The sequence below is a fragment of the Mesocricetus auratus genome, unplaced genomic scaffold (assembly GCF_017639785.1).
Source record: "Mesocricetus auratus isolate SY011 unplaced genomic scaffold, BCM_Maur_2.0 Super-Scaffold_100015, whole genome shotgun sequence".
Lineage (NCBI taxonomy): Eukaryota > Metazoa > Chordata > Mammalia > Rodentia > Cricetidae > Mesocricetus > Mesocricetus auratus.
This window is the reverse complement of record NW_024429198.1, coordinates 35,029,383-35,146,653: the sequence shown is the minus strand read 5'-3', so window position 1 is coordinate 35,146,653 and position 117,271 is coordinate 35,029,383. Positions and strand designations below refer to the sequence as shown.

The window sequence follows — 117,271 nt, the reverse complement described above, 5'->3', positions numbered from 1 at the left end:
GCATCTTTACCTGAGGACATTTCAAGACATTGCTCTCCACTATACACTACAGAGAAGAGCCTGGCCGGAAGTTCAATTCCTTGGTCTTGGGCTTTCGACTCCCAGAATTGTGAGGAAGTAACCTCCCTTGGTCTCAGTTGTGGATGCCCGGATCAAGATTCACAGGATGGGGTTCAATATAGGTTAAATATAATTTTATTCGAGGAGAAGTCACTTACACAAGAAACATGGCTGCCAAAAGTTCCTGCTCTAAGGAACTTGTGGCAGCCAACAAGTGACCCAACCAGAAACAAGAGATGGTCACCTGTCCCAACCCCAGACCTAAACCCACTCTCTGTCACATCTGTACCTGTGACCATGCCCAAATAGACATGGTCAGCACTACAGGTTTGGTTGGGGTCAAAAGAAAAAGATGTAGACTTGATACAAAACTATATACAAAGATAGCAAATATCAAGTATTCACTGGAGAAGGAGAGGTAAGAACAAACACACTTAAGACCTATTGCCAGTGAAGCAACTAGAGCAAAAGGCAAGAACTATATACCCAGTCCTAGGGTAAAGACATAAGAGAGATTACTATAGAGCTGTCCTAAGCTGGAAAGTTTAAGTCTTGTACCTAATATTTCTATCTAGAAAGAGAGAACAATAATTGTGACAGTCTAACCTTCAACCTCATCAGAGACCTGAGAAGGAGGACAACAGTACTAGGGTAGGCAGGAAGTGCAGGCAATCGACTTCCAAAAAGTTCAGCGAAGGACAGAAACGGCAGGCTACCTGGATGGTCACCCAAAGTCTCGCAGCAGCATTGGGGCAACCAGCTTTGGCTAAGGCCTGGAGTGTCTGACTGACCAGCACAGAAGCAGGGAGATAGAAAGACTATTTACCCTGACTTGACAAGGTTCAGCAGTCTTCTAAGTTTATCTCCTGCAAGCACAGTAGGACAGCATGTCCAATGTCATTAGCCGAGGAGAGAATGGAGTTCCAGAAGGAGTGACATCAGTACCCAACATATTCTCAGGAATAGTTTGGTGCTGTCAGGAGCAATTGTGTCTTGTATTAACGGAGTACTAATATTAAAACATTTAAATACCATATTCTGCAGGTCTATGAGGTGTTTGAAGATCAAATATCTATATCTGACTAATCTCATAGATAAGAAACATGGATGGCAATAATCTGTAATTCTCAGAAACATAGTTGTATAATGGCTTAAGCTTTCCAAAATAATTTAAACAACCTTAAAAACCTATATGCAGCAAGGAGAATGACCTCAGATTTGTAACTATATGCATAAATATAAATCTCAATAACAGAGATAGAACTGAAATGTCCTGACTAGAGGTAGAACTGTAAAGTGCAATATGGTGAAATATCCTAAGTTGTATCAATATACAAAGTGTATATACAGCAGGATAGTTTTATATTTGTGTGCAAAACATTGTAAACAGAAAGAAGACCCTAAACAGTCAACAAACAAGAATCTAACAATTTAAGTTATCTATAGCTAACAGTTGCTATAGTTCACTAGAAAACATGTTAATCTACCTATATCCTGTGTTAACCATACCTTTCCCATGCATACCCTAAACTTACCTAAAAGAGATACCTGAGTCTGAGCATCATCTTCCCTACCCAACCCTATACAACTTAAAGCCAGCACTTTTTCTATTTTGTGTATCGAATCATTAGACATGGAACAAATTTTTTCCATTAGTTGGTCATTTTTATGTTTCATATTTTGTATTTGGTTTGTCAGATCTCTATTGTCATTTTTAATCTTTTGAATCCTTTTTTAAAGTTCTCATTATTTGTAAAATCTTTGTGGTTTTTATAAATTCCTTATTCTTTATTCTATTATCAAATCCTTTCTTTAAGGATATTATGTGGATTATGAAAGTAATTGCCATTATTAAGTATAAATATATTCTAAGTAGGTCATAATCCTCTTCTAAAATCCCATCCATATAAGAAATAAAAAATTACTAATGTCTTGAACCGCCACTTTTATAGGGTAGTTAATCTTATTTATTATTATTAGCTTAAAATACAAAGGATGTAGTTTTTACCTTGAGTAGAGAGTCCTGGTGTCCTCGATGTTTCCTTTTTACTTTCAGGTCTCAACTTGTAATAACTGCGTTTGGCCAGCAGGTGGCGCAGGTGTATCGCCAAATAGAGTCCGGCAGTGGGATAGTCCCTTGGTCCCAAGTAGAATCTGTGAATTCTAAGCAACTCTCAACAAATGTAAAACAAGTGAGATTTTGTTAAAAGGAGGAGGAAAAACGAGTTCCGCGCGAATCACTGGGACCCGTATAGCTAACAGGTACCGGGAACTGTGCGAATAGTTCGGCAGTAGGCGGCATGCACGCAGTACCGCGGACTCATTCAAAGGAATTACCATTGTGCGCGCTGCAGGAGAGAGTAGCCGAACCAGGCGGCCCTGGGCAGCAAGTGGAGGGGCGCCAGGCGGTGAGCGGTTACGTGCGTTCACATACCAACCAGCGATTGCTGACTAGCTGGGGCGGGAGGGGGGGGGCGGGTCACCAGCTAAGCGCGCTAGCAGGGGGTCAGAGCTAGCTAGCAGGGGGCTGGGGCCAGATGTCTTGCCGGCTGGGTGAAACCTAGTCCCCGGGCCCCGTGAATGTCCACTTGGGCTCTAGATGTGGAGGCACCGATCAAGATTCACGGGACGAGGCTCAATATAGGTTAAATAATTTTATTTGGGGAGAACTCACTTACACAAGAAGCAGATGACCGCCCCAAGTTCCCACTCTAAGGATCCGTGCAGGGTTGCTGTCTGTCACCCTACCGGAAGCAAGAGACAGCCACCTGTCCCCACCCCCCCCACCCCAGACCTAAACCCATTCCCTGTCACGTCTGCACCTGTGACTATGCCGGGCACTGGCCAGCGCTACAGGTGCAGGCTGGGTGAGTATCTGACTGCACTCAGCCCCACAGTCTGCATTTGACATTTCCAGAAGACTGACTCATGCCTAAAACTACTTAAATTCTCTCTCTCCCTCCCTCCCCTCCTCCCTCCCTCCCTCCCTCCCTCCCTCCCTCCCTCCCTCCCTCCCTCTGTCTCTCTCTCTCTCCCTCCCCCCTCTCTCTCTCCCTCCCTCCCCCCTCTCTCCCCCCCCTCTCGTCCCCCCCCCAAGTTGCTAAGAGACAACTTTTCATTCACTATGTTAGTCTGCCTCAGTTAACCTCCCGTTCTGACTCTTCAGTCTCCCAATTCCAGTTGTACTTTGTGCACTGTCTGTGCAGGGCAGGGTCAATCACAGTGCCCCCTCTGCCAGCCTCCAGTCCTGCTGACTTCCAAGTTCAGGGCTCTGCAGCCCACTTCGAGGGTGTGGTGTGCTGCCCCCAAGTCACAGGGAGATCCAGCCTCTCAGCCTGCACCGGGTGGACTGGGACTGCACTGGTAGGACTCAGTATTGCGTGCAGGTGCACTGGGCTCTCCACATTCAACTCCATGACCCCCATGACACCAACTAATGTCTTCAGAACCAGCGGTGACATGCAAAGGAGCTTCTGTGTGTGGGACATGGGTTCCATCAGCCCCTCTTGTGGAGCTCAGCCTGGGAATAGCTTGCCCTTTAGCAGGGGAAGTGTGAGAGCATGGTTCTGTGGTGCGGGTTATGCTTTGCTGTGTTTTCTTTTAAAACACTGAGTTGAATGCTGCACTGTTACGGTAAATGTGCCACGGTGTGCTTTTGGGTCAGCACTTCACGTATTGCCTTCACGTATGGCATTAAAATGGTCTTGCCAACCGAAGCAGTGCAGTTTTTTTAAAATTTGGTCTTTGAGAGTTTCAAGCAATGTATTTTGATCATATTCACCCTCCTCCCCCATCCATCTCCACGTCCCCTTCTGGAAATCTGCCCATGCAAATTCGGGTCTTCTTTAACCCAAGTCCAATATGTGCCTTTCGCGTGTTCTTGGATATGTGACTTTCACTGGAGCTGGTCAACGTAACCAGGAACCACACTTAAAGGAAGCAGACTCTCTCTTTGCTAGCAGCTAGTGGCTGCTAAAATCTCCTAGAGTAGGGATGAGCTTCTCCATGTTGGGAGGTGGTCTGGCTTGAGTTTGCACAAGTCTTACGTTTAGACCCATATGCTAATGCATATATTTAGCTTCTATTTGCAATAGATGGTAATTCAGCGTGGTTTCTCTTGCTATGGTAAAACACTATGACTAAAAAAACAAAAACAACTTGGGGAGGAAGTTCACCTAATAACTTGTAAGTCCCTCAGTGAGGGAAGTCAGGGCAGGAACCTGGAGGCAGGAATAGAAGCCATGGAAGAGCGTGCCGCTTACTGGCTTGCTCACCATGGCTTGTTCAGGCTGCTTTCTTATACCATCAAGGACCACCTGCCCACAGTAGGAAAAATTCTTCCATATCAATCATTAATCAAGAAAGTATCCCTCAAAAAAAAAAAGTATCCCTCATCCTGCTCTCTTCTATTCTTACCGCAACTCAACTTTCCTGCTCCCCATGTCTTCTTCTCCCCTCCTCTTATCCCCCTCTCTTTTTCCTGGTTCCCTCTCCCTTCCCCCCATGCTCCCAATCTGCTCAGGAGAGCTTGCTTCATTCCCCTTCTCTGGGGTACCATGCATATCTCTTGGGAACCTCCTTGTTTCCCAGACTCCTTGGCATACAAATGAACTTTGGGAGTTCATTCCACATGGAGGGATGCTCTCTCAGTCTGGACACATGGGGAAGGGCCTAGGTCCTGACCTGGATGAAATGACAGACTCTGGAGATCACCCCAAGGAGGACCTCACCCTCCCTGGGGAATGATGTGGGGATTGGGCTGGGGGCTGGGAGGGGGGCTGTTGGAGGGACAAGGGAGGAGGGGTGGGAGAGGGAGCTGGGATTGACATGTGAAGCATTCATGTTTCTAATTTAAATAAAAACATATATTGAGAAAAAAAGAAAGTATCCTATAGACTTGCCTACAGGTCAGTCTTAGGGAGATACTTGCTCAAGATTCTCTTTTCCCAGACATGTCTAGGTTGATAAAAACGCAACCAGCACAGGGTGATTAATGCAGAGACCCCAAGCTGGTCAAGGTGTGGATTAGAAGACTGGAGAATGCCCAGCCATAGATGGAGGCCACTCTCACACCCCTTCCTCCATAGTTCAAGAATCATGGCAGAAGAGGTGGGGAGAGACCGAAAGAGGGAACGTAGCAGGGCAGCTGCACCGAGGGACTCGCAGCGATTGTGGCGGCAAGAAGAGTAAATAGTGCAAACATCTTTGCATCCCCAATCCCTTACTGGGGAGGATTTTGTTGGGAAAATGGACAAGGAGGTGAGTGAGCATCAGCCTTTTATTCTCTTGTTTTTTTAAAAATTTTATGTGTATGAGCAGTTGCCTGCATGTATGTGTGTGCACCTTGTAAGTGCCGATTGCCTGTGGAGGACAAAGGAGGGTATCAGATTCCCTGAAACTGAGGTTTCAGACCGTGGTGACCCTCCATGTGGTTGCTACAAACCAAACCCAGATCTTCTGCAAGAGCAGCAAGAGCATTTAACCAGTGATCAACTCTCCAGCCCCTGATGTTTGGGTTTGTAAAACAGCAACTCACTCTTACTTAGAACTCACTATGTAACCCTTGATGGTTTCAAACTCATTTTAATCCTCCTGCCTCCACCTTCCAAGTGCTAGGATTATAAACACGAGCCCCTATACCTGACCTGGGCTTAAGGTTTTGAGTCAGTGGACTCCTGCTCGCAGAGCCCCGGGGCCGGAACACTGAATGGTACAAGCATCATCATCTTCAAGTTGCCTGTGCTTAGGTCCTTACGCTGGACATCATGCCCCAAGAAATAGACTGTAGTGCTGTCCCTGTCCCAGAGCAAGCTTTCCTTCCACAGCTCACAAATGTGATGGTATTCCATAGCCTGCCTTGGAAAGGTCAGAAATGAGCCAGTAGCTCTCTCAAAAGCAACATGAAATGGGATTGGGGTAATCCTTCAGAAAGAGAATTCTTATAACCTAAAGCAACTACAAGGGAAAGCACACACACACACACACACACACACACACACACACACACACACACGGGAGGGAGAGATAGAGAAGAGAGGAGGATGGGTGGGATCAATCACTTAATGCTGTATCTGTCAGGGATAATGTACGTGACCCGCTCTTTGGCAGGATGTTTTCTAGCACAATGGTTTTGGAGATGGTCCTCGGAGTGAAAACCATTTTCCTTGTGTGCCGAGGGTCACTGACCCATGTCACCTCCACTCCATCCACTTGACTTATTAAAGCATGACCTCCTTTGGCCCTTGAGGTGTTCCCCTAAGGTCAGTGCAGGGCAACCCTAAGCTCCTGACTAAAGGGAGATACTCTGTCCTGTGACGAGGCCACACTCTACATGGGCTCATTTCTACAAGCCAGGATGTAAAATGAGACATTTATGCAAAGATCATTGCAAGTTTATTATTTTATTTCAATATTTAAGAACAGTGTGTGCTCCTGTCCAGACATTCTGCAGAGCCTGCTGTCCGGATGAAGCCAGGAGCAAAGACGTTCAGTCACATCAGAGGCAGAGTGCTCCTGTGGAACGATCTGGAGGGTTTGCTTCTGGAATTTTCTTCCCTGCTTTTCTCTTACCCTCACACTATTGAGGCTATGTGTTAATGGATGTTATCTGAAACCCACACGACACTCAGAATTAGAACAGATTAACAAGATGCATATTGGTCTACATCAACCATCACCTTCCTTCCAAGGATGACAGGCCAGTGTGGGGCTCCTTGGAAGGTCTACAAAAGACATGCTAAATCAAAAGACAGAGTCAGTAGGTTAGAGGGATGGGGAGATGTCCATGGTCGTTAGAGGAGTAGGATTCTGAGCTCCTCATCCCTGAAGGGTCTCCCAGGCCAGCCCTGCATTCAGGGTAGGGACTCAGTGACAGGCACACTCCTAAATCAGCTATGAATGAGTCCTCTTTAGGAGGCAGGGGAATGTTATTTTTTCACTGAAGTTAGTGTGTACCAATGGGCACTGCCATGGCGAGCTACCTCTGGCCATCCCAAGGGAATGGTGGCCAGAGGGACACCGCTAGGCCACCAGAGAACTCCTGCATTCCCACTTCCAGATGCGCCATGTCCTTGGACTCTCCCTGGGCTCTGAGAGGAAATGGGGTTTTTAAAAGCACCTGCCCTGAGGAGCCACTGAGGAGAGATGGTGACATCCGGCGGCCACACATGACATCTCCAGCGGGTTTCCCTAAGTCCCCATTTCCTGTTGGGGCTATTGCCCAGCCCGCTCGCCCCTTTCCTTCCCTCTGCCACGCTCAAAATCAACTGGTGGGGTGCAGGGGATGGCTGGCCTGGAAGCGTCCCCAAGGTCACCCCACTCTGGACTCTCACAGCTGCCCAGCCTGCGCTCACATACCACAAGCCCCCGGTGTGTAAGCCACTCCAAGACTGTCTGATCCTGTTAGGAAAAACAAAGCTCTTTAGGGGAAAGAAAACAAAGGAAGCCTGGACCACACAGTCCCCTGCGCCATGCTCTCTGGCTCCTTGGCGGTGTGCCTGTCTATCCGCAGCGCCCACGGAAGCTGGAAGGGTGCGCCTCGCCGTGAAAAGAAAGTCTGAGGATGGAGTAGGGGTGAACTTGGAAGGGTTTCCGTGCACTTGGACCTCCGGAGTCGACCAAGGTACACGGGGAACAAGGCAGGGCAAAGACCCCGGGGACACTAAATCTTCAAAGGAAAAGGGACAGTTTTAACCAACTGGGATGCCGCGGGCCTGGCCCCACCACGTGCACCGTGGCTCCACGGGATTAGCAGCGGGTCTGCTCTAACTAGCTCATTGGTGCAGGTAGAAATAAAGTTTAAGGCGGTTATATTAGGAAGCCGAGGGCAGGATTCGGGAAGGCTGAGCAGGCTGAGCTCTCAGCGTCTGGCCATTGGAGATCCGGAGCGGCTGTCTTTTCCTCCCTGGGAAAACGAAAAGACAGGAGTTAGGCAAGAAGAGCCTGTGTGGCCTGTGGGATGTCACTTCCCCTCCATAGCGCCGTCCAATCACAAGCCGTCCAGACAGGCCTCAGATGATTTGTGTGGGAGTCCTTGTGACTTCTTTTTTGAAACTCAGTCGGCAGAGCACCTGCCTCCAGCAGAGGCCCTTCTACCTGATTTCCTTCTTGGATTTGGAGCCGACCCTGAGTACACATTACTTTTACATGTGAGTCAAAAGATCAGAGAAGTAGAGTCATTTGCCCAAGGTCAGCCAGCTAGCAGAGGGGAGTGAGGGCTAGAGCCAGCAAGGTGGGCACCTTTGCCACCACGTTCTGCTTTTTCTCTGTTTTTTGTTTTGTCTCCGTGCCACTGGATCTCTGGTGGGCTTTAGGCCCCATACTTGACACATCTGTGCTCATCAGCTAAAGGCTGACTTGTCCCTGAAGACCAAGTGTGCATCATCTGCTGAGAGCCTGGGTACCTTTGTCCCCATGAGACCTCACAACCTCACGGGAACACTACAGAAGGCAAAGGCTCCCTTTGCGCACCTGGAAATAAGGCGTGGGTCCCAGACAGATCACCGACTCTCTCCAGCCAGGTGCTAAATGCCACACCAAACTGGCAGATCTGAGCCCCTCCCTCAGAGCGGCTAAGAGTAGGGGGGGGGCAAGCAGGAAGCAGTGACAGCAGCGATGTTAAGAGCCAGGGAACCCATTGAGCCTGCTTCCAGCCCGGTCACGCAGCCTGTCAGCCCACCATGAGCTGTCTATGCAATGCGCTTTGATTATAACCACGTGCTCTGGAAATTGTCAGTCTTCTGTGATCTCCATAGACATTTAAAGCAATTTACAAAGCTGTTTACAGAAAGAAGCCCAGGGAAGCTGTCCGCCTATTTAAGAAATGGGAACCTCACATACTCACACAAGGAACACAGGCACCTAAGTGTCCCACTTATGTTTTAGGAATCAGCCATGGCCATGCACCTCACCTCAGAGCAGGACCAGGCCTCCTGGGTGGAGCCGCTGAGCAGGCCAACCCTCCCACACCAGGTCCATTCTGCCACACGCCATGTGTCTAACACTCAGAACCCAGAGTGAAGGGGCTAGTTATACAGAGGGTGAGTGCAGTTGCCATGGCAGATGCTAACATCTGGAGGTCATTCAGAGGTCGCTGGAGAAAATACCTTTCCGCACCCTCAACTTTCAGAACCCAGGAAGTGGGGCAAGGGGGCATTTTTCTTGAACGTCTGGGATAGAATTTATTTTCTTACTCGGATCTACACTCGGAAATGCCTACCCTGTGCCTGACACTTGGTCGCTTTCTGCTCACGCTACAGGTGTGGGGCTTTCTTGCTGACTAACTTTTTTTTGGCACGTGGGTCTCATTGCTCATTGCAATATGTAGTCCATACGCCTTGGTGTCTGGGCTCAGATACTCATGAACCTGATAATGAGGACTCAGAAGCCGGTGTCTGCCCTCTGTGTGTGCCGACCGTAGACACACCCTACCTGTAAATCTGTGCAATGAATGACTTGAGAATTAAGTCAACGAGCTGGTGTCACAGACCCAAGCAGTCACAAACTGTGAAACAGACACCTCAGATCAGAACCTTTGAATGTCACATGCCAGCCATGGTTTGACAGATGGTCTGAGAATAGAGATCGTGTCCCAGTTCTTATCAGAAGCAAAGACACCAGAGTCTAAAGTATGAGACTCTTTCTCCCAAAATATGCAGTCTCCTCAGTCACAAAACATGAGAGGCGGAACGAGAAGCCAGGAGGACATGTCCAGCTCACCATCCAACAGCCAGTCTGTGGGAACAGCACAGCTGCAAGCCACCTGCCAAGGCCAGTCTCTGGGGATGGCACGGCTGGTTTGGCTGCTGCGGGCAAGCTGGTTGGGACGCTGAAGTCCAGCTGGTGTACACACTGCAGTCTGGGAGTCAGTACAACTTCCTGTTCCTTTCCTTGAACTATCGGCTACCTCTGCCTGAATACTGATCTATAGGAATATTGGTCTTTCTCCCAAGAGAGAAGCTGGGTGTGGTGGCGCCTTGGGAGGCAGTGGGGGCGATGGTTCGCAAACCTCTGTGTTCCCTGTTGTTTGTCTCTGCATCAGAAAATAAACTGGCAACAGAGGGCAGAGAATAACCATGACCGAGTGTGCTTTCTATCTGCCTGTGTCATGAGAGCACAGGGACAAGCAGGAGAGAATGACAGTTTTGCATGCCATACTAAGAAGCAAGGGGACTTCTTAGACAGTGGCTCAGTACCAAGACCGCCAGGAGCCATGGGCTCAGGGACGACACATACCTCAGAGACTTAAGTTAGCATGGGAAGTCACCTCTAACAGCTGCTAGGAAAGACAGTGATGTGTCGCACCCTGCTCCCCTCCAGCCTAGAGGCCCCGTCATGGTGATGTGGACTCATAATTGGAGACTTTATACACTCCAGTTTCTTCTCTATCATCCAGACCGGAGACTCTGCAACCCAGATGCATCGTCCTCATCTCTGCCAGGCATGCCACCATTGCCTTGACGCCTGAATGCGGCCTCATCTGCCATCCGGTCCCTGGAACACCCTCAATCGGGATCAGACTCAAGGATCTCCTAGGGGCTCCCTCTCTCCTTCTGGCCCTGCATGTCAAAGGCGGCTCGGCTGGTAGCCTCATTCTCCTAGAACCCTCTGAGGCTTCCCCACACATTCCTCTGCCTTTAGTGCTTCTCCTACATGCATGTTGGCCACTCTTTTGTAACTTATCCAAGTGTTGCATCCCCACTGTAGAGATACTGTGCCCCTACGCAGGCTTCCCTGCCACCTTGGCCTCTTTCTTGTACAAATGTCTTCCCTTGAACCACTGAGCTCCAGGGCACCTGGGTTGGCTTCTCAGATTTGAGAGGTCTTGACCTTGCCTGCTAGCTCTCTAGGTTTCCTCCTCCTTCTAGGAAGGCAGCCCTGGCCCAGAGTATCCCGGATGTCCTGATGGTGGTCACCTTAGCCACTGGGGATGCAGAGTGTCAGAGAATTGTTGAGAGGGTAGCTTTCGTTGGGGGGAACTTGGGACTTGGTTCAGAGTCAAAGCCTGGCCTGGCACCCATGATCTTCCAGGATAGACCTCACCCTTGGAGCTCCCTGGGGAGGAGACAGGACACCTCCAAGCTCTAGTCTTCACTTTCAGGTGACCTTTTAGAAGCTACACTCTGAGGTTTTCTGTGCCAGGCCAGCACTGCTTTGTATAACAGTTACTGCTTGGCTTTGTGTTTGTGGTAGAACCACACTCTACGCTTGCAAGCTAGGACCGTCATCACCACCTCAGCAGATTTGTCACCATCACCTCAGCATATACGATGTAAGTTGGCACAATACTTCCTACACTGTGGATGAGGAAATCTTGTCTCAGAGAAGTCATGAGTTGACGTCACAGACTAACAACCAGTGGCCCTGGTATAGTCTGTATGATTCTGGTACCTATGCAGCCAATAGCCCCTTCCTGGGTCTACCTGGGTCCCCTTGAGTGATTCTAGTGAGCCTCCCTCAGGCGGCTCCTGTCAGCCACTCCCAGGGGTTACAGTTTATACCTAGGATCTTGGTTGGGGACCCAGGCCAGTGGCCCACCTGACTTCCACCTCTAGGGAGGGAAGAGGTACAGTGTGCATTGCACAGTGGCATCCTTTAAAAGGCTCTTGGCTCCACTTTGGTTTCCTAGGAAACCGAGAAGGGAGGCAGAGCTATGTTGGCCAAGAGTAAGAGAGGGCAAGTTGTAAGTAGTAGAGGAGATGGCCAAACTTTTGGCTAAGCTTAGCTGGGGATTCTGGAATTTGTCTTTCATTAATGTTCTTCCTGACCCCTGGCATCACTCTGGGGTCATGGTTTTTCCTGGAGGAGCGGGGCACAGTGAACCCAGAGCATGACTCCAGGCCCCCACGTCCCCCAGAGGTGCCCAGGTGTTCCCCATGGTAGAAATGTTACATTACCAGCTTAAAGATTTTGGAAAGCGTGCCCTGGGCGTCGTGGACCCCCTTGAGTCCCTTGTGAGCCGATTTATAGTCGGAAGCTCTGCCTCCGTAGCCAAATCCTGGCTTCTGCCCCTCGGCCCCCTGCAAGAAAAGACCAGAGCTCAGTGTCCAGCTCACAGCTGCCACCAGGGGAACATGAGCCACCAGGTGGCACCGGTGAGTCATTCAGGAGCCAGAGCAGCACGGAGCTCTGATGGGGAGGGGCTGGAGAAGAGCCTGTCCCCAAGTCCTTCAGTGGGTGTTTCTGGAGAACAAAGAAAGGGCTCTGGCCCTGGCCAGGTAGTGCTGTGTGTGGTGAGGCACAAGCGTCCAATTTCATAAGCAGTTGTAACGCTCCATCCAGGGCATCTTTGTGAGAAAAAGATGAGCATTTCTCAAAATCCCATCAAGGGCCTCCCACCCCCATCAGTGGAAGAAGCACCCCAAAGGTGCTGGAGCCCAGGGGCCAGGAGGGTCACCCCGTGCCTGGCCCTCAAGTTTGTGTCTGCTGGCCTTACACAGTTCAGATTCTGCTTACCCACACTCTGCTGCCTCTGTGGCCTGGGAGAAGGAGAAGTCTCCGGACTCTGTGAGATTTACCTTTCCTAAAGTAAAAGACTGATTTCCTGGTCTCTGGTCCAGGGTAGCCTCTCTATGGTGGCCTGGTGAAACCTAGATTCAGGTTCCGATTTGGTGCCGTGGGCAGCTGACTCTGTGCAGGAAGCAAGCTGCACCTGGTAGCAGCTCCTCTCACTTTCTAGGTGGGAGACCTTGGGCAGGTGTGGGCCTCTGTGAGCCTCAGTTGGGGCACAGTGGGGTTAGTACTGCTCTTTAATTCACGGGAGGGGGCAGCACTTGTGTCCTCATGGAACCGGCCACTAAGGAGGACAGGTACCCCTTCCTGCCTCCATTTGTCCACAGCCCCCTCTGCCGAGAGGGTCACCCTGTGTGGGCTGCAGCCATGGACAGTGAGGACTGGCGTACAAGACTCTCTGGCTTATTCACAAAGAAGGGTGCCTGAGGTAAGTTTGAGTGAAGACACCAGCTTTCTGGATAAGGTCTTCACCTAGCTCCAGGGTGCACTCCTGGAGGTTGACCAGAAAGACTCTCTCTTCCTCATAGAATTCACAGGTTTTGCCTTGGGTTTTGCCAAGAGGAAGCTGGAAACCAGTTGTTGCTAACCTGCTAAATGCTAACAGCTCCAGCCTCAGAAGCAACTCTCAGCCTCAGCATACTAGCGTTGCTGAGTCACGGAAGTGCTTTAGGCAAGGAGGATCTTGAGAGCAATCCACCCACCATCTTGGATCCCAGGCACTTCCAGATAGGTTGGCTTGGGGCAGGGTGGAAACTAGGACCCAGGCCGTATGACCTAACACTCTCTCCTACTGCAACTACTTGTAAACTTCCCTCTTCAGCCTGTGTTTGGGACAGATAGTGGCCCCCTGGCTGCCAGGAGTCCCTTTCAGTTCCAGGTGGTTGGATGAGGTAAGGGGTGGAGACAAGAGGAAGGAAAAGTCTAAGCTGGACCCTTGGGGCCAGCCAGAGTCACTCATGCATCCTGGAAGCATCTTGGATACATGGACTCCAGCACACCACATAGAGGGGTTGTGGCAGTTGGGGAATGTGGCACCAAACACCCAGGCAGCTAAGTGTCAGAAACACAGGCTTCTCTGGGTGAACGCTGGGTCCTTTTGTCCCAGGGTATGGCTTCTCTCCCAAACCAAGACCTTCTGAGACCTGAATTCAGCTGAACTTGCAGATCAATGTGGGTCTTTCCCAGTCACATTCATCTTGGAAAGCCTAGACATCATCAGGACACATACAGCAGAGACATCAGAAAGCAAGAGGGAAGTTTCTGAAACGCCAGACAAGAAGGCCATCCTGAAAACAGACAACGAAAACCTGGAAGAACTTTGGACAAAGAGAGACCCAGGGTCCCTTGAGAGACCAAAACTAGAGAACACAGAGAGTTGCTGGTGGGTCAAAGAGCATCCCCAGGACCAGGACGAAGAGCTTCCCGTCCATCCCCTCACACCCAGTCTTTGCACAGTGCCCTGACAACCCACACCTAGAAAATTAAGACATACACAGCAGGAGCTAAAGTAAGAATTCTGGCTAAAAACTGATGCCATTCTTCAAAAGCATTCTTGTCTCCTGATGGCACACAGAGTTAAAAACAAAAAGGAGGCTACCAGTGGGGTCTAGGTAGATGCCTGCCTTATTGTCATCAGTTTTGAAGATTTACCATGTGAGGAAAACACATCAGGTCCGGTGTGCATTTACATAAAATGTTCCAGCAAATGGTTCGTAGTTCAATGTGAGAAGGTGCTGGAATGATGCAGGAGTTCCACAGAATCTCCTGTCTTTCAAGTAATCCTTCTTCTTGTGCACCTCCTCTTTTCACTTTATTTGTATTTTTTGAGACAGGGCAACTCCACGGCCTCTACTGTATATGCTCACTTTGATCTTTCAGCAATCCTCCTGCCTCTGCCTACCGCGTTCGTTCTGCCATTACAGGTGTGTGCCCCACACTCCACCGTCTGTTCTCTTCTTACTGCCATTTCCACTGGTCCCTCTTTCTTCTCTCTCCCTCTTCCCTCCCCACCCCGCTCCCCTGGGTGTTGTTTGGCAGGCACAGGAGGCCCCTGTGCCCACCGTCCACAGACAAACAACCTCTCTCCCTGCCACCACCTCTGGCTAACAGGCTGGTGTTTGTGCATCTGTGTAGCCCTGAGAATTAGAGCCATTTACAAGGAAAAGAGCCATATCTAGTATCTGCTAGCAGCTGAGGTCAATACATTTGGTTAGGATTTATCAGTAAGCATTTTAAATAGAAACCAAGCCATTCAGTCAATTAAAATCTTCATTGGAACTTTGCTTTTGTGTCTAAAAATCTAAAACCCCTAAGGGATCTTTCTTGGTGGTTTACTTCTGCGGTGTTAGGCACCACTAACACACAAACAAAACCCCAATCTCCTGGACTAACAGGGAGAAGGGGCATTAGAAACAAAACAACAGAGTTTAGCATCTTTTCCTTCACTGCACTACTGTTTTTAGGGGTGGCCAGCATCGTTCTGGGTTTGGTCTGTTGGGACTCGCTTTTCCCATCACAGCCACTGGAGTGGAATTAGGAATTCTCTCCAGTGTGATATGGTCCTTCCCTGGGAAGGTGCTCAGAACCCTTGTGGGGAGGAAGCATAGTGCCTGGGTCTTAGCCTGGCAGTAATCCACGCTGAAAGGCTTCGTCCCTGCCCTGGAACAGAAAAACAGCCTGTCAGCCGTGGTTGGCGAGCTGGGCTGGGCAGGAAAGAAAAGGCCAGTGTTAAGCAACTGAAAGAACTTAGAAGTCAGCGGGCTATGCAGGCTGCAGAGGAGGAGGAAGCAGAGGAAATGCAGTCGTCACCTACCCAGCTAAATCTGCTGAGGGACAGGCCTCTCCCCTGTGAGAAGAGAAACAAACAGTGATGATGTGCTGATGGTCACCCATGGCAAAGTCCTGAAGCCAACAGGAGTATCCAGAATGGCGTGCCTCCCCCCTGCAGGAGCAGGCTCCCTCAAGTGTGCCACATGCAGAGGTTGGCAGGGCCAGCTGAAGCTCCAAAGCAGGTGTGGATCGTGGCTCAGGGGAGCAGTGCAGAGATGCACTGGCCTTGTACACACAGTTGGAGACCCGCTGCTGCTGTGTCCCACCGGGAACCTCTGAGAGCAAGTCTGGGGTGGATTCAGGGAGCCCTGAGCCCAGTTCCGTTCAGAAGGAAGTATGGATTTCAGGGTTATCATATGTATTGATCGACAAGTGATCAAAACATCTAAGGTCTTACCTTTCCTTGGGACGGGGGTGGCGTGCGAGGTGTTACCTGGAAGACAGAGGGGTGGGCCACAGTTACTCACCCTTCTGTAGGTAGTCCCACTCTCTCAGAGGGTCCCACTAGTGTATGTCTACAGACATGGCTCCAGTCTGTTAGGCATCAGAAGCTAACACATGCCTCTGTATCATGCCCTTCCTGGGGCAGGAAGTGGTGCAGCTGCTGGTACCTTCAACATGGTGCCTCATATTAATGTGTCTGTTCTATGGGTCCGTGTGTGGGCTTGTCTATGTGAGTGCAGGTGCCCATGGAGGCCAGAGATGGCATTGGGGCTGGAGTTAGTTACAGGTAGTCACAGGCCACCCAGCATATATGATAGGAGTTGAACTTAGATCCTTCGCAAGAGCAGTGTGCTGGCTAGTTTCATGTCAACTTGACACAAGATAGAGTCATTTGGGAAGAGGGAATCGTAACTGAGAAAATTCCTTCCTGTGATTTGCCTGTAAGCAAATGTGAAGTGTATTTTCTTAATTAATGATTGATATGCAAAGGCTCAGGTAATTGTGATCGGTGCCCTCCCTGGGGAGGCGGTCCTGGGGTTCATAAGAAAGCAGACTGAGCAAGTCAGTAGGCAGCGTCCTCTCATGGCTTCCGCTTCAGCTCCTGCCTCCAGGTTCCTGCTCTGACTGCCTTCCATGATGGACTGTGATACAGAAGTGTGAGTGAAATAAACCCTTTCCTCCCCAAGTTGCCTATGGCTATGGTGCTTTATCACAGCAATAGAAAATATAACGAAGACAGGTAGTATGTTCTATTAATTACTGAGCTGTCCATCCAACTCCTTATCATTAGTTTTTCATAAACTTTATTGTGGTGATTTGAATGAGAATGACCCCCATAGGTTCATATATGTGAGTGCTTGGTCCCTAGTTGGTGGAACTGTTTGGGAAGGATTAGGAATATGGCCTTGTTGGAGGAGGTGTGTCACTGGGTAGGGTCATTACCACTTACTGCTCTATCTATCTATCTATCTATCTATCTATCTATCTATCTATCCATCCATCCATCTATCTTCTACCTATTATCTCTCTCCATCTATCCTATGAGCTATCATCATCTATCTATTGCTATCTCCCCCTCCACACCTCTTTGCCTCATGGTTATTCTCAAGATGTGATCTCTCAGCTACTGTCTCAGTGCCACGCCTGCCGGCCTGATGTCATGTTCCCTGTCATGGTGATCATCGATTCACCCTCTATCCTGTAAGCCCAAAATAAACTCTTTTTTTCTATAAGTTACCTTGGTCATAGTGTCTTGTCAAACAATAGACATTTGTTTTGTGGAAGAGTTTATGTTTACACAGAAATTGTAATGAAATCATTCATTTCCCCCCTACACCCATAGGGCATCCCAGCCTATCTGCTTAGTTTCTGCTATTGAACATCAGTATTAATATAATTTGTTATAACTGACAAATACTAGAGTATTATTGTTACCAGTTGGATACATCAGGGTTCACCTTATATGGTGTGCATCCTATGTTTATAGACGAATGCCTTGTGTCCTATATTACAATGCCACATAGAACAGTTTTGCTGGCTTAAAACACCCTGCATTTCTCTGTTCACCCTTCAATCCCCCCGGGCAATGCCTGTTCCCATCATTATCCTTTCTCAGGATTACAAAGCCTATATTTTTACTTAAGCATCCACTAGCTGTCTGGTTTCAGGAAAATCGAATTCTTATTAGACTATACAGTTTGTTACATGGCAGATGCAGCTAAGAGTGCCCTTTGGGACTTGAAATCCTTGTGACCAAGTTCCTACTGAGGGTGGTGTCCCTCAGGACAGCTGCACCCTGAGAAGGATCCCAGGAAGTCGTGGGTGAGCTAAGGACTCTCTTGGAGCCAGCATCCTTCCTTTGATGATTTCTTGGCATCCTTGTGCGTGGTCACTTACAATGTTCTTGAAGAAGTGAACTACTGGGTTTTCATCTTGGGTCCGGCCGTGCTGCGACTTCTGGGGCAGGGAGCCATAGTGGGTAGTTCTTGATGTGTGTGAGTCCTGAAAGACAGAAGCATGCAGCTTAGGATGAAGACAGCTGGGCCAGGTCTGTCTTCCTGAGGAAGGTGGGTCTCTACTCTGTGCATCCTGGTGATTGGGAAGTTGCTGGTGTGTCACCAGACACCTGAGTTAGGCAAGGGGCTTAGTTGAGCATGCTTGGTGGCGCAACCGTTACTCACTATTTCTGAAGCCGTCACTGGCAGAGGTAGTCTGTTTGTTAGCTTTGGAGTGGTGGCATCACGAGCTAGCCTCTGCCTCGAGTCACCAGGGTCCTGAGTCTGCCAATGTGTGACTATCACTTTCCCATCTTGAGTAAGATGGAAGTAAGAGTGATACCTGGTGTGAGTGTCCATCTGTTCTCAGTGTCCACAGAACCGGAAGGTTCTAGGTCAGTGGATACAGCCGATAAGACACTCTAGCAAGCACGGAGGAAGTGATTTATCCCAAGAGAGCACAAGCTCGGAGAGCTGAGCTGGCTCCGCTTTCACCTGATGCTGTCATCCTGGATGCCACTCCACACCTGTGCTCAACTCAGTGAACACGCACCATGACACAGGCAGAGTCTACATCCAACCAGGCACCCTTGGAAAGAAGCCTGCAAAGAGACTTCACAACACCACAGTTCTCAGAAAACAACAGGAGTTCAGGAGGAAACTGCACATGTTTCCTCGTCTCTCCCTCTGCTGCTCCCAGCACATAGGCAGTCACCAGTGTGCCTGGAGGAGCCTCATCCGGCTGCAAGAATGAAGACAGGAGTGATGTGTGTAGCCTGTCTGCAGAGGTCACAGCTACAGCATCTGAGATGGCAGTCCGGTCCCTAGAAGTATCCTACCTGTCTGTATGTGGGTTGGGAGAGCCCTCTTGAGGAGTTTGCCACTGGAAAGCCAAGTGCTGCTTCTCTGGAGCCTATGAGGGTGTAAGTGATGGATGCAACTACAGTTGCATCAGAAGCCATTTGCCAAACACTCGGCTTTTCTCTGGGTCTGCTAAGTCGTCTTTGAGATGAACTAAACAGCTAACAGTGTTGTTCACCCTGAGGGCATGGACAAATGTCTGCTCCACACCCTTCATTACAGATAACATCAGACAGAGCACTTGTTAGTAGTTATGTGATCCTAGCTGGTCACCTTGATCCTGTTCACCCACTCCTGACATAGACAGACCTTTGACACAGTGTAGGGGTGAGCCCCACAAAGCTGTCCACACAGTTCTTGCCCTCCCTCCCTCTCCTCTCCCTCTATTGCACAGAGACCAAAGCTCACTGCTTCCCAATGACCACATGTTGAATCTGCTCACTCACTCTTCAAGGCCCAACTCTGTGCTCCCAGCCCGCCTCCAGCTGGAGCTGTTGCAGTGGCCTCTCTGTCTTCCCCTCCCTTCCCATTCTGCCCACCCTGACAGTCAGCTCACGCCCTGCAACACTCTGAGGTCCATTCTTCTTCATGTCGCTTGTGTCCAGTGGCCTGCTGTGGACAGAGAATGCCGTTTGCTCCAACTTAGCATCTGTGAGGAGCCTGAGCTTCCCTGACTACCACACATGTCTTCTGCCATGCCCTCTGGCCCTTGGCGATGTCAGAGCAGTAGATCACTAGTTTGGAGAGTAGAGTACCAGGTGACATTACTTCTAGGCATGCCTTGTCAGACTGCAACAGTTAAGCCCCGCCCCTAACCCAGCCTTTATCCAGGTTTTTTCTTTATGCTGGTTTTCAAGCCATAGAAAAGATTCTGTCTTAAACCGGAAAACAATACTTAAACATGTGTTCAGTTTCTGAAGGGGCCGCTGCTCACTCATCTCACAGACCTCATGCTGGGGAAGCATGGCTGCACTGTGAGATTTGGAAAAAACGTGGTGGAAATAAGATACTTCTGCTCCAGATGTTAAAGAAAGGCTACAGCTTTGTTACTTGTAACTATAGTGAATACATTGTTCACTAGTGTGGTAGCTTGAATGTAATTGGTCCCCATAAGCTCATAGGGAGTGGCACCATTAGGAGGCATGGCTCTGCTGGAGCACTCATGGCCTTGCTGGAGGAAGTGTGTCACTGTGGAGGTGGGCTTTGAGGTCTCATACATGCTCAAGTCACGCCCAGTGTCTCAGTTCACTTCCTTTCTCCTGGGGATCAGAATGTAACTTCTCCACTCTCGGCTCCCTCTCCAGCACCATGTCTGCCTGCCTGCTGCCATGTCTTGCCATGATGACAATGGACTGAACCTCTGAAACTGTAAGCCACCCCCAATTCAGTGTTTTCTTTATAGGAGCTGTTGTGGTCATGGTATATCTTCACAGCAATAGAAACCCTAAGACAGCTAGCATTTGGAGCGGGGCCATGCTAATCTCAACACTCCAATTTTAGTGCTGCCAAAGCAAATACATAGGCATCAAACTTTTGAGAGAAAAGTAGTTTAAATATTTTAAGGAGCTCAAGAGTTTTGTAGGTGGTGTTAGAACTCTCGGAGCTATGGAATCTGGGGTCAGCACTGTCCATGATAAGTCAGGGAGTGGACTATGCAAGAAGCATCTGCTATGGGTGACTACTGTGTGGCCTGCACAGATCTCTTTTAATATAGGACCTAAGCATGAAGCAGTCTACATGCTAAGAGTCATGCACAGTGCACATGGCTGGAATATACACTGAGGAGGGACATTGATTAGGACACTGACTTGGACTTTTGGGTCTACACTGTTACACAGATAATTATATCTGCTTTGCTATATTATATCTGCAGATTTTTTGAATCAAAAGGTATTTAGGCACTCATTTCTATATAATAACAACAAACAGCTAAACACAAACACAAAATTTAAATGCCACTAGCCCCAGGGGCAGAAAAGAACCTGGCAAAGCACTAATAGCATCTGTCCTGAGTTGTATCATAGCTGTAGAACACTTGCGTAGCCTGCGTGAGGCCCTGGCATCCGCCTCCGGTACCCCAGAACAAACACAATAGTGCCATATAGGGAATGTTTAGTCTAGAAACTAGAAAAGAGACTAAAGAAGAGTTAAGTGAAGAGACTTCTATATTCATGGATTGGAAGATCCAAACAGTAGAGATGTCAAAGCTATCTACTCATTTAATGCAATTGCCAATAGGATTTTGATTAGGTACTGACAAACTAATCTTGACCTAAATGGGAATGCAAAATACTCAAAATAGCTAAACTACTGTAACAATATAGAAGTTACCCAAATCACATGGTTTTATTTTCACATTTTATTACACAGCTATAGTAATCAAGCAGGGTTTCCTAGACATGACACCAAAGGCTGGTTCATCAAGAAAATAGTTAAATCAGACCCCATCAGAGCTCAACAATGTTTACATAAAACACTCTTAGGGGCATGAACAGACAAATGACAGACTGGGAGAAAAAATTACTCACAAATAATATATGAGAAAAAAAGAATTAAACACAAACTAAGTTTTTTTTTCAGAAACACAAAACTCAGAAGTAAGAAAATAACGTGGTTAAAAACTGGACCAAACACTTCAACAAACATTTTACCAAAAATGTGTGGAAAACAAATTTGCACAAGAGTAACAGCTGCTCAATACCAACAGCCACCGAGAACATGCAAACAGGAGCCATGAGATGCTACTACCCCACCCATTCAGATAGCTAAGAATAAATGCCAATACCAAGTGTTGGCTAGCACAGGGAGCAATGGGAGCTCCATGTACTACCCTGGGAATACAAGACAGCACAGTCACTGGGAAAAACAACTCAGAAGTTGCTTACAGCACCCACTGCGTGCTGACTGGATGGCCCCCCAATCCCATTCTATGCTTTGAAGGATGAGAGAGAAGCGCTGTATTTTTGAAGACGATTTTTAAATGATTGTATTGGTCACTAACCATTTGAAGGAAAATAATTTAGATCTTAAGTGAAGAACTTATATTCACTCAAAGCCTGAACATGAAGGTTTGTAGACCTTTTTAATCCCTGCAAATGATAAGCAACTCAAATCTTCATCAAAAGAATCAACACCATCTCTAAGTCATGATGAATGGCAGAAGCCATTCAGAAAGATTTTACATGTATCATCTTTTTTAAAACACTTTTTAGATTTATTTATTTAGTATATAGTATCTGTCTGTATGCCCACAGGCCAGAAGAAGATGCCAGATCTTATTACAGATGGTTGTGAGTCACTATGTTGTTGCTGGGAATTGAACTCAGGTCCTCTGGAAGAACAGCCAATGCGCTTAACCTCTGAGCCATCTCTCCAGCCCCATGTATCATCTTTTTATATGACATTCTTGAGAAGCTTACCTAAGGTGAGGGAGACTAGAACAGGCATGGCTGGAGTTAGGAGATGAGAGAAAGGGGAGTTTTGAGAGCACAAGGAAGGAAGGGTCTTAGGTTGATCTATATTTATTGTAGTAGCTACACAAGCTTATACGTCTGTTAAAACATATAGAACTTTATACAAGGCAAGCCCATTTTGCTGTGTTAGTTTAGAAAACACAATAAGGCCATTAACATGGGTTATGACTTCACAGCATGCAGGGGACAATCACACTGTTCTGTGAGTTTTCCCACCAGAACCTTCGTGGGAAGGCAGCCTGGGCCTTGGCTTCCAGCATGGAGTGCCCCTAAGACATCATTCTTGCTTAGCTGGGATGGCCTCCCTTCCACACACGCCACTGCCTCCTGACCCAGGTAGCACCTTTCAGCGGCAACATGGTGCCATGATGAATTGCCCTTCCTAGTCTCCCAGAGCACCTTGTGCCTTCATCTAGTTTTTACTATTTCATAGGACAAAAAGACACTCCCGTGTGGGCCCAGAGTGCTAACGGTTGGCCTCTCATGGTGGCACTCCACAGCTGGAGAGAGGATGAAGGAAGGCAATAGCAAAATCCTCCTCCTACCACAGTGTGCAGGAAGAGTAGTTACGGAACCCGACAGGAGGACACTCACCAGGACCTGACGCAGAACCCTAGAAGCCCTTGGCAGGCTGCTGGGTGAACCAAGCCTTGGCTTCCTCAAGTGCAGCATGGGTCTGACGTGCAGTTGGGAATAGACACAAAGGGTGGCAATTCTTCGATGACAGTCAAACTCTAGACCTAGCTTTGTGGTGACTATAGCAAAAGCTAAGAGGCCACCCCAGTTGCCAAAGTAACAACATCCTGGGCTAGGGCAAGAGGCTACATGGCCAGCCTAAGTCTGTATCTGAGTTCTTAAAATACACAGGGCACAGGGTCACATTCTAATCTTTTCTGAGGATACAGTCCAGTAGCAACTGTGCATCCGTCACCATCTAGTCCCAACCCTTTGTTTTTATCAGAATCTGTCCTAGTTAAGCCCTGACCCCTCACCCCTTTCTCTCTCTGGCCTCCAGGACCACTACTGTACTTTTGGACTCCACAAAAATGTGAATATTTTCTCCAGACCTATAGCTTGTCTGTTCACACTCCTAACAGTGTTTCGTGCAGTGCTGAGCTCTGATGGGGTCCGATTAAACGATTTTCTTCATAAACCAGCTTTTAATGTCAGGTTGAGGAAACCCTTGTCTCCCCCAGTCAAGAAGATTGTCTCCAATATTTTTGTCTAAAATTTTAGAACTTTACAGTGTCGGTGTCAGTAGAGATTTATGACCAGTTTCCATGACTTCTGCATAGGGTGAGGGTTGAGTTGAGGAACATTGTTTTGTTGATGGTGTTTGGCTGGTGGGTGTCCAATCATTCCAAGACCACTTGTTGAAAGCATCATCATTTTTCTGTTGAGTTGCCCCTGTCTCTTTGTCAAAATGAGATTCATCATAGGTAAAACCGCTGTTCCATGTAGGAATATTTCAGATTTTCTGAGCGCCTGTCCAAGGGCACAGTCATGGCCAGAGTTACCTACAGTCTGGTGAACTGGCACCTTTGGGAGAAAGAACGTTGATCTCTTAGTTCATTGTGAGCTATTGTAGGTTACTAACAGGTATTGTAACAAGGTCAGCTCACCACCAGCAAGAAGGACCAAAGCCAGTGCTGGCTGCCAGTGACTCCTGCAATCTGAGTAGGTTGGGAGTCTTGACACCTGGCCCACCTGAACCCCATGGTTGTGGTTTTTTTTTTTTTTGTCTTTTTGCCTTTTTTCTTGGTATTACATTAGGAACCTCATTTTGTGTCTGTTGAGCTTTGCATTATATTAACAAGCAAAGATGACAACAAACATTTTGAGGTGACATAAAGCAAAATGATGACGAATCATTCTGGAACTGTGGAAGAGATTCCCCAGCCAACCAGGTCACTGGTCTTTGAACTAGCCTGTTGGTACTGTTTTTACAAAGTTACAATTTTCCTCTGCTGGAAACAGTGCCGGTCACCAGCAGGGAGCGCTCACAGACGCTCTCTGCAGAAGTCGGGAAAGGGTTTTTCAAGTTTTACCAGTTTCTTGTAGGTGAAATCTAGGGATGTCTAAACTTGGGTGTTCTGTTCTGGCCCTCTGCTTGTTCCCCTGAAGAGAGGCGGCTCCCTGAAAATGTCATGAAACACCTCCTCACCCTGAGGTTCATTACAGGTCATGAGTGACTCCCCTTTAGTAAAGCCGTTTCACAAGGCCTCTGGTTTTATTGTCACGGAAAAATAAAGACTCCAATTTCTGGCCTGAGAAATGCATCTCCTCACACCCCGCCCCCTTGCCTGGAAGCGAGGTCAGCATCACCTAGGTTCTGGGGTTCTGCTTTCTTCCTTCTATGCCCACGCAGATTTATGTAAACACTGAAGAACACTTACACACGACATGATATGTCCCTCACTGACCTGAATCCAAACCATCACCCAGCTCTGCCCTGCTCTGTTTCATTTGTAGGGTGAAACTGTGATTCTGGTCCAAGGATCTTCTGACTGGAGTCCCTCAGTGGTCCAGGCCAGGCCCAGTGCTGGAGACTAAGGCAGTAAACTCGGTAGGGCGGGTCTGGAGAGCATGGGAGGATCATGTTACAGGCAGTAGGTACCGGAGGCTGATGGCTTATCATACTGCAAAAGGGTAAGGTGAGGGAGAACAGAGTTTAAAATCACCAGGTTTAGATATTTTTCAAAGTCTGCAGATTTCTATTAAGTTCTGTGGGTCAGAAAGAAATTGTTTCCATCTGAGGAAAAGAACTGAGTTTTGTGGATGGATGGAGTCCACTGGGCCCGGGGAAATCAGTTCCTAATTAAGTTGGATTTGCAAATGAGATCTCAGTTAAGGTTAATGATGGGAGCATTTCCCATGTCATTATCATAAAGATGGTTTCATTTCCATGTAATTAAAATGTAGGACCCTGTTAGTTTCTGTCAAAGGAAAAACTAAGCTCAACACCAGCAGTTAGGAACATTCTATTCTGCCCATGGGAGACAAAAATCAAACCAAGTTATCTTCTGATACATGTTCCTTTCTTTTATTTAAATTCAATTTTAAGCTATGCTCTCTCTCTCTCTCTCTCTCTCTCTCTCTCTCTCTCTCTCTCTCTCTCTCTCTCTCTCTCTCTCTCTCTCACACACACACACACACACACACACACACACTGGGCAATCGCTCTGTTACCTAACCTCACAGAATGCTGCAAACAGCTTCGCCAAATGGTGGCATCAGGACACCACAGTCCACAGATTTCTCATTGGTGCATCCCGAGTGGGGGAGTGGGGAAATTAATTTGCATTGAACTGTCTTTAATTGAACTCAGCGGCCAGGCCTCATAGGCTCCCCTGTGCAGGTGAAAGCAAAGCAAATGTGTTTCCTCCCATGTGCTCCCCATGCCTGACACCCACAGAGCTTTTCTCTGGCAGGACTGGCCTCTGCTGCCTCTCCTACCTTAAAGCTGTTGCGTTGGTTCACAGTCTCCCTCTCGTGCCTTGGAAATCTTGAGAACGGCTCTCCTCTTTAACGCTGTCTCCAGAGGAAGAAGGCCATGACTGGCTTCCTTCTTTCATGGTCTGATTGTCACTCTTGATTTCTACTTGGGAGTCAGTGGCAGGGGTCAACAGCTAATCTATCCCTGAACCATTTAAATGTTCGGGTTGCAGGGTGGTGGTAGCTGTTCACGCCTTTAATCCCAGCACTCGAGAGGCAGAGGCAGGTGGATCTCAGTGAGTTCGAGACTAGCCTGGTCTACAGAGAGAGTTCCAGAACAGCCTCCAAAGCCACAGAGAAACCCTGTCTTGAAAAACCAAAACCAAAACCAAAACAAAACAAAAAACCCAAAAAACGTTCTGGTCAAGGATGAAATGAGGGCCATAGGCAACCAAACATTTCTGGCAACGTCTCAGGATGGTGATCTGTGCAGAGAAGCGCTGTCTACAGTGGGCAGTGGGAGGCAGTCTCTCTCCATTTCTGACCTCCACTACCCCGACTGCCCAGATGCTATGGTTGTTTAAGACACTGCAGCATGTGTGTCCCTGTCACTGCTGGCTGGCACCAGTTCTAGCCTGGTTTACATTCACAGGAGAAGCTAGGACACCATTTGTGATCAAACTGCTTCTAACGCATCTCAGGAGAGAGTGCTGTCTCTTTTTCCCCTAACAAAATCCATGCATTTTGAATTCTGGGGGCTGGGGGTGATGTGTGGTCTTTCCTATTTGGGGTCTTTTCTGGGTGTCAGAACTTGTGTTTCACGTCACCAACGCTGTGACTGTGATGAAAAAGAGCCCCCTTTCTTCTCGGAAAGCCAGGCAGCATTCACGTGGCTTTTCTCACTTTGTGGACAGGTATGAATAGACTTCCTGTGTAGGTCAAGACTTCAGGATGTCCCCTGACTTCTTTGTACCGCATTTCCCTCCAAGTTACTGCAAGGCGGACAAGCTATTTGCTGTGGGACATCTGGGGACGCCAGTGTCCATCCTTGAGTCCCTGGTGAAGGGGCTTTTGCCACACATTCCAGTGTCTGGTTCTTAAGTGGGAGAGTTTGACCTTCAGCCAGTGGTGAAGTGAAAGCTATCTTGATACTGCTGCAAAGTTGGGGGGCACCGGGCCCCTCATGTTGCTCCAGGACATGGAGGACAAAGATACCTTGGTTTTCCTGGCAACTTCACACCTTCTTTGGCAGCTTAAGGATTCACTCCAGAACCCTCCGGGCTTCTCACCTCCTGGGATGTGCACGTGAGAGTCAGCCTTGACAGAAGAACAGGCAGAAAGGCCCGGAAATTCCAAGCACTTCCGGGGGTTAACCTGGTGCTCTCCAGGTCGGGGTTTTCTGGGCTTCAGAAGGTCCAGCTCCGCTGCTGCTTGCTTCCAGACCTCTCTCTGCCAGTGGCTCCCTGAAGAGGAGTGACAGAGGTGGGCAGGGGCCCTGTGGGGACTGCAGGCTGTTAGACTCAGGCAGAAGTCACAGTCCTGACCTCTCTGCCTCTCCTCCTTGAGCAGGTCAGCAGCTTGGTGGCATCATGTCCCAGCATCCTTTAGTTCCTGAGGCTTTGTCCCTGCTTCCTTGTAAACATGGTGGGAAGCAGAATGGGTATTGGTCTTAATACTCCCATTTCTCCACTGCTTTCCATTGTCTTTAAGATCCCAATGTGTCCAAAGTGTACTATTTAATATAAATATCAAATAGAAGTCACACTAGAAGTATAAAGCAAACACTGATGATATGGGGCCTTTTTCTTTGGGGACAAGGTCATACTATGTAACCCTAGCTGACCTTGTGGTCGCCCTTCACTTCCCTAGTGCTGGGATTGTAGGATGTGCCTGGTTTTGCAGCGTTGGAACTTTGGATCCATTTGCACAATGTGTGGGCAGCACACAGAGTCAGGGTCTGGGGAGCTTTCTTTGGAAGGATAAATGAAACAATGACAGGTTTTCCAGCAAGTCAAGGCCTTGAGCTCAAAGCAGGCACTGGGTGCTGCACAAACATCCCTGTGCTAGAAGGTTGGGCTTTCAAATAGGTAGTTGACCTCCTGTCCTGGCCAGCACTTGCTCCAAAGACAAACAGTAAGGACCCACATCCATGTGCAGACACTAAAAAGCATCCGGATCTACCCAGAGCCATGCGTGGCACAATCGGGAGGAAGTCAGATTTATCAAACAGCAAGGCGGGCTCTGGTGGGCGGAGAGCCCCTGTGTGGATCTGCAAGCTATGCTTCCTGGGGTGGAGCTAGACCTAAGGAGCCTGGAACCTGCTCTGGCCCTGCCTCCTTGTCACCTGATATGAACCTCTCCTGAAGACAAGTGACCAGTGGGCCGGGAGTCTTCTAACAATATCTGTAGTATGTTCCACTTAACTCACACTCAATTTATCAACTGAGCAAATGGACTCAAGAACAGAAACAAACTGCCCGAAGGGTGGAGCCTCTGGAGCCTTTGGGTCCCACATGCCCTCTCACGGTGACCTTGGCTCTTTCTAGAACAGGCTGGGAATGGAGTCCACAGAGGTGAGATTGCCCACGTCATACCAGGAAGACATCTTTCTCTCTTGATTAGCACCAAGTCCTCCCTTCACGGATAACAGGTCTCTCCACAACCACTTCACAAATGAGCAGGCCTAGCTCTGAGAAGGCCACAGCCAAGGGACATTCCTCTGCAGACTGGTAGACTGAGACCTAACCGTCAGGTCTCTGATTCTTACTTTATGACAAAAGATGCCAGAATCCCCTAGCTGGTGGGTAAGGTGCAGTGTGGGCCTTTTGGGAATGGCTGGATGGTACCGTGAGTCTGGCAAGGAGGCTGAAAAGACTTCCAGATGAAACACAGACAAAACACCTGGTGATGAGGACTGTGGAGATGGCCCTTCCTCTCCACTGCTCCCCCAGGGCTCTTGTCAAGCCACACACAGAGGCAGTGAGAAGCCATCCTCGTGGATGGAGTCTCCTTAGCTCCTGCCTAGTTTTGTTAATTGTGTTTCCCTTCAGCAAAGTATGCTGATGCCTGGTGCCAGCACAGGCCAAGCCCGAGCCCAGCAATCCACAATGCAGGAAGGGAGAAGGTTGCCCAGACGGGACATGCAAGACTGGTCTGTGAATTTCTGGGGATCTGCTCATCACCATGAGTGCCACACACTTCACCCCCTCTGGAATTTTTGCTTTTTGTTATCAAATGCTTTTCTATTTGTCTCTTTCTTTTCCTTCCCAATTGCCCCCCCCCCACCAGGTACCAAAGAATGAGCATGGCCAGCCCCAAGAAAATGGCTGGGTCTCTTGGAACTGAGAAATGCCTAGTGGGGAGTCTGGTGCTTGGGGAGGAGGTCATTAGCAGTGCTGGGACCAACGCTGTGTGACCTTCTTCACAGAAGGGTGGTTTTGTTAGCAGACAGAGACGGAGGCGGGAGATAGGACACATAATACATTGGGATGCACATGAACCTGTCTCTCCACAGACAACACACACAGAGGTGCCTTGTTAGCTTAGTAAGCAGGATGTCCCATGGCTACAAAGCAGGGAAGAAGCATAATTTGCAACCACTCAGAGAGCAGGCTACCAGCTCAGCAGCGTTCACCAGTGTCCTCTGAGCTTTTGGCTTTTGGGGAGAGAGTTTGCAGCCTAGAAAGCCTTAAGTTGCTGTCCAGCCTACGTCTTCCACCTAGTGCCTTTATCTCCTTGGCAAGCTCATTTCAAGTCACTGGATCCTGAAGGACATGAGTCTTTCTGAAACCAATAGTGGGGCCAGCCCTGGCTGGGCTTTCCCTGTGACTGATGCTGTATGATCCATGCCCTGTGACTCATACCACTTTCTTAACATAATAAAGACAACCACAGAGCTGGAGGAAGACATCAACCACGTCGAGAGAGGAGACTCGGGACAGTCATTAGGAAAGTCCTGTGGGCTTGTGAATGTGAGAGGGAAACTCCCAGGCTGTCGGGACAGACACTTGCCTCTGTGCTTACCTGCAATGGGGACAGCCCCAGAACCATGACCACACCTTCCCTGATGGATCTGGGAGGCCTGGGTAACTTCAACATATAGGGCCTGGAAGAGTTCTCTGTTACCTGGTAGAACACATCAGTCTCTTGCCTTTAGATTTGGCTTACATCTGATTTACCTCACAGTAGACATGGAGATATACACAGCACCTAATAAGCCCTGTCTGTTTTACTTTGGTCCTAATGTGTGTTCAAGCCAGTCAGTTCAAACCCTGTTTGAATGAAAATGGGAACTCACAGATAATAGATGGAATGAACCTCATACTGGGAACCTGTAGCATGTTTTAGCATCCTAAACACATGTCCACAAGAAACTGGACTCTGTGACCATGCAAGGATGTCATTTATAGCTGGCCTGAGGTTTGGTCAGCCTTTAAAATATATGCACAGGAAGTTTAAAACCTATACAATTGGGATGAAGAGAATCGGAGAGGTTGGATTCTCACTGTTAAGTAATTTTTAAAGGAGAAAAAGCAAACATCCTCTTGATCCTTGCTGTGGTCCCCTGTGGGAAACCCTGGGACTCTGGTCAGAGTCTCCACTCCACTCAGGGTCTGCCATCTGGAGCAGAGTGTCTCAAGTCTAGGGGAGGACAGGGCAGGCTGTCAGCATCATTCAAGATGAGTCAAGCGCCCTATGGTTTGCTCAGTCACCTAGCCCTGGGTGTCATGCGCTTCATGTTGCCCTTAGGCGAAGCGCCTGGCATTGCCACAGGATTCACACGTCTCATTGGCTGCATGCTAAGCCCTGAAGCAGTGGGTTGGGCAGGTGCTGTGGGCCTCACACCTTTGCCAGTTCAGGAAAGCCAGTGGACACAGGCCCCAGCAGGTTTCAGAAAGAGGAATTATGGAGAGGCAGTGGGCCCTCACAGACTACTCAGGGAAAGTGGTGCATTTTTAAGAGCTGAAACAGGCCTGAAGCCAGGCACAGCTAGAACTGAGCGGGAGTCTGATACACCAGACCCCGTGCATGGGCCTTCTTGCAGTCAGTCCTCAACAGGTGTCACAGTGACCCCAGGGATCAAGAGTTGTCACAGTGGCCCGGGGATCCCAGCGCTGCCATGTCTGGAATCACATCCAAGGCCCTGGGGTAGTCTAACCTTGCTTTTCCCTGTTGCCTTCTCAGCCTTGGCCCCTGACTGGCCATCTTAGATGCCATTGAGAATGTTCCTCATTCTTCACATCTCTGTGGCAAGGCATGGGACAGTGCCCGGATCAAGCACTTGATGCTTGTCTCCCAGCCCCTGGGTGCCTACCTCAAGCAGATTCATAATCAAGCTTCTATAGTCTCATTGTGAAGCATCTGCCCTAGGGAGTCCAAAGTCCATGCATTGTGGACACCCTTCCTGCTGCCTTCCTCAAACATGATGAGCCCCCTCTCTGGCTTATTTTTAATATGCGGCAGAATTGTATGGTCACCATATCCCTCCCTCCTGCTAAATGCTTGGTGAAGCATAGGGAGAGAATGTTCTAGTTGTTAGGTCTCTGAGCGGCTCTTCTCAACCTTTCACCTTCTCTCTTTGTAAAAGACAGGTGACAAGGTTCAGATGGCGTGTGCTTCTATGTGAAATGGTCACTGCTGCACACACAATTTGTGACAGCTCACACGAGTAGTCACAACTGACTAAAGGAACCCTTCCCCAGTGTCATCCACAGTATGTTAGTGTGGTAGTTCCCACTCTGGGCAGCGAGGGCAGATCTGAGCCACACAGTCTGTGATTTCCTGAGAGGGACAGATGCCGGGGGGACTAGACTAAAGGACAATTGCCCTTTAACTCAGCTGGTATTCGGAGAATGCTTGATATCTGATTGGAGCTTGCTTTCAGAATAGTTAGGGAATGTAGGCAGACAACGACCTGGTCCAGGCTGCTCCTGCTAGGACAGTCCTCTCAGTGGCTTTTCAACCCTACAGAAGGCCACAACACAGGCCCACAGCTTGTTCCCATGGCCTTCTCCATTATGATGACCTGACAGCCGTACCACGTCCTGCTTGGTCCTTCAAGATTTTCACACCACAGACTCAAAGACAGACTCTGCCTCCTGCGTGGTTTTTTTGTTTGTTTTATTTTGAAATTTCTTCCTTTCTGTGTCCCCTGAGGGCCTCACAGATGCCCTTAAGACCTGTTGGACTGCTGGGACACAATGAGCCCCTGAAGAGTTGCCTGTCCTAACCTATGTGTCTCTCTCAAGACTTGCTCATAGATCCGAGAGCATTTTTGCACACAGGTGCCCCTTGGCTGGAGGAACAGTGACCGCAGCTTACCTTATACAGGTTGCACAGCCCAGGACGGCTGTGGGCCAGAGGGCTCCGGCTCTGCTTTAGCCAGGGTACCTGCCGAGGAGGACAGAGTGGGCTGGGTGAGACCAGTGTGGGCACTGCCCGCAGAGCCCCACAGTCCTCCGCCAATGTCTAGGATCGGTGGAGCCGGCAAGGAAATGCTTCCTTGTCTGGTGCTGTGAAAGTTTTTGGAAACCTGCTATGGAATTGTAATAGAGTGACCTCATTTTGTGTTCAATTTTATTTTCAGGCCTTTATTCTCTAGTGGCAAATGTGGTACCCTTTGTGCCGGATTTCCAAGTAGGAATCAGTCATGGATGATACTCTCTCACCTTTCAAGGTTTCTACAGAGTTCTAGATGACTTCAGGACCTGCTGTGCTCAGGGTCACTCTTTCGGTCACATGGAGTGACATTTCTGCCCACATTCTTTGTTGGTGAAGCTCAGGAACTCAGCACCCATACATACGCATCCTTCCCCTGGCACGAGCCGCGCCTCCCTCAACTCTACTGCTGCAGCTTGTGATGTGGAGTTTACTCCTTTTTTAGAGTATCCTAATTTAGAGCTATCAGTTATGAGAGAGTATGTTGACATCAAGGAAGTTCAAGCAGGCTTCAAAGAACAGAATCAGAGTAGTCGAGTAAATGACCTGCTCGAGGCATCTCTGCCTTCTTGACTGTTCACTGTAAAATAACCAGGGGGGAGGGGGTAAAAGAGGGATGACGGGAAGTGGGAGAAATGGAAGGAGAGAGAAAGGGAAGATGAAGGAAGGAGGGGAGAATGGGGGAGGGCTTCTTAGAGAGGTCAGACAAGAGAGAACATCAATCTAGTAGGTTCAGGCTCTTGCCCTGATGCAGATGGTCTTGTTAGTGGTGGACAGGAGTGTCGTGCAAGATGGTGGCTGTAGTGTGACTCTCTAGTCCCTCTAGAAGTGCCACTGAAAGTCAAAAACACCAGATTTTGAAGAGGAGAGTCTGAGGTGACCTGTGCTCAGTGGTATAGCTCATAAGCAAGAGTCCTCACCCATACAAGACTGGCTACTTCTAGCAAGAAACCCTAGTGACTTAAAGTCCCTACATCCGGAGCTGAAGAGTCAGAAACTCCAGTACCCATGTAGGAGTAATCATCCTGGGGGAAGCCTTGGCAGTCCCCAGAGTGACCCCTCTATTGAGCAAGGGCGGGTGACTGAGCAAACCCAGGCTACACATGTGGACAAAAGGTGAAGGAGGAGCCTGTTAGTGTCTCCTTTGTAGAACATGGCAACTTTTTCCATGAAAGTCACCATGAGCATCCCCGATGGTCTGACATCCACACACAGGATGGCTCTGAGAAAGTATGACCTGGTGATGCTTATGGAAGTGTAATCTGCACCCTGACATCACTACTCCCAAACAGGGTTAGACAAAGGATAGCAAGCCTTTTCCTGGCTGTGCACAGTTTGTGTTTCATGTCAAGCAGGTACAGTCTGACAAGAAGCAAAATGTGTTCAGTTGATTAACTGGGAAGCAAAGTGCTTCCAAGCCTAAGGTGTACCTGAAGGTTGAGGTTGGAAGGATGGTGTGTGTGTTTGTGGTATGTGTGTGTGTGTGGTATGTGTTGTTAAGTGTGTGTGCGTGGTGTGGGGTGTGTGTGTGCATGCGTGTGTGTGTGTGTGTGTGTGTGTGTGTGTGTGTGTGTGTAAAGAACACCCCTTAGGAACAAGCACAGGCATTAAGCCCACATAGGGGTTCCCCCACGGCACTTCATTCTCCCTGAGCTGCTGCTCTCTGCTTTTTCTATTCACAAACTAACAAACAAAAACAGAATGATTTCAGCCCATTTGAGACTATGGCAATACACAACAGAGAAACAACAACAACAACACAAAACAACTTCAAGATAAAATACTAAGCCATGGTTTGACGGGAATGCCCGACGGTTCTTAGAGACGAAGTCAGTATCTTGGCATTCAGGTGACTTTAACCATGAGCTCAGAGAGGGATTGTTTCTCTACAATGATCCAGTCCTTCAGATGTCAAACTGCGCCCTCTACCAGCTAGTCAGAACTGCTTGTCACTATCTGGCTAATCTTTTTTTTTTTTTTTAACCCAAAGAAATACCAATGATTGGGAAATAAATCCCTTAAAGTGGACACAGGTTTAGGAGGAGGTAAGGGTCAAGATCAAGGTCCCTGGGGAGGATATGTCACACAGATCACATTCTAATTTATTCAGGGCTTTGCTTTTCCTCTCTCATTTGTCAGCCATCAGGTTTATCCTCAAGAGGAGCCTGCCTCCTCTGGTTCTGCTTCAGGAGCCTCGTCCAGGAGGGCAACCCTGATGTGTTCACTCAGCGTGATGGCTAACACTGACTGCCAACCTCAGGCACTGGCCCCACCAAGGACACGCCTCTGGGTTTACAAGGGATTATCTCGATGAGAAGACACACCCTAGCATACTCCTCACTGGGCTGGGATTCTGGACTGAATCGAAAGGCAAACTCAGAGCAGCAGCTCTCCCTGTTTACTGTCTGCAGATGCAATGTCAAGCTCCCGTGCCCTGGTGTGCCAAACCGTGGGCTGAAATAGGCCCTTCCTTCCGCAAGGTACAGAAAAGTTGGATACTCAGTAACTGTTGGCTTTCCTGGTCAGTCCCTGTGTGTCCTCACATCTCTTAACATCCAGAGGACACTCTGTTAGGTTCTGTAAGTGGGAACAGTAGCTACAGGAAGGTAGAGAGTTTTGCCATGATGAGAGACTGTGTCTGTTGTAGAGACAAGATTACTGGGGACTTTGCCATTGTCAGAGGTGGCAAGAGCTTCAGTGCTCAGACTTACCTGTGGGTGTTTCTCAAGGCCATGGAAATACCAGTCACAAGGTGCCATTAATAAAAAATAAATAAAACTTAAAAAGTCCACATGCAATTAGTACACCATCTTTGGTCTGTTAAAATGTTTAATGAGCGCATACAAAGGCAGAGATATACATTACTCGGAAATTTACAACAAAATCAAATTGTAAAACAACCACCTAAGGGTGTTGCCATTAAATACAAACACAATTTACAAACATCCCACTTTTACAGAGGGTGAAATGGCCATCAAATTCCAGTATGATTTCCACCCACTTAAGTAGCAGTGAACAGCTGTGGCCACCAAGCCAACAGAAAGGCAGAGTTAGACACCAGGGACCAATAACCGACCAAGGTGAGGCTACTCCATAAAGCAACTCGTACAAGAAATCTCCAAAGTATGAACTTGGGTGCAGATGCTGGAGTGTCCATTACAGGCTGACTTTTTCCAGATAGTCTCTAAGAGACTATTGCTAGGTGGATGGGAGGCAGTGTGTGGTATGCCAGTCCCTAGTGGCGTATGGGGAAGTTCTCCTTGCTTCTGCCTGGACCCCTGAGTGCTCTATTAGCCAATGGCAATGGCAAACACTCCCTCTCTGACAGTGGCTGTCCTGGAACCCTGGGAGTGTCACATGGGCACTTCCATTTGTCCTTCATGTGACCTCTCATGCTACCTTTCCACAGGATGGCAAGTACGTCTGCAGCCTTCGGATGCCGATGTTAGGAGTTACGGGAGGATGGAGATATGCTTAATAGACATTCAAATGCCATCGAAAGCATCAGGAAACAGACGTTCTAGCTAATTTACAAGGGTGATCATGGCCAGCAGTACTTGGCGGTGGGAATGATCTTAAGCCCATCATGTCAAAATTAGAGGCAGAGCAGCCATCTGAAGCCTAAATGATGAAATGCCTGCACTAGCAGATTAGAACTGGATATTTCATATTAAATAGATAACAAAAAATATAGGCAAAGCCATGAGTATGGTGGCTTAGTTTAGACCGTCCCTCCCCCTGTTGGAAGAATGGAGAATGAGCCGCTCCCTTCTTGAGGCACCTGTGTGTGTGTGTGTGTGTGTGTGTGTGTGTGTGTGTGTTTGGGTGTGACGTTGCACGGTCAGCCTAGGTCCCCTGTGAGGTGCTTGCTATGAATGGGAAGGAATCGCTATGATTTGTGTTGAGACGATAGCAGGTGGGTCACCTGGGGACCACCTCAGGCCTGGGGGCTGGCTGGGGACCACCTCAGGACTGGGGGCTGGCTGGTGGGCTTAGCAGTAGGTAAGAGGTAAAGAGGTCAGAGCAGGTGCCTCGGTTATTTTCCTCAAAGCCACATACCTCTTTACACGCTCACAAGGCTCGCACACCCTGTGGGCTGGGAAACCTGTTCCTGAGAGGCCACAGCACAGCCTTCCTTTCTTCCCAGGACAAAAGAGAATGCTGTCTGTAAATGGACTTTTGACCATGGAGCTAGAAGAATATGCCTTCTCAGGGCATTCTTCATGCACCCTCTTTGAATGTCAGCCCAGCAAACACACAAAGGCTGGGTGTTGTCCCTGCACTCTGTGAACCGGGGGTGGTGGCTCTGCATGGCACGGAGGCACCACGTGCCTGGGGAGGGAGGATGCAGGAGGCCACAGGGCCAGTAGGCCTTTGGCAGGCAGGGTCAGGGGGGGTGTTGGGAGACTCCCTGGCTCCATACAGGCAGGCCACATCGCTGCATCTCCAAGTGGCGGGTGGTGGCACCTGTAGTCCTCCTGATCACCCTGCAGATGCGTTAGATACCTATCTTAGAATGACGTGAGGATGCTGGCTTTTGTCACCAGTGACAGCCAGCCAGCCTTTGGGCTCTCTTCTTTACAACTTTTGTAGCATAGGAAAACAAGCCCCCCAATCTAGAAACATCAAAATACAAATAGAAACAAACACTCCACTAGCTGCCCCTGGCTTGTAGGGTGACTGTGATTTACAGCCAGGTGTAGAGTGAGCTAAGTTTCTACCTCCAACGTTATAAACAATCAAGAATCACAATCAAATAGGCTTTGAACACCATGACCAGACCTCTGCTACGTGTGCCTGGGCAGGAGCTTTCGGCAGAGTCAGGCGCCTCTGCCTATGCTTGGGACAGGCTGCAAGAGGGTACAGGGGAAGCCAACACAAACCAACTCTATATGGAAATGTCATAACGCTATTGTTTGTTCGTGAGTTAAAAAAAACAACTAATAAATAATGAGAAAACAAGGATCACATATACAAACACCAAGGGACTTTTTTTTAAAGTCTTTTTAAAATCTTTCATATTCAAAATGCACAGCAATGGTGCAATGAATTAACACATCAAGTTTAGAAAATCCAATTATTTAAAATTATAAATATATATCCATATATATTAATCCTGTGAAAATACTTCCTCACTCCCCAGGATCCCTGATGATCTAAGAGACAGCATCTGCAAATATTAGGATTGCCTCTGAGCTTTGAATTTATTCTTTGAAAAGATTGAAGAGCATGTGATTTTAAAACAGTGTACAGAGAGATGCTTCCGTATACTCTGGGAGAGCTATGGTGCTATCCATGAATGTGCTATGGTGTTTCAACTTGAACCATGACCACAAAGCTGGTTCTAGAATCCGTGCCCTCCAGCTACTTCCCTTTCCTGCACAGCGTAAATGCAAGCTCTCTGTCCTTCAGCAGCTCAGACCAGGTTAAGGGTTCTAGGCTGGTGAAGCTGTACTCATGTGGGGGCTTGCTTACACAGATGGGCCTCAGGGGGCATCCGGGAGCCTCCAGACCTGAAATGCCCTGAGAAGAGTGACTGAAAAGCCACTGTAATGTAGTTAGCATTAGAAAAAGCGCAGAGACCGATGGATCAAGCTGAGAGAAAGCGAGGAAGAGCAATGCCTAGCACAGACACTGAACGAGCCAGGTGCACCTGGATTCAGTTAGCGGGAAGACACACCCAGTGTTAATGACAAGCAAGTTGTGGTGGTATCCTAAGGAGGACCAACCTGTCGTTGAGACACCAAGGAGCTCTGGTGGCCACAGAGCAGGGGACCTGCTATTGAGCTCACTTTCAGCAGTGTGGCTGGAGACTACAGCATTCCAGAAAATCTGCACTGCCATTGGCCCTAGAGCATGAAGAGGCCTCTGTCCCACACTTGCATCAAAGCTGCTTGAATTCTGCAAGGCTTTGAGAGCAGTCACAGCTCACAGGCCACAGGGGGCGCTGCAACACCAGGGCTTGGTTTGAATGTTCCCATTTGCACCTCTCCCCAAGGTTGCCCAGCCATCCAACAGATCACAGGAAATGCCATACACTTGCAGGGTGACAGCAGCCTGTCACTAAAGGCTAGACAAACTTGAACCACGGCCTAATGCCTAACCCACCCCAGATGTTGCTTTTGGAAACTACCTGCACTGTTTTATCTTCTGATACATTTTATTTTTTTCATCCACAGAACATTTGTTTTCAAAACATCATGAAACACAATTTATATTTAAATTAATGGAATCACAAAATGATAAAGTTCTGACTCATGTACATTCATTAATCCCTCCACCCTCCCCCAACAAACTTCTTAAGACAAAGGGGAAAGTTGCCTGCAGATGGAGGGGTTTGCCCTGCAGACCTCCTTCATCTCAAGTGGACCATTGTTTCACAGCGGCAAGAAATTAGCAACCTGAACCCAGCAGAGAATGAGCACAAATCAGGGTTGAAACCAGAAGCACTGTGCAGAGGCAGCATCAGCCGAAGCCCCAGGCAGAGGGAATATACACCTAAGGACTAAGGACAGTATGCTCAATGTCATGCCCTGGGCACCCCGAAATCCAGGATGCAGAAGGCCCTTGCATTCCTGAGCGACATCCCAATCACTGTCCCTCGTGAGGAGGACAAAGGGAGCAAAACGAGTAGAAATAGGCTAAGTGGTGACCAAGCCCACTCCCCGGGCCATCACCATTGTCCGACCAGGGCCAGTATCTCAGACATAGGGACATGTGCCCAGTTCACTAGCCCACCTCTCCTTCCTTTCTGCAGTTAGCCCCCCACAGCGCCTCTACTCCTCGGAGCTCACCTTGCCAGAGCCCCGCTTGGGCGCACCCTTGTCACCGCTAAAGAAGCGCCCGATGGAGTCAAGGATGCCCGTGTCTCTGTGCTTTGGGAGGAAGCCATGCCTGGCATGGTCCATGGTACTTGCTGTGGCCAGGTACTTGGATCCGTGTCGCTGTGAGGGTCTCTTCTGCGATGCCATCACATCCAGGCCTTCGGAAGCTGCTGTGGAGTCTTCTTGGATGGTCTGGAGCTCGTCGGACTCTGAGGGCCTGTCTTTGAAGGTGTTGTCCTCCCTTCCCGGGGCATCTCGGGAAAAGAGGCGGACCAAGTGGGGGCGGCTCCCTGGGTCAGCTGGGTGGGCGCCCTGCCAGTTATTCTTTGGGTCTGCTGTGTGCTTGGAGTCTGTCACCGCCGTGTCCTCAGCCGAGGTCCCATTGTTCTGGATCGCATCTGCCTCCCCTGCGACAACAATGAGATATGAATGTGGGCCCTGTGAACGGACCAGCGGGGGACAAAGCTGCTTTCTTCCTGGGGGCTTGAGCTAGCTGTCGCCTATAAAACCCAAGATAAGTGCAGGACCCAGGGAGCCTCACAGTACCTTGGATTGCCTCGACTGGAGGGAGCTAACCTGGATTGAGCTTGCTCGGTATATAGGAGGCTCAAGAGGCCATCTTCATGACCTCATCAAAGAAACCCCTTTGGGCGGACGAGGGGGGGGATGGCCTGAGCACCCAAAACATCTCCTGTGTTTCTCATTGCACAAGAGAGCTCCCTAGTATAGGTATCTTGTGTCTACTGTCTAAGAGGCCACTGATGTATGAGCCCCAAATATTGTTGGACAAAAGGAAGTCTTAGTGTTCTCAGTAGAAAATAGAGCTCCACACATCTTTCTGTAGCTCACACCCTAGGGAAGCAGGACATTGGAGCATTCCTCCCTCCCAGATTCCACAGGAGGCCTCTGGCTCTGGAAACTGCTTACTCAGGGCAACATGTCCATTCTTTCTTCCAGGTTACAGTGTTAGGCTTAAATGACTGCCACTTCCTCCCCCAAGTCCTGTAGAAATTTGGTTTAGTCACACATTCCTATCATAACACCCATCCATCTACTCACTACCCATCCTCTATCAACCCTCCCTCCAGTCTATCCATCATCCATCCACCTTATCCAGAATTCAGAATCTGGAGACCCTCCTGAGAGTGATGGTACCTAGGCCACACTGAGGGGATAGGCAGTGCCAAGGACTCTCCAGGTTTATACTCCAAAGAGGCAGAAGGAAGAGGCTAAGGTGGCTGTAGGTGGGGACAGTTTTGTAGTAGGTGTTTTCTGGTGACTGAGTCAAAGGTATCATCAGGCTTCCCTGACTCATCAGAACCACACCCGGGGCCTGGACAATTCCATTGGCAGCCCTGGTACATCACATAGACAATGGACCCCAGACTATCAATAAGTAGGTGTGATCCCAGGGGGTCACATCCCATCCTACAGCAAGCTCATGACATCCATGTGCCATGTCATTTGTTTAATGGTTTGTCCTTGGGGTACTGGGGAGGTTGTCCCTGAGATTCCCTGTCTGGTGAGGATAGAGATTCCAGGTTTCACAGCCAGCTTTGGAGCACCCACTACCATTCTCAAGGAGGGGTTGCTGCTCATAAGCACCCCTGATTCACCATCTCCTAGTCCACCTCACAGGGCCCAGCTGGCCAGCAGAACTTCCAGAGATAGATGGCTTCAGGCCTGCTGTCGGACCAACAGCCTTGATGCACAACCTCTGTAATTTGGGTAATAAAGAGCACACTAGTGAGAAAAAGGTCAACAAGGCTTCACACTCAACAGTCCCGTGAGGGTCTTTGCTGGCGTTGAGATGATGATGGCTAATAATCAATTTCAGCTTGACAGACTCACCAGAGACAACTAGAGTCACCTAGGGGACAACTAGACTCACCAGGGAGACAATTAGAATCACCTAGGAGATGGGCTTCTAGGCATGTGTGCATGCGTTTCTAAATTAGGTTAATTGCAGCAGGAAGACACGCTCTAGATGTGGGTGACATCATTCCACCAGCCAGGGGTCTGGAAGGAGTACACAGCAGAAAGTGCGTCAAGCAGCTGGATGTGCCTCTCTCCTTCTTGGTTGCCCATACAAGGCGACCAGTTGACTCACACTCTTCCTGTCTACTATGAGGGACTGTGTCTTCAAAGTGTGGGCCAGAATAAACCTCCTCTTCCCTCAGGTGCCTTGGACAGGTATTTTGTCCTGGCAACAAGAAAACTAACCACTGCAGAAGGCAATCTGGGACATACTGGAGTTTTAAATGAATTGTGGAAGAGTTGCACTTCCTAAGAATATACTCTGCATTCACACTCTTTAAAATCTGGGTGCTGGTACCCAAGGCAAGCCGGTAGCAGGCTCTCCTGGGTGGGTTATCCCACTGTCTCTGAGCAGCTGCTCTCTGCGGCCAGCACAGCTGATGGGTGATTCACACCAGTCACGTATAGACCTGGAGAGTTAAATTCATGTGGGCGCACACATACACATACATACACATACACACACACACACATACACATACACATACACAGACACATACACAGCTGTGCTTCGTGTAAAGCGCTCACACAGAAGGAACTGCCCTGTACTACTAGGGCTGCTCACAGGGCTAGGATGATACAATGCTGGTCTCCTGGTTCCAGTGTCCCAGGTGATAGGGAAAAATGTAGCATATACAAAAGGTCTTCTGGTTGGAAACATCAGAAGACTTCTGACTACAGCGTGGCTTTCTTATTTCTTAGTGTGTTACTGTCCCAAGGTTTCCAGGGTGAATTGAAATGTCCTAACATTGTGCATCTACCTGAGCTCATGAAGGCTCCTATGATCAAATACGGGTTGTGGCCACACGGATGACAGGTCAGTGGGTTCTGGGACAGCTGATAGGAGGTTGGAGGCAGGTGGTGCCCTTGGTTGCATATAGTAACAAGAGTTTGCATATACCCATACCCCAAAGGCTTCCAAACTCATAAAATCACGTGGGTCTAGAAACTGACCCACAAACAACATGGATCACCATTGTAAAGCTGCTAACCGGAGCCTTATTTCAAAGCTGGGCCACAATCCCATCTTGCAGTCTAAATATTTGCTGATGACAAAGGGCCCAGCAACTCTGGGCACCAGGGTGGCTGCAGTCTCACTCAGGCCTCTATTGGATGATGCATGCCGTCATGATGGGGGCCGTGGAAATGGGTCACTCAGTTTAGGGTGACTGGGGGAAGGGGGTGGAGATGCCTGCTGGCACCGTTCTTTCATGACCACTGGCTGGGCATGAATCGAAGGGAACATGGTTATTGCTAACAGTACTTAAACTGGGTCGCTGCACAGTGTCTGACAGGTACACACAGTACTCTGGGGGGGGTGCTTTGGAGGGGTGGCGTTTGCAGTTCAGCAGTTGACTTCCAGGTGGAGGGGGCGGCCGGCACACCTAGGAGCCTGGCTCTGGAGCTTGCGCTGTAAATTCTGTAGCTGACAGGGACGAATGCAAATGAGCTGGGAGAAGACAACAGATAGACTGTGAGGAATTAAAGGCATTAATAAAACACAAGAGCATCTGAATACTAATATTTTACAACAGTTGGGCTTTGTGTCCTTGAACACAGTTATTTGTGAGATGCAGAAAGGCCTCTGTGTCCCTAGAGTGGCTCCTCCCTTCCTGACAGAGTGTGGTGGGGAGTCTAAACCTGTGGGACATAGCTCTGCGGGCCGGCCAAGTCCAGTTCGGAGCACTCAGGAACATGGCCTAGGTCAGCTAAAGCCAGAGAGGCTTTTTATCCATTTTCCACTTACAGAACAGATGGGTGTCACACTTAGTGACACGCCCGGATCTGAGTTTACCAAAATGGACATGGAGAGAATTTCTAAAAACTCTCCAGTCTTAGGGCTTAGATGGGAAGACAGCCTGGACTTCAGAAGGGTGGAGGGAGCCCATGTCTGAGCAGTGTAGGGGGTGCCAGAAACTCACAGGGCCCTGACATTTGGGGTGACATTTACTATTTAAAGATCCCTGAAGTCATGACTCTAGGAGGCTCATCTTCTACTGACCGGGCCAGCCAAAGGTCACGGTGGCCCATGTTCTGTGTATCCTTGGATTTCTGTCCAATTATCTCCTCCCTGAGAGCTTTCTTGTGCCCATTGATTCTTCCCTCAGAATCTTTTGTGTGTGACAACAGTCACCTGTCCCCTCCTCTTCCCTCTCCCCCTTCCTTTTCCCTCCCTGTTCTTTTACTCTCTCCTCCTCTTCCTCCTCCTCCCCTGGCCTCCCCCTCTTCTCCATCCTGCGCCCATGCCCTGTGCTGGGGTTTTGGCTCTATTGCTGTTGCTAGCTCTGTATCCTTTAGTTTCCTGTCACAGGAGTCCATCACACACTTGATTGTGGAGTTTTCCACAACAGGAGTGTGAATACTGGACTCAGTCTCACGAATCCTTTCAACTCCTCTGTAGAGGACAGCCTCCTCCACTTACTCTTCCTCTTGTTCCCCAACAGGGCACCACCTGGCCCATGCTCTTTCAGTGCCAGCTCAGAGTCCCAGCACCAAGGCCCACTGTGGTGGGCCTCCCCATCACATCTTCAAACTGGCCACGCTTGTCTGGATGCAACTCCTCTTTGTGGTCTTTGTGGGCCTACCTTTTCCTTTACTTGACTTCACACAGTTTCTCTGACTATTTTACTGTTATCATTCCTATGACCTTCATTATAATTAAAAAACTGTGTATAGGCATGGGTGTTTGCCAGCCACAGCATGTGCGTGGGTGTGGGAGCATGTATGCCACAGCATGTGTGTGGACATGGGTGCATCTGTGCCATAGCATGTATGTGGGTGTGGGAGCATGTATACCACAGCATGTGTCTGGAGCTCAGGACGTAATCTTGGATGTTGGTTCTCACATTCTACCCCCAGACAGGCTCTTTTGTTCACTGCTGTCTATACCAGGCTAGCTGGCTTCTGGGAATTCTCCTGTCTTCACCTCCATCTCTCTCCCCTGGGGCACTCACATGCTGCGGCAGATCACATGCATCTACCATGTCAGGCTTTACCAGTGGACTCTGGGTTCTAAACTCAAACCCTCACGCTTGCATGGCAAGCAAGCGCCTTGTCTCCTGAGCCATCTTCCCAACCCCGTGCCCTTTGCTTTGGAGACAAAGTCTCTCTATGTAGCTCTAGATTGGCCTTGAGCTTATGATACTCCTGTCTCAGCTTTCTGGGTGCTGGAATTACAGATACACATTATTGTATGCAGCTAATGCGTTATTTTTGGGTGTGAATGTCTCTTAAATTTGCTTTTGAAACCAACATCAGTATGGAACCCACTGTGGCTATGTGCGGAAGGCTGTGTAGGTAGAATCATTCACCTGGCACTGAAGTACCAACATAATGAATTTAGCACGATGTTTAGCCATGGGAAACAAGGCATTGTATAGTCCTGGGGTTTGACAAGTCTTCTGCCCATGTGTGCTAGGAGGCCTATTACATGCAAAGCAGCACAAAGGGCTAACAGAGAACAGACATCATTATATAGCCGTGTGCTGCTTCTGGGGTCTGCAGAGGCTGACAGGGGTAGCCTTTGAGGCTTGGCCTTGTCCTCCTGCTCACAAACTATCCATGGTTAGGTTAGTGGGCTGAGTTGCACAGCGGCGTATTTGTATTAGCAAATGGGACAGCAGTGCCACCAGTCTCATCTGGAGTGTTTTAAGGTCCTCCAGTTGCAGTCTCATTCAGTGTCATCCTCAGATAACTCTGCATTCCCAGAGGGAGTTCGAAAGTTCTGGGTGTGGTAGGGGCTTGTGCACTTCCTTTCCTTCCTTTCTGGGTATGCTGATTCTGCTAACGGCTCCATGCACAAGCACACCTGAAGGGAACCCGGGACATAGGCAACACGGCCGCGGGACACCACATTGAAGACCTTGGACAGGATCAGCGTCTCTGGAGCTCAAAGACTTTGCAGCTTCAATTGCTTACATTCACCACAGCGTCACAATCAATGGCTGGATTCCACTGGATCGGGGTTCTTGACAGTTTCTCCCTTGAGGTGATTTTGGCATCTAGCCAATGGTCGCTTCCGGAAATACTGCCCCAAATAGACCCATCTATCTAAACATGCCAGAGCAGGCCACTCTCATAACTGGTGAGACAATCCCTAATAGCTATCTTGGGGTTGGAGAGACCATTACTGTGCAACCTGAGACAAGGAGAAAGTGTCACAATTGGACAGAGATTTGGTTTTTAGACTCATGCTTTAAAGCATGCGGCCTCCTTTCATATTTTTGGTCAGGGGACAGGTTAAAGATTCCTACGGTATGATGCACATTAGCATGCAGGCCTGATTCTCCCTTTCTCTTACATGACCCTTTGTCATCACAGCACAGTAAGAATAGTGAGACTCTATCCCCAAGCCACTCCCTAATCCCTGTCCTTGAATGTGGCTGCTTGGTTGCAGCAGGAGGAATTTTGAGATCCCAGAATTTTTCTTTATATGCAAGAAACACTTGGGAAATAAAGGTGGGGTACAGGGCACAGATATAGAGGGTACCGGACACCATGAGGAGGGTACCGGACACCATGTGGAGGGCACCGGACACCATGAGGAGGGTACAGGATACTGATGATATGAAAGAAGCCAGAACAACTTCCTCCAGGACCCTTCTGAAGCTCAATTGTTTGCTCTAATCTGTGGGAATTTTAGTTATAGCAGCTGCACAGATAAGCAGATATATCTGGAGACTACCAGTCTGGACGGCTTGGGGAAGGCTGCCCAGAGCCCTGTAGCCAAGATATGGTTCAGAGACTCAGTGACCATGGATAGGTGAGTGGGTGTTGGCTACAAAGGGGCCTGCAGGTGAATCCCTGGGGTGCTGACCTGCAGGATCAGGCCTCTCTGGATATGGGTCCCGCTAGCCTGGGCAGCAGGGTTTCCTGCTAAGCTCTCAAAGACTGTCAGCAGGTGAAGAGGGGCGGTCTGAGGCCAGGACAGAGTTAAGCCCTCAATCACTGTCAGATAAATATGTGATGTGGGGCAAGCTGTAAGAACACAGCTGCATCTAGCCCTGCTCCTACCTGGAGAAGAGGGGAACGGAGATACCTACAGGATTCTAACCACTTGCCCTGCTCCTACCTGGAGAAGAGGGGAACGGAGATACCTACAGGATTCTAACCACTTGGCCTTCTTGAGAGGTAGCCTAGGCCTGCAGAGGAGCTGTGGAATCTGGAAGTGTGGGCCAGGCTGGAGAGGCCCTTCCTTGTTTATGGAATAACTCTGCCACTGGCAGGCTGTGCTCAGGGTCACCTGGGAGGTCACAGGAAACAAAAAGGCCCATGGTGTGGCCTGTGGATGTGCTATGACAGAAATTTTGCATCTATGAAAAGCATGTGGCTGCCCGCCAGGCTGCCTGAGGGGATGGCTTTAAGCACTTCCACAAATGGATCTTGTCAACCCACCCATTACACGCCAATGCCTCTTTTGTGTGCCCAGAACATATAGTTTTTATGTACTCTAAATAGCTCACTCAGGGACCCTCCCACATCAAGAAAGGGGTCACAATAACTGGGGAGCCTCAGGCAAGGGCTGGACTATACTCCTTGGGCCAACCCACATACTTGGCCAGGCTGAGTCTTGCTGAGTGAGAGTTTCCTGTGCACAATGAGGTTCATAGCTCACTATCCAGCTGCCCTAAAGCAGCCTTAGTAGACATGAGAGATAAAACAAAAAAAGGAGCCCTGTAGTCACAGTTTCCTCTCCTAATACAAGTTCCAAGGATGCAATAACTCTGTAATGACAAGCAGAACCAGAGTAGTGCCCGTCCCAGATCCCGGTACCCTGCAGAACAAGGTGATTCCTGAACACCTATCCCAGACCGCAGCATCTTGGGTAGCCTGTAGCCGAAGGTAATTTCTGGATCCCCATCCCAGACCACAGCATCCCAGGTAGCCCACAGCCAAAGGCGATTCCTGGATCCCCATCCAGACTGCAGAATTCCAGGTAGCCTGCAGCTGAAGGTGATAGCCAGATCTTGTCAGCATTACAGAGCTAGTCCTCAGCTGAGTTCAAATGAATGAACACATGAGCCAGAGGTCTGGAATAAGAGAGCTGCCCTTGGTTCCAGTACTTAAGCATGTGATTTCATGGCTTTAAGGCTTGGCTACCTTGTGGACAAAGTCATCTGAGCACCCAGGGCTCCTGCACAGTCTAGTGTTGACAAATTATTACAGCATTAGGTCTTAAGACATTCATAGTCCTAGAGCAAATAAATGCTCAATCCATTGGATATGTATCTACCCTATTTACCATTTATCCATTCTACCCATATATTCATTTATTTGCCCATCCATCCATTTACACCTATCTGTCTGTCTGTCTGTCTATCTATCTATCTATCTATCTATCTATCTATCTATCTATCTATCTATCATACATTCACTATCTGCCACTCATCCATCCATCCACCCACCCACCCACCCATCCATCCACCCACCCATCCATCCATCCATCCATCTACCCATCCATCCATCCATCCACTCACCCACCCACCCATCCACCCACCCACCCATCCATCCATCCATCCATCCACTCACCCATCCATCCATCCCTCCACCCACCCATCCATCCATCATCCATCCATCCACCCATCCATCTACCCACCCATCCATCCATCCATCCATCTACCCACCCATCCATCCATCCATCCATCTACCCACCCATCCATCCATCCATCCACCCACCCAATCCATCCATCCATCCCATTATCTACCTACTATCTATTCCATTCATCCATTCATCTGTCATCCACTATCTGATCTATCTATTCATTTATCCACTATCATCCCCATCTATCTGTTCACTCGCCCATCACCTATCTATATACCTTCCACCTTAGCCCACTGTCTTTTAGGACATCATTTCCTTTGCCTCTTCAAGTGTCAATAATTTTCATCCCCAAATCTACCCAAGATGCCAGTTTCTAGTACCACAGAAAAGCTGAGCCCTGGATTGTGTGGCCCCAGGATAGCATCCAGTCTTGGATGGCACTACCCCCACCCTCAGCTTCCCTAGGCTCCAAAGGTCCTTTTGTCTTCAGTGTCCTACTCAAGACACTATCCCTGAAGCCACTGTCACCATAAATAAAAGTACAATCCAAGTCCACACGCTTCCTCTGTTGCCTTCGATGCTGAACTGAAGACTTCTTTGTTCAGGCTCCATGCACCCCGCCTCCCCCATGACTGTGCATCACTTGGTTTCCTTAGGGCAACAGATCCGATGCACACCTCTGCGCCCACCTTTCTTGAGGCATGAAGTGCCTTCCTGATGACAGCACCCCCAGACATCATGCTTATCCATCAGTCAACGTGACTTTGGAAATAGGGTCTGTGAAGGTGTAATCAAGTCAAGGGGAACCTTTGCTGGAGTAGGGTGGACCCCAATCTAATGGAGGTGTTCTTGTGAGAAGAAAGAGGCTCATACACACAGAGGACACCACCACAGGCTTTAGCTAACACCAACTGCAGACATTTGCCTCGGGTTCAGGGATGCATGTGTTGTTGACAACACCAGAAGCCAGAGGCAGTGAGGATGCAGCCCATTCCACCTCCAGACTCCTGGGTGTTAACGGCTTTTGGACATGTCTACTTTGGGACCGCACATGCTCTTTATCCTTGGCCTCTCCAGGTGAGCTCCAGGAAGCTAACGGATTCCTGACCCACAGTCTCCTATTTTCCGTTCACAGAGCCCATGTGGATGGGCTCTCTCTCTCTGCCGTCTCAGCACCCTTCCCTCTTTGTTATCGCTGATCTCAGCAATCTGCCCCATCGTTAAAGAGTGATGTTGGTGGTGAGAGAGGCCTCACCACGACTTCTCTGACACTTGCTGTGTTGGCAAGCCCACGGGCTCCTCCCTTACTCCTTGCTTCCTCCTGTAAAGTCTGAGGGACCCCAGCACTTCCTTGCCCAGGCCTCTTCATCTCACAGAAGGCTTCTGGGGACTTCAACTTCTGCCTCTGCTACCCCACCCCATGGCTGTGTCCCTTGCTCTCTCAGATCTCTCCACTCCGTTTCCTGCAGCGCTGGTGATCTATGCAAACAACTGCTCTGTGGCTAAGTGGAAGGGAGACAGCTCTGCATCTCCAGGCCCCTCAGAGGCTCTGAGGTTCAGAGGACCCAGAGTTGAAGGATGCATTTTCCAAGTTTATCTGCCAGGGCATTGTTATCTCAGGGTGATGCTGAGGGCAAGGCGGAGGGACTCGGAGCTGTAAGGAGATCAAGCAGTGCATGTGTTCAGCTTCTCTTCCTCAGACTTTTGTTGGACTTTCCACACTTTCCTTCTACCCAGTTGTCAGTCCTGTGGACATCCACCCTCTCTTCACTGGAACAAGAAGTATGTTGTCTACAAAAATCTGCCTTTTGAGTGATTCTAAGGGTGATGACACTAATGCAGTCCCTCCACCCCAAGCCCAGCATTCTGATGCCATAGGAAATGAGTGACCAGGGCTATCAGAAGAAGGATGTATGGCTGCCTTCATCACTGTGGTGGCTCTTGAGCCTGCAGCTCACAGACACTCGGGGAAGCATCCTACTGAGAAAGGCATCCACAGAAAAGATGTCCAAGCCCCAGGCCCCATAGTGAGGTAAGGCACCCCATGGCAAACAGGTCCAAACCCCAGGCCCCTAAGAGAGTCAAGTCAAGATTCATGGTGTCACCTATGAAACTTCCATTGACCCTGACATAAGTTAACACAGGTAGGCCTAGGTCTACAGGAAGTTTCCGAGAAAGGATATCTGACAGTAAACAAATGGCCCAACTCCCGAGAAAGAGACTTGGAGGTAACAGTTGTAATGAAAGCATTACGTGGTAAGCACTGCTCCGGAATTTCTTCAGAATGCTATGGGCTCAAATGGTTTTTTGTTTTGTTTTGTTTCCCCTCCAATGCTGGGTTGAAACCCAGGCCCTCGTATGTGAGACAAGTGTTCAACCACTGGGCTACATCTCAGCCCTCTTTTCATTTTGTATTTTGATACAATGTGTGTTTTTATTATGTTTGCATATTATATTTCATTCATTTGTTTAGGCTGACTTTGAACTCACTCTGTAGCACAGGTACCCCTTGAACCTACCTCAACCATCTTCCTTCCTCAACCACATGAGTAGCTGGGATTACAGGTGTCTGCCTTCAGACTCAGCTCTGATAGACTTTCTTGCCAGAAAATAAAGCCCCACCCCATTGTACTGGTGGAGAATTTGCTAGGACAAACTCCTTCCAAGGGTTGAAACATTTGTTCTGCAGACAAAGCACCAGCTTTCACTACAAATGTAGAGAAGACAAGAGTGACAGGACAGCACCCACGCATTTGTCATCAGGTCCTACCCACTTGTCATACGGGTCATATGTCATACGGGCCTGTCTACTTGTTGTCAGAGCCACATTCTGCAGGAGTATGGATGTCTAGGCGTGTGGCCAGCTTTGGAAGCATGGAGGTGGCTGGAGGCGCTGCTTTGATGGCAGGTGCGGCATTGCTACCCACTCTGTGAGTTGAGATCACTCCATAGGATTTGGGAACTGGCTCCACAGTTCTCTGGGGGTACGTGGCAGACATGAGCAGGGACTGGAGCCAGAGGATAGTTTTAGATTCGGCACTGTACTGGTGTAACTAGACTTCAGATCCTGTATCGGAGAAGCCCTTTTATCCTCCATCTTGCAGACACTTGACCACCGGAAGGGCATACTGGAGTCAGGCAAGCCCTGTGCACTGACTGTGAGGGGTGCCTTGAGTCTGTGGCACACTGGCCACCATGGAGAAGCTCATGAGTTTGATACAACTTTACCTACAACAGCAGGTTACTTCCACACAAGCTCAGAGTCCGGTTGGGAGGTACGGGGTGATTGACACTGAAACCCCAGGGACACATTGCGAATGTAGTACTAAAAGCTGTTCTTGTGGGTAACAGAAACAGCTTCAGTCAGTTCCAAGGCCGATAGTTTTACGGCTTGCTACTACTATTTAGAAGACCCTTCCACACACTACCCAAGGACCCATCACATCTGCATGTGATTGGCATGGAAACCGAGAAGGCTCTGTGCCAGTCTCATGGAATCAGAACGTTGTCTGGATTAGCATCTAGGAACTGGAAGAGCCTGGCCCACAAGAACAGGGACACATGCTACAGCAGAGAACTTCCTGTAACTCTTCACATTGCTGTGACATACCATGTGAGCATGAGGAGCCAAGCTCCAGGCCAGGTACCCTGCTCACTGGCATGCAGAAGGCAGAGCACTGGCCCATTCCTACTGTCAGTCCCATCACTTTGCTCTCCTCCTCCTTTCTTTACTGGTTCCTGGGAACTGGTAAAAGGAATCCAGATCTGTGACTATGTCTGTTGTTCTTCTAGTACCTGCCTGGCGCAAGGCATGGAGCATTTGCTGTGTACTGAAGTGTGTGCACAGCTTTGTATATATCTGTTAACGTGTGGACGAACACATACACACAGATAAGTGTGTGTGCCCGTGCACATGCGCACATGCATCAAATGCCTAGCGAAGAACCTTCCTATCAGCTGGTTACATGGTGCTGCTGCTAGATTTCTGTGGCATATTTCTAGAATTCCATGACTGAAGTCCTCTCCTTTGCATGTCACACCAAGCCGAGTTTGCTGAGCTTGGAAGCCCAGAGTGTGTGCCAACTTCTTAATGACTAAGAAAAACACTATTTTGTGACACATAAAAAGCACGTGACATACAGTTTTTAGCTCTTATAAACAAAGGTGTATTGGACCAGTCACAACTGCTGGGTGACAGAATTGTCTGCTGTGGTTGCGCTGCAGTGACAGGGCTGAGCAAGATGATGGGGATGCCTTCCCTGTCTCCAGGCAGAGGGCGGTGGCGTTTGCGTCTATAGATAATGTGAAACACCACACAGGGCCAGCAGAAACTAGAGGCCGACTCAGCCCTAGGATATGTGTGACGTTCAGGAGTAAGAAGCCAAGAGAAGCCATTCTCACTGTGTGGCTTTGGGGTGTAGCTTAGCTGGTGGAGTTGGCCTAGCACGCATGATCTCCAACACCACATCGTCCAGACCTGGTGGCAAACTCCAGCACTTGGAGCTGGAGGCAAGAGGTTTGGAAGTTCAAAGTTATACTTGATTACATAAGGAGTCCTAGGTGAGACTGACTAAGTATTATGAGATACTGTCTCGAAAAAAAAAAAAGTAAGAAAGGAAGGAAAGAAGGAAGGAAGACGCATGGTGGCTTGGAAAGTAAGGCAATTTTAAAGACATATTTGATTTTGATTTTATGAGTTAAATTAATGATAATTATTTTCAAGTCAGAAGATACATGTGTGATCATGCCAGTCTGGGCTCTGGGATAACTCACACTTAATTCCTACTCCCAGGGCCACTGGAGAACCTTAGAAGGGCCCAGGGTGGGGGTGGACTAGCTCCTAAACCTGGGAGGAAATGTAAGAAGGGAGGGTGGGGCAGGCAGAACCTGACCAAGATGTTAGACACACAGAGTCACTAGAGGCCTTTTCAGAAAGTCTGTGCCTATTTGACACCAACGTCTTTTCCCTAACAGTCCCTCAAAGTGAAGTATGAATAGCCAATCAACATGAAACATGCTCAGCATTCGTAGCCATCAGGGAAATGCAAATCAAAACTGCATTGCCAGACTAACCAGCATCAAGAATACAGACGGCAGCAAACCCTGATGCTGATGAGGGAGAATGGACCCTGCATTGCTGATGGAAATGAAGACCAGTGTGGTCGCTATGGGAAACAGGGTGGAGGGTCCTTACAAACTGAAAATGGAACTGCCATACGATCCAGGTATGCCACTCCTGGGTGTACATATGGACAATGTATGCTATGATCCAGGTATATGCCACTCCTGGGTGTACATATTTGAAGACAATGTATGCTATGATCCAGGTATGCCACTCCTGGGTATACACATTTGAAGACAATGTATGCTATGATCCAGGTATGCCACTCCTGGGTGTACATATTTGAAGACAATGTATGCTATGATCCAGGTGTGCCACTCCTGGGTGTACACATTTGAAGATAATGTATGCTATGATCCAGGTATGCCACTCCTGGGTGTACATATTTGAAGACAAAGTATGCTATGATCCAGGTATGTCACTCCTGGGTGTACATACTTGAAGACAAAGAACCACAGATGAAGTTGTGTTTTCATACTTACTGCCTCACAATTCCCAGTAGCCATATTATGGGATTAGCCTAGGTGTCCATCGACAGAGGAGTGGCTGAAGAAAATGTGGTATATATACACAACGGAATTGTAGTCATTAAAAAGATTGTTGTTTGCTGGAAAATGGATGCAAGTGAAAATTATATTAGTCAAAATAAATCTTACAAGAAAGACAGATACTGAATGATTTTCTCATTGTTGACACTACACATACATACACGTTTATGAACATGCATATGTAATATGAATGACATGAAAGCATAAAGGAGACCAGTGAGGAGAAAGGGGAGGGCCCTGGGGATGAATACAGCTAAAGAGGACAGCACACTTGAAAAGAAATTGTCTTTATGAAACCCAGAATCTTGTACAATAAATACATACCAAGGGGGAGAGACAGAGAGAGGAAAAAGGGGGGGGGAGAGGTAGAGAGAGGGGAAAGGAGTCAGACAGGAGTAATCCAATGTAAAGAGAAAGGGAAGCCAATAGAGAGAGGAGAGAGGAAGGGGAGGAGGGGGGAGAGAGAAGAGGGAAGAGAGGAAAGAGAGAGAGAAGGGGGAGGAGATGAGTAATCTGACGTAAAGAGAAAGAGAAGTTCATAGCCCACCAGAGAGTCCAGAGAGTAGACATGCATGCTGGCCACTTTGTGGGCTTCCCTGAAGTTTTCTGACTATGTGCATATCTAGCATTTCCCACCACTGTCCAGACTGTCTGGGTACCTGGCCGTCACTGGCTGGGGAGGGGGAAGCAGCAATTCAATCAGCGGGACTGGCCCCCCCACTTCCTACTACACGGACGAGAGCTCAACCACCTGCCTTCTTAAGGCAGGCATAGCCAGGGAGTATTTTGTTTTAATCATTTGCAAATATGACAAAAACAGAAAGGACTTGCACTCTTCACGGAATGTGGGCTCATAACATAAAACAAAATGGAGGCCTGTAGGATTACTGGGTATTTCTGAGTTATTTTTAGGCCATTCTGGGGACAGTAGCAGATCTGTGTGCGGCACTTATTGTGCCTGGATACCACAGGGACAATGGTGTCAAATGTCTGGCACGGCACAGCGATCAGGCCTATACAATGCCTTCCTTTCAGTGTTCACGATCCACCATCAAGGGAGTGCCCCATGGTACCATCTCTGTGCCAGCTGGTGTTAGCCCCTGCTGGGTTTTAAGGATTAAAAACAGTCCCTTCAAGTGAGAGGAGAGGTGGTGAAAGTTTTGAAAACCCTTGGGCAACAGGACAGGCCCTTTCCGGATTAGAAAGCCAGACAATTAGTGGGACAGAGAGCAGTTAGAAAAATGGCCTTAGGCAAAGACCGGTCTAGTTCTTGCCTATTGAAGTCCCAGGTACAGACCGCGTTCATATGAGAAGGTGTGTGTGTGGGGGGGGATGTATGTGTGTGTATGTGTGTATGGCATATGTGTGTATGGTGTATGTGTGTATGATGTATGTGATGTGTGTATATGTGTGTGTGTGGTATATGTGTGTATGGTGTATGTGTGTGTGAGGTGTAGGTGTGTATGGTGCATGTGGTGTGTGTGTATATGTGTGTGTGGGGGTATATGTTTGGATGGTATAGGTGTGCATGGTGCATGTGGTGTGTGTGTATATATGTGTGTGGGGTATATGTTTGTATGGTATATATGTGTATGGTATATGTGGTGTGTGTGTGTGGTGTGTGTGTGGTGTACGTGTGTGTGTGTGTGTGCATCTATGTGTGAAGGGGCTTTTGACCATGCATGCCTGGACGTCATTCTACAAGCACTTCCTACTGGACCTGGTGCTTATGAATCCTGTTAGGTTGTCTGGTCAGCAGGGATTTGACAGTTTCCACCCTTCAGGGGTACAGGTACAGCTGTGAGCCACCAAGTCTACACTCAGGTCCTCATGTCTGGCTTTTTATTTGGGTGCTGGGATCTACACTCAGGTCCGCATGCTTGTGGGGGACCGTTTACCCCCTGGGCCACATCCCTAGTCCTGGAACGCATCCTAACCGTTAACAGGTTTTGTTTGCTCTTTTGTTAGACATTCTGATGCAACTTTCCCATCATGTCCATTTAGCTACATGGAGAAGAGGAAACTATCCTCCATCTGTAGCAAATGCAGGCAAAGGCATTTTTATTACTTGTGGACATTCTGACCATATGACAATGATGCCTGTAAGGGATGATTGTCATCATGTGTGAGCCTTGAATAAGTCGACGGTCAGAGGAAATGAGCACAGGTAGAAATTCAATGTCTCCAGGTTATGAAAATGAATTCACTCAAGAGCTCGACACCACAGAGGTTGAAATGGCTGCCACCACTTTTCCTGTGTTGCTTTCTGGTCTCATCAGAGACATCCAGTGTCACCTCCTGCATGCCTGTGTTACTTCCCAGGGGCCTGCTCACTGTGGACCATGGCAGTGGATGCTGTGACTAGGAGTGTTCATTTCTTGTGCTCACTTTGGCAACACCTAGGTTGTGCTTCTCCCTGGTGGCTTGGCAGCGAGCTCAGGGCCCAGGTGGAGGCTGTATTGCCTACCCCTGGGTCAGTGTTACTATTTCAATGCAGGGCTCCAGTGGGCCAGAAAATTCTTCTTCTTGAATCTCTGCACATGCCCAAATGTAGTACAGGAGCCACTAGGAGGTGGCTTAGTGGGGATAAGGCTCTCATCTGGCGGATGCTCTGTGACCTGGCATGGATCAGGTCACTGCCCTGTGCCTTGTGGCATTGCTCATGTGCTGCCTGGCACCGATCTCTAGTGTGTGGCGGGCATTAGCTTTTATCACCAGCTTCTCAGGAGGGCCCAGAACAGACTGAGAACAGCGTGTAGAACAGCCAGGAGCCTGTGCACACCCATGGTAGAAATCAGGGAATCTGCACACCCACGGATTTGAACACAGTCTAACACACGCTGCTTACCACCTACACCCAGGCAAGGACATCACACACCGGCTCTGCTTGGCCCCATTAGATCGTGTCTCAGCACCTCTCCCTGTCTAGCTTCCTGACCAACTCCTTCAATGGCCCTGGGGCCTCCGCCCACCCGTGAGCCTGCACTGCACATGCCCAGTCCTGCCACCCTTCTTTCCTGCCTCTAGGCTTGCGATGCTGCTCTCTCTGTGATGTGATGTGAGTTCCTTCTGCTGCCACCTACCACATCATCTGCACACCACCCCCTGGGTCAGCGCATCCAGAGACGGTGTCACTGTCATTTCTGACCGCTTGCTGAGAGCTCCTCGGAGGAAGTCTGTCTCACAAGTCTCCGGGAAGTGACTGTGCCCACCATTGAACAGACCTACACCAGGGCAGTCAGCAAGGAGTATGGAGGGCCAGGAGCAGCTCAGGGCTCCAGCTCAATCTGTGTCTTGGAAAGTGACTTATGTCATTAGAGCCACAGGGGCCTGACAACTGAAGCAGGGCTGAGTGCCTATAGCTGTGGCCCCACCCAGGCTTCCTTCTTTGCCTTTGCCTGGCTCTTGGAACCTCTTCTTGGCTGGTGGCTGCCTTGATTCCTCAGGCAGGAGTCCTTGCTCTGAGTTCCTGCCAGGACAGTCATTGACCTGAATATGGGGTCATTCTGCACTAGCTCACAGTGATGGCCAAACACCAGGTTCCTAAAACAGTGTTCCGGAGACTTGAACCATCGCACTGGTCCACCCTGACTGCCTGGAGCTCACCTAAGTAAACCAGCATGGTCTGTGTGCAGAAACTGTTTATCTTCTGTGGACCAAGCTGCAATGTCTGAAGCTGCTTTTTTTCTCTCCTCAGCATCCATTTGGGCCAAAGCCTGTGCAGGCTCTTGGAGCTAGGGTACAACTGTGCATGGTATTCTCAGGACCTTAATGTGGTCCTCCATCATTTCCCCGTCTCCCCACTGCCCACTCCCTGAGGACTGTTTCAGTTGGCAGCTGTGGGATTAGGGCAGGCCAGAACCTTCCCACTGTGCTTGGGGCAGCTGGGATGGTGGTGGCATTCTTAGCCTCTGAAATTTTAAATGTTTCACAGTCTCTGGAACTCAGGATCTCTCTTACTATGGACCATTCTTCCTTCCCCACAAGGAGAGTGATGCAGAATTGCTTGATCCAGCGCAGGCCACTGGCTGAGAAGTTCATACAGAGAGAGATAAGTGGAATCCCCTGGCCGTTGGCAGACAGGAGACCTCTGACCCTAGGAAGCACCACGGGCAGGGCCCCTTCAGCTGCCTACCACAGCCTCACACGGGTTGAGGAACTTTGGAGAATGGGGTTTAACAGTCACTTGATTGCAAAGGACCGATATGTAAGTAAAAGTGGGGATGAATCATCCCTACCCCTCAGAACATAGCATGACAGGGAAACCTCACTGTCAGACATCTGCCAGGGAGTCCAGAAAACCCACATGAAACCCTAACACCGAGGCTCACAGGCGCATGACTCATGGCAGCCAGGATGGAAATACCACCAATGTTCCTGCGCTCACGGGCGTCTAGCCACCCAATGGGAAACTACTGAGCCAAGAAAGGGAACAGAGTATGGGTGACCCCCAGGACAGCGTGCCACCTAAGATCACGGTCACTTAAGACCAGACATGCACACATCATTTACACAGTTGTACAGAGCTCCCAAATTCTCCAATGTAGATGGCAGTTTCGTGGCTGCGGTGGCTGAAGCTGGGGTGGGGAGGTGGACAGTGACTGTAAATGGTCCGAGCGCTCTTGCTGGGGAAACAGAGTGCTCTAAAAATAAGAGCAATTGAGTTTCCATTTCGTTGCTTTGTTGCTTCAGTTACCATTTCCACAAACAGGAAATAAATCAGAACATAAAAGAGGATGTGTGCAAACAGGGTCTGTGGCCACTTGAAGAACCACAGGCGTACTTAATGCTTTTAAACACACCAGAGACTGTATCCTTTGGACATCCAGAGAGCCATGCACGTGCCACACAGTAAAGAGACCAGACCTCCACATCTTCAGAGAAAAGGGCTGGTCCCCATATTACACCTCATCAACAGCCATTAACCGAAAAGTTAGAGATGAATGTTCTGAAGCCCGGCCACTGACCACTCCTGGGAAGAGTCATGCAGAGGGTGGCTTCAGGGAGAAGCGAAGGCACCGCTGTTCCCCAGGCCTCGCGTCCTTTGACTTTGGCCCTGAAGCACCTCTACCTTGAAGCCCCGAGAAACTGCCTGTTTCTAATTTCTGCAGGTAAAGGGAGGGGGGTTCTGAGAGTTCCTCAGAGACTTAAAAACAGGAACACTGTTACAGGAAGTGGTTCGACTCATGCTCAAGGAGGCCGGCTGGAAGAAGAGGGAGAGTGCTAAAACCTGGCTAGCAGATGGTTCCTGTCTTGTGGACACTATCGGCTCCACTTTACTGCTACAAAACCGGAGGCTCCTGGGGTCAGCAGCAAAGCATCCAGTTTGTGTTTATTCAGTGGAGCCAGAATCTAAGCCCGGGAGAAAGAGAACCTCCATGCTGGCAGGGAGAATGATGGCTGATGCAAACAAGCCACTCTAGAAGTATCTGTAGGAGGAGGAACACACTCTATTTCCAAACAAGAGAAGGAAACACTTTCTCAACATATAATGAAGAAGAAGGCTGTGTGAGCATCTCAATAGATGCATTTTTTTCCCTCCAGTCTGCATCACTTCACTAGAAAAGCTATTTGTGCTGGGTGTCCACCTGTGTGTGTATACACATGGAAACCAGTGGATGGCTGGCTCTCAGTGCCCTCTTCCATTGCTTGAAACAGAGTTTTTCACTGGCCTAGAGGTCACTAGGCAGGCTGGTCCTGCCAGCCAGGGAGCCCCAGGGACACACCCGTCTTCCTCTCCCCAGCACTGAGATTACAAGCAGATGCCACTGTGCAGCTGTTTGCAGCATGTGTTCTGGGGATGGACCTGAGGTCTTCATGCGTATGAGGCCAGCACTGTCCCAGACCCCAGTTCCATGTTTACAGCACACTCTTACGCAATTAGTTGAAAGGTCCCTGAGGTGTTTCAAGAGAAGACATGCACCGGTGGTTTGAAAGGACACTCTACCTCTCTGCAGATATCTGCTTGGGTTAAAAGGAGAGAAAAGGTGCACCTGTAAGTCCGTCCTTCTGGGTCACAACTGATGCAATTTACTTTTGCATTCACCAGTGGGTAAGTACTCTAAACTCCCCAGGTGAAGTGTGGGACACCACGGAAACAAGCGCCCTCTAATTTTGGGTTCTGTCAGAGCTCACCACTGCCGATGTTTCCCAAAGAACAGCGAACCAAACAGTGGGCACTTCAAGAAGTTTCTGGTCCAGATATCCTGACCATCTCCTTGGAAATCCCCTGACTAGTGAATTACTGACTCACTGGGATGCAGGACAAAGACACTCCTGCCCTGACTCCAGGATCTCGATTCAGAGACACAACTGCAGAAGTAAGAAAGAAGCCAGAGGTGCTGGTACTGACATGTCATCTCTGCATGCAGGAGGAGCACCAGAAGTTTGAGACTAGCTTCATCTATACAGCCACACTTTGTCTCAACAAAACAAAACAAGGAAGAAAGGAAAAGGAGAAAGATGTGGAGGCCTCGAACACTGAAGACTGTCAAAATTCTGAAAGACTATTGTATTATAAACGTGAGCTGCCATGCGGGAACACTGAGGCCCAGGGCAGCTATAGCTCCCCCTCTCCCCCTCCACTGACAAAGGGAGAGCCTCTGATGGCGACCTGAGGGCTGCACTATGTGGAACAGCTGAGGAAGCAGAGTCTAATGTGACCAAATGACATCAACTTGGTACCAAATCTACATGGATGTCTGTTCATGAACCAAAGGTTGCTGCTGACTGTCCCAGGTGTCTAAGCTTTTAAAAATGACATGGGCCCGTGGCCATGAGTGAACAGATGGTTTGAGCTCACTCACACATTTCCCTGTGTGTCTGTGGTCAAGGTCAGGAAGCTCTCCATGCCCTGGAGCCTCCCACTTTTTGCAGGCTTCTTGTTAGAGACCATTGGAAGCTCCCTACCTCTATGTGATCTTGGATAAACATGTATAAGCATACACACATGTATGTGTACACACACACACACACACACACACACACACACACACACACACAATCACATAGAGGGGAAGGGAACGAGAGACTTTGAAGATAATGTTAGCATCCCTGTATGCCTGAAGCACCTGGGCAGACCCTCTGTACCATTGTTCTGGAGGAAAAGCTGGAAGACATCATGGCTGAATCAATATCCACTCTGTCTCAATTGTTCTTTCAGTAACATCCATAGAATGACAAAATGTAGAAGCTTGGACCACCAACTGACGCCCTGGAAGACATCTCTCCTTCTCTTAACCACATAGAGAACTTCAAAGTCCTTCTGCCACTAGCTAACCATGAACCAACAGAGGGGAGCCACGATGGAGCCTCCTCCCCACTGTCACTGTTGCTGCTGACTTTCCAGGGCCAGGTAAAGGCCAGTGTCAGTATAGAGGAGGGACCTCCTTGCAGCATGGTCTCAGAGCCTTGAGTGACAGCCAGTGGGACTGGAGGTGGCAGTGTGTTTCACTGGGGTGGAAACTGTACTTTCTTCAGCAAAGAGATGACGTTGTCACTAATAGTATTCCTTTGAAGGGGAAAACCATTATTATGTTATGACCATAATCTCAAAGACCCCCAGGAAAGTGCTTGCCTTTCTTGTCCTAGCAACAAAGCAGGTCTGGGGGGGGGGGAATCCCTGCTAGGCTTGCCTGCTGTGTGCTTAGATCTGAATGAAGATGCCAGGAAAAATGAATGGAACATGAAGGAGTAGTCTGTTCATTTTAATGAAAAGTTTTTAGCTAGAGAAAATCTTTAAAAAAGATAAACAAAATCCCCCAAGTTCGGGAGAAAGATGGGATGCTTTCTTAGTTAAGTTGTAGTTAGTGTGTGAGTACCTCAACAGTAGTCATGAATAACAGTGGTCGGGGCAGAAGGAGTCAACCCATGGTCCATTCTGATTCTAATGACCGTAGGTCACAGGAAGTTACCCAGGTTTCACTTGCTGGCATCTCCAATTGTCCTTTCCATCCATCATAATGGAGTCTGTCTAACAGTCCGCCTGTCACTGTTGATCAGGCTCAATTAACAAGAGGTCACCCTTCTCAGCAGATATGAGTGAGACAGGATGTAACATGGATCGTGCCAAGCCTGACTTAGTTGCTAAGTGACTGGAGCTGTCTCCAGCATCCATGTATTAGGGCAGGAAGGTTGGGAGTGATAATTATCAATAGCTTTCTTTTTTTTTTTTTTTTTTGGTTTTTACGAGACAGGGTTTCCCTGTATTGTTTCGGAGGCTATCGGTCCAGCCTGGCCTCGAACGCACAAAGATCCACCTGCCTCTGCCTCCCGAGTGCTGGGATTAAAGGCGTGCGCCACCACCGCCCGGCCTATCAATAGCTTTCTAAATATGTCACATTCAACCCACAGCAGGATAGGGGATGGAGAAAAAACATGGGACCTTCAGAGGGGAGGGTGATGGGTTTTGGGGTGAAATAGGAAAGAGGGAATGGGAAGGGACACTCCCTGAATCCCAGGACAGCCAGGCCTGCATTTTCCTTCTTGACATTTTGCTTCTAAAACGTAAGATGTTGGCAGGGATGTGCCCTTGAGAGAAGCAACACTGACTTCCTTTTGGGAAATCAAAGACATCTTGGGTCTTATGCTGGTGGTGGCCCCCACACAGAGCATTTGCACAAGGAAGTTAACTGGAAAAGCGTGGTCCACCGCTTCACCAAGGAGAAGGACCTTTCTGCGTGTGTCAAGTCCATGGGAGACCTTAGGTCCCTGAAGCATAAGGACCTTCCTAGAGGACACAGGAGCTCCCAAGCCCAGTAACAAATCCAGACAAGGGCGAGACAACATGTGAAGCAGTTGCTTTACTGGTGAAGACCAATTGGAGGTGCTGGTGCTTTAGAACTCCGATCTCACCCAAGATGCTGAACACTCAAAGGAATCACAGTGGGCACAGATGTCTCCCATGGGCCCTTGACTGGTGAAGAGCCTCAGCCTTCCTGGGCCGCAGGCAAGGCACACTGCTCCCCAACTGGCCGAAGCCCATCACATCTGCTATTTGTGCTTCGGGAGACTGTGTTCCCTCTTTGTTCTCACTATCTGCCTGCTGTCCTATTGTGGCTCCACTGACCCTAAGTGACTCCGAGACACTTCTAAGGTGGGGCTGTCCATGGGCAGGCCATCTGAGCCTTGTGGGCACAGGCAGCCATGGCTGTTCTGTGGGAGTCAGCCTGCACAGCCATAGGCTTCTAGGAACTCCTCATCCTCCTGTCTGGAAAGGTACTGCTAGGCTACAGCCACTGCCCTGTCCTGGGAAATTTCAGCTCGCTGAGAAGTGCTTTAACAATGGAGAAAGAACAGCGTCCCTGGACACATTACTCACACACTTTCCTGTCCTACATGTGACCTCCCACAGCAGAGGCAGACCAGCCTCGGTGAAAGGGGTTCTACACACACACACACACACACACACACACACACACATACACACACACACACACACACACACACACACACACACACGAGCACACCCCTGTATGCACATGCCGCACACACCCTTATGTACATGCCAAATACACACACACACACTTGTATGCTCTCATCATATATGTACCCACCACACATGTACACACAATAGCCCAGGCCCTAAGAAGTAGAGGACGGGGAATTTGGTGGACTTCAGAGGTCTGCAGAAGCTGTGCCCAAGGGAAGAGCTGTCTGAGAGAGGAGCTGTCAGGGGAAAGAGGGGAGCAGAAAGCAGAGGATGTGTCCTCCCCTCCCACCAGGCTCTCAGTGTTGAAAACGCAGCTTCTCGCTGGGCACAGTGGCGCATGCCTTTAATCCCAGCACTCTGGAAACAGAGGCAGGCTGATTTCTGTGAGTTTGAGTCCTGCCTGGTCTACATAGTTCCACGACACCCAGGGCTACAGAGAAACCCTATTAAAAAGACAAAAAACAAAACGAAGCAAAAAAGCAAACCAAAACAACAGCAAAACCCCCAAACCATCCAACCAAATAAACAACAACAACAAAACAGGAAGAAAAGGCTGCCCCTAAGACCCTTTGGAGATTTAGTAGTGAGCAGACTGACACAGGTTCCCTATCTGCCATGGGCTCACCTTCTATCAGGCAGGGACCAAGCAACAACTAAGTAAATGAGAGACAGTGGGCACCGGAGGTGGGGGATAGTGCCCACTCTCCGTGCCATTCTTCTTGGTGCCTTGCACGCAGGAGGGACTGTCTGACACTCCTGGTCAGAGGACCCGGAAGGGAGTGATGAATACCCTTTTGCTTGGCACTGGAGTCTCTGGCTGGAGTGCCATCCTTCCTCTCTCTTCCCAGACACTCTCTGTTTTGCCCTCCGAGCTGAAACACAGAAGCAACTGGGGTTTTGAACCTCTAAGACTTAGGAGTTCATATGACAGGTTGGTGTGGCTCAGCTGTCTCCCTTCGTCCATGACAGGTCATCGAGAAGGGGACACTGAGCAGAGACTTGCAGGGGGTCCCCTCATGGATGCCAGAGAGTGCCAAGGGAGGTTAACCTGCTTGTACAGTGCCCTCTAGGGGTGCGCTTACACACATTCAGGCACACTCGGGCAGTTTAGCTTCAGTCAAAGTAAGCCTGGCTGCTGCTTGCACTGGAGACAGACATTGGCAGCAGCTGCCTTGGGCTGGTTTTGCAGCCATACAGAATGTAAGAGCTGTAGGGTTATGGAGACTTTTCAGAGGAAGGGCTAGGAGGTCAGACAGTGTGTGCAGGGTCAGGATCTCCATAGGAAAGTGTGAGTATGAACTGAAAGATACAACAGAAACCCAAGAAGTTAGAGGTGCCAAGAAGGACGGCAGGCCTTCTGAGAAAGGGCACAGGCAATAAGCCCAGGAGAGCGGCCACCTGGGCTGCAAATGGCAAGGATGTGGGTGGGGGGGCCCTCGCCCATTGGTCATGAGGCTGCTGGGCATAGCTCACTTGTCCTATTGTGATGGCATTTCTAACCTGGGAAAAGCAGCTGTGAGGGGGACACTGGATGGATACTGGTAGAGGAATGCTGGCCCTTGCCTCTCGGATACCCGAAGCCACATTCAGGAGAAGGAGGAGCCATGTTCATTCACACTTGCCCTGTGTGTTACACACAGCTCTGCCAGGGGCAGTGTCTACACTGCGGAGCTTCCACGTGGCTTCAGTCTGATCCTTCCTTGCCGTTTCCTAGAGTTTCTTTTTGTAATGGGGGTGTGGTGGGATTTAGCTGAGCTATTCAACAACAGAAGAAATGATATCATTTCAGGGATTAAATTGTGGATGAGCCTTATATTACCTGAAGTCAATGAATGGTAAAGGTCAGGGGAATCTCTTAAAAGATTAAAGTCGGGGTCACACACTCCAAGGTCTGTAGGGCTGAGCAGGTCGCTCTGATGAGACCCTGGACACCAGGCAATTACATCAGAAACCAGCTATTTCCTGGTCCTTAATGTTCTCAGAGAGGCTGGAATTCTAAACTCACAAACGCAATCACATAGGAGAGCAAGTGGTTTTCAAAGGGGTACTAATCAGTACCCTGGGGCACCTTAAAAACTTATAGATAGAAAAGATCAGAACACAAAACTGAACAAGGGATAGTTCTATCAGATGGTTGGAGTATCCTGTAACCCATCAATTAATTTAAAATTCCTTAATTTTAATTTATGAATTAAGTATATATGTAAGAGAATAAAATAAATACAGTAGTATTTTATTTCACCATGTGTGTGGGAAATACAGAATGAAAATCCTAGAGATAGAGTACACACTGGGATTCTGGGCACCTCCACACTGACACCAAGACTCCACTTACCAGTCAGTCAAAACGGCACATGCTCAAAATGAAGAGTTCAGTGCAGGGCCAGGAGGCTGACGGCCCACACCCATGCAAGAAGAAAGACTTCGCAGCTGCAGCTCAATTGGTTCTCACTAAGCAGTCAAGTTAAGTAGCTGAGCGGGGGAAGCTGGTGTTGGGGGTGGGGCTGTGCTGGGGAACACCTAGGGACTCCATCTCAGAAACGGAGGTTACGGAGGTTACGTGTGGATGAATGACAGGGCTCCGTCAGCTGGAGAGAGGAGATGTCTCCTCCTCACCTCCTGTCCCATCCTTTCAACTAGAGCTCTGGAGGAGGCATGGTCCCTCTCTTCCCAGCTGGCTTTGCGAGGCCTTCCTGGCTTCTCTGTGTCCTCTCGCTGAGGTGGTCTCTCTACAACAGAGCACTGATCTGGTACTTGAAAAGCAACAATAATAGCAAAACTCACCTTTGCTTTTCGTGTGTCAACCTGGGTTAAAATGTCTCCTTCCATCCCTCTATTGTTTCCTCTCACCCCTGACCCCTTTGGCCCCACTCTAGAATATTGCAGGCATATTGGAAATCCTCAAGGGGGACTCAATGACCGGTGTGGTGAAAGTGGATGGATCTGGACTCACGTAACACTGAGACATGTGTACAACATTGCAAGCCAGTCACCACATTCTTCACAAATGACATTTTTACCAGGACATTCTGGGTACCAGTGACTAATGAGGTACCAGCACCAAGTGTTGTTTAGTTTGTCTCTGGCTCATGAACCACTCACCAATGACACTTATTCCTAATTATGGGTGATGGAGAGCAGTAGAAATGCTAACAGACCTGCAACAGGCCCAAACATGGCTGACCTCTAGGTTTATTGTCTGTAAGCAGGGTCTTACCACTGCGACCTCTTGAGTACTGGGATTACAGGAGTTCTCCAAGGCACCCAGATTGCCTACCTGTTCTCTAACTGACCCCCTCAGTGTTGGGATGGAAATGGGCAGAGAGTATAGAAGAAGAAATATGGACAAAGAGGAAGGAGCAAGAGAGAAGGAAAGGAGGATGTCAGTGGCCAGCCACTCACACAGACAGCCACAGAGGAAGAGTGAAAGTAAGGCATACAGAAGTAAGAAAAGGAAAAAGCAAAAGGCAGATACGATATTTTAGAAAAGCTGGCAAGAAACAAGCCAAGCTAAGGGTGGATGTTCATAAGTAGTAATAAACCTCCATGTGTTTATTTATTTGGGAGCTGTGTGGCGAGCTCCCAAAAGAGCAAAAGAGTAAACAAAGAATAAAAAACAAACAATAACACTCTGCACAACAACACATATCCCACGTGTGTGACATGCAGGTGACCAAATCTCATACTTAAAGGGGACACTCCTCCACAGCAGTCACAATTGCCGTAGCTGCATCCTCATGTGATCTAGACTTCAGAGTCTTTGGTAGTCTATTGCATCTTATGTGCCCCCTTCCTGTAGACTGACTCAAGTTACAGGAAAAGGAGCAACAAGTGTGTGTAAGCATCTCTGAGGGATATGTTTTCCTTCAACACTGAACACAGTCTGGTCCATCTCCACTGCCTGGACATCCTTGTAACTTTCAGGAGGATTTGGTCTCACCAGTGCATGTCTCTGACAGACTCGTGAAATGATAAGTACAGCAGTGGAAGGAAGGTGTGACCTGTGATTAAGCTATCCTTGCCCACTCCACCTGCCAAGCTTGGGCTGCTTGTATGTATGTCAAGTAGTGTATCAGCCCCGACAGTTTGAAAGGAACCCATCACTTCTGCAGAGTAGTGGCACCCTCTTCTGGCGGCTGTTATACAACTAGAGTGAGTCATGGATGTTGAACTTGCTCATCTCAGGGAGGGCCTGCCCAGTAGCAGCTCTGTTTTAAGAGTTCTGTAGGAAGCGGGGGGGGGGGGTATGGGGGGTTATGTTGCCTTCCTTCTCCATGGCCTTCCAATGACAGGATGGTTTGTGAAGTTTGTTTGGGTGTGTGGCTCAACAAAGATTAAAAACTGGCCAGTTGAAAAATAGCCTGGTTCCTCAAACTGGGGACGACATAGTTCCCTAGGCTACTGTGCCCTGCAATATTTCCTTCCTCCTGTGTAGCCAGGCAACCAGGCCTGAGGTGTAACCACAATGCAGTCAGAGGAAGGGGACAGAGAGATTTAGCATTGTGCCTGCTGCGACACTTGCTTGAGACTGAAGCAGCCTTGCAATTAACATAAAGTCTCAAGGCCTATACGCTACTGATTAACCCAGGATTGTCCCACAGAGGAAGAGTACCTAGATCCAGTTGACTGACTTAGTTTGTGGTTTAGAACCATCAGGTGTGGCATGCGTGCCTAGTCAACCCTGCCTGCCGACTTCTCTATATGGCCAGTTGATCCCATCCAGGGGAACCAGTACCCCTACCACGATGTCCAGTATCCTAGGTGTGTATCCTGCACTAATGTGTTGCTAGTGCAGACAGGTTTCACTACATTCTACAGCCTTTGTCTGTTGAAGATGCCCATGTTAGGGCTGCAGTGGACTCAGAGTTCGCAAAGTATAAGAGATAACCAGCGGGGTTTGCTTTCCTGAGCCTATGGGAAGGTTTACAGTTAGAGAAGTCCTTATGAGGTAGAGGGGGCTGGCTTCATTGGGAACCATGTCTGCACCATCACCAGTTTATAAGGAATTCTCCTATAAGGGATGGCTCAATTGATCAGACAATGCTAAACCTGACAGCCTGAGTTAGACAGCCACATGTCGGAAAAGAGAATTAACTTCCAAAGGTTGCCTTCCTTTGATGTCTACCAGGATACACACACACACCTGACCTATACCACCCACATATACACCTGACCTATACCACATAAACACACACACACACACACACACACACACACACACACACCACGACAAAAACAAAAGCCCCAAACAAACAAACAAACAAACAACCTAGCCAAGGTCATTTGAGTTTTTCTTTTCCATTTGTCATCTTTAGCCTGGAACTTCTGTGGATGCCAGAGAAGGGCAAGGTTATCAAGTTCAAGGGCAGGGGCTCAGCAGCTCACAAGGACTGCCAAGTACCCAGGGTATGCAAGCCCTTCCAGCTGCCCTGACTCAGTGCTGTGTGAGCCTGTGACATCTGCAGGCAGCAGCTTCCTCACATGCCCCTGGGCTCTGACTCAGCTAGGACCAGAATGAGCTGTGCATGCGTGAGGGTGATTTGGATCCTACTGCAGACTGCAGTGCGAGAGCTGGGAATTGCATTCATGCCACAGGCATGCGTTCATGCATGAGTGCATTCCTGTTCCAGGTCCCGGGAGCAACTGCATTTATTGTGGACAGACCTGTAACTTCTGCCTTGCCATTGGCTTCCACCTTCCAGTCAGGAAGATGTTCTCCTGGGCTACCTCACAGCTTCAGGAATAAGGATATTTATACAATTTATGGAGGGGACTCAGAGAACCCTTTGTGTGCTATAGTTTATGTGTTACATCCATTTCTCTGTGTGTATACACCCCGCCCCCACAGACATAATGGTAAAGTAAGGGTTACTATGATTATAAATAAACTAAGAAGCAATTAATTAGGACTAGGACCACAGCTCAGTGGTAAGGCACTTGCCTAGCATGTATTCAACTCCTGAACTCCATCCCCAGAACAACAAAACAACCCAACGAATACTAAAGATAACACTTCCTTAAAGAAGATACAAACCCTGACATACATATTTTGCATGTGCTTTGGTACCTCTGATATGCTTCTGTGTGTACAGATGTGCATTAGTTCTTTGCCCGTACTTGGGAATCACAAGAAACCATGGCAGAAGACTCCCTTCCCCCCCTAAATATCACACAGGCAGACACTGAGTTCTGTACTGTGCCTTGCCCTTAATATTTTAAATCTTGTCCCTTGCTATCACACTGCTGGCTTCTACTCTCCCCCAGGCTCAGGCCCCAGGAGCAACTAAAACAATGAATACCCTGCTTCCTAAAAACAGAAATGCCCCAAGAAAATTCCTGTGAAAATGGACACAGTTAATGGAATTGGAAGAACCTCCCCCCGCCCCCCCCAACACAATTCCAGCTCACGGTCATGGTTTTCAATGTTAGGGTCACACTGTTCCCAGAGACTTTTCAATGTTATGGTCACACTGTTCCCAGAGACTTTTCAACCACAGGTGCTTGCTCAAGAAGGACAAAGCACAGAAGGAAGGAATTTTGAAGACACCAAGTAAGTCAAAAGGAACAATAACAAAACTCCAGGGTAGACGGCACTGTCTAGGGAGAAGAATGGAGAAAGGCCTTTGCAGAAGCAAGCGGAGGCCCTGAGAGGGGGTGCCCAAGGGGTGCTAGCTTCCACTGACTGAAACCTAGGTTGGTGACGGGGCTATGACCTGCAGTGGCAGGGCCTGGCTGCGGTTTCCTCTCAGGACAGTGGGCTCTTACCACGTGGGTTTGTTCTCTACCATGCTTCCCTTCTCCTGACTCCCTAAGTGGAAAAAAGGAAGACAGCAGCGTCCCTTAGATTCTGGTCAGTCGTGGGAGCTGGAGGGAAGTCATGGAAAAGATAACTCAACCACATTCCGAAAGAATCAGATGAGGATGTTTGTCCCCTCTGGTAAGAAGGAAGAAACAGAAAACCCATGTGAAGGGCAGTGTGTATTCTCGAGGCTCCAGGAAGGTAGCATTTCACAGACAGCACTTATTCCCAACAACAGCTGAGTCACCGTCTACAGCCAGCCCAAGGAAGGCTGTACACAGACTTTGGCAAGCTTACTTCCTAGTCAGCATTGTTATGTCACTGTGAGTCTGGCTTGCTGATGTCCCCACCAACTGGCAGAGAGGGAGACTGCTAGGAGCCTTAGGGTTACAGGGAGCAACCATGAGCAAACAAAATTCTGGGTCTCATGGGAAAGGGTCTACAGGAGGGCAGTAAGGTGACCTGTTTGCCATACCACTGCACGGATAATTAAAAATGAAGACAGAGGTTGGGGAGATAGTCCTGTGGGTAAATGACTTGCTGCATAAATGTGAGGACCTCAGTGTGGATCCCTGGAATCCATGTAAAACCACACATAACAGTGCACATCTGAAATTCCAGTGTAAAGAGAAGGGGATGGGTGGAGTTGGCCATTGGAAGCTCATAGACCAGGCATCCTGCGGTAAGCAGTGGTGAACAAGATAACTTGTTTTATATAGGTGGGGGGGAGGGGAGGTTGTCCTCTGACTTCCCTGTGTCCCGTGCGAGCTTGTATTCATATATGGGAATACACATACACCCACAAAAACAAAACAAAACCACAACAGCAACAATACCAAAAACCCAAAGAGAAGGACAAGAATTTTCCAGTGAGAAGGCGTGGGCTGACAGTCCAAGCACGAAAGGGGGCCAGACCCTCTATACTGCTACATACCAAACACATCGCTGTCTTCCGAGGCTGTCTGAGAAAGCTTGCCCATGCTTCTCTTTTTTTTCAGCCTCTCCTCGGTGAATCTCAGCATCCTGGAAGAAAATAACACACGGATGAACACAGTTGCACACATATAGATACATTTTTGGCAACAAAATGATCTTAATGCATTGTCTTCAAGTGGGAGATGGAGCTAGCTCGGGCTAGACTCAGGTGAGATAACTCAGGGTTATTGCTCTGCTTAACCAAGCACATGTGCTCTGGGTGGGGGAGGGGAGGGGGATTGGGGATGGTTTCACATAAGAGGTGCCAGTGTTAGCTTGGAGAGAATACAGTGGCCAGGCAATTCCTATCAGCAGATGGGTTGCCTGTGTGGGTAATCTTAGATTTCAAATGGCTTTCATAGCTTTGAATTCTAGGTAAGACTAAACAGGGGCCTGTCAGGACTCTGGGGACAGTACCAATGCTAACATTCAGTGATACCTTGCGTTCCTGTGAGGCAGGGAACAGCCTGCTGTGGGAGAGTTCGGTTGTCCCTGACTTGGTGCCCTGGTACCCCTGGGGATGATGGGATAAAAGGGGGTTGGGCCAGTTTTTCTGCCTTCTCTTTGGGATCCCGTTGAAGGTCTTGATGCAAGCATGAATGTACGGCTTATTATATTATTTAATATTACATTGTTTTATTTATTTGTGTGTGTGTGTGTGTGTGTGTGTGTACATGTATGTGTGCAAAGGTCCGGATGTCACCTTTGGGTGTCCTTTCTCGGGAACCATCTATTTCAATCTTTGAGACAGTGTCTCTCATTGGCTGGAAACCTGCCGATTAGGGTAGCCACGCTGGCCAGCATGCCCTAGGGATCCACTGTTTTCGTCTCTCTGGCACTGAGATAACAACAGGTGCACCATTACTTGCCTTTTAAAAAAAGTTATTTTGAGACAGCGTTTCACTGTACAACTCTGGTTGGTCAGGAACTTGTAGGCAGGTCTTGAGCTTGTGGCCACCCTCCTCCCTCGGCCCCTCAAGTATCAGATAATAGACGTTCACCCCATGCTTGGCGTTTGAACTTTTGTCTTTGAGTTTAAATGTTTAGCGTGCAGTTTACTCACAAGTGTGGGGAGCAGAAAGGGTTCCGTTTCTTTATGTGTGTGTAATCATCTCACTGGTTAACTTTAATGCGTCCTATCCACACAGCAGATACAATTCAGACCCAGGCTGATAGTTGTGTAGCTCTGAATCCTGCTCCCCTTCCAGCTCTCTGCAGTCCTCAGAAAGTGACTCCCTGGGATGGCTTCCCCGAGCCCCCTGTGGCCCTTGTCTGTCATAATAATGGCCCTGCTGGGCTGCCCTGGAGCCCTTTCTGTTCATTCCCATACGGCGTCTGGAATCTTAACTGGTGCTGGGCCGACTCTGGGTGGCATCTCCCGGGCACAGCACCTATGGGCAGGGAAGCCCCTGCAGCTGAGAGAACAGGCTGCCACCCTTTCCAGACCCAGCATCACCAGGCCCACGTGGTTGTCATCTGCCGCCAAGACACAGCACCGGTGCTCTCCAATCTTTCAGACCACTCTGTCCCAGGTCAGCCCCTCCTCTCCTAAGAACCCATGTCAGCTACGTATCCTCACTATTATTATTATGATAACAAGCCCTATGGTCACATGCTAGGTATATGCTGACTTGTGCATTAGCCACACTACATTGAGCATATACTTAACCTTTCCATGCCTTAGAGTCCTTTTCCATCAAAGAAAGGAAATGCTAACGTTGTCTGGCATGGGATTTACACATGACAATTAGCAGAATTCTACACAAAGTGCTTAGAAACTGTTGTTCTATTCAATGAGATGAACTAGAGGTGGGCACCTCCCTGGGTCTTGCCCTGGGTGCCTGTTGCTCATGTTAGCTCGGCTCCATGTTTTTTCTTTGAGTGTGGGTCGGGGGTGGAGTGGGGATGGTGTTGGCTGGCTCCCCTTTCTTGGTCTTCTCTTCCCTTGCTCCGGCATCTTCAGTGAGGGTGAACTGATTCTGTGAGACCAGAGAGCAGGTCCAAGAATTGCTCCCACCTCCAAAGGCCACCCAACCAGTCACCCACGCACCCCAGCTTCAGAATGTATGGGCTGCTGTCTAGAGGAGCAAACTAGACTGTAGAAGCAGAGGTGGGACTCCAGTATCCTTGGTTGTGTTTGAGTGACTGCTGGTAAGTCGCCTGCTGTTTCCCATCCCTGGAACTCCCCCACCCCACCCACACAAGATCTCTTGGTAGTGGGAACCCAATTTGATGCACCCAATGAAGATGGGCTTGACTAAGTGTGAACCTAAAGTCAGATTCAGACACACAGGGCTCCATTGGTTGCGAGATGAATGTGTTCTGGGTGGGTGGTGACACAGGTCAGGGTGGCAGGATGCTAACATCCCACAGCAGCCAGGTGGCTCATTTGTGGAGGACCCAGCTGTAGCATCTGACTGGTCATGGACGAGATGAGTGACAGCCATAGCCAAGGCCCTGGGTGCTCACAGTAGGTATTACGTAGAGGGTAAAGCACACAGCAACCATCCCACAAGGCGATGTTGTCTGTGCAGTTAACCTACATTCTAGACGCCAGCGTTCCCATGTGACGAGGCTGGTGCTAGCAGACTCGAAGTTACCTGCAGATAGTCATGTCTATTATACTTCCTGCTTCCCTTGGTAACAAGTCTTACCTCTCTTTTGTTTTTCAACAAACTTTATTCTTAGGGTCTTTGGCATCTGTTTCCTTCCCCAAATCCTCTCCAACTCTGTTAACTGCTAAACTTCACTCCTTTCTGTGAGTTTCATGTTCCTTAAATTATATGTCTGTGTTCCAACCTCTGGGACTCTGATGCTGCATGGAAATCGGGCCTTTCACAGATATAAGAAAGTTAAGGGGGGGCTACAATGGACTAGTGTGGGCCTAATCTGGTTATTGGCATCCTTGTCATAGGGAAAGCACGTTGGACCATGCAGGAGAAATGGTGGTGACACACACACAAGCCAGGACACTTGAAAGACAATGGGGCCACCCGGAGGCAGGGAGACATTCCCTCGTGCCCTTCAGAACAGCAGCAAGAAAGGAGAAGCGAGCTTGGGTACCAAGGGATTTTACACTCCTAGCGTACCATGAGTCAGTGAGCAGTCTCATTTTCTCTGTGAGGAAAACACGAAAAAAGGAACTTCAATGAACTTTGACCTTCAAATGTCAGGCAGCAGCTTCCCATGGGCTCTGAGGGGGCCTGGCATGGAGCATGGAAGGTGGGACCAGGGCTTGAAGCCTCGTCCCTACCCTCCACTTTGTCCTCCCCAGACCTGCTGTACACTGTGGGTGTTCACGAGACCCCAGGCAAGGAGTAAAGGAGAAGGATCTAGAGCTGCCAGGCACGGTGGAGGAATCCTGGTGTGACTCCAGACCGGTCACCTGGTCACATGCTCCTCAGTAAACAGTGTCCAGACACCTGGGCGACACGCCCACCACAGAGGAGTGTCCCTGCCATTCAAAGACATTTAGTTGGCACAGAGACGAGCATACCACGGAGGTGCACACACGGGCACACATACCTGTGCACGTACATTCACGCACAGGCTCAGCCCCAGCAGGTTGTTTTCCTTGCATTTTTGAAGGATTAATGGCCTGGGTGACAAGTTTTTGGGGAATGGTCAGATGACATGTTTGTACATACTGTATAAAGTTCTGGAAGGTAGCTCTGGGAGGGGAGGATGCTACAACGTTCTGACTCAGGAGAGCAGCGTCACAGAGTGCCACACTGAAGAACCAGTTTTGTGTTGAACTCCGAGCCACGGCCACCACAGACTCTCTAACTTAGAAAGCACATGCAAGAATGGACTTTGAGAGTTTTGAATCCTTTAAACCTTGTGGGTCAATAAGGAGCAGGCCCCGGACAGAAGTGAAGCCCTCACCTGCTGTCAAGGATGCCCAAGACTTCGGTTGCCCTGAGGCGTCTACATCTAATACCTAAGCTCCAAAGCAGCAGCTACCATTTGAGGCAGGGTATTCACTAGAGGCCCTGGAGGCTGGACAGATGACCACACACGGTCATCTAGCAGGCTAGCTTGTGTATGTGTCCTGACGACGCCACTTCACGTAGAAACACATGTTAGGAGGCTGGAGATGTGGCTGAGTGTTTGCCTGGCATACATGAAGTACACACGTGTAATCTCAGACTGAGGAGGTACAGGCAAGAGGGTCAAAGACTCAAGGCTGTCCTTGAATACACACACAGCAAATTCAGGGCCTCATGAGATCCTGTCTGTAAACAAACAATATCTAAACAAACATGAGCATCAGAAATTTTTTTCAGGAATTGGGGGGAATGAACATTAAACTATATGAAGACTGTTCATCAGAACTTCTGAGATTTGTACTCTTTCTATGTCTGGGATAAGGAGGATGCAGGAGGCTAAATTTTTTTCAGGAATTGGGGGGAATGAACATTAAATTATATAAAGACTGTTCATCAGAACTTCTGAGATTTGTACTCTTTCTCTCTACGTCTGGGATAAGGAGGATGCAGGAGGCTCTTTTTACAAGTATCCATAAGCAGGGACCCATGTACCGGTCCTGGGGTAAGGAGGGTGTGGGTGTCCTTCACAGAATAGTAACAAAGCTTCCTACTGTTGCTCTTTCTGTCTGACAGGTTCTGGCTGGCAGGTCCTCTTATCCCCTCTCCAGTGGTCACTTGGTACCTTGTCTGGAACTAGGGATGGGCCATAGACCTCAAGCACACACTCATCTAGGCCCTCTTGGCTCCTGGTCTTGCCAGAGACTGAGAGCTGGGGACTCTGACATGTGCTCAGCCGTAGGGCTGTGGGACCTGGGCTGTGCCAGGGCACCCTGCCATGGCCTTCCCGCGTGAGTCGACAGGTGAGTCAGAGGCCCGGAACCATTGCCGAAACCTGCAGAGCTGCGGATTTGGAGCCCGATGCCTGGGGAGGGTGCCCACTCTGCAGTCCTGGAGGAAACTTGCCACTCCTGACTGCCAGGCCCAGCTTGAGTGGAGGGAGCAGAAGAGAGGTTCCAAAGTGACCAGGCAAGCCAACTCAGGGTCTCACAGACAAATGGTAAAGGCTGTTTAACTGACAACAGATGTCACTGAAGGGTTGTCACCCTGGGGCCCTGAGGTTGAGGGGCTGACGAGCTGCTGTGGGTAATCTATGACAGTGCTGGAAGTGAGGTGTCAGTCATCACGGAAGAGTGGGGCAGGGCAGCCTAAGGCCACGTTCATACCCACTGTGGTAGACAGAATTTAGTGTCCACTTTGGTGAGCAGCATAGTTCAGAGCCTACTGTGAGCCCCTGGGATCAGACACCAGGAAGAGGAGCCGTTCCTCCCTTCCAGGACACACGGAAGTCCAGGGGAGTGTGACTCTTTCTTGCCTCTGACTCCCTGCTTCACACGGCACAGTCTAAATTCCCACTCCAGCCTCCCTGGGGACACCTCTAGGCCTCAGCTGCTCCAGATTCCATGAGGAAGTAGCTCCTTGGGTCGCATGGTGCTCACCCAAACAGGGTACAGCACCTCCCACAGCCCACGCGCACAGTGCATGTCTGCCTGCTGGGGTTTTGTGTGGTGGAAGGACTTGGAAATTTTAATCTGGTGACAAACTGGCAGAAGCCATTAAAGGACTGAAGTATCAGAGCAAGGAAAAGTCCTGTGCATGCTAGTCAAAAGCTCTAAAAATAGAAAGAAAGAAGGAAAGAAAGGAAGGAAGGAAGGAAGGAAGGAAGGAAGGAAGGAAGGAAGGAAGAGGTTGAATTTATTGTTCAGCCTCCCCTCCCTTCTTTCTTCCTCAAATAGAGGGTCCCATGTATTCCAGGCTGGCCTCAAACGCCATATATAGCTGAGGATGACCATGAATGCTTGCTGCTCCTACCTCTACAAAACACCAAGATTACAAGCTTCTGCCACCATAGCAGACTTCACTTTCTCTAGATTCTGTTCTGACTCTGGCTCTACAATGAGTTAAGATAAATAACAAAGGTACTAGCTAAGGGCTAGCAAGTTGGCTCAGATGACAGGAGTTGGAGTCCTGGGTCCCGGGATCAAGGGAGAGACCTGTATCCTGAAAATTAACCTCTGGCTTCTACTTCTGGGCCATGGCGCGCGTGCACACGCACACACACACACAAACACATGCACTCACAACCACACACACACACACACACCAATAATAAAGATAAATAAGTAATATTTTAAAAAGACGGGTCTACATCAGCAGCTTGATTAGGCCCCATCCCTATCATGTAGAATTTGAGGACAGAGAAGGCCACAGGGTCCTTCCTGGGCCAGGGTGCCCACATCAGGCACAGGTGACATTTTTGGGTGGATCAGCTCTGCCATGGGGATGTACAGGTTCAGTAACTGCTTCTGTCCTCTGCCCTCCACCTTGCCTATGTCACCTCCAACTGTCACAATTAGGGGCAAATATTCCTCAGAGATTAACCCACCTTTGGCAAGGAGCTTGGTCTATAAAAATAAGAATAGACAGTGAGACTATGTTCATTTTCTAACACGCTTGGCGGTTAGTGTTCCTGAAGTGACAACATCAGAGACTGGCTGGGGTTGTGGGGAGGGGACTTAAGTTACTAAAGCAAAGGCCACTTGGGTGATGTTCTTAATCTGAAAAAAAAGAGCAGAGTTAGAGATTTGGGTAAGTAGGACTCCACTGAAACTAAAAATAAAGTAAATACTTTGAAAGACAGAAAGGATAACAGGCTGGGTGCTGTGGGCACAGCTGTGGTCCTAGCGCTGGGTGTCCCTGGGGCTTGCTGGCCTGCCAGCCCGGCCTCCTTGGTGAGTTCCAGGTGAGCGAAGACCCTGTCTCAAAAAACAAGTAGACTTGAGGGTGTCCTCTGATCTTCACATTTACACACATACAAGTGCACATGCGACCACTCATATGAACACACACACACACACACACACACACACACATGAAGGTGAAAGACAATGTATATAATGGGGAAGATTATTTGGAAATCTTTTATCTAATGAGGATCAAGCATCTAGATTGTATGAAGCTCCCATGAGTCAACAACACAACGATATCTAATTTTAAATGATGGTAAAGGTTGTTTTCTCAAAGAAGATAAAGATACCTGTAGGATTAATATCAAAGCCACAGTGAGACTGTCTCACACAGCAGGATGACTGTGGTTGGGTGGTGAAACTGTACCCCCAGACCTAGCTGGTAGACGTGACAGATGGGACCTCAGAACCACCTGGTGTGAACAGCAGATGGTGCAGATGCTGTGGAAAGGTTTTTACAGTTTCTCAAAAGGTTAACCACAGGTGAACAATGTATTCCTAGGCGTATTCTTGACAGAAATTAAACAGGAATCTGTCTAAACACATGTAAATATCTACAGAAGCATTATCTGCAATAACTTGAAGGAGGAAGCATTCCATATACCAAGAAACCCATGAGCAGGTAATTAAAACATAAGAGAGAGAGAGAGAGAGAGAGAGAGAGAGAGAGAGAGAGAGAGAGAGAGAGAGAGAGAGAGAGAGAGGATAGCATGGACAAACCTTCAAAATGTAATGCTTTGGGTTAGAAGTCACACACAAAAGGCCACCCAGATAATTCCATCCATGTGATTTAGTATAATAGAGAAACAGAGAGAGAGGACCAGTAGTCTCTGAAGGATGGGGTGGGGTGACAGTTGAGGGGCAAACCTGATTTGCGTGAGTCAGTGTTCTAAATGGGATGCTGTGATGGCAGCACACGCACACGCACGCAGACGTGAATACGTTAAACTGCACTGAACATTTTCAGTCTGTGCATGTATGAACCACATCTTAGCAAAGGTGTTAAACGTGCATGCACAGCCCCCTCCACACACACGCACCCCCACAACATGCCCCTAAAGGGCTGGGCTACAGCTCGGTGGTGAGCATTTGCCTGGCATAAGAGGACCCAGATTTCACCTGCAGCACTGAAAAAGGGAAAGGGAAAGAGTAGAGGAAGAATGGGCCACACTTGTAAAGGGTCTGCTTGCAGGTTTGTATGCAGTGAAAGCTTTAGTGTACCATGCACCATGCAAAACAGTCTGGCTTCGTGCAGCTCTGAAGCCACTGTCCCATAGAAACACCGTAGCCGAGACCTGTAACACCTCAGCTTAAAGCACAGCAGCCGGGAGATCACTCTGGGGTGTGTTTAAGACTGCAGAGATCTTTAAATAATGAATGTGAAGAAATGTGTTGGGGATTTCGTTTAAGCGCCGGCTTTGAGAAGTCACAGCAGGATAAACATTACTCAGTGCAGCACTGAAGCTGATTATTGAGGTCTGTTACGCAACTGGACAATCTGGCTTCTATTTTAGGAGCACAGATACCTGGCTGTTTATTCCTGGGTGCTACTGCTGCCTCAGCTGGCCAACTGCATGGGAAGGATGTTCCCATGAGGAGGGCAGGAGAGAAAGGGGCGTGTATCAGTTCAGCCTGGTGCTGTCAACTGCAGTTTGATGCTCAGTGAATTTCTCGACTGACGTGAGCATAGAAGGAACTCATCGCTAAGCAATTCAAGTCAGTCTCAGAAAGATGAACACCACATGCTCCCTCCCTTTTGTGGGCCCTAGATTTTATGCAGATACACAGAACTATACAGATGACACGAGACAGAAGCAGGACTGTCTAGGGCGTTAAGGGGATGGAAGGAAATGGGAGTGATAGGTGCCAGAGGACAGACAGGCCATGGCAGGGACTTTCTCAAAGTGCTTTATATTCTTGCACGAAAATGGCCTGTATAAGCCAGAATGATAATTAAAAAAATAAAAAACTCATGGAAGGACATTTTTTTATTCAGTTAAAAAGTAGCCCGCATTTTTGAATAGATAAAGTGATTGAAACCTCTGCTCTCTTTCTGAATGCAAATGCTTTAGTTTTGTGCAATACGAAAATGCAAAACTGTCTTGACTCACTTCCTTTACAACAGCTCTGCATGCTATGAGTAGTCCCTTATTTAATTGCTTTAAGTCAAGGCCTGCCTTGGAGGTAAGGCCCATTTCTGCTTAAACAATAACACCAATATATCAGGAGTGCAGATGTCTTTCTGAACATACATTGCGCTCCAATACACCGGAATGCCCTGTGTGCCCTTCCACTTGCAAGTTCCTGTGGGCAAACCCAGCATAGTCAAGGAAAGCATCATTGCCAGGTATCCGTGGTTGTTGCCTCCGTTCTGATTCTGAAATGCCAAATCTTTGGCAAGGTGAAAATACAAGCTGCTTAGGAAAAAACGGGCTTGAAGGCATCTATGCAGCAGTATTAAGAACAAAGAGACACAGAGACCTGGAGAGACAAACTCCTCGGACTTCGTCATTGCAATTGCAGTTGGCCTCATAGAGCCACACCCAGGTTGTGAAATGGACTTTCCATTTTATCTCAGCATTAGGGCATCATTTCTGTGGTACTGTGGCCTCAGGGTGAATTGTGGGAATAGCAAGCCAACTTTAGCTTGCTTGGAGGGCTGGGGGAACACACCAGGCTGACGCCGTGTCCATACAATCCATAGTAGAGCAAGTCACTTGAGCTTTGGAAAGGAATGGACTGTGGGTGGAGAATTTTCTGCACACGGCAAAAAGCTTCTGATCACCAAGATCAACTGAGGCTAGCTAGCTCCTCACTCATCAGCCATCTGAGCATGGTATTCTTTGCAAAAATGCACTCAGAGGAAGCCCAGATGTCTCTTGGTTCACAGGTGCTGATAAAAAAAAATCAAACCACAAAGTGGTTACAAGAAGATCCAAGTTGTAAAAGCCTTATGAAAAATCTTCTAGAGCTTTCTTCTCATCCACACAGGTCACATGACAACCCAGGAAACACACACATGGGGTTTCCTGAGCTAGTCCTGAAGTAAGACTTGTAAGCACCAAGAGAATTGTGATTTTAAAAACATCAGTCAGTCTCCGCCATTTGGTTTAACCCTAGGTCCTTCATGCACAGGAGTGAAACACAGACGGCTGGCTTTTTTTGTAGACATTGAAGTGTCTAGCGAGACTTGGGCTGGGCTGTCCCTGTTCAGGGTGGTGAGGTATGGTGGATTCCAGCATCGAATCAGAAAGACCCCACTTGTAGAAGGCCTTGACAAAAGCATCTCTAAATTCTATGTCATGTTTCCTTTTGAAATATTCCAAATATTCTACTGCTACCTCAACTAGTATGACCTTTTGTTAAATAAAAAAAAATGGAATCATGATTGCTGCAAGTAAGTGGGAAAGACATAAATACTCAGGGCTAAAACTGCAATGTAAAGCCATGACCCTGGACCTTCTTCAAGGACAGGAGGGAGGGATGAGGAGCTCCACACCTTTCTATACCACTGATCCCAGGGGTGAGGAGCTCCACACCTTTCTATACCACTGATCCCAGGGGCTCCTCCATTCTGGGATCAACCCAGCGTGAAGCTGCTGGATTCCATATGCTGGAATGCCATTATACAGTGAGGCTGAAGGGCCCACAGCACAGGCCAGAAGCCCAGGTAGCAGCAATAAGCTTTTGGGACCAGAGCCCAACTCTGGGGGATGAGGGAGAGGGAGCTCAGAGTTGGGACAGCACTGTTCTTCCCTCCTCATGGGGATTGCCAGAGGAGAGTCCTAACATTGCTGAACCTCCACCCCCATTCACCTGTATGGTTTTCTTGTCACGTGCCTCAGTACAGCTATGAACTGGTACAGGGTGAATAATCTATGTGGCAACGATCCTAAATCACCATGGGCGGTTTGCATGGTTTGAGCTGGCCTTGTTTATTTACTAAGGTGTGTTTGGTTGCTTAGGACTTATGGAGTATAATTAGGAGACAATAAAAAAGAAGACTCCTCTGTTCCAAGTGTCAGGGGCAGACGCATAAAGTTGAACTTTCTCTGTAACTACCTGGTGATTACGTTTTGAAAGTATGATTCTTACATAATGCGGGCATCAAATTGCAACAGGGAAGTGTGTTTGAATCATCCAGATGCAGAACTGCGATCTGAGACTAAGAAGCCATTCCTGCAGTGGGTGGCTAGAAGAGAGGGAGTCCTGCCAGGCCACATCTAAACAATCACACCCTCAATGTATACACACACACACACACACACACACACACACACACACAGTACAAGCATGCACGCATAGCACACATAGCACAGACACACACACAGCACACACATGTACACATTGCACACATACACACAACTACACAGCATACACATATACACATAGCATATATGCACACAGCACTTATGCTTGCACACACATGCACATACAAAACACACACACACACACGGTGATATATTATTTATGACTTATTAAAGCTTGCCTGAGGATTCAGAAAGCAAAGTCAGTTACAAGCTATAGAAGCCAGGCGGTGATGGCACACATCTTTAATCCCACCACTTGGGAGGTAGAGGTAGACAGATCTCTCCGAGTTCAAGGGCGCCATGGCCTGCACAGTAACAGAGCTCATGCCTTTGATCTCAGCACCTGGCATCATATGCCTTCAATCCCAGGACTCATGAGAGGTATTTAAGACAGGAACAGGGTCTCAGAGCTGGCATTCATTCTCAAGCCACACTGAGGATAGGAAGACATTGAAGTCTCAGGATTCTCCAGCCACAGAGGAGAGGCTTCAGTCTGAGGTTTGGTGGAGCCAGGATCCCCTTTCAGTCTGAGTTAGAGTAAGAGCTAGTGAACAGTTGCTTTGCTTTTCTGATCTTCATCTTGAAGTTTGAACCCCAGCATCTGTCTCTGATCTTTTATCTTTCTTGCTATGCACATGCACGTGCATATACATGCAGCATATATATATATATATACATTATATATGTCACATCACAAATATACACATGTACATACAGTACAGAGCACACACACACAGGCAGACAGGTCCCACATGCACACACAGATGTACACGATCACATATGTACACAATGCAGGCCACCTCTCACTCACCCCCTCCATCACGTGCACATAGTCACAAACAAGGGACACTTTTCCTCAAGTGTGATATTAAATCTGTTGCTCCTGAGACTGGTGAGATAATGGTTCAGGGGTTGAGATAGCATGCTGATCTTGTGGAAGACCAAAGTTCAGTTCCCAGCACCCACATCAGGTGGCTCATAACGGCCTATAATTCCAGCTCCAGGGGGCCCAAGACCTTTGCCCTCTGTGGCACCTGTACTCCTGTGCACACACATGCATACAACTCTTAATGAAAATCATCTTTAAAAGTCCCGCTTGTTTCCAAATGTAAAGCTTTACCCACGAGGTTGCTGAGAGAGAAAGTGATTTCTGCACTTTCAGAGTCAGAAGTAAACATGTCCTCAAGGGTACCGTTACCAGCGGCACTTCTGGGCTTTCCTGGCATGGAAAAGTAAGCAGTGGCCCAGTGAGGTTCACAAGGGTGAGCAGGACAAGTGACATGGAAGCAGCTTGCATTCAGCCACACCCCTCTCATCCTGTGACATCTGAAGGGGACAATGAATGTGCTCCCATGGTCAGCAGGCCAAGTCCTACCCTCTAGAGCGGGTATGGTGGCACTTTGGGGGACGTCTCCAAGGACTCTGAATGAACATCTGCTCTACCTTGATGCCTTCCTGCTGTCAGTCAAGTGGGAACCCAAGTTTGAATGGGAAACAATTTTTCATAAGTCCCTCACGAACGCAATTACCCTGGTTTAGAAGGCACCAGACATCCTGCTCTATGTGGGCATCCTATCTCTGATGACAGTTGTGTCTTTGATATCTGTTCCTGCCTTTTATCGGGGCTCCTGCAGGTGAGCATGGGGGACCCTCAGAGCTCTGGGCTCTGTATTATTGGATACGACCCACTTTCGTTTATACCCCAAGCCCCCCCAGTGTCCAAATCTGTTTATGCTCTACGCTGCTTTCATGTCTATGACATTCACATTTAACAGCCAGTGCTAAACAGACCATTTATATTTAACAACTGCTGGGTCCTGAAAGTTCTATGACAGATATGTACAGTGACAAAGTTTCTAATAAAAACAAACTATGAAGTCAAACAGTCAATCAGCTGACACAAACCAACCAACTGAGTAACTAATAAGTCAATCAACCAAAACCGGTCAGCTAATTAACCAGGTAACCAACTAACAATCAAAACCAATCTGCTAACTAACCAAAACCAGCCAGTTAATCAACCATGTAACCAACCAACCAAGCAGTCAACCAACTAAGTAATCAATCAAACAAAACCAGCCAACTTATCAACTAAACAAAATAGCCAGTCAGCCAGCTAAATTCCTACAATGTGGGTGAAAGAACAGATGTTACCTCCCCTGGGCTCTGAGTGGTCTACGGTTCTCTCAGCTTTCAGCCCTCTAATGTTCCTGGCCCATGACGGAGTTGAAAGCTCTTTGGCACGTTGATGTCATCCCAAGACTTATAGACCTGGATCTGCTGAGCATTGAATACACAGGGTGAATTCAGAGAGAAAGTATGAAGAGACTCAGAGCTCCCCAATGGCCAGCCCGAGACAATGGAACTCAGAGAGAAAGTGTGAAGAGGTTCCAGGAAGCTGGAACTCCCTAATGTCCAGCTGGAGCCACGGCTGGAGGTGGGTCCAGAATCTGAGAGAAGCCAAGCCTGGGGCCGTTTACAAACCTTGTGATTGGGTTGTGGCTTCAGCTCCACTGGGCTGGAGACCAACTCATAACCAGCAGCATCATTCTCACTAGGGGTGTGGAGGCCTTGGATATGCTTGCTAATTACACAGCAAGTTGTTAATAATTACATTCCCTTTGGTGAGACCTGTGGCCAATCTTGGTTTACAAAGCTGTCTGTGTTCCCTGGTTCTCAGATAAGCGGAACACCTGCTACATGCCAGAGTCTACCCTGTGGTCATACTTTGAACATGAAGCTATGAAAAAAGACTTCTGCTCTGAATTGCTGGGGAGGAAATGCACTTGTGACTCCGCACACCCAGGAGCTTTTCCACCGAAAGTCTTCTGGGCACTGCCCTGGTTCCTCCGTAGGTGCGTCATCCTAGTCCATGCTTTCTGGTCCCTGCAGCTCTCAATCAGACATTCTGCCTCCTTTCCCAAAACACGGTGTTTATGTGGCTTGCCCAAATGATGGAAATTACACATGGATGGAGCTATCCTGCCCACACAGTGGGTCAACCCCCACCTACACACTGCAGTCAAATCAGAAAGGTAAAATTCACCAGGGGATCCGGTGTCCACCAACTGTGGCCTTCTCACCACACTGTGGGTGAGTCTGGAAGGGGCGGGGCTTGGCACTTCCTGCTCCTATTCTGTGATAGGGTATGGAAGAGTGAAGGCTGAGCAGAAAGAAGAGAAAAAAGGAAAGAAAAAAGCATGGCCGGGCAGTTGAGGAATGTCAGGCTTCTGTCCCCTTTCCCAGTATCCTTCCCTTGTCACACTGTCTTCGGACATCACTCATTGTCACCTGCCTCTATGTGACATGGCACAGCATCTCCTGGAACACTCCAGACAGCTTGGTGAGTTAGTGTTTGAGCATTCATTCAGCAAGCCATGTCTGGACATCGCAGAGACTGACAAGCATGGTTACTCTGCCTGGACTGAATGTCTGTGGGGAGGACAAGACCCCAACGCAGTGGTGAGCCAAGCTGGTTTGAAGCTAGCCACTTCTCATTAGTAAGACAGGCATGAGGGAAGGCACGGAACTTTCTGGAAAGCTATAGATCTGACAACACGCTACCCGGTAATGCATACCACATGGTGTGAAGCTCCATATAGAGTGGCCTTGAGGAAATGGGCACACCCCTCACAGCTGGGGTGCCAGTGATCTCATGGCAACAGATTTTTCCCATTGGGGTGAAAGATGCTGTTTTCATCCCAGCGGAAAGCTTTGTGTTGTTTCTACAACACTGCCTGCATTTGCAAACAAGTGTCTCATTTCTCAGAACGTCACTTTAGAATCAGTCTCAATGAGAGACTGGGGTTGGAACAATGATTAAGCATATACATGATTTGCCAAAGATGGGGCTACCCCAGGGGAAGGACAAATCCCTCTCCATACAAAAGTCAACCGTAGAGAATTCTAATGCCCAAAAAAAGTTTCAGAACAGTTGCTCACGTGGGTGGGAAAGGAGAACACAGAGAAAGCTGAGGGAGGACAAAAGGGACTCCAAAGGCCAGACTTCCCAGTGCCTTCCCCTCACCAACAGAGCAAAGCTGGTGAACTGTGTTGAGGTGGACAGAATCTTCTGAGCTCTGGTAGTGGTGGCAGCGGCGGCTCTCCAAGGGCTATGGTCAGTTTGGCCAAGCATCAGGCTCCTCCCTTGAAGGCAGAGGTGAGCTAAGGGACTCATGCTGTCCTATGAGATCACAGCCTCTTCCTCCTGTCCTCCTTCAACTAACCCTAGTGATGAAGCTGTTCTCTGCTCTTCACAGGGTGGCAGCTCTTCTCTATAAGGTGCTGATCTGGGCAATGTTGTAAGGAACAATAGTACCCATGTCTCTGTGCCCCTTGGGAAGCAACTGACTTTTGGGATGTTACCCAGGCTGTGTTCTCAGCATCAGAGTCACCCTCACCCCTATGTGTTGAGAGACAGTGGCTCCTGACACCCTAGCACTCTGAAAAAAAATGGAGATTCTAGGGGGTGTGAAGAAGCTAGCCTCCCTCTCAATAATAGCAATCCTAAAAATGGACCCAGGTTCCCGGCAGTCTCTATGACAAGTATCATGATGACCAAATAGAGCCAGGATTCTTAAGGACATGGGCTGTCCCTGTATAGCAAGCTGGCATATAGTTGAGTCGCAGAACCCATGGCCTCCAACATTCGGAAGAGGTTTGTGGGAAAGGGTACTATTGTGAGTACGAAAGCCTCTTCTTTCTTTTGACAGTATTTTAACAGCTCAGACCAATCCTCAGATCTGCATAGGTGCTGTGTCTCTTCTCTAAGGTCTGAGGCTTTTTCAGGCTTGCTCTGATGTCCTGTTCTGCGGTGCCTCTCTAGTTTGCTTTCTAACGATGTGAGAAAATGTTCTGACCACAATGCAAATTCATATAGATTTCCAGGTGACAGTTCATCATCAATGGAAGTCAGGGGAGGGACTCAGGAAGAAACTGAAGTAGAAACCATGGAGGGATCCTACTTACTGGATGGCTTGCCAGTTCGTGTTCAAGAGCTTTCTTAATATCGCGCAGGATCGCCTGCCTAGGCATGGTGACGCCCACAGTGGTCTGGGTCCTCATACATCAATCATTAGTCAAGACAGTCTCTCATAAACATGACTACAGGCCACTCTGATCAAGGCAATTCCTCTACCGAGGTTCCCTCTCCCAGGTGATTCTATGGTCTACCAACTTGACAGTCAGCCAGCATTTGCATTCCCATCATGCCTCCAGATGCAGTGAGTGTCAAAATCTCATTGGCCCTCGTTAGGCAGTGAGTCATTTTGAGGATGGATCAGATGTACTTTGTGTCACTGTGTCACTGTTCTACTGTTCAGAGTATAGCTTCCTCCATGGTCCAGAGGTGGCTGGTGACATGAGTTGGGATTTTCAATAGAGTCCATCAGTGTTGGGCACGCATTGGGTGTTTACAAAGACACTCATGGATGCATAGAATAATGCATGAATGGACTAATCCAACCCCCAGTATATATCTGGGCACTGAAGGAATGTAGCCACTTAGAATTACAAGTTCCTGTTGGGCCAGAGGATGTAAGGAAGACAGAATTGAGGAATCTGCCCTGTGGGTTAGGCCAGGTCTTGATGTGTCTTGTATGTTAGAGCCTGCACTGAGATAGGGTCTTTCTGGAGAGGGACAGGATGATAGACTGGACTGTGCTGTGGCATCTGTCCAAGAGAAGGCATTGATAGTTTCCCAGGGAAAGGCTCAGATGCTGAGACCGAGTGCCAAGCTAGACCTAGAGAGCTCTCTTCCCTAACCTCTCCACTGCCCAGTCCTTGCCAGGACTTATCAAATACTACATAGCTTGAGAACTGAGTTGCCTACTTCCAAATCACCCACTGAAATACTAATCCCCAGCACCCCAGAAAATAAGTAAAATAAGTGTTTGAAAATGGGCCGTCAAAGAGGAAACCCAGTTAATCTTCAGCTCTTAGCATGGGCCCTGCTCCAACATGAGAAAGGGAGGTTAAGACATAGCTACCCACAGGGGACAACGGGAGACACGTGGAGAAGGTGAAAGCTAAGGCTTGCAGGAGACCCACCCATGGATTGCTGGACCCCAGACATCTGCCCTGTGTCCTGGAAGAAAGAAAATGATGGAGGGGTTAGCCTTCTCTAATACCTATGACAGCTGAGCACAGGACATCCCTAGCAGGAGGCTGCTTTTAGCTCATGGGATCAGTCCCCAGAAGCTTTCAGGAGTGTGGTTCTCCCAGTTTCTTCCTGAGCATATCCCCTATACCCAGGGTAATTGGAGTCATGTCCTTCCCTGGTTTTCCAAACTGCTATAGCAGAGATGGAAACTGGGCATAGAATGAACAGATTGGTAAAAATTTGGCAAATTAGTAAGGGGCAGTTCTTTGTGACTGAAGACTCAGAAGATGTGGACATCCCCAATTCTGAAAGCAAGAATGACACTGGGAGGAACTGACACCCAATCTGTGAGACTGCATTATGACTCAGGAGCCTAGTCCCCAGTTCCCAGTAGTGGTCTCTGTTCCCCTATGGGACTCCAGAGCTCTCCTCTCCAGCTGAATGGCAGAGTCTCAGCTACAGCCTTGCCAATATCACATCACGGCACATTCAACCTTCCCTTAACTTCCTAGAGCTCCTCAGCAGGAGAAGCAGCTGGTGATGACATTTCTAGGCTGTGTTTCCCTCTGGGAAAACTTGGCCTGGTAGACTTGAATATGGTGCATGGAGAGAAGATGCCTGGAGTGTCTGAGAGAAGAGGCTCTGTGTAGCAAAGGAATGCTAAACAGGGTTTTATATGCCAGACACTTGAGGGCTTGCTGTACTGGGGTGTCCAAGCCTTGGAGACACAGGGAGTCCTCACAGTGGAGACCCTGAGGGAATCTGCTATTGTGTGGCCAGTCAGAGACAAACTGGCATGATTGTTGGAATCTGGCTGTGTGGCTGAAGGTATAAGGAGGGGCATGGAAGAGCTGTTGGGTTGCGCCTGTGTCTCAGTGTGGGAGGAGGGGAATTCTTCATGGGATGGAGGGGTCTAGAGCCCCTGGGGCCCAGTCCCAGTTCATGGCTCCAGATCAGTGAGTGGATGATGAATGGGGATAGTTCTCCCTGAGGGCCCTCCCTACATGGTAGCACAGCTCAGGACCCTGAAGCAGAGGGCTTTTTCCATGGACTCTGAAGAGCAGCAAACCCTAAGTTTAATCGGGAAAGAACTCTTACATATGAAAATACACATGGGAACAGTAGTCTTTAGGCTCTGTGGTTTTTAAGTCATCAGAACTTTAAAAGGCGTACCGTGTTGTTTTATGGTGTTAGACAAACAAGAAGGAGATATAGAGTCTTCTTGAAGCTGGGGTTTCAAATCAGTCATTCTGAGCAGTGGGCTACGTCAGGCTGTGACAACCCGGCACTGTGTGAGCACTTGTCTTTCCTCTTTCCATTTCAGTGAGAGCAGATTCTAATTAAGCCGGCTTGGCCAAAGCGAGTTCCTAAAACCTGAGAGGGTCCAGCACCACAGGCAATGGCAGCCACAGAACCTGTAAGCATGTTAACTGTGCTATAGTAATGAGGCACCTTGACTCAACTCAATATTGGCTAGTCATTTACATTTATGTAAGCTGGTAGTGGAGAAGCTAGAGAACCCTGTTTGAAACTCCCAGGTGACGTGCTAGCAGGGCAAGCACAGAACTTCTCACTCTGTTCCTGGAAAGGGGTCAGCTCATCAAGTCCTTTGCCACTGCCCCCCCCCGCCTGATGTAGAAAAGGAATTTGAGCTGGAGTCAGACAGAGATGGCTTATCATATACTGTTATTAAATAAATACTACTCAGGCTTACGGAAAGAGGCAGTGGACATTTGAAAAGAGCTCCTGTGTGACAGCCATACCATATTTTGTCCCAAGTGGTAGGGCACATTGTTTTATGATGGACATAAGATTGATGAAAAAGAATTTGAGTGGTTTTTCTCCCCCTGTGGTTTAGGTGGTCAGGGCAGGGGAGAGGGCTCGGAAAACTGTGACAAGTGGACACTTGGGGTAGTTTTGATGAGAATGTCCCTCAAGGCACAGGTGTTTGAATACTTGGTCTCCTTTAGTGGTGCCGTTTGGGGAGGTTTAGGAGGTGAGGCCCAGCTGGAGGAGGCGGGGTCCTGGAGATGTGGCACTGGAGGCGGGGCCCTGGAGGCGGGGCCCTGGAGATGTGGCACTGGAGGCGGGGCCGTGGGGGCGGAGCCCTGGAGGCAGGGCCCTGGAGGTGGGCTTTGAGAGTTTAAAGGTCCCCACACCACTTCTAGTTCATTTTCTGCTTCGTGCTTGTGGTTCAGTGTGAGCTCTTAGCATCCAGTTCCTGCTCACGTGCCCACCATGGTGGACTCTTAGCCCTCTGGAACTGTAAGCCAAATAAACCCTTTCCTTCCGCAAGTCACCTCGCTCATGCTTTATCAGAACAATGAAAAGGTAACTAGGAGAGTATATTTCCTCGGACTCACAAAGATTCTTCAAGGATGAAGAATGAACAGAAATTTAGGCAGTTGTACTCTGTGGTCACTTGGGAATCTGTGTGACGATCTAGAGTAGGGAGGGACTCAGAAATACCAGAGACAGCACTGGCCAAACTCCTCCAGGAAAGACCTCCAGGGGACCCCACCTGGGAGAGGAAGTTGATGTGCCCAACTAACTCTGCCTGGCTGGAGGAAGGGGATGGTTCCTAATTTTTGTTTTTCTTCTGCTTGCTTATCTGTGCTTTCCAGACGTTCTGTGACAAGCTGTAGACGGCGTGGGGAAGGCACAGAACTGAAAACCAGTCCCCACCAGCCTACAGCTGGGCTGCCAGCAGCTGGTGTGTCATGGACAGTGTGAACTTCTCAAGGCAGAGGGACAACCCCAATTCCGGGGAAAACCTGGGTCACACAAGTGTGGGATATGTGGTGGACGCAGGAGCCTTGCACGTCACAGCTGAGTGTCTGCGTGTGGACTGCTGGAAGACTCAGGGAGGTACAGGCAGGGCAGAGCAAGACCCTGGGAGGGAACTGGGAGAGGTGCTGCTGATTCCACGGGGAAAGGTCCCGGATCTACCCACATTTCCGACAGCTGAACTCACAAGGCAGGTGTCTGAGTTAGCACCAGGCTGAGGAAACAACCCAATTGCTTCTCCTTTGCCCATCCCCGAGACTCAGGTCAAGTTTCCCATCCCAACGTCGGGGCCTTGCTCTCAGCACTGTATGTACACCAACACAGATTGTGAAGGTTCTAAATGTTGATGATTTCAACACAGAGGTTAAAGAGAGAGTGGAATTTGCTACTGGCAAAAAAGGTATGTTGAAAGACAAGAGCACCTTTTCAAGAAAGTAAAGACCCTGCTGTTAGCATTCAGGCATTTACTCTGGCCTGCTCTAGGACCTAACTGGAAAGGGTCATCAGCTGCAGCCACTAAGCAGGGCACGCCCTGTGCGCATGCGCTATATCCCCTCATAAAAGGCAAGCCCTTCTAGCCCCTGCTTCCTCTTTTCTTTCAGCTGTCCCTCAGAGGCCACCTCTGCACCTCCCCCCAGTAGACCTCCCACATGGGTTTATTGGGTGTGTGTATGGTGTGAGCCGCCAAGGTCACCCTCCCCGCCTCCTCGAAACCATCACCCCTACAATCTCTGCTCTGCGAACATCTGAGCCTAGGGTGAGCCCAATGGCTCCCAGGTGCACCCTTCTCCTCCTTCCCTTCTCCCTCTCTCTTTTCGCCTTCTGTGCGATTGCATTCCTTTCCTCCTTCATCCTCTTTCCAGGCCATGATGTACCCACCGACAGGCAATCTTCCTGAGTCGATGAATAACAACAGCAAGGACCCAGCCTTCACCCAGCCATTCAGGAGCTGTTCTTGTTAAAACTGCACCTTTATCTTTGTCTGGACTAAAGCCACAGGCAGGAGGGCTGGCCTCAGCTGGTCTTACCTTACTGGCCTTTTCAACCGTTAGCTCTCTCTTTCCAGCGTGATTTCCCATAGTGACTCAGTGGTATCCTCAAGAGCTAAAAGAAAAGAGGAGGTGTTAGCTGGAGCTGGAGAAAAATGTTTCTGCATTTTTCACATTGTTCTTTAACCAGAGAAAAAAATCCCATGATCCACAACAGTCGCTGAGAATTCAAGAGACACATAAAATTGTCAACAAATGCTGTTCTTGGGATCTCACGGAAAGGTCTAGAAAAAAAAACATATGACACCAACTGGTCAACTCTGCCCTGTGACCAACATTTGAGTGTGTGATCATCTATAAAGATGTCTGCCCACTCAAGAAACCCTGCTGACTATTCAAACACAGATGCACATACCCAGAGCTCCAAATCATATTTGAGTATAACGTGGGGTGGGGGTGGGGTTGGGGAAGGGGAAAGACCCGGTCGGGGAGATCAGCTGAGATGTCTGAAAAACGCTCTGCATAATTTTTCCAGATGGAAGGTGATGGACAGTTGTTCACGCTTCCCCCTGGAGAGCCGGGATGATCACGGATGGCAAGGCCAGAGTGAGGCTGTTTCTTGTGCCAGTTTCCAAAGGATGCAGAGTTTGCAGGGAAGATAAAGACAAGTTCGTCCTGTAGCCCTGGCCTCAGTAGCAAACATACTCTTGTTCAAAGGGTGCAAAGAGCTGAAGAATTTGGTCAAGCCCATCCCCAACAAAACCGTTTCTGTCCACGAGTAACCCCCCCAGCAGTCTGTGACCTGAATCTCCCAGGAAATCAGTTAAGGGTCATTGAAAGATATGAGCGCTCAAGTGCTTGCTTTGCTGTCAAACCCAGGGCAGGTGGCGAAAGGAGTCGAAGTAGGAATGCAGCCTTACATAGCACAGCCTGAGTGAAAGGCGCATTCACTCTTTAAAACTCACTCTTCTCATGAAGGTGAGGGGCCCAGCACCCGACTGGCTGTCTCCCCAACACCTGGAGCGCTTTGGCAACTAAAGAAGACTAAGCCATGAGTGGCAGCACACAGATGCAATCTCAGCACTTGGGATGTGGAGGCAGGAGCATTAGCAGTTCAAGACTGTCCTCAGCTACACAGCTAGTTCAAAGTCAGACTGGGTTTGAACTAGCTATATAGTTTGCATGTGTCATACGAATTCCTTCCTCAATTGTACAAAAAACAAAAAAATTTCAGAACCCCCTAAAACAAAAGGGGAGAGGAGGGAAGGGAGAGGATGGGGGAGGGGAGAGGAAGAAGAAAGGAAGGAGGAAAAGAGAAAAGAAGCTGATGCGGACACCATCAGATTGGGACGGTGTCTCCTCAGTGGTCCCACAGCCTGGATTAACGCTGAGATGGAGTCACTAGGCTGGGGTGCCAGTGTTCCAGCCTAGAGGGAGCTGTTGTCTGATCTCTGTGGAAAGAGGGGTAACGGGGCAGACTCTCAAGTTTAGCAGCTTCCTCTTGGCGAATGGTGCAGCATCCCCCAGTCCTTTACTCCCTGTAAAACCCAGCACAAGCAGCCTGGGATTGTCTGGCTCCTTGACTGTCCTGTCTCTGCCCTTGCACCTTTGTCACCGGTCTCTGTGGGTCCCTCAGAGCACTTTCTGGAATTTATGGAATAAGGCACTGTTCAACTGTACAACCCAACAGAGCACGGAGAACTTATGCTACAATTCTGTCTACAGGGCAGCAGTCACCTTGGGGCACAGGACCCACAGGTGTGGTGGTCACACAGCCAGGTACAAAAAAGAAGCCACTGAGGACCAGGTGCAGATCAGTGGTTCTCAACCTGTAGGCCACCCCTTTCATGGGGGGGAGGGGTGTCACACCACATATCATGCACATCAGATGTTTACATCACAATTCGTAGCAGTAGCAAAATTACAGGCATGAAGTAGCAATAAAAATAATTTTATGGTTGGGGTCACCACACCATGGGGAACTGTATTAAGTCTGAGAACCGCTGGTGTAGATGGAGGTTAGCAGCTCCAGGTGGCTCTGAGCGGGCTTTTAAAGGGTTCAGTTGAGCCACTTCAGTGGAGGTGGCCACTGTGCTGGTGAAATGATTAGCAATTAGGAAGAATCGGGTGACTTTCACATTTGATGTATGTGGTCTTCAAAATGCAAGGCTGCCTTGGTAGGTGACTTCGGCATCCAAGTCTAGTCTATCAATATTCTTGATTTAGACTGGAAAACTTTCCTGAAGCAACCCTCTCATTGGGAAATGGAGGTCTGAGACTTGGGACCTCGAGGCACGTAAAATGGAAGGAGAGGAAAAATGGGAAAGAATGAATCTTCCATTTCCTGGGGCCTGACCCAAGCAAAAATTTGCACACTGTCAATGCTGGCTTTCTGAACTTTGACCTCTAATTCTGTGCAATCAAAAAAATAAAGTAACGTCAAAAACATAATAACGGTGCAACAGACATGTCTGGATCTACTTTCCTGGATCAGTTCAGAACTAAACAGAGCAACCTTCGCTAGCACTGCCAGGCTCTGTTCTGCCCGGACCCAGGTTCAGAGAGCTCACGTGACTGTCTCAGTCAGCCTCATCTTAAACCACCTTGAGACCCTCCACACTTGGTCTCTGTCCATCAGCTATCCCCATTTTCTCATTCTATCAACCCCCCCCCCACACACACACTGTGGTCAGCTAAACCTAATGGCGATGCTTCCTTCTTCCAAAAGCAAGCCTCCAAGATTTGTCTCAGATTGGAACTATGTAGACACCTACGTATTCTAGACAAAGGAGAACTGCTTTGGCACAGACCCTACAACTTAGCTGTTTTCCCACCAAGCCAAAGCTCTGTCACAATGAGACTTTTACCTGGGATGATGATGGGATCAATATTTCAAGATTCCAAAGCTGCCAGACACAAACACTACTGAAATAACAAAATCACGAACCAGACTTTTAAATGAACTTAATTATAGCTAGGAGTGGTGGCACACTTGGGAGGCTGAGGGAGACTTCTAAGAGCTTGAGGCCAGCCTAGGCTACGTGGTAAGTTCCAGGATAACCAGGGTTACATTGTAAGAGCCCGTCTTTAGAACAACAACAGTCATAAATAAAACTGGTTAGATTAGACTAGCTTTCCATGCATGACATATGAGATGGTAGAATAAAGTCAAGTGACATAAAGTGACTACAGGTGTCTGATGGCCTCATGTCCTTGCTTAGAGTGTGGCAACAATGAAGCCTGCAGACCCTTTGTTTTCTGGTATGGCTGACTGACACCGTGGTTAAATCCCATGACTGCCTTTAGGCCCTGCTTAGCTAGGCTGCTGTGGGCTCCTCACTGGGACTGGGAATTTGAACCAACAGTTGCTGCCACCACAGAGCTACTGGGAAGAGCCAACTGTGTCTGCAGTCAGCCTTATTCTAGGTTTAATTTAGCAATGAATGTAATTATTGTTGAAAGAGAAAAAAAATGGTGAAGGCATAGAGTCTGCAGGAAGCCTTTCGGGTGCTCAGGCTGCCCTTGGATAACTCAGGACTTTCCATGCAGAGGACAGGGATGAATGGGACACCCAGATGACATGGAGACTGTGACAGTCTTTACCCTGGTCAGCTTTTCAGTCTCAGGGCTTTGGGCAGTCTTGAATAGTGTTTATACTAGGATTGTTTCCTGTGTCAAGTGGAGGCTGAAACAATCCCTTGGGGACAGTCAGTCACCCCAGTATGGCAGGACACAGACTCAACTGTGGTTTCTCTTTCTAATTATGTGCTCCCCAGACAGCTCCATATCTGAACCTAGTCTAGAGGAGCAAGCAGGAGGGGAGTCACTGGCCAGTCTGTAGGAGGCATTAATGACTTGGGGTACCAGGCTCCTGAGTATTTTCCCACCTATGTTTTGCAAAGGGTTTGGATTTTTCTGAAGGACAAGTAGGATAAAGGAGTCCTGGTCTTGATTGAGCCTCCAAGTGGGTGTCCTTGGGTGAGGCTCAACCCCTTTGAGCCTCACTTTCCTATGCAGTTGAAGTGATCTGTGCTCCCTCCCTGCACTAGAAAACCCAGGAGCTGTGGGAGTGCTCAGGCTGGAGTCAGGGTAAGGATGGATGGGGGGTAGAGTGCTCCTGTCTGCCTCCGGTGCTCAGGCCTAGCCTCCTGGGTAGGACGGTGACAACCTGAAGAGTCACTATATCCTTTCTGCTTCTAGCATACTGCTGAGGCTGGGACATGGCTTTCCAGCTGCCATGGCCAAGGGAAGGGTGAAGGGCAGAAATGCTGGTACACTGGGAAACCCTGACATTGCACAATGCCAGTAGGCAAGAGGCAAACCCCACTGCTGCAGCGAAGGGAAGAACAATTGTCTACCTTCCAAGGGACCTTTGAGTCTTACACAAATGTGCGTAGGGCTCTTTCTGAAATAACTATGGGTGCAGTTGATCAACCAGCATGCCTCCCTTTGGGACTTGAAAGCCATCTTCTATTTTTCAGTTTTGGATTTTCCTTTTTTTTTTAATTTAGTTAGAAACAAGCTTGCTTCACATGTCAATCCTACCTCCCTCTACCTCCCCCCCACATACACCAGGTTCCCCCAGCCCCCCACCCAATCTCCACTCTGATCCCCAGGGAAGGTGAGGCCCTCCATGGGGGATCTCCAGAGTCTGTCATTTCATCCAGGGCAGGGTCTAGGCCCTCACCCACGAGTCCAGGCTGAGAGAGCATCCTCATTGTGGGATGGGCAGCCAAAGTCCATTCGTATGCCAGGGATAAATACTACCCAAGGCCCCATAGATCACCTAGGCCTCATCACTGACACCCACATTCAGGGGGTCTGGATCAGTCCCATACTGTCCACCCAGCCATCAGTCTGGGGTCCAAGAGCTGCCCCTTGTTCATGTCAGCTGTTTCTGTGGGTTAAACCAGTCCTGTCTTAACCCCTTTGCTCATCAGTTCTCCCTTTCCGTTATTGGATTCCAGGAGTTCAGTTCAGTGTTTAGCTGTGGGTGTCTGCCTCTGCTTCCATTTTATAGTAAAGACAAACTAGGTTCACATTCCTGTTTCTTATTAAACCTCTGTTTCTCAAGGATTGGGCTGTGCCCCACCCATAACCTAACTACAAATGGTTCTGTACTGCCTTTTTCAGATAACGGGAACAATGACTTTGTTTCAAAAGGTTATTATGACCATCTTGCTATGACTACCTTGTTATTAACTCTTTGTTGTAACTGTCTTGTTATGACCACTTTGCAACCATGTCTCTGTCCAGGTGTTGGTTATGTTCAACTTGTTATTCTTATGTTCAGCTTCTGTAACCACACCTAGCTATCTGCCAAATCCCCTATTTGGGAGACCCCTACTATTGAATTATAAAAACCCTTACCCATTTCCAGTGCTGATCTCTTGAACCCCACCTTTAGGGAGAGACAGCCTGTATACATGAACAAAAAGGTTTGCTTTAATTCATTACTTGCTTTAATTAATTTGGCCATGATTTGGGTTGGTGGTCTTTCTCCTCACACTTGTGGGATTAACACAATCATACTGGCAATGGGGACTTTATGAGAACCTCGCAGGAACAGATTTATTGTAAGAGATGACCTCACTGGGATCAGTTCTACACAGGAGGTCAGCACACTGGCCATCCACATCATCTTGTCCATCCTCCCAAAAGCTGCTCCAGTGTAAGGAGTGGGCATTGCTGCTGTCCAGATATCAAACACACAATGGCCAGGCGCCACTCAGACGCATTGTACAGTGCTCATTGCGTGTCAGGATCTGATAAGACTCTGTAGAGCACACTTGTGTATGCTGTAGGACATAGGTGTCCTGTGCATTGCTGGACATCAGCAGCTGTATTATTTCACAGATTTCACGTGTTTTTAGCTCTTTAAAAAATGACATGCTGTTGATTGCACAATGTGTTTTTCTTTCTGAATTCATGTTCAAGAAAGCAGTCCTAAAATAGGTGTTTCCATGGAGCTATTGGGATTATTTTTGCCACAATATGCTTTATCCATCGCACTTCTGTAAACCTTTGGAACCGGGGAATCTTGCAGCAGAAGCCCTGCCAGCTCTGTCCCCAGGGCTGAGGAAGTCTCACTTAGGAGAGCAAGTGTGTGGTCATCTTTCTAGTCATATCAACCTCAAAGTCTGGAGTGACTTTTGAGAGTTTTGCATATCACTGCAGGAGGCATAGTCGAGAAGGTGTCTAACCGGAGGTGGACAGCTGGTCTGAGGGTTAGCAGGTCTAATTCATCACATCATTTCATTTTACTGAAGCTAAATTCCTGAGTAATCTGCCTTTCTTCCTGTAGATAATCCCTGGAGATAAAGGGTCAACAAGTCATGACTCATGCATCTGACATCCCCAAATCTCTCTGGCTGGAGTCTTTGCTTCTATTGCCTTCCACATTCTCTCACTGCCAAACCCGGGCTGAGAAGTTGGAATGGAGACCTCTGGCCTCAAACACTTCCAGTCTGTCTCTACAGAAAGGAGTTTCCCGTCTGTGATGCAAAAGTGCGCACTGTTATGTTTCCCAAGAAAGCTGCTCTTGTGGACTTTTTCAAAGACTAGATCCTGGGGCCATTGAGATAGCTCAGTGAGTAAAAGGCACTGGGAACCATGCTGGGGGATCTGAATTCCATCCCTGGGACCCACATTGTAGAAGAAGAGAACCAGTTCCTGTTAGTTGCCCTCTGAGTCCCATGTGTGCACATGCACACGTGCACACAAACACACACACACACACACACACACACACGAGCACGGAATAAACAAATAACAAATATATATTAGCTTTAGATATGCATGCATGGAAGGGAACTTCTCCCAGTCCTTTGCCCCTTTCTTATTATTTGAGACAAAGAACCTGTGGTTATCTGCCAACACAGCAATCCAAGTGGAGACCATTTCCCAGCATTCCTTGCAGTTGCATGTGGTCAAGTCCAGGCACGGGCTTTCTGCTTTCATCAAGTATTGCTCTAGGTCCCAACTAGTAACCAAATAAACACAACTTCTCTCTGTACCTGTAGACTATGACATATACAGGATGCTCTCTCACAAGGCACGCCACGTGAGATGGACTTTATTAAACCATCCCATATCTCTTTAGCTGTGACTGAGAAACCTAGAGTGAAGATTAGCAAAGCTTAAAATCCCTCTTCAGGGTTCCTTTCTCTGCCTGTTCAAATCCTTGTAATTGTGTCTTCAACATCTCCTGCACTTTATCACTAGGTGGTTGTCAGGCCTTGTAGATTTAGTGTCTGTAGGTATCTGTACTGTCCACTAACTCTACTTTGTTTCCCTGGACTGCATGCTCCTAGAGACTGTTTTGCTGGGCATGGAAGGAATCCATTCTTGACAAGAGGGCTAATGTGTGGATCCTTTGGATTAAAAGTGCCCAGTGCCAATGGTGGAACCATGGCACACTCTTGTGATGCTGTGGTATTTGGGAGGTGACAGACACCCGATCTAGAAGAATTCCACTGAAGGAACATGGGTCAGAAGGCTTCATTGGAGGAAATCCTGGGCAGAGTCTAGTTGGAAAGAGAGGCTAATGCCCCAGAATTAGGTAGACCTGGCTAAAGGAAATACATGGGGAGAGGAAACATTTCAGAAGGTGGCATCATGTCCCTTTGCAGGAAGGATGGATGCGGGACTTCCTCCCAGAGTGTGCAGCAAGAAATCTCCCTCCCCTGTGTGATCAGGCTAAGCAGGTCCATGCCCTGGAAATTCCTATCTCCCCTCCAGAACCCCCAGGGCCATGGACTGACATTGTGCCTGGACTAATCGGGGCAGCCTCTCAGCCGATACCTCCCTTTGCATGCCTGTCCTCCTGCAGATAAAATAAGCCCCACCCAGAATGTGGATACAGATAGCCATACATGGAGGGTGCAAGTGGCTCTGTTTCCTTGACTTGAAAAGAAAAACAGGGAAGAAACCTAATAGAGCAGGGGACACACATAAAATAAAAGTTGTCAGAGGGAACAAATGCTGCGTGACCAGGCTTATTCCTCAGCGTCCCCAACCTCTCTGAGTCTGTCTCACTCTGTCTTTGCCTCTTTCTTTCCCTCTGTCCCATCCCTTCCTCTTCTTCACATTCTTTGTCAGCACTTATGAAATCACTCTCCATCATCCACATTCTTGTAACACCCTGTGCTTAGAACACAGAAAATAGCTAACAATATCACTTGAATGATAGTTAACACCACTGTATTCAGGCCACACAGAGATATACACAAACAAACACAAATATAGAGCCACACACTCAGACACATTTATACATAGATGCACATTCATACATACATGCACATACACAGACACACACACAGATATACACACTCACATATACAGATACAAAAAACATACACAGAAATGTATAGTCACACATATACTATGTTCATACATACATGGACATACACAGATACACACACACACACACCACCTCAAGTTGTGTCAGGGTCAGAAACATGCATCCATTAAGGACTAAGTAGCTCTGTGTTCCTGTCCCAGCACTTCCCTTTATTTAGTCTCCCTAGAGAGGGAGCTGAGTCCTACTGTGTTGGGGACACTTGGCTCTTCTCTCCCTAAGTCTTCTTTGGTGGCCCTGTCTCCATCTTTTTGGACTGGAGACTGCTTCCCACTGGGTAGCAGCAGCCAGGGCAGGTCATATCTCTGTCTCTCTGGTTGGTTCTAGCTCTGCCTCACCATCCTGTGCATGGGCAGGCTTAGTGTCTCCTCTCCTCTGCCCCCCCCATCTGCATGCACATGGATGTGGGGACAACAGACCTTGGCCAGAGACCCACTTCCCCATCAGCCTGGGACCAGGTAGCTGTAAGACAATGTTTACTAAAAACATGTTTACTAAAACCAATACAATGCCCGGGGCAATAAGTTCCTGAAAAGGGCTTGCCCACGGGAACACCCTGACCTCCACCTTTTCCAAAGACTAACCGCCTCTTCTGACCCACCCAACACGGTCTCTGGTGTCAGGGCAGAACCAGCCAGGGGTAAGACAGGGAGCAGAAGCTTTTCTGGAGGGAAGCCTTTCTTGGGAAGTTTTTTTGAGCCTTTTTGGGGCCTGCTTAAAGTTTTCTTTACATTATTGACTGGTCTGTGTGTCATCAATCCCGACACCCTCCGCACATTCTCGGATACAGGCTGTGCAGTGGGTGAGGCACATGGATCCAAGGTGCTTCCTATGTGGCTCCCTCACAGCCTTGGCCGACACCCTCCCACCAGAGAGTTATGTCTCAGTGATGACTTCTCTTCCAGGTTCTAGATGCAAGCATTTCTGCTTTGGAGTGTCAGGATATTAACACCTGCATCGCTAGTCTGTCTTTGAGACCTGTTAGGTTTAAGAACATCTACAGCACAGAACGATGTCTGAAGGTCATCGAAGTTCATTTCAGAGGAAAGTTCCACTTAGAAAAGTGGAAGTTGTTGAAAATCTGCTTTCATTACATTCCTCGAGTCTCCCACTTAAGAGCATCAGCTGATGCCAGTTAACTACCACCATAGTGAATCCGCAGACTTCTGGTCCTGAGGCTGCAGGCTTGCCCTCCGGACATCCTCCATGTGCAGTAGCTCACTAGAGACCACACAGCAGGTCCCTCCTGCTCAGGCTGGGTCAGCTCAATGGCTGTGTGTGTGTGTAAATGTGCAAGTGTGTGTGCATGTTCATGTATCTGCATGTAGGTCAGAGGTGGGCTTCAGACATCATTCCTCAGGCACAATCCAGCTTGTTTTTAGAGCCTGGGTCTCTCTAGGATCTGCAGCTCACTGATTAGGGTAGTCTGACTCTTCAGTGAGCCCTAGGGATCCAGCGCTGGGATTACACGTGCATGCACACCATCATACCTGTGAGTTCTGCAGATGGAACTCAGGACTTCATTACTGTATGGCAAGCACTTTATTCCATGAGCCGCCTCCACAGACTCCAGCTTGAGATTTCTGTACCTGTCTACCCTCAAGTCTGTGGTTAGGATGTTCCAGCTTCGGTAGTTTTTGTGGGAAGATATGGAGCTCTCCAGGAGAAAATAACAGGGTCTCCAGGAAGCTGCTAGGTCTGTGAGACCAGATGAACTGGGACAGCACCCCTGGGGGCCTGCTTATCTGTACTGGGAAGGGCACCTCACTAGGGTGTCTGCTTCTATGCTCCCTTCCTCTTTGGCCCATGCCATCTCTAGTGGTTCCTAAGTCATTTTTGTCTGAATTGGTCATGAGCAAGAGCTGTCCCACCCTGCCAGCTTCCGTGAGACTGGGTGACAGGTATGCTTTGCATCCCAGGCATGTGAGGCACAACTGCCCCACCTGGGGTTGGGAAGGGGCTGGAGAGGAAGCGCCCGAGGCTCTAGGAACAGACACGCCAGGGCAGTGCCCTCTGGTCCCACCTTCCCTGACTTGCTTTGGGGACTCCGTGCCTGCTTCTCCTGGTGGTGCCTTGGAATGCTGGTAATGTTTGCAGGCACAGGGACACTGGGCACTGGCTTGGTCTTTCCCTTCCATGACAGTCCCAACTTTATCTTCAGGCATCTCGCTCTCCAAATGGTGGGTAGTCACATCATTGCTATGACTATGGGCATTTGTCCAACATGACTGAGGCACACAGAAGGGTAATTACAGGAGCCACGCACACCCTAGGCACGGTGAACCGGTGACAACCGATACAACTCTGTTTGTCTGTCCTCAGCCCTCCTCTAGCCTAGCCTCCTCGGCATCAGCACTCATGGCCATCAATATGCTGGCCCATGCACTGGTCACAGCTTACAGGTGACCTCAACAGGGCTATAGCCTGAGCCCTGATGAACGTAAACTTGTCTTTTCTGAAACAAGACAACTGCATCCCACAGTTGTTTATCTAAATCTCCTGATCCTAATCAGAGGAAGGAATGCCACACCACGGCGTCACCAGAGTCTCAACGGAGACCTGGCCTGGAGCCCATCTATTAATGGGTGCTATGTCTTTACATGTGCACGTGGCATTTTACTGAGCCACTTTCCTCCAGAACTCCCTGGAAGTTTCCAGAGGCTTTCAGATCATAATCAGGGAAAAGAATGCAATAAGAAGCCATCAAACCCCATAGTGACCTTGGAGGAGAAATGGCTTAGCCTGTTCTCCTGAGAGTCAGTCACAAAGGCATGAAACATACTTGCGAGCCTTTCTTCCTAAAATGTGGCAGAATGCTGTACTGGACTAGGGAGACGGCTCCGCGGGCAGAGGCTGACTGCACAAGCATGAGGGGCTGGGCTTGGAGTCCGAACACTCACTTAGACAGCCAGGAGTGGCGCTGTGCACCTACAGTCCCAGGGCTGGCTAGCTGAACCAGTGAGCTTTGTGCTCCATGAGAGACTGTGTCTCCAAACATGAGGGGGGCAGATATTGGGGAAGATACTCCATGATGGGCTCTGGGCCTCTGCACAAGTACACACACAAACACCTATGCATACATGCATGCATAAACATGCATACATCATGCATACATCATGCATACACAAAAGTGCAGCAAGTGACAGTGGCATTTAAAGGAAAGAAAAGGGCAGTAAGATATGAAGCAGAGAACTCTGGGTAGACCTCACCTTGACCTCACTTACTATGTTCTGGGCTGGCTGAACTCCCAGAAAGGCACTTTCTTAAGCAATCTACTTTTTAGGCATGGAACGTGTGAAGTTTGGTGACACTGAGTGACTGAAGCCCACATGTCACTCATCACAGGCAAAGCTGAGCAGAAGGGTTGTGCAGCCCAGCTGGGCCCCGCGCCTGACTCCTGAGCAGTGTGCTGCCTTCGGAGTTTTTCTGGAGGTTCACAGTAGACCAGACGACTTGGTGTTACAAAAAGAGGAGGCTGGATGGGTTCGAGCCTTGGACTGACTAAGGAAAGGACAAATTGAGGGGCTGCTTCTCCTGCATTTCACGCCAACTCACAGCCCGCTTTCCTTCACATGAAAAATCACTGTAAGATGTCAACAAAGGAAACATTTTGTTTCTAAAAAATTGATTTTATGTGTATGAATGTTTGTATACATGTATGCTTGTGTATCACATGTGTGTCTGGTGCCATCAATCTAAGCTTCTTGAGTGTTTTCTGTGTGCCATGTGAGGCTTAAATAATGTCTTTAGGCTTAAAAATGTGGAGATACTTTAGAAGGCTGAACTGAATGTCAAGCGGCTGAAGTTTTATGATCTTATTGCTCTAAGGAAATCACGATGATGAAGAAATGCCTTTCATAGCAATGGAAATAGTCTGATAAGTGCAAGCATCTTGGTAGGGTGAACGACTGTCAGTCCTGTGACTTTCGTAAACTGTGGTCATGTGTTTCTCCAAATTACAAAATCTGTACGTGCCCTTTGATCCCAGTCATAGGATCCAAGTGAGGTTCGTGTGTGTGTGTGTGTGTGTGTGTGTGTGTGTGGTGTGTGTGTGTGTGTATGTGCATGTATGTGTGTATGTGTGTGTGCATGCATGTGCATGTGTGTATAGGTATCTGTGTTCTGAAGACAACAGAATTCACTTAAAAGGGTATGTGACAGACCAGGAGGAAATGGTCTAGAGAGAGAGGCCGGAATTCTGCCTATCCTCATCCCTGGTAGCCACTGGCCTCTCTGAGTGTGGTCCGATTTTCTTCCCAGTGCATGGGGACTACTGGGTTTGGGAGGCTCAGTTCCCAGTGCCTACACAGTGCTCCGACTTCTGTAGGGATAGGTGTGAACTTGTGGAGAATGCTGAGGGACAGGGTATCTTTAGAAACATAGCATTTCCTGAGGAGGTGTCAGCAAAGCTGTCTGCATGGTGTCAGTGCTCACACTGGAATCATGAGGCTGGAGGCCAAGTACAAGGTGAGAGACAACAGCACTCAATGGTACAGTGTCCACCAAGTGATCAGTGACAGAGACAGCAGTGAAAGCAGATAGATGGGGGGAGTTCTAACACATACACACACACATACACGCCCTCACACACATACACACTCACACATACATACACACATATGCACAGTCACAATACACACATATATACACAGTCACAATACACACATGTACAAACACATATACACACTCATACACATGCACCCATACATAGTCACACACACACACTCGCACACACACGCACACACACAGAAAGACTGAGAGACAGAGACAGAGGGGGGGATATCCTTGTTTTGTGGGCCTTAGACTATTCCTTGGGTTGTGGCATGGCATTAGACCTATACAATGTGTAGGCAAGAGGGGTTGAGTGTGAAGACCAGAGTTTGGGTACTGTGAGGACCTGGGGTTTGGTACTGTGACAACTAAGGTCTGGGTACTTTGAGGATCAGGGGCAAGTGCCATAAGGACTAGGGACAGCAGGGGCAGCTGTGATCCTTGCAAACTTACACAGCAGGGGAGAGAGCAGGAGCTGAGGGTTGGAGTCCCAGCTGATGCAGGGACCTTTGTTGAAGGGGGTGCACCTCAATGTACACCCTCTTCCTAGGGGATGGTCCTTCCTCCCCGCCCCAGGAAACAAGACTTGTTGCAGAGGTGCCAGTACAAAGGAGACATGTTCCAGGTGTCTCCAAGGCACACAAACCTGCCTTCCCTCACATTGGGCTGACAGCCTTAAAAGCCAGAACCCAGTTAAGTGGAGGAGAAGGAGGAGGAGGAAGATGAGGAAGAGGAGGAGGAGGAGGAGGAGGAGGAGGAGGAGGAGGAGGAGGAGGAGGAGGAGGAGGAGGAAAGGAGCAGGAGGCTGGCATCTCAGATGTGCTAACTGGTGGCCACTGTCAGGGTTAGGCTCTGACCCCTAAGTACAGGACTGCAAGGAGATCCCCTTCTCCATAGAGGGCCGGTGCCTTCGGAAAAGGATCCATTGTGATTTAAAATGTCTGCACTCAGCAAAGCCCCAGTCCCAGTGTCTCAGTGGACATATGCTAATTCACTCACAGCTGTGGGGGAAGGAAGCCTCTGTGAATGAATTACTTTCCCCCTCCTAGTGTAGGGAGCACACTCCCTTGAGACTCCGGCCAGACTTCGCTAAAGCAGAAGCATCCAAAACTAGGTCAGTCCACAGATCATCTGGTGCAGCTGTGACCAGAGACACCAGGGAGACATGTGATCACTTTCACAAGGAGGCAGGCTGTGATGTGCGGCAAGGTGCGGCCTGCAGCTGCCACCCTGCAGAGACCTCAGCTGCGTGCTGTCTTTCATTCTTTCATGAAGCCTACCGACACTGCGGGTCTAAGGCTAATTGTCCCCTGATCCTCTCTCTGTCTCTGTACAGGAAGCTATCCCTCCTGATGAGTCCCTGTACAGTTAGTTTGACCACGGAATGGCGGAAACTCACGCCTGCACAGCCGGTCTGTTTTTCACTCTCCCGCAGAATTTAAGTAAGTTCTATGAGCTATCTGCCACCTTATTATAGAATGAGGGCAGGCCTGGTTGTGCTGGAGGCCTGGTACATTCGACAAGCTACAGCTTCAGGGATTTTCAGTGTTCTTCGGGTTTATCTGGAGGTAATCCCACGTGAGTACAGGAGCTCTGTGTTAGGAAGTGGTGTAATCACTGAGTACCTCAAAGCGGCAGTGTGCAGACAACGCCAGAGGCAGTGCCTGGAAAGAAACTTCCCAGAGGAGGCTGGGTAGACAGACCTTCACGCTTCAGGGCCCCCTCTCCCCATCTAGATATCCAATACTCAAGTTAGCTCAATAGAAAGAAGTCAGATGTCAACCTCTGGATGTGGAGTGCAGGTTAAATCTTGCAGGCTCTACCTGTGTGGGGAGGACCATCCCATTAGGTCCTGGAGACTGGGGCTTAAGGAGATATCCGTGTGTATGTGTGTGTGTGTGTGTGTGTGTGTGTGTGTGTGTGTGTGTGTGTGTGAGAGAGAGAGAGAGAGAGAGAGACAGAGAGAGACAGAGAGACAGAGAGACAGGGAGAGAGGAGAGAGAGATCATCTATCTATCTATCTATCTATCTATTATCTATCATTCTCTTTATATTACCTATCGGTCATATATTTCTAGCTACTTAACCATCTCTCTGTTCTGCTATGCATGTATCTATCTCTTATCCATCTCCCTGTCATCAATCTATTCTATCTTCTTTCTTTTTCTCATCCTTCTTTCTTTCTACCTACTTTCCTATGCGTTTTTCTATTATCTAGCCATCCTTCCTTCCATCTTTGTATCTATGTATCTATCATCTATCTATCCATCTAATCCAATTATTTGCTATCAGGCCTACACTGATTTCTGCATTTCTGTGTTCTCCCTCCCCTTCTATAGTGATTCCCAACAAGCAGTCTGGAAGCAAACAGTGCTGGCTTTTACCATCTGCTTTAAATCTTTTTCTCAGTAGCAATAGGTCTGGACACACGAAGATAATAATGTGATTAAGAGCATCATCTCCCTTATCAAACATGGCAATGTACAGTGACATATGGTATAGTGTATGCACCATGACTGTTTCTGAATACGGTGTGTATTCTTGCTATTTCTAGGGCAACAACTTTGGCTAGTGTCCACACCACACTTCAGGATACTCCAAGGCTATATGTCACCAGACAGACAACTGAAAGAACCAGAATAAGGACTAAAAACAGCCAACACACGCTGTCTGCCTCTGAAAATATGCACCCCTACATACCCCCCACAAATACATGTATGAATGCACACCCTCTAAACCTTTCCCCTCTCCCACACGAATGCACATCCCCTATATGCTGTCCCTGCCCACCACACACATGCACACATACAGACACACACACAAATGCAAATGTGCACACAAGAGAAGCATGGTGGTAATTCCAGCATTTGAGAGTTGGAGGTAGGAGAATCAGGAGGTCAAGGCCATTCTGGCTTTCATAATGGGTTTGAGGTCAGCCTAGGCTACATGAGAGCCAATCTCAAACACACACACACACACACACACACACACACACACACACACACACACACACAGTCTTTCTCTCTCTGTCTCTCTCTCTCTGTCTCTCTTTCTCTCTCTCTCTGTCTCTCTGTCTCTCTCTGTCTCTGTCTCTCTCTCTCTCCCACTGTCACCACCACAAAAACTTCAAGTGACAACAACAAAAAAGGAAGTCTAACTCCTAAAACATGTGGGGATCATTTTTGTTTCTTACGCTACTGGCTTCCTTTTATTTGCCTGGTCTTTTAAGGCAACACTGAACAAACCACACCCTAACCCTTCATCTGGTTTCTGGAGGCAGGAAGCAGGTTTAGATACCTGGTTTCTGCACAGTGCAGGCTTTGCTGGCCATCTGCTGTAGGATAAGATCAACTGGTGGCAAAACCCACTTGCTTATGCACCAGACACTAGGACTCTGTTGAGGTAGCTGTTGGCTATTCCAGAATGTAAGCACAGAATGGAGTGCTTGTGTCCTTTATAACAAAAAGGTGTGCAAGTGGTAGATAGTCACAGTTGCGGCTTCCTTTTGGGGCACAGTGTTTCATGTATCCCAGGCTGGCCTTGAAGTTGCCATGTAGCAGAGTATGACCTTGAACTCCTGATCCTCCTGCATCCTTCTGCTGAGTGATGGAATACAAACCTATAGCACAGTACAGTACATGTGGTGCTGGAGAGAACCTCGTGTATGTAAGGTAAGCACTCTCCCAGCTGATCTACATTCTCAACCTTGAGAGCTCCATTTTAGTGCAGCCTAGAAACAGGGAAAGGACACTACATCTCCGCCAATGCCACCACATCTCCGTCAAGGATGAACTAGGAGTCCAAGCATGAGTTGTGAGGACATTCAGAAGTCCAAAGACTACATTCCTGACCCGGTCTCCAGGACTGTGCAAGGGTGTGCCAGGGACAAGGCAAAGGATGATGTATTCAATAAGAATTTTCAGCGAAAGGCATGCAGGTGGTTACAGACAACCCTAGGAGAAAAATGCAAGCCAGCAGGTTGGTCCTTTCCTCTTGAGAAGACAAGACTAGATGACCAGAGCAGGGCTTTGCTGGAGTTGAGAATGACAATAGCACCCCTGCTAGGAAGGTAAGCAGCGTGTGTGTGTGTGTGTGTGTGTGTGTGTGTGTGTGTGTGTGTGTGTGTGTGTGTGTGTGTGTGTGTACGTGCCCGAGCGAGTGTGAAGGTAAGCTGACCCAGGCCTTGTGTGTGCATTGACTTCTTGAGCTTCAGGTTTCCAGATCAGACAGCAGTGGGGGAAACAAATCCCATGGGGGTCTCTCCTGTTCTCTCTGTCAGTACAGGAGTTCAACCTGAAAGTGGCTGATCCTAGCTATCTAGGTTCATCTCTCCCAGCTTTGGGAGGATGACTGTCACTTGGCACTCCCGAAGGTGGCTCACACACTTGTGGGGCTGCTGTGCAGTGTTAATGAGAGCATCAAGAATCCTACCCTACTTAAGACAGAAGGATGAGCATAGCTGAGGGGCAAACACTTTACAGTTTATGAGAAGCAGAAGGAAATGAAATGCTCTAGTCTCAGGACAGAACTAAAGCAAGATCCTGCAAATCTTATTCAACAGAGTACTAAAGCATCTAGCCAAAGCAATAAGACAGGATAAATAAACAAACAAAAAAATTTCTTTCACTGTTTCTTTTCCTTTCCTTTTTTTTTTTTTTTTTTTTTTTGAGACAAAATTTCACGGTGTAGCCCTGGCTAGCCTAGAACTTGATTATGTAGAGAGGTTGGCCTATAACTCAGAAAGTCTGTGCTTCTTGAGTGCTGGGATTTAAGTCATGTGCTACCACACCTGACTTAATGACTTAGATTGCAAAGAAAGAATAAAATCACATTTGCAGATGATACCATATTCTAATAGAATATTCCATGAAACCACAGAAAGCGAAACAATAAAAACATCTTACACATAACAAGAGCATTAAGCAAAGACATGATTAACACCTGAAAATCACCCACAGTTCTACATATCAAATAAAGATCAAGACTGAAAACATGATGTCACTTATAAAAACCACAAGGAAAAGGAATATTTAAATTTCCTGAAGAAAAAAACCAATAGATTAAGAATCTGATGGAAGAAATAAATAGCCTGTGGAAACAGGGGCCATGTACGATCATCTTGTGTGGGAAGATCTCACACAATAGTCTCAACACAGTGAGATTATTTACTCTTTTCTACTTATGCAGAGTGTGTGCTAGTGAAATGCCACCGGAGCTTTGTGAATGTGAGGAAGCCATTCTAAATTTTATCTGGAGAACCTGAGAATCTGGAATATTCAACATGAGTTTACCTTTTTTTAGTATTTATTTTATTTTGTGTGTATGAGTGTTCTGCTTGTATGTCTGTCTCTTTCTCTACGTGTGTGTGTGTGTGTGTGTGTGTGTGTGTGTGTGTGTGTGTTGTCCACAGAGATCAGAGTCCTCACGTGGGCACTGGAAACTGAACCTGGATCCTCTGCAAGACAAGGAACAGTTGCTTCCCACTGCTGAGCCAGTGTCTCAGCACTCTCCCCATCAAAAAGGGCTTTATAAAGAAGGAGAAAGGGATGAAAAGGAGGTGGTGTGGCCAGCAGAGAAGGAGAAAGAGGACGAGTAGAAGGAGGAGAAAGAAGACAGGGAGGAGAAGTGAAAGAATTGTCTCTGCTAGACTCAAACTCACACACCGAGTCAGCGATGGAGACTTCGTCCTGGTGCTGGTGGAGGTGCAGCCACACAGAGCAGAGTCGAGAGCTAAACCTTCAAACACAAACAAAAAACCCAAGCAAGCAAGCAAACAAACAAAAACAAACAGCAACAAAAAAACATGTGGAAATGATTTTTGACAGTGGCCAAAGCAATTCCACGAACTATTTCCAATAGTCTTTCATCAAACCCCAAAAGTATTATAACAAAAAGCCCCAGTCTAAACTTCATACTTAACACAAAAGTTACTAAAAATGGACCGCAGGCTGAATTGTAAAATGGAAAATTAAAGCGGTCAGGAAACAGAAAAGAAAAACAAAACAGCAGGACTCTTCAGGACTTTAGGTGGAGAATGCTTGGGTTTTCTTCCTTTTTCTTTTTTCCTTTTGTTTGTTTTTTGGAGATAGGGTCTTACTATGTAGCTCTGGCTTTCCTGGAATTCACTCTGTAGACCAGCTGTCCTTGAACACACAGAGATCTGCCTGCCTCTGTGTCCCAAGTGCTGGGATTAAGGTCATGCAATACCATGCCCTGCTAGACGAATACTTATTAAGACTTCACACCAAAACAAAACAACAAAAACCAAACAAACAAATACAAGAAAACAAACAAACAAAAAACCACAACAAACAAGCAAAAACTCCAAACCTACAATCCATTAAAGGGACGATGAAAACCCTGAAATGCACCAAAATAATGAATTAAAAACCAACTTTTTCTCTGAACAATCCCATGGAGAAGATGAAAACACAGGCTAGGCTGTCAGGAAGGAGCCAGAAGACAGGGGTCTAGAGAGTAGAAGAGTGAACAAAAGTAAATACTGATAAAAACAACTGATACAATTCAAAAGTGAAAGAAACAAGTAGCTTTTTCTCTGGGGAGGACTTGTGGGTGGCAAATGAGTACAGGCGATCTTTCACACCATCAAAACCACCATGAACTGTCCCCATGCCTATGTCAGAACAGCAAACCAAAACCAAAACCAGAGACAGTCCTGAAAGCATGTGCCATTGGGCCTCTCAGGCAGCTCGAGGGGAAGGTGGAGGGTTGCAGCACTCTGGGAATCAGGGGCCAGTTCCTTATAAAACTAAACAGGTGCTACCGTGAGCTTCAGCAACCGAACTCTTGGGAGTCTGTCCCAGAGACATGAGAACCGTGTTCACACAAGTGATGGTGGATGTTCATAGCAGCTTTGTGTACAACAGCTCCATTCTGACAGGGCCCCCCAGCACTCTTTCCAGGAGGCTGGGAGAGCAAACAGTGGAGCTTCTACACCATGCAAGGCCACGGCAACTGCACAGAATAAACCGCAGCATATGTGCTCAGCATCCTGTGTGACGGCAGAACTCGAACCCGAACCGAGGGGAGGTGCCACATCTGATGTGTTTGTCAGGAGATGGCAGCACCAGAGAGACCAAGGGACAGAATGCTGGTGGCCTGCATTCAGGGAGGGGAAAGGAGGAGGTTCGCTACAGCTATGAAGGGTAGCATGAGGCATGCTAAGACAGCAATGTGGCTCATCCTTGATTGTATTAGCTGTCCGGCAATTCTACTTGGTGATATCAGACACAGACACAAAGTGCGCAGGCACACACACACACACACACACACACACACACACACACACACACACACACACAGAGAGAGAGAGAGAGAGAGAGAGAGAGAGAGAGAGAGAGAGAGAGAGAGAGAGAGAGAGAGAGAGAGAGAGAGAGAAAGCTTGCGGACACACCTAGATGCACAAACAGAGACAGGCAGAGGGATTTCAGCAGGGATATTGGTGAAGTGTATAATCTGAGCATGGTTAATGGTTGGTATAACGGTTAAATTTCTGGTTACAATGCTGTGTTGTAGTTTGGAAGATGTTATTGGGGAGACTAGGTGATGAGCACATGTGTGAGTGAACTCTGTGTTATTATTTTTCTTCTTTTTCCTTCTCTCCTTCCTTTTCTACCTCATTTCCCTTCCCTCCTTCCCTCTCTCCCTCCCTCCCTCCCTCCCTCTCCTCCCCCTTTTCTTGATAGGATCTCACTGTATAGCCCAGGTTGGTCACACACTCACCATCCTCCTGAGTGCTGTAATCACACCCACGTACCCCACCCCCCACTCAGTATATGCTATCTTGTAGTTGCAATAAGGCTTCTATTATCCCCAAACAGAATCTTAGCAGATTGTTTCAGTGACCATCCATGGCCTTATGCATTATCCCAGAAGTTTCCTTGAAGGTTGGGTTAGGGTTGGGTTTGGAGACAGCGTTAGGGATACTATTGATGTCTATCCTTCAGGTAAAATTTTTATTTCTTGCTAGTACCCCCACTCAATAAAGTGAGCTCTCCTTCCCCCACCTCTTTGTCCTTGGCACGGTCAGGGTTTGAGGATTCTCACTGGCATAAGGAATGTGAAACTCCACGTTATCATTGCTTTCATTTTTTTTCACCGATTAGCTACGGGTTGAAATTCTTTTCATATCTTATTTATTAATCCATTTCAGGTTCATCTCTTAGAAAGTGTTCAGTCACACATTTTAACTCCTTATGTTCCAGAGACTGAGCTGATTCCATTCTTCTCACATTGTTTATTTATTTTTATTTTATTTTATTTTTTTGAGCTGGCTTGAAACTCTATGTGGCAGAGGCTGACCTTGAATTTTTTATCTTCCTGCATTCATCTCCCAGGTAGAGGGTGACAGGCATGTACCATGCTGCCAGATTTCATGTGATGCTGGAGATCGAACCCAGGACCTTCGGCAGGCTAAGCTAAGCAAGTGCTGCACCAACTGACCTACATCCCAACTACCCCCCCCCCTCTCCGCCCTTTCTCTCCTCCCCCTAGAGCTCACAAAGCTCAGAACAAAAGGCCTTTCGGAGTCCCAGTGCCACATCTTTAATCTTTACATCTCCTGAGTGGAGACTCCTGGTAGCTTCAGAATCACTAACAAGCATCTCCTACAGACTTTGTTTCTTGGCTAAAGGCTGCCCACCACGGATTTCAACAGAGAGTTAAAGCCTTCCTGGAAGAATGTTCAAGCAGTTCTTCGTTCTGCTTGGCTGCCACAGGGACTTCTGATGTGTTACCTCTTCCTTACAGCATAGGACCTCCCAGGTTCCTTTAGTGTGCTCTGGGGTACTGGTAAGAACCTGTCTTTGCAAGTGGCAGCTTATTAATGAGGTGCTGGGTCACAGGGACACTTGCTTTTCTTCTTTATCAACAGCAAAGGAAGCTGAGGAAGGAGTACCAACTAAGATGGGTGTGCCTATGGTCAGGCCACCTGGGGGATGGAAACTGGATGCTTTCTTTAATGGGCAAGGCCACTCGCTAGTAGTGGTCTTAGAATTTTATTTTAGGTCATACGTATATCTGGGTGGGAGTAGTGGTCTTAGAATTTTATTTTAGGTCATACGTATACCTGGGTGGGGGTATGTGCATGTTGTAAAAGCTGGTACCTTCAGAGTCCAGAAGACTTTGTCGGATTCCAGGGAGCTGGGGTTACAAGCAGCGATGAGCCAACTGATGTGGGTGCTGGGAACTTAACTAGGGCCCTCTACAAGGGCAGAAGAGCATCTTTAACCACTGAGCCATCTCTCCAGCCCCTAGTGGTGGACATTTAAGAAGAAAGGAAGGGGACAACTTCCAGTGGCCACGGGGAGCCTAATGGGGTCAGGTGCTAATCTTGCAGAAGCACCTTGCTTCCTCTCTCTGTGCCCTGAGAGACAACTAATAGGGGAATGATGGGGGAATGAAACTCTCCCACCGCAGTTAAAACTTAAAGGCAGTAGTTAACAGTTTTCAGTAGCAAGCCTGGTGCCCGGTGAGTGGTCAGTCAATGCCACCTGCTATTGGGAAGGCAGGGGAGACTGCTGACATTGGGAAGAACCTGGAGAGGGGCTGGTGAGATGACTCAGTGGGCGAAAGCACTTGTCATCAGGGCTGACAACCTGAGCTTGATCCCGGAACCCACATGGTGGAAGGTGAAAGCTGACCCCTTGCAACTTATCCTCTGACCTTCACACTTGCTCACCCACATATACACGTAAATAATATAATCTAAACATTAAAAGCATAAGGAGTCTAAAGAGGAAACCAGGAATCAAACAAAATAAGCTTTGGCACTCCAAAATCCAGGCTAAATTGGAACATCCTTGAAAGATGGGGCTATGTTCTTTTTCTGTGTTCACACATCTTTTTTTTAAATCACACACACCATTTCCACCAAGAACCAACACTCCATATCTAGACAGGCATTAAAAGTGGATTTGAACACATTAGTTTTTTTTTTAAATCTCAAGTTGATAAAAGTAGGCATTTCAGAAAAATTAAACTCTTGGGCGTTGCATCTCACATTCATGATTATTTTAAACTGTATTTTCTCTCAGGTATATCCCACCAAGAATCTGGGAATGTCTATACGTGTGTGTGTGTGTGTGTGTGTGTGTGTGTGTGTGTGTGTGTGTGCGCGCGCGCGCGCACCTGCTCCGTGGTTATCCCTATCTCAGGTCTGGGATCGCCTCTTCCAGGATTCCATCCTCTAACACAGGTGCCCATCCCAAAGGTGGTGGCGGCAGGGTAAGTTCTTTTGGGAGATCCATGGGTAGTGAGTGAGTGGTCCTTTGAGCTCATCTAGACAAACTCCCCAAAGCCAGGGGTCTTCAATGAGAGCTCCCCAAGGTTTCCTTCTTCTAAAGAAGTCGTTCTAATTGCGTGCCCTGTGTCCCGCGCAGGCAGAGGCGATGCCTGCCTGGTATCTGATGCCTCCTACTCTAAAGGCTCTCACACCCGGCTCCAAGACTGTCATCAACTGCACAGATCCACGCTCATGTGCTGTGTGGCTCAGCAGCTGCCCTGCTGGCAAGCTTCAAGGAGTCAGAATTGATTCCTCGGAGAACCACAAACCCTTGTCCAAGCCTTGCTCCACCTCCCAAACCAGGGAGGGGGCTAGAGAAACACCTCAAAATCTCAAGCAGGATACGCACATCCCCTAAAACCCAGAGGAGTTTACAACACACCAAAGCACAACATGAACACAAGGACTGTCTCCCGGGGGCTACTGGGACCCGGCGCTTCAGCAGGACCAAGAAATCAAGTTAGGGCGGGAAGACAAGGCGGGGCCAGGCTGGACACAGTGCCAGCACCAGCAGGTGGGCAGGGTGGGTGGGGGGTCTGCGTGCGGCGCCGAAAGGGCCTAGGAGCCTGAGACAGGCCCCGAGAAGGCGGAAGCCTGGACAAGTGCCTGTCGCCGCCCTCTGCTCAAAGAGGAACTGCTTCTCCTTGTGGGGAAGGGAAGGGCAGGGATCGCAGGAGGGGTAGCAGGTGTGTGTGTGGTTAGCAGGCACAGCAGGCTTCGGTGGCCCCTGGGGATGCCCATCAGGACCCCTCTTCGCACGCCTAGGGCTGCCTCTCTAGACCGAGGTCACCTCCCACCCCTAAACTCCTCCCCTCACCTTTTTTTAGGCCCCTCGAGTTTCAGCGACCCCGGGGTCCCCAGGCCTGGCTAGAGACCACTCCCGGATATCCTTCAGGCTTCTAGTCCCCACCTCTGTGGACCTGAGTCTACACCCGCATCCACCAATTCCCAAGAAAGATCCGGGCTGCCGATGTGGTTTCGGTCCGAGAGGTCGCCTAGCTGCCACCTGCGGGGCCACCTGCTCCTCTGGTCAGAGGCGCGTCCCGGGCGCTCCTGGCCTGGGGAGGGACCAGAGTCCTGGCGCCGGTACCGAGCGCCCGTTCCATCCTCTCTCTGCGAGCCAGGCTCGGTGCTGGGGTCTCCCGCTCTTACGGGCGCCGAGACAAAGGCTTCAGGGCCGCCCCGCGCGTCCCTGATAATGATCACTTACCAGTGCTGCCGGCGGCTTGGAGGCCAATGGGTACCCGGGAGCCGGCAGGAGGGCCCTGACGCTGGTCTCGGGGTCGCTGGGCCGCGGGCACGGCGTTTCGGGGTCTCCAGGCGCGGGCCGCCTGGGCCAGAGGCTCGTCCTCACTGGCGCTCAGCGGCGGTGACTGACAGCAGCTGCTCTGGGGACGGGCGCGCACCCCGCTCCCGCCCCGCCTCTCTCTGTCTGCAAGCAGGTAAACGCGCGCCGCTGGGAGGGCGGAGGACGCGCGGGGACCCAGGGGCAGGGCAGCCCTGCGAGCAGCGGGGCGGGGCTTTGCTCGTCATCGCCCTATGCTCCTCACTGCTGTTCTCTGAACTTTTTCTGCTTCAGAAACCTGGACAGCAGGAGCTCGCAAGAGAGGTCTAGGTAGCAGGGCTCGCCCTGCACCGTGGTTTACCTTGAACCCTGGCACCGGTTATGGATGAGGAGGTCAGCGGGACTCGAGGTGGATTTTTGTGTTCTGGGCCTGAAGCTGGAGCTGAGACCGCAGGATGTCTGTTGTCATGAAGGAGGCTAGTGACCCCAGTAAGGGAGCTTCCCTTTTCTGCCACTCAGGACCCCACTTGAACCAGGTTCTGTGCTATCGCATGGATCTTTTGACTCAGTCAGTCTGACTCTGGGTAGGTGGGAAGAACGAATGGACGGGGACCACACTGAGTAAGTATCTAGTTCTTCGTGAGATAAACATTATGAGGGAATCAATCAGACAACCTAGGGACACACACCATGCATGCAGAGAACAGAGGACAGTAAGTCTCAGAGCTGGCTCCTAGGGAGTTTCCAGGAGTTTCACCTCCTCCTGAAGGTGGAGGATCTTGTGACTATCTGCACATGCCAGTCTTCCTAAGACAAATATTTTCACAGTAGTGTAGAGACACCTAACTAGTGTGTGTACCTAGGAGTTAAGGCAGATTCGGGGAGTGGGGGGAGGATGTAGGCCCCAAGAAGGAGTGACCTTAAGCCTGTTCGACACAAGAGGGCCACCCAGGACAGGGATGTCTAGTGCTCACAGCTGGCCATGTCATCCTTGGTGCTCAGGACATCAGAGAATGTTAGAACTTCAGGTCCCATTCCAGGCATCAAAACTCAATGTCAGCAGTCAGAAGACAGATGTGTCCCAGAGTTCCTGCCCTGTAGGTGTCAGTGAATCTGGGAGCTGCCTAGCCACAGTGGAAACAACAGCCTCATACCCTCCAAGGCTTCTGTTGATTCCCAGGGACAACAGGCTTCCTTCCCAGTGGCAAGCATGGCTGATCCAATTAGACCCTTTGAAAAGAATTTGGGAACTGTTGCTTGCATTGTTTGTAGGGATACAATGCTTGTATAATAGGTGTTGTGGAATATAACCCTAAATAGGCAAAGATGTGTTACATTTGTTTATGCTGCATTTGTTTACCTATGTAAGCATGTGTTATATTTGTTCATGTTGCATTTGTTTAACTATGTAACAATGCACTGCATTTATTTATGCTGTGTTTTTTTTAACTGTGTAAAGACTCCTTACATTTGC

General features: G+C 48.6%; 1 protein-coding gene and 1 long non-coding RNA gene across 5 annotated transcripts; both read right to left on the bottom strand.

Moving 5' to 3' along the window:
* Positions 1-6,445: 6,445 nt before the first annotated feature.
* LOC101822529 (myelin basic protein) lies at positions 6,446-115,809 on the bottom strand. 4 transcript variants are annotated; one of them, XM_013123837.3, is made up of 10 exons: positions 115,723-115,809; positions 91,339-91,414; positions 70,280-70,368; positions 38,839-39,275; positions 31,928-31,996; positions 17,740-17,844; positions 15,797-15,832; positions 15,383-15,415; positions 11,955-12,077; positions 6,446-7,963 (listed from the first exon to the last, which is right to left on the bottom strand). In XM_013123837.3, the coding sequence occupies exons 3-10, from the start codon at positions 70,365-70,367 to the stop codon at positions 7,919-7,921; spliced, it is 936 nt and encodes a 311-aa protein (XP_012979291.2). In that variant the 5' UTR covers position 70,368; positions 91,339-91,414; positions 115,723-115,809; the 3' UTR covers positions 6,446-7,918. The 4 variants fall into 4 exon arrangements, with proteins under 4 accessions (XP_012979291.2, XP_012979295.2, XP_040613726.1 ...); XM_013123841.3 differs by lacking the exon at positions 31,928-31,996 and having other exon boundaries at positions 115,723-115,794; XM_040757792.1 differs by lacking the exons at positions 11,955-12,077; positions 115,723-115,809 and having other exon boundaries at positions 91,339-91,403.
* On the bottom strand, positions 21,038-25,279 carry LOC121144312. The gene is made up of 2 exons (XR_005881639.1): positions 24,595-25,279; positions 21,038-23,710 (listed from the first exon to the last, which is right to left on the bottom strand). It is a non-coding gene; the product is annotated as an uncharacterized LOC121144312 (long non-coding RNA).
* Positions 115,810-117,271: the final 1,462 nt, after the last annotated feature.

Excerpts from the sequence above, each read along its gene's own strand:
- LOC101822529 (XM_013123837.3), bottom strand. The coding sequence starts at position 70,367 with ATGCTGAGATTCACCGAGGAGAGGCTGAAAAAAAAGAGAAGCATGGGC. Across the intron at positions 12,078-15,382 it reads CCCTCAGCAGATTTAGCTGG|GGGGCCGAGGGGCAGAAGCC; the intron begins GTAGGTGACGAC and ends CTTTTCTTGCAG. Across the intron at positions 7,964-11,954 it reads TTTCCAAAATCTTTAAGCTG|GGAGGAAAAGACAGCCGCTC; the intron begins GTAATGTAACAT and ends TCGTTTTCCCAG.